Source organism: Spodoptera frugiperda, chromosome 7, assembly GCF_023101765.2.
Source record: "Spodoptera frugiperda isolate SF20-4 chromosome 7, AGI-APGP_CSIRO_Sfru_2.0, whole genome shotgun sequence".
Lineage (NCBI taxonomy): Eukaryota > Metazoa > Arthropoda > Insecta > Lepidoptera > Noctuidae > Spodoptera > Spodoptera frugiperda.
The window spans coordinates 7,477,246-7,596,588 of NC_064218.1; the positions used below are offsets into that span (position 1 = coordinate 7,477,246).

The window sequence follows — 119,343 nt, forward strand, 5'->3', positions numbered from 1 at the left end:
AAGTAATTGGATGATTATCCCCCTCAAAAAACCCCGAAAGATATTTTGAGTAATACTCATATTTCGGTTTAAAAATTGTAATGCTGCAGAAATGATTCCAGCATTAGACTCTGTAATTCTAAAATTGTATCTGACGTCTGCCACCATCGCCGATTCTGTATTAAAATAAACACCTTTAGTAAGAGTACGTAAATGTATTCTTAATATATTACACTTGCATGAGTCAATCGAGTAATACCGTAAACTAAACAAACGAACGAGTTAATCAAGGCGTTGCGGGCCCAATAATGTCAGGTACCGTACCGGCGCAGAACCACCTACATAACGGTCCCATTGTCAGTGACAGCGACCACAGTTACTGAGTCACTGCTCACTAAGAGATAACAAAATTCAATCCAGTACATAAACAGCACTTACTCGTATCCGAATAATGTATGACAGAATGTGTGTTTGTTTCTCTTAAATTGCTGACTCTATATCGATGTATTTTTCTTCAAAGATAGATGAAGACAAAATGATTATACGAAAGTACTGACGTGGTATGCTTCATCTTTTCAATAAATTTTGCAAATGTATATAGGATAAAAAATTTACTTACTTAATATTTAGATTTCTTTTTTTTAACAAAAAGCATAATTATTTCAATAAAGTAATTAACGTTAAATGATTTCGTTTCTTAAGTTTATTTAATGAAGTTAGTAAAACATTTAAATGTGAATTCTGGTGTAATTTTAAGCTTTTCTTTTATTTACTTTAGTCTAAAGCGTTTGTGACTGCAGAAATATTTTAGTGGTGATACATATCCAGTACTTTTACTCTAAAAGGACCGAGATGAACATTCTTTGTGAACACTGAATAAATATCATTCGTCGCGAAGTTGCTTTAGCAAGAGTGCATGAGCTTATTTTACTTTACTGTAATAATATTATAAAAGAGATTAATATTTGAATGGTTATTTATGTAATTTGACTATCGTGATGAATTATTTATGTACAAATTACCCGCGTAACTGTTGCAAAAGTAACTCGACTACTTTCGGGCTACAATAGGACTCATAAACCTGCCCAGCTTACACGACAATAAACAACATGTGGCAAATGTAACATGTCTTTTTAACAAAAACACGATATTTTTAAATTAATTAACATTCGTCCTGTTTCAAAAATCAATATCTGTATTCTGTAGATATTCTGTACACATTTCTAATAACAAAAACTACAGACAAAAGTTGGTATTTATCTTCATATAAACGATACACAAAGCATGAGTGCAATGCTCGCTTGAAATATGACAAAAAGTTCTGTTACGCATTGTAGTAGTCGTCCGATAAATCACGTGCAACGGTAATCTTATCGCGTCTTAATCAGATACCAGTTACTTGATCTCTTTTTTTTTGAGGGGGGAAAATCATCCAATGACTTCTCCCGCCTTGGGCGAGGCGAGAGGGAGTGTCAGACTCTTACTGACTAAAAACCACCCCGTTCCTTCTCGTACGTGTATTTTGTGTTTTCTAGTATGCAAATCTACTAACAGATGAGTTATTGATATTCACCGTTAACTAATCAGCTTTAAATACCCAAAGAACATCAACGGAGTGACCATAATAAAGAGGTGTGGTCTTCAAGTCGGCCATCCACGTGCGTCACGTATGCCCCAAATACTAGCGGTACCAGGACGGCATAAAACAAAAGTACTAACAACAAACACAAAGGCTTAAAAACCACGAAAAGCTATACATACGTTCACTTTCTTCGTTCTCTCTTTCATGAGCCGTTTTGTATGCAAAACCAGTTCCACAACAGCAACCGGCCTGACATACTTACTTAGTAACACACAAATTAACATTTCAAAATACATTGACCGTTTAGTTAGACACTTAAATTATCAAACTCTTTATAAAACGTCTGTGTAACGTTTGTAACTCAATATGATCGTTTTATTGTTTTGAATTTTGACATAGCATAGCAGATTATCGATGACGCATGGGTTAAATGTGAGAGAAAGTGTCAGTTATGAGTTATGAGTGATCAAATTCGTCATTATTTGAGGAAGGAGTGTATGTTTATATGGAGACTGCTAACAAACCTGTGTATGTAAATAACCTTTTAATCCAGAGAAATTCGTTGATCGAGTCGTAAGTGTTATTATAACATAACATACAGACAGTGAAGTGTTGTATCCTTTTTTTGAGGGAGGAAAATCATCCAAATGGCTTCTCCCGCCTTGGGTGAAGCGAGAGCGAGTGTCAGACTCTTACTGACTAAAAATCACCACGTTCCTACTCCTGCTTTGAGCCGGAGCCCCGGTAACCTGTTACGTGAGCCGGAGCCCCGGTAACCTGTTACGTTGCCCACAGCTCCGGAAAGTGTTGAATCCTGAGGTTAGGTACAAAGATTTTTCGAATTCGAATTGTACATGGTAGTTTAGGAAACAACGACAATGTAACAAAATAACATAACTAGAAAAAATAAAAAACTGAGTTTAAAAAACCTACTTAAAAAATCAAAATAAACTAAAAAGCATAAAATTGGCTACGGTAAGTTGTTGTAACTGATAAGATATAAAGTCGGTAAAAATGGACAAGCAATAAACACATGATATATAATGCGTATATCTTCTTTTTCCCACAGGCAGGAATCCCTCGGTGACTGTGTTTATAAATATTGGTGTTGCTACCAAAGGTCACCCGCTGTGGTAGTAATTATTCCCAATTAGCTCCTAACTCCAATACCAACGTGACTCAACAGACAGAGTAAGTGTAATAATTTTGTGAAAACAGTATCAAAATCGGGTAAGCCAATCACAAGATAACCGCGGACAAACATACATACATATAAGAAGGACACACTAAGGTCATCTATCTTTTTTGGAATTCGGAACTTACACCTTAGACGCCATGTCGGACAACGCTGTCCGACACTAGTAGAGGAATAGCTTTTAACAGTTTTTTGTTGGCAATGAAGGTGTTAATAACATTTTATTATTATACTAAATAGTATTATTTTTTCCGGAGATCGTTGACGTGAAGACTCTTCCAAATGTTGGTGAAGACTGTGTCTATGAGCCGGTTCCAGATCTCGGTGAGAGCGTAATGTTGTATTGGGTTTGTATAATCCTCCTGGTACAGCTGCATCACAAACTCCAAGGCATAGGGAATACCGTAAACCTGCCATTCAAAGAACAAACAATTATCTATTTCTGATCATTTTAAGAGTAACGCCACTTCTTTTATCGCCTGTTTCACCACCTTCATATAAGTGCCCGACTTATGTGACAGATAGTGCATACAAATTATATTCTTAATTATCGATACATAGTGGCTATCCAGACATTGTGAAACAAGTTCTTAATCTTCGGAGGAACTGATTACTTGTTAACATAGGACACTAGAGGAAATGAAGCACCTACAAGCATTATACAGCATCTCTGAAAGTAGCAATGGATCTAAGAGGACATGGGCAAGAAGATTTCCATACTCTTTGTCTCTGAGGAGGTCAGTCCATTCGACGAGTCAGAGGACAAAAAATTTGAACCAAAATGTCACCAAATATTTGAGTGTTTACCGTAGATGCATAGTCCACACTCGATCCTGATATTTTCCCATACCAATTGTACAAGGTGTCAACAGCTACTGACATAACTTGAAAACTGGCATTCTTCATAGCCTCGTCCACCTCTCCTTTCAAGTCAATATATTTATCATCATCCGTCTGTAATTCTGTATATCCTCGAGGGTATAAGATGGCATCTCCCTATAAAGAATAATAGGAAGAATAATGATGGAATCATCGAGAGAGTTCGACTAGTTTCAAACCACACCAAGAGTCATATTCACGAAAATGAGAAACACGAAGTCCATCAATCGCATAACAATTTTAACTAATCTGTTTTGCTTAAAAATAACCAATAGTATTTTGATCAGAATGCCAATATCGAAATGGACCACTCAATGATTGATAGGAACGCAGAAGTACATTTGTACTAAAATACCTTAAAAACTTTTTCATTATATGTTCCTGAATGCACATTAATGTACGCTACGATCTTGTGACCGAAGTAATGGAAAATATTTCGGACGGCATTTGTTTCCACTTCAGAGAATGGCGCTGGGCCTGGGTACAGTGGGCTGCAGGAGCTGATCTGACGAGTGGCATTCCATGCCACGTCGAAGTTACGGTCCAATAACACTCCACGACAAGCCTCTTGAGGCGACGCATTCTTGTTCCACATGCCTCCGTGCTAGCAGACAAAACCATAAATTAGAAAGGTACTACAGCTAAACATTTGAACAATCATAATCATATACTTCAGATTACGTAATGCTAGTTTAGACTAGGGCAAAGATAAAGCGTTGCCAATCAACATGGCAATGCTGCCAGTCTTTAGAGTACCTTAAACTACTTGATATCTTTTTAATTTGTCACTCATATTATTATTACTTACATAAACGTTATGCAAAAGGGAGTATCCATCAGGATTCGCCAAAGGCATCAAAAATATGTCAAACTTCTCTAAATGATTTAAATAGTATGACATTAGTATCTTTAATTCTTCGATAGCAGAGAGATGCAACATTTTAGTCATCCCCATGACGTTCAATCCATGGACTATAAAAATTATCTTCTTCTCTGGAACCTCATCTATATATTTGCTTTCTTCAGTTCGAAAATATTTTTGTTTTCTGTCAGTAATTTTAACGATGATTATATCGTTATATTCGACCGTCCGACCAATAGTTTCAAATGTAGCATTCGCATGAGGAAAACAGTCCATCACTATTTTCATTTGTGCCAATATCTGTAAACAAGCATAACAAACAGTTTTATATCTTTAAAAAATATATAGTAATATCCCTACATGTTGGTGTAGACATAGATATGATACATTTTTGTGCAGTGGCATAATTTTACATAGCACACCGATTTCTAAACTGATTGGGAATCGTATAGACAGTACGGACAGTATACAGTCAGCATCCCAAAGATTGTAACTTTAAGTAGGATTAAAGCCCGGTAAAAATGTTTACTCATTCCAAAAGTTACACATTTTACGAAAAAGAAAGAAACCTTTAAACATACAAATCAAATATGTAAGGACAACATAACATTTATTTGACCAGCTCAACTTACAGCATAGGGACTAAGTGTATTTGGCGGACTCGCAGAATTTGGTTTTACCCATTTTTTTGGTGTTGTAACTTCACTAGAAAATAAGATAAAGTGAAACATATTAATTCCTTAGGTTTGTTATCAAACATCAACAGCCTATAAGCGGCCACTGCTGACCAAAAGCCTCTTCTCACACGGAGAAGGTTTGAGCATTAACCGCCATGCTTGCTCAATGTGGGTTGGCGATTTCAAATTTGTAATAAGAAATTATAAGCTTTGGTTTCCTCACGATGTTTTTCTTCACCATTTTGTCAATAGTGTCTAAAAATACATAAAACTCGGGAGAAGTCACATTGGTACTTGCCGTTTGTAGGTTTCGAACCCGACCACTACGACATTCATTTGTACGACAGATTAGTATTTATACTCTTAGTACTAATTGTATGTTTTTTGTGATCGCAATTTTGAATAACATTCTCATCTTCTCTAGTATAATCACAATAATCATTATAATGATCTTTCTTGACAACAAGTTGTGTAAAAATTGTTCCAATAAATACAAGTAATACTTACTCATCAAGTTGGTTAAGCATAGGTGGCATTCTTGTTGATCTAAAATCAGGTACAAAATACAAAAGTTAAAATAGGAAATACGACAGTTATAGACAATGACATAATTATAATCATGATAAGCTTATGTATGTATGGGAATAAATTATGATTCAACCCAAGTAAAATTAATAAAAATGACATTTATGACTGGATATGGAAACTGTTTCAAAATTGTATCAAAAGCGTCCCTCCCCCCTTAAAAATATCAATTTAAAATATTACGTCATGCCACCTCAAATCGTTTAGTTTCTTTTGGTGAGATCTTAATTTCGATACACTCGGGACGGGCAGTTTCATTCCAGTGTTCAAAGCTCGTCCTGGAACTGATTCACCAATTAAATTACCACCAATTTTACTAGTTTTGTCTTGATTCTCGTTTTTATTTCTACCATTTTCTTTGTTTGGTAAGAATTTTTTTACGTTCATGTTTTTGCCGCGGTCTGTAGTCGGAATAGGAGTAACGTCTTCATTTAATTGAAAAGCTTCTTGCATCTTTTCTGGGTCTCTCTTTGGGTTCATAGTTTTGCCTTTATAGCGGTTTTTACTTTTCATTCTTTCCTTAATCCGAGATATTTCTCTACTTCTTTCTTCAAGGTGGTATTTCTCTTTGTTAGGATTTTTATTCTTGTTCTGATTCGAATTGCCTTTTTTATTTATTTTTTCAGTTGCTCTTATGTCTTCATTACTACTACTATCCTTATGTTTTTTCTTATCCATAGTTTGTGATTTATACGTTTTGTATTTATTCTTTTCTGTTATGGGACTCCTATCTAAGTCGTGTTTTGTTGTTTTATTATTGATAGCTTTTTTGAGTCCTTTAATATTACTATTGAATATATTGATAAAATCATTAATTTTAAACCCTTCTGATTCACTAGAAGTTACTTCAGACGACTCAGATGACTTAGTAGTATCTGTGTGTTCTTTACTCTTTCGGAGAAAACGCTTTACAACCAATTTCGATCCAGTTGAATACCTGGGGTAAAAAATCATCATCATCATCTGATTATTCGCCTTTGAACCTCCGCTACTAGGTATAGGCCTACCCCAGATCACTTTATGTTATTTATCTGACAACACAGCCTCTGATTTACGTTACGTAATATACTGATCTAAGTTACGTTAATGCCTTTCACAACTACACATACGTTCAACTACCGTAAATATATTTTTTATCATCATACTATACCGATATCGAGCTGTAAATCGGAAAAACCTTACGAAAATTTAAATTTCGGGCTGCCCTTAGCTTAAGGACATTCACCTTAAGTTATTAGCTTTATTGTTTCGTGCTAAATTCTTTCCAGATAGATCCGTTGGACTTCTATTTACATTATTCTTTCGTTGAACGCCTGGATGTGCCTGTGTTGTATTTGTCCTAAAAACGTACCAGTAAGTAATATATTTTTTTATTATAATATAACATAATGTATCATAATCACAAATCATCATCATTTTTAAAGGCCTGTGTTTTAAACTTTAAAAGGTTTATAAGAGAATACTGCTATGCGGTCTCTGATAAATATGTCAGTAACTACCAATTCAAATCACCGATTTTAATCCAAAATCTTTGGATCTATCTTCATTTTTGACAGAAACTAAATATCAAAAATAGATCTTAGAGCCTTATCCATACTAAGAGCGGCTGCGGGACGGAACAGGCGCGAAACGAATGCGCCGCGAACATGCCGCGGCTACACAGCGAAGACGTCGCGGATGCGCGTCAAATTCGCAATGTTTTCTTCGCGTGTTCGTAACAAGTTAATGACGTACAGTAACACAATAATATGGCGTCCACGCTGCTATTAGCGGTAATCTCGTAGTGCGTCTGCATCGAATTCTTTGCACATGCGTCACATATTCGTTGCACACACGTAACGAATTCGTTGCACGCACGCTTTGCTTTACGGACGCTCGCCATCCGCAAATATGATAAGGCCCTTAATCTAAAGTTTTAGGGTTTGAGATCGGTTATTGAAATCGACAGTTAATCGGTTTTTGCGACACCTACGATAATAGTCATGGTGGTAACAAACGATTTCTTCTTTACTATCACCAAACGACTTACCTGGTTTTGATGTGTATACAGTGATATTACGTTTTTATAAACGCAACCTAAGAAGCTCTTTGAAAATATGGGACAATCAGAGATATGCGGATCCGTACTTACCAATTACCAGATTTCTCGGTTGTTCCGTTTTCTGTGAGAAAAAATATGTTTTTTAAGTGAGACAAATGCTCCTGATTTGAAAAGTTTTCATTAGTGGGACACTTAGGCTCCGGTGGACAGGTAGCTTTACGTGGATATATGTAATTTGTATTGCCGTGAAACCATGTCTTGTCTTTGCCCATTGAAGTGTTATATGGGCTTTGTATTTATTAGAGGCTGCAATTATATTAGGGACATATGTGGACCCATATAATTTTAACTTCAAGTTTGTAGGGTCTCCAACAAACGGGGAACTAACCGATTTGAGTGTCATTATTTTAAACGAAGGCCTTATTAAAACGACTTAGTAATAAAACCTGGTAAACGGACAATACCTGCTCTAATTTCACATAAGTACACGTAAAAAATGGCCACTAATATTAAAGATTTGACCATTTTAAACACAAGTTATATTTTTCACACACATGGAGATTTGTAAAAAGTCATAAATCAATAACTGCAAATCCATACGCAAAATTTATTACGTTACACGTTTTTATTCGAGCTATATAAATGTTGAATTAAATATTTAAAACAAGTTGCTTTAGAATTTTACATAAAACGAGCCAATTTATTTTTTAACTGGCTTCCCAAAAAGTAGGAGATTCTTTAAAGTAAAAAATACGATATAGTGGTGATGACAGGTAAATGTATGCTACATTTACCACAAGGGGCCGTAAGATCCTACTAAGGTTGTCTCTCCGCTCTGCCACTCTGATCCTATCTCTGACCCACCTGCTAGGAGATTAGTCTTATAGAAAGAAGGCCTATTTTTTTTAAGGGTTGGAAATCATCCATTCCCTTCTCTTGCTTTGAGCGAAGCGAGAGGGAGTATCACACTCTTACTGACTAAAAACCACCTCGTTCCTACTCCTGTTTTTCAACCAAAGCGCCGGAATACCCGCTAGGTAGTCCGCAGCTCTGGATCAGGCATCAAGAGCCCAAATGTGGCCCATCCAGAGAAGGCCCATGTAGTCTGGTCTAAATTCTAGACTCTAGCAGCTGTCACGATACATAAGCTGTTGATGATGTGATAAAAATTAAACCACTACTACTACAACACACTATTTGCTTTTCCAAAATATTTAACATCGGATATATTTTTTATATAGGAAATGATTGCGTCACTATACAATACATATGTGGCTTTAGAAACGCATTAAAAATTTCACGACCCCTCTAAAAGTGTTGTTTTACTGTTCCCGGTTACTGCAAAGGTCTAACACTGATATGGCCCAAGTGCTACTGCTGACGTTAACTTCATTGATGACCTGCAACGGGCATTTTGGACCTACATTTGGCCATTATTTAAAAACATTATGGGTATTAGTTGCAATTTTATAATTGGAACAATTGTATGTATAACTCGCTTTATATTATCACTGACTCATTATATTTGACGCATATTGCATTCTTAAAAGAGTCATTTTAAAGTTATAATAACACTAAACAGCTAAATATGCATCTTAATCAAAGCCAAACATGGATACAAAGTTGGCCTTTTTGGGGCCTCTAGCCTTCGCCTGATCCTGATTCTGATTCTGATTGTCTACGCTCAGCAGTCAACATGTTGTGGCTGTATCACAAGAACTTAAAACGGGATAATTACCATGTTTATTAGTTTTTGTGAGTTTCCGATATTTCGGCACTGTTGCAAGCGTCATCATCGCGGATGAACAATGCCATTGTAAAAAAATATCATGTAGCTGTATGACAATGATGATGAATTTGAAAAAACATACATATTCAACATATTGTCCATTAAACGCGTCTAGAAATATGAGCAAAAAATATAATAGTAGACATCCTTCCTTCTGCCCATTGTACACCGCCAACTCTCATCATTTACGCCACATTATAAAATGTCGTAAACGCGCCTTAAGATTTACACCTACACAAAAAAACTGTTAGCAGTACCGGCTCAATCTTCACCCGGCGCCGTCCGGTGCCGTAAATCGGACGACTGACCTTAAACGGTTGCCGAGGGATTGTTGAAACACCCTGTTAATGGTCTAACATTGGGCTTTAAATATAAAGTACATGTTTAAACGCAAAATCTATTTATTCATAGATATAAATATCTTTATTATGATTTCAGAAATAACACAAAATAAAGATACTCAAGTAAACAGGAATATAAACGAACAGATCACTTGATGGTAAGCAACAAGCGCCGCCTATGGGTACTCGAAACATCAGAGGCATTACAAATGCGTTGCCAGCCTTTTTAAAGGCCTTTTTGGGGATTGAGGATTGGGAAGGGTAATCGGACCTTCTGTAACTTCACTCACACAAAGAAATTCAACGAAAGCATTGTTTCACGTCGGTTATCCGTATGGCTGTGGTATCACTCCGGTCGAGCCGGCCTATTCGTGCCGAAGCATGGCTCTCCCACCCTTAAATATGTAGAAACGTCAGGTTTTTTTAACGGATAGGGATGCAAATGAGCATACGAGTCACCAAGCGGCGGCCAGCATGGCTCTCTGAGTTCAAAATCCTCTCCCACTGATTCGGAAAATGATTATTCTTTGTTCCATGTTCTTCCTTAAAAATTAATCTTCCCAGTCCAGACTAAAATACCTAAAACACACAGCAATTTCATAAAAGGTTATAAAACATCATAAAGCATTTTGTTTGTAGTTAATTTAAATCGGAACTAAAAAGCAAGAATGTAGAGGCACGCGCCGAAACAATAGTGACAAACAACAATGTTGTATATTTTATGTGGAGATTTACAACGTGCTAAACCCTACAAACTGGACACAGTCACGGAACACAAGCACACGCGCTTCACATAAAAAAAATAACTCTGATTCAAAACATTACAAATTCAATTCAATTTTTTTAAAAACGTTGCCCCACTCTGGGATTTTCTCCTGTGTCGTATGGTGTATCATGGGTACGTTCACATACACATCACGCACAGACCCGAAATAACAATTTGTGGATCACACAAAGTGCTCCGTGCGGAAATCGAACCCGCTACACGTTACGTGGCAGCCGGTTGCCCAGCCACCAAGCTAGCCAAGCACAAAAGTTTTCTAACGATGGATCGACACAAACAGAATCCACGGATTCACATCGACAGCCTTTAAGTGGCCACTGCTGACCAAGGCCTCTTCTCGCACGGAGAAGGTTTGAGCATCAATCGCCACGCTCGCTAAATGCAGATTGGCGATTTCAAACTTATAATGAAAAATTATAAGCGCAGGTTTCCTCACGATGTTTTCCTTCACCGCTTGTCAGTGGTGTATAAATAATCTTAGAAACTACATATAACTCGGGAATAGTCACACTGGTACTTGCCGTTGGTAGGTTTCGAAACCGCGCCTTCATGCATGAAGAGCGGTCTTAAACCTCCGGGTCACTGCGACTTTCTTCATCATTCTGAATGAAGATCATTCAGAATCCACGGATTAATATTAACAAATTTGTACTACATTATAACCTAATAACTTACACCCCAGCGAGTGAGACCATCAGGAAATAAAGATGGCGGTTCCTAATAGCTGTCTATGAAGCACCTACACAGAACATTAACACCAAATTTTGTCGGCAATAAAACAAACCGTTAAGTCCAACAATCTCCTGCCGAGGGCACATTCGCATAAAAAAACGCACAACTAGAACAAAACAGATTATTAAAATACTTATTACAATAAAAGTGCAACAAACAGCGGCCCTTCCGACAAATATATTATACAATTAAGTCTTAAACTCGTTTCCTTGCGGTCGACTGAGTTTAATTTATTTTTCCCTTTATTTCACGACGAGAAATTTATTTTCATAACTGATAATAAATGTCAAGTCATTGTAGTAATAAACTGAGTGAGGGCTATGTTCACCCTTCCCGGGCGGTGTTGTACACTCGTGGCGACACTCGCGACACCCCACGACTATTGTTTGAATTAATGCGTGAATTACACAATTAACATTATAAATGTTTTATCTTGCTAACAATTTCACATCCATTTCTCTGTAATGTGTCTTTTCTATCTCGAATTTATTTATTCAGTTAGGTTTATGCCATGTTAATATGTGTTTATGTAATGTAAGATTGTGCATCGGCCCTCTAATCGTTCACGGCAGACTTCAATACCTTTTGCTTGTAAATTCAGTGTTCATCTCACCGGTGTTGGCGCGTAGAGGTGAACTTGCCAATATCAATTAATTCCAACGTTGAACAAGTAAACAGAATTTAAATAAAACAAAAAGTGTTGTTCAATGAAGTGGTGGGAATGCTTCGGGGCGGGTTTTTATAGTGACTGGCGGCGATCCAATCTACTAATACGATGGAATGGATCTAAATCTCGGGAGGACGGCCATGTCCTTCCACTTGGAGAGAACTCCTCAAATGAAATGGCTATCGCAAACTCGATACATAACTAGTCCTTAGTGGTACTGCCGTGGGACTGTGGCAAGACTAAATTATTGTAATTGAAACTGGTGTCCGTCACCAGTGCATCGCTAAATACACAGGAATATAGGTCGCTTGTAACATCGAATTCCCTAAAGCCCCGTGTAATCACTAGATGAAACCTGGTTACTCAGCTAATGCAATAGAGTTTCTTGAACAATTTATATTTACTTCCTATACGTAGCTAATTTTAAACTAAATCAATTTTCTTTGCGGGTTTATATTTTAGAAAATTTTCTCTAGTGTGGTGAACCTAAGATTGACTGGTAGAGAATGCTATGTGGCATTAAGTTCGCCTTTTGTACCACTGTAATAATATAATTGTTTTGTAAAACACAAAAAATCCTTGTATGGTGATGCAACACCGGTGTAATTGCAATTAAATGCACATTAATATACTTTACAACAAATCACCTAATTTGTCTGAGTAAACATTGCAATACTGGGTTTGAAATGGAATTAAAATAAACGAAATAAAATGAACGCTCCCAGTACAAATTCATTATTTAAATTCAACGGTCAATTCACGGACTCTAACATTCGAGGTTCGAAACAATCTTTTTGCTGTCAATTACATTAGAAATCTTACTCCGTCGGGTTTGTATTTACATATGAAGGTATATGTGCGGACTGCGGGTGCACTCCGGTTGATTGCGGGTCAAATGCTGATCATCCCTATTGCCCACAAGCGTATGCAAGACGCCATCTTTGTTATATGTGTTGGGTTTGAAGAAAATATTTTGAAATAACATATCTTTGTCACTACATCGTATAAAACAAAGTCGCTTTCTCTGTCCCTATGTCCCTTTGTACGCTTAAATCGTTAAAATTGCACAACGGATTTTGATGCGGTTTTTTTAATAGATAGAGTGATTCAAGAGGAAGGTTTTTAAGTATTTTTCATGCATAATATGTCGCCATTGCACCCATGCGAAGCTGGGGTGGGTCGCTAGTGTAATATAAAAATGAAGTGTGATACAGATCAGACCATAGTTTTTTTTATTCTTGGTATTATTAAGTAGGTATTGAGTAGGTATTCGTTTTTTTTTCTCAGTATTCACTCGGTTGTTCCAACATATCTACTTAACGTATTGTCATTCTTGTAAAGAAATAATTTGCCTAGGTTCCGGTAACGTTTCACCGTGTGAAAATCCTATGCAATTGTATTACTAAACCTATTTTTCAAACACGTGTTTAAGAAAATAATTTCAATTGTCGGGCTAATGTAAAACTGATTACAGCTTACACGTGAATTACCGTAGCTAAATACTCATATTTATTACTTCAACTTGGACGCAAAATGTCGTATAATAATATGAACACCATATACAATAATATTTAGGTACCTATATAAAATTATGTTTGTATACCTACTCAGATGTAACATTAGGTAAAGTTCTGTCGTAGCCCGGAGGCACCGTATAATATATTTATGTAGCTTAGGTAGGTAAACGAATACTAATATAACATTGTTTTATTATAATCGATGTTTGTGATTTCGTGCGCACATAACATCGGTTACTCGGCCGGCTTCGGAGTTCGGAGCCGAGAAACTGTGTCTATAGTACAGAGGAGAACAATATCAGAACTGTATCATTTGCAACCCTGTGCTCATAGCCCAGGATAGTCATGAGCGCCCAACATCTTACAGACTTACACTTCAACATAAGCAAGGAATTACCACCTGTAAAACACACCCCACAAGGTACAAACTCCCAACGCAACACCCGAGCACTTAGAACATTATAATGTTCCATTAAAATAATAGCCATGTCAAAAGCACTGCTCGAGTGACGCGAATACTTTCCGACTGCTTGGCTTTATTTTATTGCGCATGTTTTAATATTAATTGTAAGTTTTCTGGCTCGATGAGCGGACGACGACTTAATGCAAATGTATACGCTTGTCAAAACGTTTAAGGCGGATAGTGAAATTCATGGCAGTTTGTTTGCGCGCACAATTTCATTCTCGTTATAAATAAAAGGGAGTCCATATAAAGTAGATTGTTTTACCTCAACTTGAACGTGTACTTCAGGAGTTCTGCGTAGACAATGGCGGGAAGTTTTTAAAGGGAAAATTATGACAAAAGCTGGATTTATAAAGGCTGGGGAGGTGAGGGTGGCAGGGAGGCTGGTCGGCCGTGGTTCACGTGTCCCACTCACGTGGCCGCTTCCACACCCAGCATGCATCTGCCTCTACCGTTACATAGCATTTACTTGATAACTAACTAACCAGTTTCTTTGATTTCGACTTAGTAACATTTTACGAAAGTAAGTATAAAACTACGTTTTGGTAATAAAAAATTAGTATTGTAGGCACGTGTACAAGTAAGTACATGTGTGGTTGGAACTTAATCTATTACACATTAATGAGCATAGCAATGAGAAATTCTAAGAATGCTGTTATCCACGTGGAATAGCCTAATAGAAATGCCCTAAATAGAAATAAGAGTTCAAAAAATACTTATTGCCACAAAAATGCAAAGTTAGTAGCACATTTCTCGTTGATATTACATTGTCATCGAACAGACAATCTTAGATTAAAATCTTGAAACAAAAATAACGGGCTGTGTGGCTATGGGCGACGCGACGGGCGACGGGCCGTATCCCGTTGAAATAGATAAAGCCCAGAGATAGGCCGTCAACGTCGCCACTTGTCACAAACGTATGACAGCTCGTTAGAGAGGGACACGCCCAGCGCTGGGAATATCAGCATATGCTCCACTATGTTGCTCCGAATGGACACAATGACAACTTGTTGTTTAGATATTAAGCTTTATTTGGTGATGGTAATCTTTCTTTTATGGAATAGGTTGCAAACGAGCAGACGAGTCACCGATGGTAAGCGATCAGCGCCGCCCATGGACACCCGTAACACTAGAGGAGTCACACATGCGTTGCCGGCCTTTTATCTTAGGATAGTATTCAAATTAATAAGAAGTTTTCACAATTATATCATGGAATGTTATCAACGGCTATGGATTTCAGTAATGGTTCCTGTGTGTCTTTACCCGCATAATTCTGGTGACAGTTGGGTGGTACGCATAATTGACTCATCAGCATTTTTACTCCCAAAGCCGTATTATCCCCGAAGGTAGATTAGTCATGTGCCTTGGTCGCCAGGCTGCAGAAGGGTGCCGCGAGCAGCACGTACCTATCTAACTGCTAAAAGAGAGAAAGGTGGTGTCAAAAAAAAAAACTATGGGCGCCTACTTTGTGCCTGGCTAGATCGCTCTCTAGATTTAATCCACCTCTGCCTACGCCTCCTGTGGATGTCGTACAAGCTGACTTAAGGAACTACACATGGTACAGAATCTAAGACTGGATACTGGCAGTACTGCCCTTAGATAACTTGTTCCTTAGAGTTCCTTTTAAACTATAATCTTCACCTGCTAAACGAGGAGTTTATTGCAAACATTTTTGGAAGGTTTTGGCGTGCTTGTCAAGAAGAATGTAGATAATGATCTGTATTTCTTAGACACAGAAATCCAGTATGGTTGCCACTGAATACCTGGGGCTTTCGATGAATATCTAAAAGTACGTCTTTGTTCAATATATATGAAAACAACCTAATTTACCACCTAGCAGTTCTTTTTACTAGATTCCAAAGTCTTGATATACGGTAGAATTGGCTTCCTTTGATAAAGCTGACTGACTACCCTACACTGTAAGGATGATTAAGAATAAGTCTTTATTTCTTTATCTACGTTTATACTGTGTTCTGTGTATGCCGCCTATTAAACAGCTTTGTTAAAACTACTACAGATTTATTTTATCAAATTATTTGTTTTATGAATTTTCTTTATATTATTAAATTCCATTTAGTTTCTTCAATCAATCTAAGCACAGACTACACTGCCATCTTGTGATCATTAATACAATTAATCATACAGCTACTCGCTACTAGATGGCGCTAATAAATTGTTGCTCCTACTCACCACTAGATGTCATTATAATTTCGGTTTGTAGATCATCAACAGATGGCGTTGTAAACAAATTGTAGTACCAAAATTATCCAACAGATGTCCCTATGTTCTTATACGATAGTTAAAATTTTGGTGGAGAGATGGCGTTAAATCAAATTATATATAAATAATAAACACAGATAACAGATGACGTTAATCGTATTTACATAATTTGTAATTTAATAAAAAATAGTATGAAATAAAAATCTAACGATATTAAAAGAAAAATATTATCTATTTCGTGCATTTATAATATTTTTAATGAAAATTCACGTTATTTACAATGACAAAAGTATTTTCGTGACTGGTAAGAACAGATAAATTAGTTTTATTTTTTGGCAAGTATCACTCTCCGGGACTCGGGATGGGTCAAGTTTGGGAATCGTGCTGTTGAGTTGACTGGATTGTGGATTGGTGTGTGACTGTCGTTTTATGTAGTGTTTTGTTTATGAATTAAAATATTGTTTATTTTATTTTTTTGGCGCTAAAACAAACGAAGTACAAGGTAAGCTACTTTGAATAACATTTTCTAAGTTATTAACTTTAATAAATCTACAGGTTTTAGTCATAAGAAGTCCAGAACTCCGTCGAGGAGTATCTTAATGTTTGGGAGTAATGTCTCGTGATGGAGGGTTAAAATACTCTGTTAATATTTGCTGAAGACTTTCTTTGTGATCTTATTTGCATAAACATGACTCGTGCGGCATATTCTCGTAATAATATGAATATAAACATTTTCTTAGTGAACGGGTCACTTGAAATCAATGCTCCAGTGTCGTACATGAGTTGTTATTGAGAAAGGGCCCGGTATAGTTATCGTGACAAGAACACAAGTATTTACAGTTAAGTAAACTTATCTATAACCTGTCTTGTAACTTCGTGCTTGCCTTCCTCACCTACACGTTGCCCCAAATGAAGCAAGTAAATAAAAAAGTAACACTATTTTTTTTTACTTTTAAATAAATTGACATAGGAATTAAAGAATTGAGTGACTTGTATAAGTTTTGTAACTTAAAACCTACAAGTTGGTGTAATAATATCTAAGAATTAGCATGTAGTCACCTGACATTATTAATCTTGCTATAATTAATAATAATTTTATTATGAATAGCATTTGTTCTTTTATTAGTCACGAAATTCTAAGACATCTTATACTAACCAGAATTCTAATAGTTACATTCTATAATCTTATCATGAAATCTGTTTTGTGTTATCAATTTATATACAAACAATTTCTTCATAAGAATTGATAAAATTACCACTTTAATATCCCAGAACTCCAAATCTTTTAAGTATACCTTGTACCTCATACACATAATATTTTTTATACTTAGTATTATTATAGCTGTACTGGCAGCCTGAGGGCCTGATTCATCCTAATCAGAGGTTTGAAAAATACATTAGTATTACTATCTAAGTAGTTATATTATTTTTAAGACAAGAATAAAGAACAAGATTACCTACCTATCTAATTGAATTATATATTCAATAATTATATAGAAACCTATACAATACAATTTGAGGAAAATTGAACTATTAGGCTACCTAACTTATATTATTAATTTTCTTGTAGTTACGTACCTACTTATGTGAATAGTCAAGTTAATTTATTTTTTCCTCTTATAGTAGTTATCCTACTTAGTTACTATTTTAGAAAAAAAGTTTTTATAGGTATTTTTAATGTACGAACTTACTTTTATATATAAACTTACACATAAAACTCATTAAACCATAATCAGTCATCAGTAATGGCCCATGATAGTTCACTTATGGTCTATAAAAATCAAAGTGTATAAATATAACTACCATTTGGGTATTTCCTATTAAATCATAAACAGATTAATCGTTTGACCTTATTAATAAATGTTCGATAACAAATTGAGGAAAATTATTAAAATATATTTTTCCTTACCAAAACATAAACTAAAAAGGGAAATTAATGAATTAGGTATATCAACCTAATTCATTAAATATTCCTTTAATACTGTATTATCATAATAAACAATGACCGGAAATAATTTTAACTATTATGAATTAGTTTAATACTTAATAATATATTTCTATAATCGTTTTTATTAAAATCAAGAACAGCTGAACCAATGCCTTGGCATACATAGACAAGAAATTATTAAAAAAATAATGTTACAAAGACATAAACTTATTCAGCCAGTTATGTCAAAAAATTGCAAGCATTTTTATAGATAATAAAATTGTCTACTGCTAGCATTTGTAAATACAGAATAGGTACAATGTGTGTACACTACAATGTACACATAATAAGCAGATATTATATTTAACTATTTAACATGTTCAGTTTGAGTTACTGAAGCCCTACACATGAAAACCAAATCACATTAAAATGACAGACATAAATACATAATACTTGTGTCTGTCATTTTTGTTGTTTTGTAGCGAATGGGCTTTAAACATACACATGGTGCAACTGATAGACAACATTAATAACTTTTTTATTGTTATAGTACTCATGATTATTTGTTTATTAATAGGTACTTACTTAGTTAATAAAATATTTTATGGCTAGATATAACATGTGGTGAGAAGATGCATACAATTGTATTTTTGTTAAAAATAAAATATGAATGTTTGTAGCTAACTTTTGCAGTATATAGATCTCTACTAGCTTCTAGAATCAATCTGTCACATTTTTACCTGACGTTCGCGAAAAAATCACACGCAAACTGATATTTAGAAATCTATGTCAGTGTTATTTGAAAAATAGGTCGTAAAAATGTGACATTTATATTGCGATGTACAAGACCCATTACATGTTGCGTATCTGTGTTAAAAAATCACTTAGTGCATTATCGTAAAATTGTTTTGTGTAGAATTTAAGTAGATAGTAGATAGCTAAATTGAGCAAAAATATCTTAAATGTAATCCTTATTATCATTAAATACAATACCTAACAGTTATTATCGTCTTATGTAAGAGTTCCCATCTATCCTAAAATCATCAAGAAACAAGTGCGAGTGACGCACTAAGGAGTAACTAATGGGCCATTACGTAATCTAAAAATCTTGATGTGCATGTGAAATTAATTGTCTATAAACGCATCCATGACAGAACAAAAACCCTTTTCCATCACCAATAAAAAAAAATTAAATAAGTATGCAGAAAGTAAAAATCCTTCACATCACATCACACACATCATCAGCCTATAGTTAAGTGGTCACTGCTGGCCAAAAGCTTTTTTAAGGGTGGAAATCATCCAATGACTTCTTCCGCCTTGGGACGAGGCAAGGCGAAGTATCAGACTCTTACTTATTAAAACCACCCCGTTCCTACTCCTACTTTAAGCCGGAGCCCCGGTAAACCCGCTAGGCAGTCCGCAGCTGAGAGCTAGCCAAAGACTGCTAACAAAGAAACCCTTAAACATTCCCAATGTTTGGATTTTGTGGTCGGGACTTCTCCGATGTCTAATCTGTAATCCCCCACACGATCCCATGTGTATTGGTGTGGATACATAATGTCATAATGAATTATGAGGGGAATATTTCCCACGAATGTTGTTGTTTTATTTAATCATTAACCACTTAATAATTTAATGCTACTAGGAACTTGGCAGCTAAGTCCTAGCTTCGATTGAACGTAATCGAGAGGCGTTTTTGCCAATGAATAGCTTAGCTAGGCTAGATCATTGAGCTGCGAACTTCCTAGCGGATTACCGGGACTCCAGCCTGAAAAGCAGGAGTAGGAACAGAATGGTTTTAGTCAATAAGAGTCTAACACTCTCTCGCCTCGCCCAAAGCGGGGGAACTCATTGAACAATTTTTCCCCCTTCAATAAAAAGGCTAATTCAGTATTAAAAACTGCTAGTTATTTAAGTTAAGAATTTGGTTGAACTTTATCTTCTAACTCTTAACACATAGCGTATAACTAGGTCCTATTTATCTCATCAAAGCAAACTAAAACGTTACCAAATGCATCAGTATATGTATAAACATAGGTACATAAGTAAACTATGCATTATTTCTATAAACATCAGTTTAATATTACTTCACAAAATTCACTATTTCGTGCATGCAGCACATTAAAGTGAATGAGCAAAGCGCAACACTATAACCTCGTCACAACCATATCCTGCGGTCGTTGACCTCACCTGAAATATCTGAATACATATTGCGCGCCATGTGTTGTTTAAATGTCAGTGCTCAGTGAAATAGGTCGCATGCATAAAAATATTCTAGTTACCTTCAAACATTGCAAATGAGAATTGTATATGAGAAAGAATCGCAATTTTTTCTAGTAACTATTTTGACTTGAATTTCATAAATCGTTCTGGTAATTAATGGTAGAAAATTACTCCAAAATTGTGTATTTGTATCGAATTATCATATGTGCAGGGTAAAATGTTCCCACGAAGTGAAATCAGGACAGGACAGCTGGTAAAACAATGAGATTTATACATCTATGACACTTGGCAACGTGGACAGTCCTATCCAAACAAAATCACATTTTTTTCTTAGAACCGACACCGTTTCATTCTCGGAACCATTCACCTATTTTCATGCAAATAGAAATTGCATCAATACTAGTAGTTACCTAGATATTCTTTAGTATTCCGTGTATATTCGCTATTATTCCTTCACTATTTATAAGCTCATTTCAATTAAACTGTCTTCAATAAACGTTTATATAGGTACTTAATTATTCAAATTGCTTTTGAGACTAATTATAATGAAAATTTAAGACATTTTCTTTCTAATGCGGTATGCGAAATGTGATGAAATCGGTATCTTACTCGTCAATCTAATATTTTCTTGGCACTCAACCCTATTACTGGTAAATATTGCAAAATGATCGTGACTGAGAAATATAAAACCTCGATTTTATTGCGTTGGATAGATCACTAAGGATTGTTGCGTAAAAACTATTTAAACGGGCAAATAGTTGTCAGGGAAAGTAGACTTAAGCTAACAATAGCAACATAATTTTATGATTTTCAAAGTGTAATTGACGAATCTCCTAGAAAATGATAGGGTTGAACAAGGATTCACGAGGTTCTTCAACGGGTTTAAGTCTTAAGCAGTCGGAATCACCGGCTTTAATCTATCTAAAATTATTATTCTACAACAAAGGAGTTTGCCTTGCCTAGTTATTGCATAATGCATCATTGGATATTTAGCTAGTTACGGAAAATTGCACCGTATGTAGTTTATAATCATGCTTGTCACACAATATTAATTTAATAACAATAGCAATTCCCAATCTTCCCAACCCCCGAATTTCCAACAACCCTTAAATTCCTAACCCGAAAGGGTTTGGTGTTTCGGGTGTCCACGGGCGGCGCCGATTGCTTACCATCAGTTGATCCCTCAGCTAGTTTACCGACTTATTAAATAAAAAAAAATATATATAAAGAACTCTCGTAAATTATGTGTGCTATGCTATGAATTATACTATTATTATGTATCAAATATTTTTTTGTAAGTTGAATAATATTCATTAATCTTCGAGTTTATTATTATTATTAATAGTACTAGAGAAAGTGACGATAGCACTGACATTATGTGCTTCAATGTTGACATTTATAGTGGCTGTCGTTTCTCGGAATTTTAATCAAACAAAACAAAATGAACGCACCTCGCACCTCGACACCAGTCACGCCTGCCCGTTTTATTGCTGAATAAATGTGACATTTACTTTGCAATTCATACAAGATAGTGTGTTGTTTTTGTGGGAATATATCAATTTTGGGTCATAGGTGAATACACAAATAAAAGTTAAATCATATCCGAGTAGTTAATAAAAAGCACATTTATTAGTTTTATATTTCTCAGTAAAATCTGAAATCTTAAAAGAAAGCTAAGTGATCATACAATGAGGAATAAGTAAGTCTATAAAAATAATTAATATAGTAACAATCTCAATGCTTAGTTGCCCAAATATCATGCATGCGATGTTTAGAAACATCTCGTAGAACTGAAAACAAGCCTAACATGTAACACTTTCGTCTTATTAATCATAATTTTCACACTTAGTGTGTCCTACATTCACTTGTTTCAAACTTAGGCAATATGACATAAGAACAGTAGGCACATTTTCTATAAATAGACAGAGTCCATAGTATTATTCATACCGTGACAGATGTATGGCAAAAAAATTGCTATTGTGACTCGCACTTTACTGACGAAACATGGTATGTCAGATACATGGTTAATTAGAACTTGTATTATATGATTGAAGAAAAAAAATATCCAAACATATGTTTGCTCATAACTACAGAACGGCTGCACCAACCTGAATTATCAATTGTTTGGCTTTGTTTACTATTGTCAGGACAAGATTTCTAACTATAAAAGAAAAGACAAACTGTAAACTAGTAAGTATCTGGGAATAGCACGATTACCAAGCTACTACGACCACTAATATCAAACACAAGACAGGTCTCAATTTTACTCGAGAACCATTTGTTCCATATATTCAAAGACTTGGTTGCACGCTATTTTGCATAATAACCTTCACGACCACATAATAGACTACATAACGTAATTGGCTCACTTACGGCCGAACCGTCCGACTTACCGACTATTTTCTGCCTAAACTTTTCCCCGTTTGGTTCGTTAAAACAGTTTCCATTAGTGAACTAACTGATTTACATTTTAACCAGGAACAGTAAAGATTGGTTATCGCCTGTCTGACTCTCGTCTCAGACCTGCTTGACCCAGTTATGGTCATTTGCGTTTTGCCACTCATTTAGGAATTTCTTGCCGCGATTGAGTCACCGGAGGTATCTATCGGTACGTATTTTTAGGTGGCCCAGTTTTCAAGTGGAGTTTTTCGATCCAAGCTAGTGCATTTCCTAGTCATGTTTGTTTCAATTAAGAATGTTGTTTCGTTGAGGATTGACTCGTGTCGATAACCGATGAGAGATCATTTCTGTGTACTCATTGTTACTGTCTAATCCGTTTTTATAGGTCATGTAATCATGTTGAATCTTTAAAATATCTTACATCTCATAAATCTAATTTCATCGACGATCCGCCGATCTAATTAGATTCAAACAAATACAAAGAAAAGCTTACATTTTCTTAAGTACTACGAATCGAAGTTGCTATCGATATAAATTGTCTTCTTTACATAAACGATTTTGAAATAAAGCAGACAACAAAGACCTTCAAATGCTATAAAATAATAGCAAAAAATCACGTTCCCATTATTCGGATTCCTTTTATAATAAAAGTGTAGCTGGCTCGGTGCTATTATTTTTCTGTAACGACGTTCATAAAGCGAATGTTTTTACAATACCTACGTTTAACAAACTTCAGTTTCGTTCGTCTCGTCACACAGATACGTGCATCCTTTACAGTTTTAAAATTCTATTTGAACGACGTTGCACAAGTAATTAATGTTGATACATTTTTATACGCGTGCTGAAGATATCTTTTCACTATTGAAACAGATGCTTGTTGTCACGATATGGGCGCCATCGGTAACGTTATCGAACAATGACTAATCTATCTATCCATCTGTGTGCATAGGTCGTTTATATTCATAGACGTTTTTTGCTTCAAACATAGCGGCGTATTTTTTGTGTTATGTTTTGTGGCGATCTAGACGAGCGATCTTCGTGACCGCTTGCCGGCCGGACTAAAATTATGGGCCTTTTTTGTCACGACACCTACAATTTGGTTATAAAAAGTCCTTAGAAACTGTTCCACCAACAAATTGTAGGCAATATTTATGTTACTGCTCTTTATCGCTAGTTTTGCCTCTAGAAATCAAAGTTAGTTCTATTCTACAATAACAAAGTTAGAAGTTTATTTTAAACTATCTAGCTAAAACACGCAAAGCCTTCTAACTTTTCCCTATACCGTTAATCGGCGTTGGCCTATTTGTTATTGATTGGCTATGATACAATTTAGTTTGTTACAACATACTTGTGCATAAAGCTATCACTGGTGACCGTTTCGCGTCGCAAGAATAGCGCGATTGAATCATCACTGTAGTCTGTGCCGTCTTGTGCGATTGTGACTCATTCTGTTGGCGGAGATGTGCCTACTACTGCATTAACCGAGGTCAAAGCGGCGTCTGTATTAAACCTAACTAGCCATTTGTTAAATGACATCTTAGAAATGGCGGATCGGCACGTTATATCTCAATTAAGCGAACGAACATCTCTCAAATATCAGCCTAACAATCGCTTCCTGGAGCTTTTTAACGACAAACAAAACAACGCGATGGTCCGGCAAACCCATCGAAATGGATCGGTCATTGTTTAAATGGGTGACATTCCGGATCAGTTACAACCAAAAATGACGTCATCACGAAACATCTATTACGAAGCTTTGATCCCTCACCACAATTAGTTGTTGATCGACACAGTATAATTTCAATGATGATGTTAAAGCTCAATTTGGTCATTTAGTGTTTTTAGTTACGTTGCGGTCATGCTCAGCTGAACTAGTTGTACCTTATAACTAACTACTCTCGGAAAACTGGGTTCATATTGGGCACTTTGCCACGTGATATTGCAATAATAATGTACCGCTAATGTTTTATACAGCCCATTCCCAATCTAATAACGACTCTATTTTGAATCTGCGGCGTGTCATTTAGATGAACACAATGTATGGGTCAATATACGCTCTACTTTCGAGGCGATCGAGCCCGGCCGATCCTGGGGCCAACCCACTCGCATTGTCATCAATGCCGGTCATTGTGGCCAATAAAGTGATTAATTCAGCCCATAAATGTATTCCGCCGATCTATTTCGAATTAGGGTCAGTGTTGCCACCCTGGCCGATTGCACCATCTTGCCGCGTCGAGCAATTGGCGGCAGAATTGACTACTTTATGGATATGATAGCTACATTATTATTGTATGTGTTGAGTGGTAGCGACAGCAGCAATAAATATTACTGATGCAAAGTTAGTAATTAGATAGCTTTCATTAAACTCACCAATTTCAGATGCAACATGATTTTATATCAAGAAGCAGTTGGCAACGAGGTTCTTACGATTTCCCGGATTCATAAGAGTTGGACTATAAGAACCCAATAATACTTTGTCCGGTCAGATTTATTATTTTAAAGCTTACCGTGGTAAAAGTGTCGTACTACTAGTCTAGCCACTAATACCTTATAATCATTGTATTTTTCCACTTTTGTTTCAAGGTTCTAACGACCATTAACACCCCAATCAACTTCAAAACCTAACAATTACTTTCATCAGTTGCCTAGCTTATCAATACTGTGTACTTATTTTACGCCTAAAAGCAATCTAGACGAATATAACGTTTTCAATATTAAAATAACGATTTTTGATCGACCTCGGCTTTTTGAGGCACCCAAAACTTCCTCGATTAGTTACCATGTAAATTATGAAGTGATAACGTACCTCCGGTAATTTATAGTCGACGTTCCCAAGTTTCTTTGATATCTACTTAACTCCTACTGACAAAGTCCCATTGTAACTTTCTCGGTTATTTATTTGCCTTAAACATATTCCTAACTTAACCCTTCTTCCAATGAAAATAAATATCATAGGACATATAAAGAGTACTTGAGCGCTCCTCAATGTAATTGTAATTAGTGGAGCGGCTCAATATTATCATAACTGTCATAAGTTCCATTCGGGGAATGTGTTTTCTCACATTAGTTATCTGAGAGCGTCCGATGGGTGCGATGAACTTTCTAAGGGCTTCGGATACTCAAATGACGCGTGCGACGATCGCAAAGAGAAACGTACTTGACGGATACAAGTATTATTGAACTGCATTAGTAATGAACCTATCATATTGAGCAGTGGGTGGAGATATAAAACTTCTATTTGCAATAACTGCTTAGCGCTTTCTATGAGATTGTAATGAAACAAATTTATAGGACTTATTTCCTAAGCTAAAAATAAGTAATGTGTATTACCCACTTAACTAATCAATTTCTTCATTGTTTCATAAGTTAAAACACATCTGGCATGGTCCAAAAATACTCATCAATACCAAGATTCGATATCACGAAGCCTTGCATGGAATGAGAGCAAGAAAAATAAGATTACACCATATGGGATCGCTAATCTGATTCAACGAACCGATGATATGTTTAAAGGCGAATTTATTACTGGTTTAAACTCTAAAGAAATATGGTTCTTTAAATAAGCATTGTTAGAATCGCCCTTTGGAATATAAAGGGACTATGTATTTACGAAATCGAGAGCCGCCTGTTTTGAATGGTTGTTGTCGAAAGACGTCTATAACGACGCATAAACACCAAATTCTCATCTGAGTGCTATATAAATAGACAAAAGAACTTCCTTTCTTCCAATCTAATACAATAACTCGTATCTTTCTTTAGTAAGTAGTTCCGAAGTGGTCGGCTAAAACGAAAAGTCCGGTAATACCCAATTTAGTTTTGTCTTATGTCTATCTATCCCGTGTGCTATCCCATTCACGAAGTTATCCACCGATGAAGCAACATTGCCCGCGCCTACGCGAACAAGATTTCTACGCAACTGGTTATAAGATATAGTTGATTCATTTCATATCCCTACGGCTTTCTAACACCGGGAAACATAATTAACATGATTGAATTATTTAGTGTTTAATGTTTATCGATTGTAGTTTTCGTTTAAAAGCTAAACACGATACAACTTAAATAAGATGTGGCTGAGGTAAGTAAAAACCACATAAGGTAATAATAGAAAACGTACCGTTGAGGAAAAAGTAATATATTTTAAGAAGATTTTGTACGAAGATACTACTCTTCTACTCTTGCTAAGCGACATTTCCACATTTTGGTTAAAAATAAACTACCAAACCAAGTACCCCTGACAGAGATAGAAATTCAATAAAGATCTACAACTGTCCGTCAAAGCCGCTCACGATTCCACATAAAAAAAGGTGGAAAAAGAAAGAAAAAACGAAACATGATGTCAGCCACTTGTCACTGCGAGTTTTTGAAGTAAACAGGGAGGAATGGCTGGACTGAAAGGAATGTGGGTGGGCGATAGACTCGCAACTTGCTACTTATGCACGATTGTAATCTTTAATCTGAACGCTTTATTGCACCACGTGGCTTAGGGCAGCAGTTAATAAATATTTATGCTTTATCACAACGGTCATATTGGTTGACTTAATGTTGTGATATGGTGAACATACAATATTGTATGAAATTGAGAATTCTACAGTGGAAAGAAAACCACTTAATTGGTGTTGAACTATATTGTTGAACAGATAAAACTAAAAATGTGTGCAAGAAACATACCACTACGATTTTATGATATGTACTTCGGAACAGGAGAAGGCGTCGACCGATAGCAATCTAGACACACGGCAGTGTGTCCGCCAAGTTCGAGCAAAAAAACCGACACACCGGCCGTGGGTTATATTACACGAACCATTTCGGGCCAAGTTCGACCCACCTATAACTCAAAATCTATTTTATCTACGCATATGAAATTTCTAGTATCTATCGAGATCTACTTACTTATCTAAAATACAAAATTTCATTAATGTACCTATTGTAGATCTTGAGATATTGACGTCAGAAAATCGCTATTTTTACTATACACTCACTGACTGACTCACTCACTCATCAAAAACCTAGACCACTTCCAATAGTCGTATTGACTTGAAATTTGGCATGGAGGTAGGTCTTTAGGTCAAGGTAAAGGAAAAAATCTGAAAATGGCCAAGTGTGAGTCGGTTTTAAAAATAATGAAGGTGTAAATTCATACCCCTAAGGAACTAAAACAAAAAAAATATCTATATCTTCCAATGGTCGTACCGACCTAAAATTCGTTACGAAGGTTTGTATTTAGTCAAAGTAAAGAAAAATAAGAAAAAAAGAAAAACCTTACAAAAATAAATGAAATCCCACCCAAAACATAAATGTGAAAGGATGCCAAGTTCGATAATATTGGAATGCTTCGCCTATAAAAGAAGTGAGATCTAAAAAGTACCAAGTTCCATACACAGACCTCAGTTAAAAATGATATAACTTGGCAAGTTTTAATAGAAAATTATATACTTGACTCATTGCGTTTAGTAGGTTTATAACAAAGTGTGTGAAAACTTGCCAACTTGTTATATCATTTTTAACTGAGGTCTGTGTATGGAACTTGGTACTTATTTAGATCTCACTTCTTTTATAGGCGAAGCATTCCAATATTATCGAACTTGGCATCCTTTCACATTTATGTTTTGGGTGGTTTCTTTTCTCTAATTCCAGTTTCACAACCTGCGCAAAGAATGCAGGTGCTACAAACTTTTTCTGTTATTCCCGGATAAACAAGGAAGCAAGCTCTTTATACTTAAAAGAAAAAGATAAGGGGATAAGAATTGTCAAGTTATTTCTCTCCCGTCTTGCAATCAACGCGGAGGCATGCGATTGCGTCACAGCTGAGCATGTAAACACCAAGCTTAATTTATCTCTAGGCTTACTTTTCTCATTTATACACTGTCACCGTAAAAGGTATCAATCATTATTTTGTTTTAATTTAACAGAACCCCATTTGGAGTAGTCTTAACGCTGAAATGTAATAAAGCTGTCGGGAACGAACGAAGTCGTATATTTTAAGGTGAACCCAATTTGTCAGGCTGACGACATATGGCACCGGTTGCCACAATATCGGAGACTGGCTTACATGAGAAAATATTTTTATAGTTAGTCATGCGGTTAATCCAATCCCTAATACAATGCATTGAACCATAACAACCAAACAGCTGTAGTAAACCTTAGATTAGGCGAGATAGCGGCCAAACGTCGGCCCATTTAACAATAAAAAAAAAAAAGTTTCTTCTGGAAATTTCTTTTCCCTGCTCCGACTCCTTCCATGGTTGATGTAAGAAAAATACTACTGCAACTGTTCCCATTGTTGCCACAAATCGCAACTCAAAGGAAGAAAACTGCTTCGCTCTCACATAATATTGTGCCAGTAAACTTCAACTTGTTATGTTACTGCTCATCATTCCTGAACATATCCCAAGATGGCTCGCTGTAGGGGTAATGCTTATGCGCATAAGTATAGAAACAACCTACTCAGAAACAGCACTAAACATAAACAGTCGAGGGAGATGTTCTCTGGCACAGTTTCCGATGTAGGAATCGAGTAGTATCAGTTTCATATCGAAGGACATAATTTTTAACCACTACTCGTTTTGGGGCGTCATCTTTACTAGTCTGAAACGAGGTCGATACAATTTGAACTCTATTCACGTGCAGAAATTCTGCCAGGTGTTATTCTGTTATTAGGTATGTTTTGGATTCTGAACTAAACCAAGCTGGATTATTGCGCAGCTAAAATGATACGGTGAGTTATTTGTAAACTCACGCCCAGGTTTATGATGTCATCATATGTGCAATGAACCTTCTATAAAAATCTACTCTTACCCGAGATGAAAATAGAATAGTCTAATCTTGACGGGGATTCGCGGCTAATAATATTTATTGAACCCTGATTAGCCTTCGTCAACAAAGGTCAGGTAGGCATTACCTAGCCTAAAAACAGAACTTACTGTGTCATGGATTACGTAACAAAGAATGATCATATGTTTTCTAGAGAATATTTATTTTCAAGATGATAGACAGAAATTGCCGTTGAGGTAAACGTGTTCTAGAGTGGAGTCCGTGTCTAGGCAAGCGTAGTGTAGGGAGCCGTCCAGTAAGGTGGAGTGACGATATCCGCAAGGTTGCTGGTAGTGGTTGGATGCGGAGAACTGAAGATTGAGTTCAGTGGTGTGCCATTGGAGAGGCCTATGTCCAACAGTAGACGAGAACAGGCTGATGAAGATGAGACAGAAACTGTAAAGACTGGAACTATTGTATCCTGCTGCTTCTTGCTTTGGCGTAGATCGAGGTTAACAGCAATAACAGCACACTCACTTTGTGGTCGTTAGTTATTAGGTCCACGTAATGGGGAGCGAGTCAATTACCATAAAATATGCATGAATACGATAAAAAGGTGTCTAGGTGAGAGGTTAGTTTTAGCTAGTCCAATCATTTAATCATCTTATTATAATAACTTAACATTTTGGCTGCTTATGTTGAGGAATACAAATTGGCGATGCTTATTCTCATTGTGATAAACTTATCAAGTATGCAGTCAGACACTTGACATTGATAGTCGCCACTCAGTATAACCAAGGTTGTTAAAAGTTTATTTTAAGATTAAGACTTAAAGTTGTGAATACATACGATTAAAAATGGTATTTTGTTTTTCTTTGTTGCAATCATTAAACTCGTAATTAGTATAATTTAACGATAACACTTTATTAAACTATAATAATATAGCTCTGTCAAATAAAAAAATATTGCAATAATAAAAAATATTAAATCATGTGCTACGCCACATTGGTAACATGTGTGTCACATGAGGTACATTCTCACTAACGATCTATTCACACTTGAATACTTTGGCTTCATAAAGGTACCTGCTGATAGGGAGCACTGTAATGGTTTTAGTGAAATACCTAGGAATCCCACACTATCTAGTCTTCTCAAAAAAGAAAACAAAATAACAAAGGAGGCTTATATCAGGTGCGAAGCGAGGTGTGCAAAATTTCCCTGAAGCTATGACGGCGACGCGAGACATGCTTCGGAGCGAGGTGATCATAAAACAAGCGTCGAGGTGGAACGACAATACGTAGCGGAAGGAATTGCTAATATTCCGCATTTCGTTTGTTCGATGTTTTCGTGATAGAACTTTGTTATGGCGATGTCGTTTCATGTCATGGTTGACGGTTTTAATACATATTCATACGCTGTTTAATACTAATTCGGCTGTTGAGGCGGCGGTAGCAGTTACATGAAAATTGTGTGTGTGACACCGAAAATCAACTTCTTATTTACCGCTTCGATTGGGTTGGTAATGGAAATTACATTATAACCTTTCATACATAACGTTCCTTTGAAAATCATCATAATCATTGCCCTGTTTCTAGTCTAATTCACAATTTTAATCTTCCAGATCGTATCATAAAGTAGTCCCAAAATGATAATAAACAGCATTCTAGTTGCTAAATTAACCGTTTTAATCCATAATTTATTATTTCTAGTTATCTTCAGTAGGCGTTAAAGCCTGTTCTTTTGTAACCAACTAAAGTTAGGCTTGAAACTACCCACTTGAATGTTTCTCAATTAATATGCTCGATTGGAAGTATATTATTAAGAATAATCAGTATTCTATTACTAAAACTAAAGTCTCATTTTAATGAAGAAAAACATTGCATTCTAGACAATTCCTTTGCAGAGTTCGACAAAAATTTGTAGAGTTATATTTCAGTTAAGCGAATATTACGGTTTATTTAAATTATACCTACTTACAAATCTTTGGGAACAACAGCATCTGTTCTCACGACTCTAAATTATTCTGTTTAAGAAACAATTGAAAGATTCACACAGAAAATTATCGTTAGGGTGTGAATTAACATTGACTTCTTACTCTTATTAGTTGGTGAGACGTGGGTGTGACCGATCGATCAAAATATGTTGAGATTACTCGCTAGATTCTCGACTCAAGAGTATGACAGATGCCTTGTGGTGATAGCAGAATAGAATGCATGTTCTATCACCACTCTTTCACATCCTATGGGTGTTGTAAGAGCCAACTAAGACGCTATGCTGCTCTCTGATAGCTACACCTAAACTTTGTCAACTGCTATCTCCAACTCGCCTGCGAAGCCTGAAGACTGTAACAAATCCTCTCATTAAGAGGAGACCCAAAGTTCAGCAGTGGACTGTCAAGGGCTCTTGATAAGGATAAAATTGTATTATATTCAAAGTAATATTAAATAAGTATAATTTGTCTCTACTCTACTACGTAGAATATCAGCAAGTTGTTTATAGACTGAAGTCCAATAAGTACCTAAAGCCCTTGGAAGGCAATCAATATGAAATATTTAATAGGAACTGATTGTGTTCATCATAGAGTGCATTGGAGCAATGCTAGGCACCATTACTTGTTGTGTAAATAACAATCATGTGCATATTGCTACAATTGATTCCAATCGATCTGGTTATAATAGTCCTCTTCTGTTTACTTCTTAATTGCTATAAATCATTATAAAAGCAATCTTGTGTTTGTATGTCTTTATTCTCCAACAAAAACAACTAAACTTAACATATGTGTATCTTAAAGGTAGACCATAACTTTAAATAGTTACCTATGAACCTAGAAGCAAAATATTGAATAGAAAATTAGTAGTTAATTGTTTTTACAAATTACATTAGCAGCCCAACAAACTTTCAATTATTTTTTATAGTAATTCATTTGCCTAAATTGCTATATGAACTCATTAATTACAATGACTAATCGGTTTTATTTACCTGAAAACTTGTTTTTATTTGAGTTACATTCAACAAAAACCTCAATACATTATAAATATCGCCGTTAAATTCTATGTGGATTAAGTTGAGAAACTCCCACTTTACTTTTGTTTACGTCGGCTAAAATTGATGGTTTGTTTGGGGTAGCAAACAGATGGAGGACCCGGATCGAAATCGAATTATCCCTTAGTAGCAGAATTTTTGGAGTCCCTTGATTTATTTTACGCGGATGGAAATCTCTAGAAGTCTCGATATTAATAGAAATTTCCTCTTAATTGTCATGCATATCTTCGTGTACCATCTTTCTTGTTTATCGCACGTACGTGCTTAGTTACTTCCGCAGAAAATATGCGCGCATAAAGCGACCGACATATAAAAGTAGACGATTACAGAATACACATTTGCCCAATGTAAACGTTTAACATTAAATTTTGAAACACTTCAGCTATTCTGATTATTTCACTATTTACATTACACAATCGATTCGATTTAGTTGAAACATACGTAGCATTCTTTATTTGGTTTTATCGCAATCTGGACTACTTATAAAATTAGATATGAGCTCAAGACGAATTTATCTCGGATGAACAAAGCACCAAATATCTTTCACACTTGTTTTCTTTTTAGCACATGTGCGTGACAGTACCTTAATTGAATAACTTGAAAGTTTGACACATAAATGTAGAGAAAACATGATGTATTATGATTTTTGTAATAAAAATACTGATTTAACAACGCTAGCTAATATTTTACTGCCCGAAGATAAATCTTTATTGCATTTTAAGACTCGGGTGCGCGGTTACCATCTGCTTTCGAGCGAATATGCTTCAATACTTAGTGTCGACCACTAAATATCTTAATCCGAACTATAACAATACAAACAGACCACGTATTTTTACACAAACGATGGAAGTTTTGTAAACCATGCTCTTAATTTTTTATGATATTTTTGAAAGGAGTTTTGATCTTAAACAAACATCGGGGCCACACGCGGCGCATGATTCACTGTCCGTCATTTCGTGCACGTGTGTATTGTCCGTCAAGGATGCTCTTAAGGATAAAATTATAACTTTCTGTTGTTAAGGTAAATAAATATCAACAGCTCTTAGTCATTGGAAAAAAGTTTATTTAATGACGTATCAGTTATCGTCAATCTTATGAACTTTATTCCTAGGACATTAAACACGACTACCTGGTTATGATAAATAATGGAACATTGCTTGGGTGGAGACGAAAATCCTGGTACCAGAGTTCGTCAGAATGGCAACTTAGTCAGAAATTGTCTTGTCTTTTATAATGTGATTTATCACAAATCAAATTATAAAAGACAAGACAATTTCGATATAAAATATCCATAATAAATATTAAGGACTACATCCTTATAATTACTTATAACAGAACCGACTTCAATGAATGGCCCCCATTTTTACCTAGTAAACAGCGACCCAATTCTTTATTTCCATACTTTGTAGTCCTTATCGCAGAATTAATCTTACATCCTGTTAGTGTCGCTACATTTTGTTTAAAAAGTACTTAAGTACATATTATTAATTAAATTCTACTTCAGTTTCGACAGATTTCCTCAATATTTCTGTTTAAAAAAAAATAACCTTTCCGTCCAGTGTTTATTTTTTGTTGTAGTACCTACATAAGTTTATGATCAAGAGGTAACACAATGTGCGATTATAAAATACCTTTTTAGTTATAAGAAACTCATAACTTCCACAGACTACTCTGGCATAGTCCAATAGTGAACTGCCACTATTGGACTATGACAGAAGAGTAGTCATAACCACATGCTGTTAAGGATGATGACCATCCACGGTCTAAGATAGCATTCATTCTTTACCCACCGTGTAATTGAAACCCCCTCTTTTCTTAGTAGGCCATAAGGCACATTAATATCCAATTTGCAAACATTAAACTAGGCAAGCAAAATAAAAACGGTCGTGCAAAATATAATGCCGGTAATATAACTCGTGTCGGATTATGAAATCGTAGTCAAAACCTTAAAATATTGTTTGTATTACAAAGACACATGGCGTGTTAGCCGCCTCGACAGTTTTATGACACGATCAAAGCGCTAGTGTACGTTGATAGAAAGTATTTTTAACAACATGCAAACCTTTAAATCGTTCTTTCCGTGTAATTAATATATGGGTTTGAACGGAAATCCCGACTTTTCTTTCTCTAATTATTAATGCTAGAGGGAACAACTGCCACTACGCCGTTAATGTTGAGAAATGGGATTGGATTGTAGGTACTAGAATTGCAATCGGAGCTGCGGACTGCCTAGTGGGTTACCAGGGCTCCGGTACTATAAGCAGAAGTAGGAACGAAGTGGTTTTTAGTCAGTAAGAGTCTGACACTAATTCCTCTAGCCTCGCCCAAAGCAAAATCGCCCAAACATTGGATGATTTTCGCCTATTTAAAAAAGAAGAATTGCAATGTTTAAAAAAATAGTAGGAGGGCTTACAACGCATTTTTATGGAGTAGGAGGCATGCAAGCAAATAGATCACCTGATGGTAAACGATCAGCGCCACCCACGAACACAATTATGTTCAAAAGTATACAAAGTTGTAATTAGCAACTAGCCAGCTCTCAATCTATCACTTTCATCAACCGTAGAGAGATTATCGTCACCAAATTAAATCATTATTGTTTGTTGTGCGTTTTCTGTATCTTTTGTTTTCTATTTTACGTATTATACAAGAAAATTTCACGCTAAAATTGTTTCTAAAGTTGCAAATTGGTAGTACCAATAAGTGCTCGCAATGTTTCAACACAATTCTACAAAATATTTTTACTCTTTGTCGTCTCAACTTTATCCGTACCTACGGGTGTTCACTTCCTACATAATTAAATACCATTGTTATACTATGATAATGTGTGAATATGTTTCAAGATAACTGCTATCAATATCTTTTATAAATAACGTGATTGATATGCTATATTTCACCTTTGTTACACGCATTTTCATCGAGAGTAAGGAGCTGTTATGAGGCTCCAAGATTGTTATCATGCATCCAACAGCATTATAAAGATTACTCGTCAAGTTAATTCCATCGCGTGCGCAAACAATGCCGTGTGGCCCACATAGAGGTAGATAGGCGTGAAGATAGATGGTGGTATCTCGTCAGCACGGCACCAGTTCCACATAAACAAACAAAAAGACTTTCCCTCTTAATTACATCACATTTATCACGAACCTACATGCGACGGTTCAATGAATCCTAAAATGAAAAAACTTAGCCCATTTATATTCAGCAAAATTTCAGTATGAAAAGTTAAACATAATCGCGTCCCGTGTCGTGAAGTTGATTCAGGTCATATCCAATGGAATTTCATAAATAAAATCTAATTTCATGAAACGCGACTGCCGCCTAATGAGGGACGCAATTATAAACCTCAGCCTCTTATCCTTAATAGGGATCAGAGTCGTCTCATAATTATAGCGATCCGATTTTGCTTCGTAATTTATTGGAAACTGATTGGTTGTAATAGATTTAGTGAAGCCATAGGCCCTTAGGCCTTCTAAATTCGGCTGTTGAAATTATTAGAGACAAATATGCTTGTGTATGTACGTTATTCCAAGGTGAGTTTAATTCCAACCGCGCGTACTCGATCAAATATTCAGCGGATCACAGTGTAATGTAAGATTACTCGAGTTGATGTTTCTAGGCTGGGGCGCGCTCTCCATTTTCATCCGCAGGGATGTAGTAAACGACTACCGGCTTTCTTTGCTTCGACCCTCTGCATCATTTATAATCATAACTCCTCCAGCGAACACTTTAACTTCGCACCTCGCCTAGCACTCGCCTTGATGCGACGAAAGTGGAGGAAAACATTTCGCGAGTGGCTTTTGTGCTACTCGACTCTTTGAATTCTAACTTTTCACCAACTCTGTTTCCGAACTGAGCGAAAAATACAATTTTCTGCAGTTTGTTGTATTAAGAATTTGCACGACGCGTATTAAAGTCTTTATAAGTTTACGCTTCGCCGTCATTATTCTATTCTCGGTGTGTATCCAATATAACTTTTATTAGCGAATCGTTGGGCGTGCGTGTGGGTCACTCGTGAATGTCGAAGGTCTTCCGTGCCTGAATCATAATGGGTTTTCAGGGGGAGAATCGCTGATTCCTGTCGTTAACGAAGACGTTTATAACGTTAACCAGATGTGAGTGCGAAGTGTTATAACTACAACATAAATCGATGCAGAACACATTTGTTTATCAGTTTAAAGAATATCGCAGGCCGCGGTGTTCTCGTTCCAGTTAAACAAACGCGGGCAATAAGTTGCAGGACTTGTAATGAAATTCCCGGGCTTCGTTTGATTAAAATAAGTCCGGGATGTCGGTCCCGTTCCTGCAGTGAGTTCAAGCAATCGCGTTATTGGAACGCAATTTGTGCCAATTTAAAAAAAAATCGACTATGTCGTTCGGTCGGAAAATGTTACAAGATTTTGCACGGATTGCACCTATAAAATATAAACATTGCTTGTTTATTCAATAAAAATGTGAACGTTGCGGTTTGTTAGGAATTGGATTCAGTCAATTGGTGGTTCATTTTAGCGCTGTAGGTACTCTATTAGTAAATAATAAAACTGGCCTGTTCAGAAGATTGTAATTTGTGAATTGTTGAACCTAATTGGTGCTTACTGAAACGATTTTCGAAAGCGTAATTAACACAAACTTGGTAATGTTGGTATTCAAATGTGATTTACCTGTAATTGGTAATAGTGATTCCAATTACGTGGATATAATATTAGTATAGCGTACATAGAGGCCTTACATGTACCTTCCCTTCCAAGAAAAGCAGACGTGATGTTTTGCTATCGAAAAATACGATGAAAGTGGGTATAGGCGTTTCATGTGAATAACTTTCACAAAACAAACACTTAAAATAAAAATATGAGTGCCTTCAATGTATACCTACGGTCACGTACCCATATATTGATCAAATATCACCAGGGAATATATATATTTTTCAAATATTCCTAAAAGCAATGTTGTGTACGGTACCACGCCACGGTCGTACGATATTATTGTTAATGTTCACTGTAAACAAAGCTCGTTAGGAGTTTATAACCTACACATAAACTACCATTAGCTGGCGCCTAAATGTAGGTAAATATACTGTTCCCAGTTTCCTATAGTTTTTACAAAACAAACCAATTTGATCCATCTCCATTTGATGATAAAAATCAATTTTCCACAACAGTTTCCTAGTTTCAACAAATCAGGGACTGCCAAAACATTTTTGACAAAGGTAACCTCTTAATTTAGACCCTTTCGCTTATGTATTGAGTACGGTTATTAGAAATAGCATGATAACCCTTTGATTCCTATTGTCCTTCACAACACTGTGAGCCGAAGCCCCGGGTGCCTGTCTTACGTACCGACTCAAGGAGAGACACTTTACTTGAAAAGGGTGGGAGACCCTTTGATGTTATTAAATTACGCTAATTTGATATTGGCCAAAAATTTCAATCTCTGCTATAATTCAATATATTTTTGAAGTACTTATAAAATTCTTGAGTCAATTAAACAGCTACTTGGGTACTGGTACCTGATACGAACATTATTTGGATAATATTCGGAGTTTTTCATAAATACCATAATTATAAAAATATAACCATGTTCTTTATTGATATTCAACATCCTTAGAAATGATTAGACATGGGATTTCCATGCCATTGTTCCATTTTTGGGACATTTCGACTTAACACTTTTACAATACAATTTCTCGTTACAAAAATATTGTCTTGTTTTCTGAGCTACAAAATTGTGTATGTAAATTCCTTTTCCAATACATCAATCAAATAACACAGCAGAGTTTGTTTAGGCATACAAGACATAATGATCAAATCCTAGCTTCAGAGGACATTTTTTATTTTCATTTTTCGTTCCTGCGTAAAAATGTGGAGAAAGATAAACATATTTAGGGCAGTTTAGGTTGATGCCGTCTCCATACATTATTAAGCTTATACCATTAAAAAATATTACGTAATAATGTAACTTACTGACTGAGCGTCGAGTAAACATAAGTTTCTTTTGGTTTGCTTTACGATTTTAGACCTTGACACAAGTACACAAAAAGTAACAAGTATTCAGACTTGGAACTACCGGATCAGAAAACCAAATTTTTATCCAGGTCTCTATCTAACATGACATGCACTTAACTTTAAATGCATGTGATATTACAGCGAACAGGTCTCAAAATTGCCCAAATAATGAGAACTGCACGAACGAAACCGCACGTAAAGCGCTAGTGTTTAATATTGACTGGAGTATATTATACGGGGCTGTTGTTCGAGTTCGCAGCAAAAACTTATTATACTGGAACAACATAGGATACGTTAGGTTAATCTAAATATGAAAATATTTTGTGTACAAGCCGGGAATATATGAATGAGAGGCGTCGCTCGGCGTCTGCAAGAGTGATGAAGGTCGGCGCCACATACGCGATTCATGTCATACTTAATTATGCCTTCATATCAAAGAACTCCTATTCTTTCATGCTCCTTGCTCTCGAGAACATAACCATCAATTTATTTTTATCTTTCCAGGTCAATTACACATCAACCTAGTCTGATGAAAGAGGCTTCCATTCCATTGATTTAAGGTAAGTTCGCATTTATTGGATTGAACTTATCAACGGAGCCGTTATTCTCTAATATGTTAGGTCTATTTGCAGACAGTTTTTTATTGAACTGACTTGTATGTAAACACGATTGCGGCTACAAAATTGTGAATCATTTGTATTTTAAAACATGACTTTAGCACTAACAAGTTATGTACAAACAAAAGAATATTGAAGTACTTATCTTGAGTTTGAAACTTGTTTGTGTTCAAATATTTTTCCAGTCTTTTCCCTGAGTGATCTCATCCATTTTCTAACGATTTGAGTAATCGAAAGCAGATGTCAGACATCCCTCCAGTGCGCATGTTCCTATTTAATTTATTATCGTGGAAGAAGTGTTATTCAAATTACATTTAGGTCACAGGGTAAATGAGGTTTTGTTGATATTCAAACTCTTCTCAGTGTTCTATTCTAAGTGAAGCAGGAATAAATTATAGAGAGTGAATTCAAGTGGTCTTGAAAGATTAAGCTAGAGGAAATATGAAAATGAGCTGCGGATGCAGTTTTTAAAACACGGAAAATATCATCTTTCTTATATTCAGTAGCATTTCTAAAATAAACTCTACGAATATCGGTATAACGTTGAATTCTGAAATTCAAGTCACGAGTAACAATAAACAATTCTAGATTTAAGCTCCGAGCTCGCTCCAAATATATTTTAATCTCCTCGGAACAGCGTTATAATCACCGTGTACAGACTGCTATGAAAATGTACGTGAAGCCTGTTACACGTTTTACTGTCATGTTGTTACTCGCACGCGGTGTCAATGATGAATTTTGTGGACGTTAATCGTGTAACACGCTGTACACTCTATACCTATACATCATGTTACTATAATAAGTTGATGCATTAAACTAGTTTTTATACAGCAATAAAAGTCGTAGAGGAATGTTTTAGAAACTACACAATTAATTTACTAACTTTTGTATTAGAAGTTAAACAAAACGTATGCTGTAATAAAGTTGATTGATAGAAACTGCACTGTTATTAAATAATGTTATAAATATTGTTTCTTATTAATATATTAATTATAAGTAATATTTGTGGTGTAGGCACATGCGATTAATCAGTACATGTTCCTAGAATCACTCCTTGGTGCAAATATGACATCACCTATTTGTTGCTATTGCAAAAAGTAAGGCTAGTGTCACGAGTGTATAAAATTTGGCTACAACTTTGTACCAATTGTCAGCTACGTAAGGAATATGTGGTCAGCTTGACCTAATAAAAAGCCCCCTGCTATTCGACTTGATGGGACTATGAACATAACTGGCGAAAAGTAGGTTGAACTCAAATAACATAACATTGTATTTTATTGATTTTCCTGTTTGTGACATTTATTTTACCAAAACACAGTAATTAAATATGTCCCACGTAAATGACGATTCGAAGTATTCGTTACAAAGGCGACGTTTATAAATATTTCATCAATCTTCATTAGACGTCAGACGTAAAACTTGGATTGTACGCACCGCACACGTCACGAAAATGTACCATGTATATATACCTATACGAAACTTTGAATAAATAATCGTTATTGTCGTCGTATATTTTGTACCAGCTTACATAACTCCAGTTTTAAGTGTTACTGTTACGCGTTTTTGGTTCTTTTTCTTTCTTTCATTGTAAAGATTATCAGAAATTGGTCATGTAACTTTATCCTTGTTTTATTTTTTAGTAATGTACAATTTGTTACACATTAGCGAGGTTAGATATCAATGGTACCGAATTTAACTGGATTAAAGAGACACCATTCTTTAATATAATGAAAAGACAGAAGAAGAAAAAGACAATAAATACTGACAGCACTTGTAGCGGATAATGTTGCAGGATAACACAATTTTGAAAATATTGTTCCCAGAAGAAATGGGAGACTCACTATCAGAAACCCTCCAGTGTCCAGTAATGGTCAGAGGCAATATTGTATAATATCTTCGTGAATGAAGTGCCAGGGTCGCCAACTTATATCTTCGCCAACCCCATATCGCCCATATGTTCCCTATTGTTCCCAATACGCCAGAGGCTAGAGGAAAACATGCGAGACTTACAACTGTCACTGTTCTAACATATACTGCATGTGTTTTTACACACATTCACATTAACAGCCTGTGAGAGTCCTTCGCTGGATTACAGCCTTTACAAAAAAGAGGTTTGCCATAATCTCCATTCTTGGCAGACGGGTTGGAGATCGCAGTTTAAAGCTTCAGGTTTATTAGAGATCACCATTGCTCGTTCTTTATGACTCCCTATATTCTCTCTGTTCTCTCTCTACATGTAGACTCTTACGATATCCGCGGAATTATTAAATTAAAAATGATTAAAAAACATTTGTAGTCTACTTTACCACATGGCTCATATCTTTTTGCGTCACCTCTGAATTCCATTTCTTGAGTTTTCAAGACAACTTTAACTGTAATTCACATTTTCACGTAGCAAAGTTTTATCGTAACCGCAAGTTAAGTCCAAAATCCCCTGAGTGTACTTTAACCCTTACTTGCAGTACCTAACTACCTACTTATGTGGAGAGCAATGTTTGCCTAATTTACTAATTTAGGCTGGCCGACCGAACGAATGTTTGGACATCACTAGTGGGAAGTGAATTTCAGCAAATTTTGATTCATTTCGTGATTAGCTAGTCGTATGCTGTGTACGTATTATGACTAATTAAGTCTTTTAAAGGCATATCATTCATAATACGCAGTATATGCAGATAAGAGCAAAATTTCTGCTACCGTTCATATGCAGTTACACCAACAACTCAAGTAAACAAAAAACAAAAGATTTGCTTAAAATAAAGTAAATACACAAGGCCATTCGTGGTCTTAACTTAATCTCGAAATCCGACACAGAAGGAAATAAACGCATAAGTAACGATAATCCTGAGTAATTGTGGTATTTTATAGAGAACATTTCGACAGTCACTGATCCGAATGGTACGAGTAATTTGCTGGCTCATATTCTACTAGAAACTTCTATACTTAGTCCTAAAAGCCTGCAGATCGAATTTTCTAGAACGAGGCATCATTAGACCAGATTTAATCAAAGTTTACTCTTTGTCCTTGAGCCTTTCATTAAAATAGAGACTTATTCATTGCCGTTTAGTGTTATTACAAACTTAACTGTCGGTCGTTTTCCAAAATGTTTTATTAGTAATTACAAGTTAATTGTCAGATAAAAATCTTCCTTCATTAGGCGCAATATCCTTAGGAGTGCTTAAGGCTTAATTTACGTGTTGGGTGCATATTAAATGTGCTATTAGAATCTCTTTGTTAGTTTAAACGTTTTAGTTGTATACAACTTAATACTTCCACTGTTTTGAAATTAAATTCTGCAACAACATCTGAGAGATGCAAGTTTGTTTCTCGTGATAAAATACCATATTTCTATACATGTGTATTGTTCCGCTCTTTTATTCGCAGCATCGGAAGTCTGAACAGCTAGATCGCAGATGCAAATGTGAGTAGTCAGATCCTCTTGGGGTCAGTTTCGTCGGATCTTACATACTCTTCAATTACCTATTTCTATATGTTACATTTTTGTATATAAAATACATCCTGTATTTTAAAGAGTCGTTTGTGGTCTACTATAAAAAAGTCACAAAAAGAAATCAGTTTAAGAATTCTTAAGTCTATTTAGCCTTAAAACTTATTAAAACTCCTGTTCATATTTAATGCACAGATTTTCCAATGAAAGGCCGAAGCTCGGCATAGACCAGTTTACCGATGGAGTTTCGAAGTTGGATCATAAAATTTTACACGGCAATTTTTCGCTTAAAACAAATCGGGAACACTACAAGTCTTAAGTCCGTAGTTGGTGTTTCCAGGCATTTACCAATGAGTTTTGGAAAGTCTCGAACTTCTGTACGTACTTCTCACCCGACTTTCTCGCCGAGATCAAAGTTTAAAAATTCATTTTCTGGTAAATCGTCTACGAAAAGTCCTTGGAAGTTTTTTTCTTTTTTCTCGTTATCTAAGCCTAGAGACTAGCCTTAGATTGGCAACGACCGAGACATTTATTATTCTCAGTAAGGCCGGTGGTTTTATTCTTTTGTAATATAAAAATATCTTCCTTTGCTTTTATGTTATAACTGGAATATTCTTTGCATTTATTCGTAAATTTTTACAAAGTGTTCCGAGAAGGCAGTTCAAAATTAAATATTGAAAAGTTTTATAACTTAGCGAGCTTGGTATTTGACTACTGATATTGATCAAATGTTTTTGATTGCATGGTTCAGTAATGGATATAAGAACAAAGGGTCAAGCTCATCCATTTTGTGAAAATAGGCCCCTCCAACACCTTTGTATTCATATTATAACGCCCCAAACAACCTTTTGTTGTTTATAATGAAGCCACTTTTCTAATAAGATATTCTAAGTGCTTTTCTTTATTTTTACCTTAAGTATACTTTTCATACATGTAATATGTACACACGTTTTTCTTCTAATAACTGTTGAATTATGTCCCAAAGTACGTAGAAATAAGTTTTGTAAATGAATGCCTTGGTAATTACTTCAATTTTCTTACGTAATTGCTTCGTTCTTAGAAACTTAATATACAACCTATCATGTAAACCTACGTCATTCACCAAGAAACATCTAAATTAAAGTGGACGGACCGGGTGGCGCCTAATAACTTGATGACAAAATAATGAGGAAGAACACCTCCACATTTACCTAAACCCATAATGACCGAAGCATGCACTTTATCTATTTAAAGTGCAAACATATTGTACAAACATATTCAGTTGCCTAAAACTGTATCTAACTCTTAGAAAAAAAATTAATACATGTGCACAAATAAATTTGTAAATATCCTCTTTTTAAAACTAAAAATAAATATTTAACAAGTATAGGCATATTATTCCGCGGCATCCGGCCTCGCCAAACAAGAGGAGCGCCGCTTTGACGCCGGATGCGAGAGTATCGGCGCACGCGCAGCCCATTCTAAAGTTCGATCCACAAACGTCAATCCATCAATGTCCGTCTTCCTTCGCGCCGGAAAGATAGCAAATTAAAATTTATTTTCCATACAAATCCTTAATTTTAAACAAAGACGTGTCTAGTGTCTAGATTACGACCGGACATAATCGCATCACAATTAGAAACCTATGGAAGCTCATGCATTGTTCTATCCTTCTAGTATGTGTTTGTATGTGTGTGTTCAACGTTACAATGTGGAACCTAATTTTAGGAAGTTGTTTCAATAATATTTTATAGTCGACCATATCAAGGTACTTAAAATGTAAGACATACAGCTATACGTTCATACAATATTTATTGGTGATAGTGCCGAGGTAATATTGAAAGGTTACATCAGCGTGAATATCCGCAAAAACAACAATGTTTGCTTTATAAAAAAGTGCGATATAGAGTCAGAGATCAGTGTCCTTACACCAGGATAAGAAACAGTGAGACTTGACATTGATACGTTGACTCGAGTCGGCTGCGACCCGCACTCGTCCATCCCGATAAGGACAGCAGTGCGTGCCACTTAGCTATAAATAAGCCAAGATAAAATACTGGTTACTGCAACTAATTACCATTTAAAAATGGCCTTGAAGCTTTATTAGAGGTGCTGGAGAATTTCACAGCAAAAACTGTTTGGTCAGTCACACATAGCTAATGTTATTATACTTAACTTTCAAACCACTAGGTTGGGTCCACGGGCCACGTGTGGCCAGGCTATTTAATCAAATTACAGCTAAACTCAATCTTGGCCTAACTTTATGTTATCCGATACTATAGAACTAGGTATGCGGTTGTAGAACTGACCATCACGCGTCTCGTTTTCTCCTTCAAGACTGAGGCAGTTAGAAAGGGACAGTGCAAAGACGTATGTGTATTTTATTAGTTAAGGGCTAGCTCTTTAGAGCCAGTTGCCCACTCGTTAAAGCCCTTGCTTCATCCATTTTAGGTGTCGTCGGCGCCTGTGGACTGTCGCCCCAATAAGGAAACGTTAGTTATGCAGACAATTATAATTGCTATAAAAATACATGTATCTGTAATTATACCTTATCCATTATTCTAGAGAACTACTGCAGTTACTGCCGTTGAGTTAGTGATCAAGTGACTAAGCATCTATTTCTAGTTCACAATGCACTTTGATAGAAACAGAGCGAAACAAAGTTATTTTCACCGTTGATCCTTTAATGAATTCGAGTGTAATGACTGACTCATTAGCTATTTATAGTTTGTTTTGAACATAACCATCGTTTCTATTGTCAGTTTGAATGGCAGAACTATACGTACAACTGCACATAGTATGGATAATTATGTGACAGTAATAAGATAGTAAACATGTCTGACAAAGCGCACGCAATGGAATGTGTAAAACAATAATTTCAGTGTGTTTTGACAAATGCACGCCTTGTTAGAAGCTCATGTGCGTTGGTTAACAATTAAAGTTAATTAAAGAGCATCGACACGCGCGAAGACTCGGTATCATAATATCGCTTAATCAATTAGATCGCGAGCTACTGAGCTGAGGGTCATTGACATGCGACTAGCGTTTCTTATTACATTTATAATAGTTGCTAGGTACCACCATTGTGCTATAGTCGCGTTAATTAGTTGTACAGCACACTGCGTTTGTAATCCTTTTGACTGGTGTCAAGATCTATGACGGGTTGAAACATAAAATGGTCCGAGCCCGGTATTTGGGTCGCGGTGATTGCTCCAACGCCCAGATTCCCAGCAACAATGCTCTGTCCTACTCATCAGCGGCCTTTTGTCTTGATACACGTCCCATCCCAATCTATTTTCACGAGTGGGTTAACTTTGATATAGTTACAATGATAATGTTGATGAAATTCACAAGAGTCTGTACCGTAAAATTACTTTCAATTCTTATTTGTAATTCCCGTTCATCATACGGATGACGTAATGTTGCACATCAAAAAAGTGGTAACGGCCAGTGACTCGCGAAATACCGTTTGCTGTCTAATCCAAATAGACTAACTAACGTTATGCGAATGCGAAACGGCGAATACTAATCCTGGAGTCATCGTTTTGAAAAATGTCCCGACATTAATTTGCATACAATAGACGGTTGCGAACGGCGCAGGACGTGTCACGCTCTCTCCGTATTCGTAGGAATTACGCATTTTACTTAAAAGTCACGTGACAATTTCCCACACATTGTGCTCCCGAACGAAAGCTTTGCCGGCGGAAAGAAAGAATTTAATTTGTTGAGACAGACAGGCAAATTGATTTTCTCTTTGTTACTTTTTGGGCGCCTTATCCTTCTTAAACACGGCCATAAAACGAGGATTATAATGTTTATTTTCTGCTGATGTAAAGAATTATGAGAATTTTCTTTTTAGGATTTTGTCATTTCTTAAAGGTCACTAAAACAGCTCCTGCTGGCGGGCAAAACGTGTAAACCATGCTTATAAATAAGCAAAATAAAAACCTAAATAAGGAAAAATGTACTTTATGTACTTGAACACAGATTGTATTACTCAAATGATACACCGTTTCAGACTGACAATACGGTTCTTTCGTTAGCAGGGCCCTACAAGTGGATGTTTCTCGCATTTCGTTTTATCGTGTGTGATGTAATAAAGGAAATAAACGTATGCAATATTCGCACAGTCATTAAGCCTGTATACAACAGTGATCCCGCCTCAATTGGAGAACAAAATAACTGTTTTATTTTATGATGTAATCCGTCGCTGTTTTTGGGACTTTACTTTTGGTTTTTGATCAATATAAGAACAGAAAAGGGACGCATCAGTCTGTGCTGGTCCCTGAAGGGATAAAAACAAACTTTTATACTGAAGGAGAAACCACTTTATGGAATTATGGATACCTAACATCAATTCTACAGAAACTTTTTTATGGGCCATAAACTACGGCGACTATTAAATTTTCAAGCTAAAAATAATATAAAACACACTGTTTTTCTGTAGAACAATAAACGAAATAGAACAACGACTAATGCTCCCATGAGCACGTTTATTATATTTTTGCTAAATATTTCACTACACTACTTTTACAGGAGTCCCCTAAGCCATTGAAGTGGAAATGTATGTTAATATGAGCACTGGATTACTTAAGTTTAGTTGTGTGTTTCTTAGACCATTGTTCTCATTGTTACTGGGTCCCTAATCTCGTCCTCACCGAAAATTCTGTATCCTTTTGCTTGTGTTTTGTCTTTGTCATGCGAAAACTTGCAGATCACAGCCGTAGTACCTTCCACTCTGGAGTGTATTTCAGCTTGGAAGTGGCGAAAGTAGTTTGTGTATATTTATCTGTTGATTCAGTGGGACTAGTTTTAGCTTCGGTAATTTACGACTCGTGCTACTTCATGCAGACTCCTGTCCGGCTCATTGCCAGGCCTACTTTACTTGATGTGTGGTTTACACTCATTAATAAACACTGAATAATATTTATTAAAGTTATTATTCAAAGCTTTGCCTACTTCAATCTTCCTCAAGAATCTATACACTCTATAGACCATTGCGACAGGGGACTTGGTTTTATGCCACATAGGTAACTGACGTTGAGTCTATCTGTCTATAATTCATACCTTCGCATCTCCGCCACTAACATAAGCGGAGTAATCTCACGTAGCTGTGTCGATAACGTAATTAACTTGATAATGATTGTCTCGTCGACAATCAATTCACTTTCGCTAATGCTCTCCGAAGTCCCCGTGCGGTGAGACAGTGATGAATTACAGCATTATAGACACAATGTCTAGATAACATTTATGTATTACGCCTTATGTACATCATAGGGTAATAATTTTATATCGCTCTCAATATTGCATTATTTCAAGGACATTTTACCGATTAACCTCACTAAAAAACGATGTCAAGGCCGAAACACAGTTTTTGCTCATTATTCACCGAACTCATCAGTTTACTTAGCAAACATATACACAGTTTAATGTATGGCAATTATGCATACATCCTTGATAATAAAATGTCTATCTGATAACGCTTAGAAAGGAAACACAGTTCCTAATTCTTAAAATTTTTCCTAAAGATAAATGAGGTCAAGTTAGCAAAGAATTTATCAACGTCATGTCAGATGAAAATGTGGATTCCTAGATCCACTGAGGGCAACCGCACTTGAATTCACTGTTTCTTTGCGAAAGATCGCAAGAAAGTGAACGTTAAACTTCGATACTTACGGGTTGGAACGCTCCCCTAAAGGGATCGAGCTTACAACATTGTCAAGATTTAAATCCACGACATAGGATCACGATGCGCCGTGTAGCGCGTCTCATCTCTACTCTCCAGGGAAATTGAACGGTACACGAGCGGTTCAATTCACTAATACCGTCTGCATAGACATTGCCAAGAACCCCGTTATACCAATTTAATTTCTATTTACCTCGCCATATTATCTTAACGGATACTGTAACACATGTGAATTATGTAAGTGACAGCGCTTTATTCCACGTGTTGTTACAAGATTTACACATGTTGACGTAGAACGACAAAACAATATTAATGGTCCTGTACACGGACTTTACTGTAATAAAAGAAATAACAACAAACAGTTACGACAATTGTATTTGAAGACATCGTGTAGAAGAAATTTATTTCAGCATTTATTAGAGAATACAAAAGCAATATTGTAAAACAGTAATTGGTGTTGTTCTTGTTTAAGAGCAAGCTCCTTACATAAAATTATCCACGGACCCATAAATCACAATGAATCTGATAAGGCTATAAAAAGAAACCTAACGACGATGCTCGAGTATTCAGAATCGCTTGAATTGAAATTAATTCCATCAGTAGGCCACGTCTCATTTCACAAATGGACTTTCAGAGGAGTTATGAAAGGAATGTGAAGTGAACGAGATATTGCTGGAGGCAAATGAGTTGACGACTCGATTGTTAGTGGCCATTTGTAAAAAATAGGTCGCCATTGTTCGGTTGACGACCCACGCCTTCTATTATGCCTGACCCGATAGTAAACACAACTTCATTATAAATCTGTTTAAGTATATTTGAAGTAAACAGTAGTGGGAGACCATACCATCGATATTGTTTATTGATAACCTTGTTGACATATTAACGAGATGTCGGAACGAATTGCTAAGTAAGCGCGATGAAAGACATGGGCCAGGGCCCGAGACCGTACCGAGCTATTTCTGTTCAAGACGTTGACCTGCCGCTATCTGCATTTGGAGATGCATTCATCGCTTTTCAAATATTTTATTATTACAAGTCTTCATACAACGTCCGCGTTAATGAAATTTTTGTATGTGTTGCATGGGTGGACATGTCACTCTTATAAATGTGGTCACTCATATTAGCAACGTCATTACCTTCAAACGCTACAGCCGTGTAATAAATCAGTTTCATCCCACTAAGGGTCGCCGGCTGAGTCCATGTTTGTCTATTGTTTGAGTACAATGTGCCCCATCTGCAATTGTTCAGAACAATTTATGGCGTACACTTTTGGGCCATGATTTTTATTCAAATCCGTTTCGTACAAATGTAGCAGTAAGAATCGGAAATATTTGGGAATAGGTATAACCGTTAATAACACCGCAGAACATTTGTTTGCTTTCATATCAAACGATAATGATTTGAAACTTCCGATTCCTGGAAGTACAGCCGTGGATTTGAATTTGTTCAGAATGAGCTAAACAATATTTTGGAAGGCCACGGATTCTTACAATGTAACGTAGAGGTCGTCCGCTTTTGGTTGCCGCACGAGTATTGATTCGCCCTGCCGCAAAGAACTTTCTGTTATTAATACAAAGTCTATTCAAACTTTAATCATAATAGCACTGATGGTAAGCGGTAATTAAGTGAATGCCGTAGGAAAACAATAACAAGCGGCACTATAAAGTATGTGCTTAGCCGTTAATTACCTATGTGCTTGGATAATTGATAAAGTTTTTAGACGAATTTCATTCTAATTGAAAAACTTCAAACCAGGCTTTATTTTATTAGTGCTTCATTGAGTTCACCGTATAAGAAAACAACGTGTCTGCAATGGTATGTTTTTAGTAAGACAGTTCTGTTAATAAATTGGTCAACGATCGAACTAAATGAATTCTCTGAATTTTGAAATATTTCCCGTACATGCCTTTGATTCGTGTTATGCAAGTAGAACCAAGTCGCAAATCGGATGTTTTAATGTGTCGCAGTGGCCTAGCGAATTTTCGCTTAATCCCAGAATTTGGGTTATCTTTCGCTCTCTATTATCATATTCGTTGATTGCGGACTTCTCTCGGACGTGTCTACTCGAATATTATTCACATAATCGAATCTCATCGTTGGAGTGTTCCGTAGCGCAGGATCCTCTGAAATCCTCTGAATTTCGACGGATTGGCTTCGTCTATCATACAAACGTGAATAATTGAATATGAACGGCAAACTTTCCAGACCCGATTCCGAGTGACCTCGTGGAACGATCTATTTACTTCTCCACTTGGGCTTCAACATTATTGACTTGATGTTTTAAAGTTAATTTTAACTAAATAAAGCTCAAGTTAGTTTATCGGCCAAAAATAGATAATTGAAAATAAAAAATGCAGGAAACATAATTTCTCCTGAACTCATTCCAGTATCGACAGCATTCTCTATCAACAAAGAATAGTATTCATCCTCTTTGTACATTCTATATAACATATTAATAAAGTTTCATTTAACTTATGTTATTCTCAAGTAAAAAACTTCCTGGAAAAATAGACTAGCTTTTATTCACAGAAAGCAAAGAGAACGTCTGTATCTGACAAAAGGATATTGGATTGGAAAGTATAATAAAGATATGCAAGCAAAAGTTTTGTATCTTGCAAATACTGGACGATTAACTTGATATTACGAAACTCGTTAGACTGTCTAGAGCAGTCACTGCAAACAGGTACAGGATTCGGTTACTGCGGTTAACAAGCGAACAATATGCACTCGACGCCATGATAAAATCTGTTCGCATTATGCAAAGAGAGAGATTCAGATTTCGATTTTATTCAACCTTTATCTTTTCAATTCTGAAACCGGTTCGAGTTGATCATTTTGTAATGTAAGCTCTTTTACTTTATCGCGTTTTCACTTCAGTGTAAATTTGTTCTCGTCGCGCGTGTTGTGTGAGTTCGTTTCCACCTCCTTCTTTCGTTTCGTCTATTTTGCTTACTCCATTTTCATTGTGTCTTATTTTTCCTTCTTTATATTTGTTGACATGCTTAGCTCATAGTGTTTCATAATAAGTGATGGCAGCAAAGCATGTCGAGCTACCTCTGTGGCCTGACCGAACACTATTGGATTACGTATTAAGACAACAAAGCGATGTAATTTCAGTTGTGACCGCAACATTTACGACCTGTTGCGCTCCCCTAATAAAACACTAAATTAGTATTCACTCCAACCTGCCTTTGTCGAAAGCTTTGCGGAAATCATCAACAATAATAGCAGGTGCCTACTTACTATTTATGTCCATTGTGTAATCTTCATGAGGACTTAGAATACTACCTACTCTCAAAGCGCCTCCTACAGGAAGGAGAACTCGCTCAAACAAATGAAAGTAGGAGTATTTTAAATGTATTTCGATAAATACATTGTCATAAATCCCATTACAAGCTAATGTATTCGTATAAATAAAAGAATACAGTAAGATTGTACGGAAATAGCTCCTGCTGTCAAAACTCAGAGTGACGATCGACGAGCAGGACGCGTCCAATTTGCGAACTTGATGGTGCTATTGCCCTAGCCTTTAGCAAATGTTAGGCAAGTCTGACAGTATTAGTATATTGTGTCTTCTAAAAACCGCACGCATGGTCTAAAAGCCTATACGTAATGAAGATAACACTCCTATCAAATTAACACAATAATGTTATTTGAGTAACTAGATATTAAGTTGAATAGCCTTCTATATATAAGTCTACTGTTGCACAAAAATACAACAGTTAATCTTAAAATAAATGATTCAGTATCCAAAGATGTCTGTCAGGTCTACCATCCATGTCTGCGTCTTGTTTGCGTTGTCTCCTCTGGCCTAAATTTTCCAAGTTGTTAATGAAAAAGCTCCGTCGCCCCGGCTCGCCGTGTAATTTCACTTCAAAGCTGGCTCCGAGCCCCGTTTGTTATTTTCTGTAATCACAAGAACATAATATATTATATGTTTTACGCTCTTCTCCTAATGCATGGTACTGCGTTACTGGCTCATTACTTTTACGTGTTCATCGATCTGTCGTCGTGCTAATTGCACCGCCTTATGGTAGTCCATGCGATGTCCGGCACCCATTGTCCCCCACAATTTCATTGTTGTCTGGATGAGGTAAATTAAAACCTTAAAACGTTGTACGAAAGGAATTTATTCTCTTTACTGTTAAATGATTCGTCGTATCGTTCCATTGGTATCGTTCTCACTTTTGTTATTAAGGCGTTAAACATTTTAATGTGGTCGCTTATGATCGCGTGTTGTTTTTGGTCTCCTATTATTATTCAAAGAAATGGAGGATCCGATGTCGATGTCATTACGATACAAGCTTCCATTATGTGTGCCTACTTTTTCAGACCACAAAATGTTGTGAAGGGGAAAATGTGGCCCGTAATTAATTTTACATTGTGCTCTTCGCCTAAATTAGTCTATTGCTCGTTTTGGGTTTAATTTCTCTCGGTATCTTTAACAATATAATTATACTGCTGTTTTTTAACAAATTCATGTTTTATTTATTCATTCCAAAATTCCTCTGTAAAGATAATATTATTTATATCTTCGGATAAGTTTATTCAAATCATGATGTAAATGTTTTGGTAGCGTACATAAAACGAGTATTTTCTAATTGAAGATTCCTATATAAAAGGTTATTCATAATGTTATAGAATATTATTTCGTATTTGCCTTCAGGGTAACATGGCTACATCAAAGGGTAGATCTGTTTTTAACGTAGATTATATCCACTCTGAAATATAAAACAAATCCATAAAGACATTGAATACGTTTTTTTATGCAAAGGTCCGAGCTCTTTCGTTTGTCAGTGATTGATGACATTCCAAAACGACCGTCGGTCCTAAAAAGTGTGGACTGAATAGTACCGTGGCGGAAAAAAAAATGACCAAACTTTTGAACATTGTACAACTGAATGAAGAAACAGTACGGGAAGTCTCATTGTTGCTCTTCTTCATCCATTGTGTAATCCAACATTCATAAAAACTTTAGCATGTGTACTGAGCAATTAGGCATTCAAATAAACTGTCATTCATCACTTCCAATTTCTCTTTTTTTTCCACAAAACGTAATATCAAAGGCAACATTTATCAAAGCAAGAATATCCCCTACCTAATTAAATTCCTTCGAATTACGAAAGAGTAACAAGTCAACTCGACGTCCCTTAATTACTTTTTAAATAAACTACTTCATTAATATAATGCGAATGTAAGTGCTAATTAGGATTGTATTGACGGCAAACCTGGCGATGACACCGATGACTAAGGTTGATGTGGGTCTTAGAATATGTCAGATAAAAGTGTCGTTGTAGAAGTATTATCTATTTATGATAAGGTGTACACAGCTGATGTATGTTCGGTGCGAGGGGCGGGATTATACTAACACTCCGACACTCGGGCCGCGACTCTGCGGCTCCGTGTAGTCAGTAGTTCAGTGCTCAGTCAGTTGTCTCGCGTCGTTGATGCCGGTCGACGCCCCGGCTCTCTTATTTCCATATCTGCATATACCTCGGCATAGTTGAATAAAAGTGTTAGTACAGTGTCATCACATCATATTGTTGATTTTATGTGAACGTTTCTGTGGATAGTGAAAGAAAATTGTATTATTTCAACACACCGTGTTTATTTTACTACGTTTGGAACTTAGTTACGCACCGGTTCAAGGTAAAACTTTCTGGTTAACTACTTACATAGTACTATAGATAGTGTGTACAGTTGCAGCTTTATCTTATCTTTCATTGATAAATTGTGCAACGATGGGTGATTGTATGCAATCCAGATTTTATTAATTCTATACAATAACTTGATTTAATCGAAATGTTATGGGAATTTTGCCGCTTACGGTTGTGGAGTAATTGAACGTTTTTCAATCACACGCCATGGTATTAACGTTACTGTATTTATTGCCGTTATAAACATTTAAAAAGGGGTTGAAATATGTGTGGAGAGCTATTGATTCGCAACCCTAATAAAATTCTCGTATTGAGACCGGCCCTATTTCATATATTGAGAGGGAACGCACATTCACCTCGGGTTCACTTTGGATTAAGATCAGTCAATTCAAAGCGTGCCATTCATAAAATGGATATGTCCGAAATTTGCTTTTCGAGCGTTTACATCCCACATCCGATGTAAATCTTCCTGTAGGTTGTATAGGAACAAGTATTCCTTATATTGGAAGTGTACAAGAGAATAAACCATATCCCGTTTTTGCTGCACGTTGTCTCTTGGTCTTTAATTTATTATGACACGCTTGCAACCTCGAATCCATGATTATGTCACATTTAGTGGTTGCATTTTATATTTTACTTGTTCCAATGAAACTTCAACCATTACAAAATGAGTCAACTCCGATATTAGTGAGCACTGCTATTTAACGAGTACCGTATGCATTTATGCAGTTTACTGCCCTCTCAAAGTCCATCCGGCTTCGTCTAGCAAATTTCTTAGTAGTTAGAAACTGTTGGTTGCTATGACGACTGGCAGAAAGCACGCAACTCGGTCACGCACAGCCGACTTGAACGTTCAGCTACAATTCCTGTTACACACCGTCAAATCTTTATTATGTCGCATCTGAAATTCTGCTTAAGATTTCCAAACAAAATCCCCAAGTAACTGTTACCTCTACACTGCTTTTATGCTAGATCAGCCCTTAGCCGAGTTTATCCACGTGAATTATAAAGTAATCTCTATGTTAATCCCGTTTAATTCTACCAAATTTCATGAAAATCTGCCTGGCACTGCCTTCCTGTAGATTAACAAACAAGCGGTACAAGCACGTGCTATCAACCTACCGCAATCCTCTGGCTTTTGTCAAATTGTTCATTTCTGTTCTACACAATTGTTAAATTGTATGAACAAAGAAATTAGTAAAAGGGGGTCTCACCTGGTACGAGTAAACAAGCAATAATGTTATCGAAAAACTTCACCAGCAATGTAAACATCCAAGTATTGTCTATTTCTTGAAATCGTAAACACGTTCCCAGCTGTATTATCATTCTAATCTACTTGTAATCGGGTCGCAATCTGCTCGTGTTCACCGAAATGCACTGTACGAGTATTCAATCCATTCCAATTACATTAGGATGTTTCGGAGGCTCCGATCCCCAAACCCCTTTTCAATTTTACAGTCTCATAACAATTACGTGATGAATATTTCCACCCCTAATACCTTAATGCCTTGTTTAATATTCAATGTCGTTTTGTTTATCATTATTAACCTAGGAAATGATTGAATTCATATCCTCATGATGATTTTTAAATTCCAAATAAATCATGATTAAGATGTTGGTTTCATTATCTTTTTTCTAATGAAAGAGGTCTTAATTACGTGTCTTTTTTTTTACTAAGCAGACAAATGAACAAAAAATTGAATGGATAATAAAATTAAAATGCAGTGATTTTCTTAAGAATTTAAACATGACAGTCTTCAATGACATTTGATATTGGTAATGCAGTAAAATTACATTTCAATTTCAAATTGAGTTCCTTTTCTTTCTCTGCAACAAGAATGTTCCGGTCAGTTAATTTTATTGACGCGTCATTATGTAGCTGTTTAATAATACCGTGACAACTTGTCATTAAGTAGTTTAAGCAAAAAGTCTGAAAATTTGACAGACTCGTGCGCGTTTTCACTTCTCGATTTACTTATGAACATTCCTCACTAGTGAACAATAACAGATCGATGCTCGCTTGTTTTAAATATAAACTGTTTTAAAAATCGAATGAGATTTACCGAACCTTTGTCATAAAGCAACAAAGCGTGTTATCCAATTTGGACAATCCTCTCGTAGCCAGGGGCGGCTTTCCGAGTTATAGATATTCTATGAAAGGAAACTCCGTTAAAATGATAATAATGTTTTAAATGTTGTTCCATTTTGCTGGTTCAGACTTGTAATTGAACTTTTATTAAATAAAAATATGATCCTTAAATAGCTCTTAATTTATGGACCCATATTCGTGACCAAAAATACTATTCGATTGTCAATTTCCAAAAGTACGAGCCACAGCACACTATTACTAAAACATCGAGCAAGAAACCAATACACGAAAATCCAAAAACACTTTTTCCTCAAGCGGTTCAATTGGGAACGCCCATTCAACCGATGGCAAGAAATCTAACAGTTTTGACCCTCCGCCGAGCGTGTGTATTTTGTGCAGACGTCACGTCAAGTCAATCAGTCGCGGCATGAAATCGATAGTTTCCGCAAAGATCACGGACTGCGAGGCTGCGAGCGCAGTACGTGTGAAGTGTGTACCTACGCACCTCGCATCTCTGTATCGATTCCCATATCCTACTTTTTATTACGCACCAGGTGCCCTTGTTTGTTTATTCATGGTCTAAACACGGAGTAAAGGATTCCACGATTTCCTCGCCTCCAATATATTTATCTACGATGATTTAAACGCTTATCGCCGCCCTGACGTCTGAAAGATTAAAAGTAAGTTCACGCCTTTACTCAGAATCGGAGATTCACACATTGTTTATTACTCATAACTAACCAGTAATAGATATCCTTAGTTATGTTTACATTCTACACGAATACAAGTAATTCATAAACAAAAACACTACTTACATAGTTATGATGAGAAACTTTGTGTAATTGTGTATGTTATCTTCATCTGCTAATTGTGACTAATTAATGTCAAAAGCCATTTGCATAGATTTGTATCTATGACAAAATATTATATGCATACTTAAAGAGCTATTAATTGAACATGAATCGGAACATTTAAAGCCGTTCGTTAGTTTTAGAAGTTACCAAAACCATTTCCATCTGCGTCAGCAACCAGCATCCGTTCAGCGGTCTAATGGAGCCATGTTTATTATTTTAATTGGTGGTTTCGTTAGCCACTATAATGCTGATTTTTAACAAAGAAATTATTTCAGTCTGCGAAATTTCAAAAGCGAAGAACAAATACGCGTTCTTAACACTGTTTGAGAGTTCACAACGGCTTTATTCGCGCATTATTATGAAGAGTTTTAATTAATATGGTTGTCTCGTTTACCGTGTTTCCATGTTATCCTCGAGGCAATTTAGCTAGAGCATAAAGCGCATTACGACGCCGTGTGGGGCCAACATACTAATTACGCAGCCGCGGAATTCTCGGCTCAGGGCCTGAACAACTTGTTCGCAGACTAGAGACAAACTACTCTCAACTTATACAACCTTCGTTTAGCTACAAGTATTGTACCCAGAGGACTCACGAGCTTCTCAAAAATCTAGAATTAAATTTTCCTTTAAGCAAACTAAGAGGCAACCTTTTACGTCATTGTCGTGTCCCCCGACGATTCTAACTCCAGTAATCTGACAATGGACATGAAGAAAAATCACGAAAAATAAAAGAGAAAACCTTCGTCGTCGTCTGACTTTATTTCTTGGGCAATAAGGGTTATTTTAGTAGTTCCAATTGTTGATAGACGTGCGGTTCGTTTGTAATTGGCGTTGCTCTACCTGTCTGAGAACTGGAGTTGTTCCCCCACGTTCGCAGGGGCGTATGTCAGTCACCTCTCGTTGTGCTGATAACTTCAAGTAAGTCATTATCCAAATACATAAATCTCATTTTACTAATTCGTGTCCAGTAATTGGCGGTTATATTCTTTGTTATGAGCACGCGAGCTCCAAGTTTTTACTTGATCGAATAAACTAGGAATAAATCCATGATTGGATTTGTTGCGTGTTGTGATTCAAGCGATAATTGTAGGTACACCACAAATTAGATAGTTATTGTGAGCGGATTAATTTCCAATAAATCTGTTTGTCTACATTCCACTAAAATGATATTACTAAAGTGTTAATATATTATTTGTACATTCCATTAATTCTATTCCATTCCAAAACTGATAATAAATTGTGTATTTATGATTACTATTGGAATTTGTTTCCAATCAAATTATTGGTATCTAAATATTAAATCAAATGAATACTTTTACTATAATATCTAACATAGTGAGATCGGTACAGCAACTTGAGTCCAAGGAATTTAATTAGGCACCAAACTTATCAGCTTAGGGATTTTGCTTAGCAAATTGTTTCACGTTAAGTTATCCCCAAGTGCGAGTTACCACACATTTTAACTTGATAATTAATTAATCATAACTTAGTCTACTAGTTTGTTGCCCTACCAAATAATGAGATACTTGATAGAAAAAAATTAACGAGCGCACTAGTTGCCCCTACATTTTTTTTTAAGTTCCCCTAAGTTTTCCTGGGATCCCATCATCAGATCCTTACCTCGTGACCATAAGACCAGTTAGGTATACTCTTCTCACATACTGGGCACAATTCCAGACTTCGCTACTAGGTACTGAACATTTTTCGAAAAACCGAAAAAAGACTAATAATACTTTGCCCGAGGCGGTCAATGTTACTTAAATAGTTATCAATAAAAATCATTTACAATTTCAAACATTCACGAATCAACCTCATTTCATTGTCCACCAATACACTATACACGGTACATTACATAAACAACAATCATTAACACAAGTAACTCACTTACATTAAAACAACAATAACCTCATACAAAAACAAACATACAAATTAATTAAGTAAACTTATTCATTGAAATGTACAATGGAAAATAGCACGAAGTAATCCCATTAACCCCAGTGAACTGGAAGCACCATTATCTAATATACGGGTGCTATATACCACATATACCATCGTATAGCATTCGCTATGCACTTTAGTAATAGTCTTAGTAATGAGTGTTAATCGGACATTGCCGCGCCCTGTGAACTAAATTTTATATCGACGCTGGTATCTTTCTACATCTGTGTTTTGATAGTAGAGATGATTTGTTTTGTTTATTTCAGAAGGGTTGTAGTTTTTTTGGAGTTAGTGTAAAATTTTATACCTAAGCTAGATTCAATTCACGTGGTCGGAGGCCGTTATATGCAAGTGTATTCATTTCCGTTTTAAAGATACTGAATTGATAGATTGTAAGTTCTACAACAGCAAACTACTCCCTGTTTTTTATATGGTCAAAATAATGTTAATATTCATGTTAATAATGTTAATTTTCCCAACACCGATCTTATCACCTATTTATCTTAAAAAAAATCTACTAAATAATTCTGGGTGATTCTAATTAATTACGTGGAGATTTTTTTTCATGAATTATTCAACGTGTTTCATTTTACTACCATTTAGGTATGCTTATTTTAGGCGTCCTAATCAATAACTGTTAAGGTCTTTAAAATAAGCGATCATGGTCAGTTCAAACAAACTGGGATCAACTCACCTAAATAAATATTGATTCTGATTGAAAAAATAATAGGATCTATAGCTATATAAGATATCCCCAATAACAATGATCATGAACAGAAGCAATGAATATTTAATAAAAACTTTATCCCCTTGAACAAGAGAAAACAACATTTGTTATCTCGCCCTCGTTATTGCCAAGTTTCTTGTATCTTAACGTTCTCTAACGTTACACAACTTCTCGCGATGTAATCATTATCCGAATTGTAGGTCGCAAACCGTGCCTAATTCGTACATGTATCATTTTCACTTTAAGTACAAAGGATATGGATCAAACTACCTTTAAAATGTTAACTACGACTGCAGGCCCACGATCAAAGGGCAGAAGAATCAACAATAATTACCCTAACGAATCAAGTTTACGTTTTAACTGAGCATGCAGCGGAAGGCGGTCGCAGCACGGAGCACCATAATGTACGGCCAGTCAGTCGGGTTAGTGGCATGCATATGACGAATCGCGACTCGCAGCGAGTGCATGACAGTTCAGTCACACCGATTAATTTGCCAGGAACCACCGGCGCGTGGAGCCGCGCCCACAGACCGCCTGGCAAGACAGGATTAGCTACACTTAGATCTAAAGACAACGGCCTTGTACAATCGCACAGATGTAATTGAGTTTCGTTGATTGAGATACATTTATTATAATGGAAATTACTCCCTCCCACTGCGAACGCCCTTTATTTCGTTCGTTTAACTTTACGCTTAGCTACAATAAATAGAGCATGACTCTACACAGTTATTCCTTTATTTTAGGGTGTAACTTAATATCGTGTAGCGGGTCAAATAACAACTAGTCAATATCATTTTTTCAGACGAAGCAAAATACAGTTGAAACATTTCTTTGTCTCAATTTTACAACGGAGCTTTATTTCCCTCGCGCTCATTCTCATTCTGTCAATCAAGCAGACAATCAGCACGCACGTAAGTAATTTTACTCCGAGATCTTGTTACTTCAACTAGTGTTCACTGTTCGCCGCCGACATTGACGAAAATCTCATATATCAAACTTGTGCGAAGTTTGTGCTCAGCGAATATACGGTTGAGCGTAGATTCACAATATATTTGTACACATAAATTGTACGTTATCTGACAGTGAGATATATTTCGGTGTCAATTTCCCTTTTACCGAACCGATAAGCGAGGGATCAGCCTCCTGCTCACCGACCTGACGAAGCAGTTATGTTTTTTGTTGGTTGCTCTAGCTCGCGTTACTCGTCAATCGTGATTCGAATAGTATTGTGTCGTGGGCGGCTACGCATGCTGTACCGTTGTAGTAATATTTACCGTGTTCATTCTTAGCGGCCAATACCCGTTTATCATACATTTTTACAATGTAGCAACAACCTACGGAAGCAAATATTTAGACAGTTTTTATAGAAAAACGTTTATGCTGCATCATTATCACGCGCGCACTGAGCAATTCACATTTCCATAAAAGTGTTGACAAAGGTTGCACAAGCGATGTGGCGCGGCGACAATTGCCCGGCGGCCCGGATGACATCACTGCCCTGCCTCCGCGGCACCGCTCCATCTCTGCGTAGTGTCATATATCGATGTTCGACACTGTCGCAACATTCAGTAATACATTAATTTGGGTCGTCCATTTGTAATTATCTCCGGTCTGTTGAACTTGTTTTATAACATTTACATTACCGTTTCTCTTCATTGATATAAATAACTGATAGTTCCTCCTATATGGTGCCATTAAACTGTAACCTTATATTACATCGAATGACATAAAAGTTGAGGTTATTCGAAAGTAAAACCGGTAGTATAATATAACTCACAGTTAAACCTGTTATACCCTTACACTCGATGACACCAATAAACGAAATGAAAATTCGAAATTATAGCCGTGTAATTACGACTCCAGTAGGCGAGTAGCACAAGACAGTAATTGAGTCATACCTTAATTAGTATGAAGTACCAATAAACGGAATCTAAACGATCGTTTACACATATTGGCTGTGTACCCCTATTATCAATTTCTTTTAAATTGGCCCTTATATTTATTTCAGTAACAGCTGCTATCGATTTACGAGCCAATTAAAAAGCTGTAAAGATTTATCGGTTCACTCGTAAATTGTAATTGTATCAAATATTTGTTGACACTTCGTTATACCGAAGCTACGGTCAACTTTGTTGACTATTTGTCAAACTTCCTAAACCTGTACAACTGTGGAATGGGTTCGGAACTTTGAAGTTGAGCGGTAATCATAAATCGTTTAAGATTAATATTAATAAATTAGTTTTCGATATGCCTTTCCTCAATATACCTGAATGATATTGAGGATAACCGCGGACTTCCCAAAGCATTAATTAATTCAATCTTGTTTGTCTGTTTCTCTCAACGCGTTTTTATTGCCTTTTGGTACTCTAATCGCCCAGCAACAACATAGTTCTGAAGCATTTTAGATACAAGTAGATACATACAGTTTATAAATAACTAAGGTATGGAAACTGAAGGTCGCACAGAAGTTTATTATTCCACCATAATCCATGTCTTGTGTCGAAAGCACACGCTAAAGAGCAACACGGCGTGGTAATACAAATAATGATTCACGCATGCTAACTGACATGAGCTCATACTGAATCATTACACCTTGAATTAAACTCATCAGAAATATAGCGTTAAAATCCTCACACCTCGACCGCCTAAAGCGAAAGCACTGGAATGAAATATATAGCAATTAACTCGTTCAAAAGTGTACATAACGGCTGTTTACAGTAAACGTGGAAGCTAAAAGCGTTTTACATAAATTTAGAGCCGCTGCAAACCAAAGGGAATTGCGAAAGTTTTCGGAATGAATATGCGAGGAGGTTTTAAATGGTAGCTGGTGGTGGTGCCGGTTGGTCCGATAAGCGGGCGGTTACACTCGAATCGTTTTGCACTTGCACCCGACTGCACACGATGTTAATATGTTACAGCCTCCTGTTCATGACACCCGATAATGTACGCAGTTTCTCTCGATATTTTCCCAACGGTATTGTTTTCATGAAGCTTCTGTTTTCACGTCGGCATTGCATTTCGTTGGCATTAATATTTAATCTTTCCGTGGTTGAAGCTCATAAAGAAAACATTGCTCTGTAAATCATCGATGTGCATTAAAAGCTTTGATTGCACGAGTTCTAAATGGTTTTCCCTGTGGTTCTTGAATAGATTTATTCCTTGAATGATCTTTAATTGCTTTTTCGACAGTTACGCATTATTATTGTATTTCAAATCAAGTTTCTACAACCAACACCCATCTGTTTTCATTAAATTACACTGTATGTACCGGATGAACAGTGTCATAAGTAGTCATAACTTGGTATTACATTATAAAATGCTCGCAGTATGTGTGACAATGGTCATACATACATCTAATTCTCGCCCTATTCGTCTAGATGACATCATTGTTCACTAACGCCGGCTTAAATTAGAGATAAACCATAAAAGCTATATGGATCGCCTTTATTATTCATCCTTTATCGAATTGAATACAAATGAGTTCATCGCTAGTCCCTTTGCTGTACCTACAAGTGACTATTATAATAAAATACAATCTAAATTTTTATTCTCTTTGTCCCTTACGAGGAAAGACGAAAGCAGAACTTAAAACAGTACCTGATCTGAATTTATTATTGCTTCCAATACTTACCTTACTTGATTCTCTCTACTAAAAATATTGTGTTCCACGATCTTTGAAAATATTGATATAATCGTCGCGCTCGGCAAGCGGTTTACTAAGCGCATTATGTTGTTATGACTTCGCGTTGACTTCTGCCCACTCGATACTTAATAATACATTCGGAGACTACAGACGTGTATGTGTTCAAAAGTCGCAGTCGTAAGTCTACAAACATGGGAGTAAAACCAGTCCTGTGTCTGGTAAAGGTCATATTGGGAACTATAACTTATAGGCAGTTATGAAAGTACTCTGTGAAGAATAATGTTCATAAAATTGCAGTAGTTCTTAGAACTTCAACTGCTATTTGAGTAACATCTGCTACCAACAAACTTCACCTCTGCTCCTGCAAAGCAAATAGTTATCAGAAACTATATTGCAATGATTTTATTCATAGCGTAGTTATTGTATAAGTGGGTCAGGATTGAGCCAGCTCGGGGTAAAGTTGGCAGGCAACGGATGTAGCGCCGAGAAGTCGACTGTCCAACAAACTTGTAATAAAGCCACGGACGAACGCTAAATGCTATTTGCTGTGTTGGACAAAGGTTTGTTTTGTTGTATGCGAACACACCAGCACCTTTGTTGTATGACAATACTCGCTAAATGAAATATTAAAGTTAAATAAATCCTCGAGCAAATCAACGTCCTCTTCAATATTTATTATTCTCTGAAGTCTGTGGCTGAGTACGTAGTTTAGAAGTCTTGAAGACATTAAGAATTTTTGCGCTCACAAATCCACAATTTTCTTAAAAGTAAGCTTCAAACTCGTACCTATACAAGTTTGAAGTATTCACGATCGTGATGTTGAACATTCTCCGCAATATAAATTAAAATTAAGGGTACCTCAAGATTAATTCCATTCAAAGGCAGCTATAAATTTTCGTGTTAATTTCTAAAAAGATCTCATTTACATAATGCCGTTTTCTTTATCTTTTCAGGTCAAAAAAGTTCCTGTAACGCCGTCCATTGCGGCTTTAATTTAAACAAGTAAGTGTTATTGAACGATCTTTTGTTATAAATTAATTTCTACTCGAATATTATCGTTATGAATATTTAAAAGCGTCTGAGGTCTGAGTTTATTTAAGTTAATTCTCAATTCGTTCTCTGTACAATTTGTTTTAGGTAAGGTTGGAAGGAAATTTATTGAATACTTGTGCTTAGAAACTATTGTTGTGGTTTCGGGATCTAGGGCCAGGGTCAGTGCTTAGCCACTAATGAGAGAACGCTATACGACGGACTCTCGTTTAGATCTGAAACAAATGGTCCGTACTCGCCCAGGCAACTAAACCTTCCTGCAAAATCAATAAAACAGTCTGGATATACTTTAGATATGGATAAAATTTTCATATTATATAATATCTCGTCTTTTGTTCACCAAGACTGACATGTAACTCACAATTGTCATTTTTCACTACTTATACATGTTATTACTCAAATTGTAATTGTCGATTGTCTCAATCAACGAGGCAGACCATTAAACCCATCTATTATGTTAATTTCTATCTCCATTTCACAAACGTTTCGTAGAACACCAATTACAATGTATGCAGTTAACGTTTTCGTTATTGTAACCTCATAAAATCATTAAGCGCTATGTTACACTCGTGGGTACCAATTGAAACTAACTACGCACATCTGTGTGTTCCATTTAAATATGGGCCACAATGCGACATAAATAACAGCAGATTGGCAAGACCGTTCCTTTAGTATTACCTATATCTATTTACGATATTTTCTACTTCAGGATCTTACGTGATGAATCAGGTTATTGAACTGTCATTCTTGGAGGATGTGTCATTGCAACATTGGGATGGTTGATCGTAAAATTGTAACCAACATTGGATTGGTCAAACATTGAACCGCCATTGCATTGGTCAAACGTTGAACCAATATTGGCTTGTGCGATACGAAATTTCGCAGTTTCGCGCGGTACTACGGTATTCTAGTCGTATGTTTTCACATATTCTAAAGCACTAAATCTCCAGCTGCCATGACGACCGGTACTGCACTGTTTCATGGGTTAACGGCCTTTCACCCTTCTTATTCTTTTTCTGTCTGCCTGCTAATTGCTGAATCCGCTTTAGAAAATCTCTTTTATCTCACCAATAACCAAATTTTTATATTGTTCACCCCAGACATTTTCTAATCTCTCTTAATTTCCATTTAAAAATTGTATTATTTTAAAAGCGAATTAATTTCTCTGTCGCCTAATAAAAAGTACATTAAACCCTGTGCTTATGATACCAGAACATAAATGCGGGATTTCGTTTAATAAAGACTATCGTAAATCAGTTTAATGGCGTCTGAATATAATGTCCAGTATCGCTGCAATATCCCACTAATGCGCAGAATGCAGCGGATTCCAACACGAACCTCCTTTTCCAAATTGCACTCACTTGTACACAAAGATGTGTTAAGAAAAATGCAAGCGAAACACTCTTGATCGCAGATTGCGGAATGATTGAAGTAGTTTGTCAATTTAAGGTGAAGGTGATGATCCACATTGACACATCTTACTGACCTTAGAACACAACAAGATATTTCGTTCAAGGTCCAAATAATTATCATTTGCTGCTATTTCTGTGGCTCCGCTTTGTTCCCAGCGTTTCTGATTACACAGACCGTGTTTATCGCGTCAGTTACCACGGAATTACAATTTTCTAGATACATTTAACAGGTATAATCTCGTAGGATTTTCCTACATGTGTCCCAGAATCCCAAATGATCCTAATATCTATATGTAAATCAGTGTCGGTCGTAGGCAACGCTGCCAGGGTTCAGCGCTTCGTCTAGACAGGCATTGTACCGGTACTCGTAATTGCCTGCCTAATTTGCACATTACTGTATCACAGTCATAAGATCGAAATGTTTATGGTAATTCTGGTACATACTTAGGTAAATTGTAGTAGCAGAATTAAAATAAATGTTAAAATATTTTCACAGAATAGTCTACCACACAGACCAAAAGCTTTCCAGCAAAATTGCAGTTCTTCATCAATTTTATTTCCTAAATTCGTTAAAGGCACGATTTAGCTAGATCAGTAACTTGATAAATCGGGATAACGACTCGCTCTGATTGTTCTTAAAAAATCGGGTTCAGTTCGAATACTTTTCAATTCGGACGCTTTTGCTCTACACGGTTGATTTACTTTTTATGGACTTTCGAAAGGAATTTCATTTCATCAAACCTAACTAATTTCTGACGCGTAACATCAAATAGCCATTAAGCACACATCAATTTGGACGTGAATAAAACTTGAATGCTGGTTGATAACAATCTGTCTGTAGCCAGACAAATAAATCGCCGTTCCCCGAAATGTCTGGCCATAAAGGGAGAGGTGTTTTGGGGCCAGTGTCGTGTAAATCACAGTCTGGTGCAGTCTGTGGCCCGCCCCTTGCGTACACATGCCAACAATATTGCAGATTTGCCTGGCGCAAACGACAAACGTACACCCAAAGGACAATGTTGGCTATTACGTGCACTCATCTCAAGTGTACGATGCTCTAGTTTCGTTTTATACGGCCACATCTTTCCGTCGTGAAAGCTTAGTATCTGTCTTAGAAAGCTGAATCTTTTTTTGCGGAACAATGATCGCCATAACACTTAAAAAACTTCTAGCATTGTCGAACACGTAAATAAAAGCAAGATTCTTATATTGAACGAAACTATTGTGGTACCGATATTGAATGCATCGAGAAATGTTGTAGAAAATCGACCAGCAGATACGAATGATTTCTTGAGTGTTGTACGAAATTGAGTTTCAACTGGATTACCTACAGTGTAATGCGATTGCTTGCAAGCCAACCGATACTGTACTTACCATTCATTGACGTCATTTGCTTCTCAGTGATTGTGAAAATAGGTACTCGATATTCCCTAAATTATCTGCATATCTAATAACAAATCTTACTACAAACATTCACTTTGTAGGCAACGAAATCTTTACCGGATTACAATCCGGGTATCTAGACAAGAGAATACGTTGTAAGATTATTCACCGAATCCAAATCATGTTATAATTCAGATCCCGCCCCTTCCATTTTGGTTTCGTTCAACATAATGGCATTGTAGTCAGTAGGAATATTTCAACATTCTTCGCGCGAACTCTCTTACGTTTTGCCTTATTTAGGAAGTTTAATCTTCTTTGTCTCTAATTTACTGAGCTCTAAAGACGAGTTTGTGTTAACTTTCCGCTCCTCTGTCGCCATTTACGTAGTCTGATATGCAGTAGTATCGCGTTTGTTAAAATAATGTGCCTGTTACTTTAGCCGGTCGTGTTATTGTAGGAAAGTGCCGATGCTGATACTACTTTAACCATTTTGCTCTAGGCCATAAACGGTTAGAATTTTGAAGAAAGACATGCCTCACATAAAATTCTATTCCTTCCCAATTCTATTCTGTCTTGAGAATAACATCGTTCTTTTAGATCAATATATCTTCTAAAACCATAAAATGGTAGACGAGTAGATACGTCTAGCTAGGCTATAAAACGGCAATTTCTCTAAGACACGTCGAAGCGGTGCTCGGAAAGTTTCGTAGATTTATGTCCAAAACATTCAGATTTCCTGGCTTTTGTACCAATACGTTCGTGTGGATTATTTACTTCTTTAGATATCTTATTCAAAATTAAAACCACTCGACGGACAGTTACTACAGAAGCGTACTCGTAAATTCGCATTCGCGTTACAGTTACATCCTCCATTGTGTTATGATCTCTGCCAGAAATACAAACCGCTTTTTGCTCCAGTTTATTTAAAATTTATTCACAACCTGACCCGAATGAAGTCTACCTTAATTAATTCCTCATTTCCGAGCTTAGTTTAACTATGAATGTATCTAGTCCAGATCCACTGTTTAATTATGAAGAAATTATATTCATTGCAGCAAATGAATATAATTTCTTTACATATTATAATATACTGGCCGCAGTTTAAATGTTTGTTAATCCATGTGCCAACAATATATTTAAACTGTACTGTCATAAACCAAAGGCATAGGCGCGGCCGTGATAATTTACGACCTGACTATAAAACATCGTTCTGAAAATAGATGTGCCATTTTAATATTGTCATAAAATCAAAGGTGAACCTGAGTAAAAATTGTCGTGGGTGGAACTGGGAACACAAGCTCCCTGAAACCCACCGCATCCCGCAAATAATCAGCGTCGCGAATGACAGCCTCTTTCGAAAACTCAATTAAGTCGACTCGTAAAACGCCCCAGCCCGGCATCCTCCTGCCGTTACCAACCGCCAATTTATCAGACGAACCACTGAACTATGCTTCAGCTGACTGACAACTATTGATTTCAGTCTGGAATTGCTTCGAAAATTCGTTGATGAAGTTGCTAAAAAACGGTGCCATTAATATCGAGAATCGGATTTCTTTTAGGATTAGGCAAGTAATTTGTTAGAATGTCACCTGCAGTTTTTGCGCCCCTACGCTGGGAACTACCCCTTTTTGCCCTTTGCGATTACACACAATGGTCGCTTGGGTGGGCTGGTATCGATGTCTAGCGGTGGACGTGAACGTAGAACGATAAACACACGAACGTAGAGACACATGCATATTTATAGCGTCTGGATACTGAGAACTATGACATTATGATGCACACACGCACAAGTGCACCACGTGACTTCCGCCGTCGAAATAGACTGACGCTGCGTCTGCCTTCGTCCGCACCTAAAGACGATGTGCTTCTAAGAAATACCTGTAATTTATTGCCGCGACTTAAACAGGTGATTGCAATTTGTTTAACAACTTAGCAAAATGACTTACTCTTGTAAGAACAGACTAGCCACTAAAATTTTGTATTTAACTCTTGACAGTTGCTATATGCGATAGTATGAAGTACAAAGTGTCTCGGTGTTTCTCTAAGATCTAGACAAGTTAAACTGTGCTAAGAAAATAATAATCAAACGTTCTTTCTTTTGAAACAAACGAGACAAGAAGAAGAAAATATTAATGAAAAATTAGGAAATAATTCTAATCATACTGCGTAGGAACTCATCAGAACTGTTACAGTCGTCGTGTTTATTGTTTCCTGTTCCGTTTTCTCACGAATTTTAAGATAAATGTAATTCTACCGAAAAGCTTCGAGAGGAGCATTTCGCGAAACTCACACTTCTTACGAAAACACACTTTTAAAAATGAATTCTCCGAATGATATTACTCAGAATATTTTCCAAACTACAAAGTAATAACATTCGGTGTTAAAGGATGGAACAGTTTTTCAATTTATTTGTAGTATTAAATTTAATGTGATGTCACCTTTATCTAATACTTGCATCATATTTTTTATTTGCGCTAATGTTATTACTAGTGATTCCCAAACTAAGCTTGAGCAGGTGTTTAAGAAAACTGTGCTTAACCACAGGACTATCACGGCCATTGTTAAATATAAGGTTGGATTTGTTTTATCGTTATTACAATCCTTTTGCATTTAAATAGTGACTTGTTTAACCTTAAAACTACTGCTGTTAACTGTTGACCATTGTTTGTTAATTCCCCAATAAATGTCATGGTCAAACACGCTTTCCCAAGCAATTTATAAAGGGGGAGTAAATAATAAATATTATAGTCATAATCATTAAAAAGAGTCGGTGCCACCAACTTGAGCTGTGAGCAGATAGCATCGTGCACGCAAAGAACATTACAGAAGTAAATTCAATCTGATACGGTGAATTATTCACGTTATGACGAGCCTGATTACCAGCTGACCTAAATACGCGATGCGGAATGTAGTGCCGTTCTCATACCCCTGGTGACGTAGCGAGTTGGGTGATATAACACGCAGGAAAATTCGCATTCATAACTTCATTCATATGCTTAGACTACCCAAATATAGCAAAAACTGACTTTGAATACCTTCGGAGGATCGTGAATGCGAATAATATGGAGTGAGAGAAATGAAAACGGCAACTCTTTAAGAGGCTGAAAATCCACCCGTGAGACGGCAATTCATTACGCAAAAAGTTACCTGATACTCCATAAGCTTTTACAACTGGAGTTACTGGAGTGACGCATTAACTTTTACGTTGAATTCGCCCTTGTCTCCCTTTTATCCCTCTAGACATTTAATTATCGATACACGAGAAGTTTTGATAGAATGTCTCATAATATTTGCACCCCAAGCTCAAACTCCGATTATTAGGGGTTCTGCTTTGAACGACGTTGTATATCATGTATCCACCCTTCAAGAAGGGCTACATTCTTTTCAATTTCCTTATTTAAAAGAAAGTAATGAGTAACGTTAGAAAGTAAAATCGAGTACGCAATACAAACAGTGATTACAAAGCAAATATTTGCTGAGCTCGGTAAATATTGTCGCTTGGTTATATCTCTATCAGCCTGTTTAGATGTTTGTTTAATTTTAATGTGACCGTTTGTATTGTGCCAAAGAAATTGTTCGGTTGAAATAATTTACATATTTGCTGTGTAAGGGCACTAAAGTCTACGAGGTATTGAACAATCTCTACGTACACCGTATATACTCGCAGACGAGATTTTGTCGGGGGAAAGGATCCATTGTGGTAACCCTCTTAGTCGGCGGTCCCCTCACAACCCAAGGGTAAGCTGCCAGAGTGGTTGGCTGCCTTTAACTCGCTTACAAACTTGAAATAGAAAGTGCCTGTATCAAAAAGACATTTCACAAATTTTGCTTCAGAATGATCAGTATCAAAGTTGTTTAATGAATGAGGAAAATTAGTCACCAAGCCATGTGACAAAACTGCCCCAATTCCCCCTTTCAAGTAATTATGACAAAGCTTAATTAGTTAGCAACTCCCAAAAAAATTTAACCGTTTATAAAGTTTTCGAGAAAGTAAATGCTTTAGAGACTTGTTCCTAAACTGTGAAAAATTCAGGTATTTTCTTTCTCACTGCCGGTCCCATGGTCGGCCCTTAAAAAGTTTTCGACGCTCGTTTTTTGTCCTATCCTCGATGACTACGGCCGTACTTTAAAACGTTTTACTTTTTTATGTTCTACTTACAATAAGTATTTATGTTCACGACAAGGTCAACAAACGAAACCAATCAAAACACGTCAAATTCCTTCAAAAATATATATTGCATATCTTTCGATTGTACTAAAATATGTGCTTTCAATCAGTCGTTGACTTGCGTCTCTTGTCTTCTTTATTGTCTGTCAATCACTTCTGTATCTAATAGTATTAAGTTCGTCTCTCCGTCACCAAAAATGTTTATCTTATTTACTATTTTGAAATCACTTCCCAATACCAGTCAAATCAAATATTTTGCTGCATCTGTTACTATGTTGTTTTTACATAACCTAGCATTAAATTGTTTGATATCACCAGTTCCTTTTTTGTAACGTCAATAATATTCTCAGTTTACATTAAGAGTCGGCAGAACATTTGACACCGCCAAATAAACAAAAGTACTAGTAAATTATGTTAGTCATCGTTTCTTGTTTGAATGTCTTTAATTATGTTTACAATTTGAGGATGGCTGGATAATTCAAGGCTAGCCCGGTCGTATAACTGTCGTAAGCACGTGTTTCGGCTTTTTACGATTGGGAAACTTAGTAGGCCTTTACAAATGCTACTTGGTTTATAGCTATTGAATTAGCTATGTTACATTGTTCTGCAGATACTACCTAATTTGTTTTGCTTCTAACTAGCTTAGCACTCAAAGCTTCAACCGTTACACCTTCACGATTTTTAAGGTTAAACCTGACATCATCCTCTATGCATGTGGACAACCGCATAAGAAATACAAAACTTTTCAGTATTTAGCGAATGATTTTGTTTTGTAATGTAAGAATATTGTTAGTTAAATTATCAAATGCAATGTCTTAGAACGACATACTAGCATAATGGAATCACAGTATACACGAACGGAGCCGGAAACAAGTTTAGTTTAAACAGTCGTGGACTATGCGTGTAGTATAAACAGCCTTAATTCGTACCAGCTGCGGTGTATCTGCACCTTAAGTCAAAGATAAATGTAATAATATTACCTAGAAATTCTATTTTAGTTATTAATACTCTAAACATTGCACTATTTGTAGAGAGGGCCCCCATGCCCAAATTTTCTCTCTAGTGGGTAGTAGGTACGTCCTAAAACTGCGATTATACAACAGAGATGAGTAACAACATTCTCTTAACCTTCAATGGCCTGCTATCTCCAAGCCGTCTGCCTAACGTGCCTATTGGTTGTCACAATACTCCTTTCAAGAAACCTTTGTTCTAAAAGTCTTCCAGCTAATCATGTGATATATTTTGCCACAGAAATAGATTAACTATTTGTCCTCGTAAAACCTACTGTTTGACCCAAGATCCATGAGCAAAAACATTTAAAAAACCACAAACAGTTCCATTCTACTTCAATAATTACAGGATGCCTGCCCTTCTTCGAATACCATTAATCATTCCAATGCAATGTTGTCATCGACCGGCGATTCTTCGATTCTTTGAAGCATATTTTTGTACGTGGCATCAAATACAGAACATGATATATTTGGCATTGATTTTAATGGGATCGGATTGAATGAAACGTTTCATATGTCAGCTTATTGGTCAAGTGGTCATAAATGCAACGGTGGAATATGAGGTTCAATATGGTTAAAAGTATTTTAGAGATCTTCGACTCTTCGACAGTAGCCGATGCAAACAACTTGGCCCCTATAACAGGGATTTATGGCAGAATTGGTGAAAAGGTGTGACATTATTTTATAGCCATGGAATCAATTCTATTGACATCCCCCTGTGTTCTCTCATCTCTATAGTGAGCTTTATAAAAAACTAACCGATCGAAATCGATTGACCGCCCCCTGTATCCGCACAACGGCCGCAAAATTTCTCCCCCTCGCCCAGATTAACGTAAAAAATATTTATCATTCACAAACTTCGTACGAGGCCGATGTAGCTAAAACTAACAGCGTGCCCGTTTTTCCCTCTGAGGGATAGGTAGAGGTATATTATGTTATACACCCATTTTTCACAATTTATTTTATTAAGCTTGTGTGTTAGGGGCTGTATGGTTTATTGCTAAACACGGCGTCGAATACAGGCTCTGTGCTGCAACTGTGTGCTTCGATATTGATAAACCAATACGTGGCTGATTCACTAGAATACTAGAGTTCATAGCAAACTGACTTAACTGACTCATAATATAAGTATCTTTAAAACAACATTTACTTAATTTTAACAAAACATAGAAAAAACACTTTAATAAAACGAAATACAACTCTTACTCAACCGTTTATCGCTAAGCACGTCCCATCCGAAATGTATTCGCGTCGCGGGCTCTTCTTGAGAATAATTGGAGTGGTCGAGTTATGTCCAGAATTTAAGGAATCGTCATAAATCATTTTTAACGAGCTTGTTTACGTTTCCCTTAAAAATGTGTAGACTTATTTCCTAAATTATCATTGAATACTCTACTGTACCTTTCATTATTTTGTAAGCCCGTATCTAAACCGTACCTACATCATTTAGGCTTGTCCCTGTGGGATTTCTGTGTACATTAGTAGTCGCCTTCCAGATTACCGCGTCTCGTATACTAACGACCACACCTAAGCTTTGTTGTCTCTCAAGTTTAGTCGGAGTCGGATCGTCTGTCTACTTCTCCTTAAATAGCCACACAATTAACTGGAACTCATTAAAGTATATTTGGAATTAAACGCTGCTCTTACAATATTGGCTTTCGTCTCGAGTAGTTGTAAAGTAAAGGCTACATTATTCTAAAAGGGATATAAAAGTATTCCCTGAAGTGGTTTCGCGACAGCATGCTAAGCAAGGCGGGGAGCGTTCAAAAGCTCATTCTATTTGTGTCCAATCATTATGCGCCAACACGCGCCTTTAACTGTGTAACAGTACCCGAGTCGTTTCCGTTTGCCCTCCCTTCTCTTTCTTCTTTATTACCAAGTCATTTGTACACGATATTTAACGAAAATTTGTCTATATTTAAACGCAGCATCTCAACAGCTAAACAATGTCTAAATTAATATGCACATGTGTTAGGGATATTTCATTTTAGTAAGCAACTTGCTTCCTTTGTGTTGGTATGAGATGACATTGAAACACAAAGCCTTGAAAGCAGTGCTGCCTACACCCTTTTGAAATCTTTATGTTACAAGTGTCACTGCATGACAGACAAAAGGCTCTTTAATATTGACCGACCCCTTCGGCCACTTTAGTATAAAGTATCTAGAAAATTCTCGTGGCTAACTTACTCGTAGTGTGCCATAACATAGTTGAGGATATGGATGCATCTTAGAAAAATAGGCAATGAGACTATTATTCTTTGAGTTTTTTATTCTACTGAGTCATTGAAAAGAATAAGTGCTCCTGTCAACATCTCGCGTGAAAATAGTAGTAGTAACGGTAGTAATGCATCTATGGTAGTATACGATAATTGATTTACAAAGAACATTGTTTACAAACACTAACAGGTGTGATTGTGTAGAGTACTAAAGTAGCGTATGACATTGTCCACAGATGATCAAGATGTGTTTATGAGTGTGGTAGTGTTGGGGAGGCGAGATGGGGCGGGCGCGGTACATCGCGTGTGCTCTGCTCATGCTGTGTCCTCTCGCGCTCACAAGGCACGATGACGACTTCGCATTCGACAACAGCGAAGAGTTTCTGGTCAGTACACTCTTATATCCAACAAAATAACACTTCCTAATACACCTACAGGATTTCCCCCTATTATATCAGAATATTAATCATACATTACGTCACGCATGCGACTATTTGTATATAGAGAACACAAACATTTACTGATTGAACAATAGAAGCGTAAAGTTTTATGGTTGACCTTTCAGGTTGAATTAACAGCAAACCATTCTGAAATCGCAAAAAATGGCCTAAGAAGGTTATGGGGCGTGCCCGACACATCGGCCTATGTGGGACATCTGTTCCGAATGGAAATCCCAAAGGAAGCATTTTCGGGAAAAGTAGTAGCGTATAAGGTAGGTGAAGTAAAACATTTTACCTATTTATTAAATTGCGGTAGGCAACAGTAAAATAAATAGACTCTTTTATAACTGAGCTTAACTTAAGCCTAAGTTCTGTGAAGAAATCCGCTCTAAAAATACACGTACTCTTACGGTCCTGGCGTTAAAAACTCGTATAAAACAAGACGTATGGATGTGGATGCACTTAGCTTCCATTCGCTCGGCTGAACGCCAGAGTCTGCAATCTCACGCCGTAAAGGAAAACTGGGCCTTGTGCTGTAGATAGCTTAAAATGGAATAGCAATATACATAAAGCTTTGTAGAGAAACGAGAAATTTCTTTGATTACTTGAATGCATGGATTCGCAAAAGCACATTCGTGCTCGCAGAATATTTCGACATTTATGACTTCTAATACTAGTACTCATATTATTACGTAAAATCTTTTTATTTCATACGTTTTTTTAACCAGGTACGAAGCGAAGATGGTCGACGCATGCCTAGTTGGCTGGCCGTGGACTCGAGGCACGGTCTGATCAGCGGCGTGCCCCAAAAGCAGGACTTAGGCACGCACACGTTCACCGTCACCGCGCACGGAAACACGCGCGGTCTCACCGCCACCGACTCCTTTACTATCGAGGTTTGTTTACATTTCATATTTAACATCGTGACTCATATTTATGTTATAGGAATATAAAGAACCGGTAACAAGCTGGAATTTTGTAGTTGTTTCGTTCTGGAGATCATCCTTCAACGCTCGGTCTAGCGTCTAGACGTAGCATCTTCGCTTTCATTTCCAGTAGAGCTAATACCACTCTTATTCCACTCTCTACTCTATTACCAGTAAAATCGAATGAAGAGAGACATCCCATTGCTGTGAATTTTATAAAATCTCAATTTAACTAAAGTAACCCATAAATTCAGCTTTTGAGAGTTTTCCATCGTACAGTGAATAGAGGAACTATGAACTCTAGTAACGGTCAGTACCCCGGTTACACTACGTTAGCATAATAGTCGATGACGTAAGAGGAACGTCCTGTGGACTTAGTGTTCCTGTCGCGTATAAGTGACGTCACTCATACACACCTCCCGCTTCCTTACTACCGGAGTGAATAACCACTACTACTTGTACTTACTTATGTCCTATTACGCTCAAAAATGTCCTTACGTTATACATACTGTAACCATGTATTAGGTACGGTATCTAATGACGTCACATTTAGTAAATGATAGTTGGTCATACAACAGAAATGTAATACCCGCCAATTACAAAGATATATCGTGATTGTGTAATTGATAGTTTCTGTGAAACAACCACCCGTTTATTGGACGATAGTCCGTTTAATAGCATACCTAGTTACTATTACTATTAAAATATGCACAGACATGGTCACTCATCGTGAAATAGACTTTATAAATGGACTCTAACACATGAGAATGAGTACCGTTGTGGACTGTAAAACATAAATCAATCATTTTATTCATTGGCGACACTACACCCATAAAATTAAAGTGCTTATTACTCAAACTACATACTGTACATGTATCTAAGTAAAGTTTTGCGACAGTTGGCTTGTTTATACGGCCATTCAATTATATTATTGGCATTACATTACATTAGCCCACAGGGGTGCGGTGTCTAATAAATGAATTTTTATTTCAATATGGCAACATTTTTCTTGAAGCCCGCCATTTTCGTTTTTAACTGTCATGGTAATGATTAGGCGGAAATTGTATCCTCATTTTTTGTCATTTACGTGATATTAGACTCAAGATTGGATCCGTAAAGTTTATTTGAATGTCTGTTCATTTGGATGTTGAGTATAATTTAATTAATTTTCGCGATGGAATATTTAGACTTCCCTTTGATATAGGGGTTTATATTTTTAAGGAAAAATGGCGGTACACTTCGCAGTATTCCGCCTACTCTGATGGCTTTTATTAATATTATCTGTGAGAAGACTTCACAAAATGTTACTTTTTTATAAAAAGTTTATCCGCAGTTTGTCTTTATTTACTTTTCCTCTTGAGAATTGACGACCTACGTATCGAGGTAACTTTCTAAAAGCTATTTTTTGCCGTTTCAATAATTTTAGGCATCGTTTACATGTATTTTTTATACAATATCAATATCATTATATAGGTATTTGATGTTCTATGTATTCCTATAATGTACGTATTAAAATGTTTATAAGTTATCGTTAGATCTTAATACGCTTCAGTTTGTTTTTAATCATCTTTCCCCTTTCGTGTTGCAAAAGGCCATTGTGGGTGCGTTTACACATACAAGTTCACATGCACATGACACCCAGACTCGAAACAGCAATTTGTGGATCACACAAAGAGTTGCTCCGTGCAGGAATCGACACGTTGTATGGCAGCCAGTTGACCAGCCACCGCGCCAATCGTGCAGTCTCTTTCTCGCATCATTAACATGTAAATACTATAATAATAGTAAATATTTAGTCAATATAAACCATTCTATTATTACAATTGCAGGTGAAGAAAGCTCAAGACAGGCCTCACTCGAAGTATGGGTCGTGCGTGGGCGAGGAGAGCCGGCTGGTGCTGGTCATCATGGTCGACGGCTCCTTCCACAAGGTGGCGCCCCGGCAGAGGATACGAGCGCTCATGCAGCTCGCCAGCTTCATGGCGCTTGATGGGGTGAGTTGGTCCAAAGTCTAGAAAAACATGATTATTGGCTTTAACCGTCGTTCTCAGAGTCATTTTATGGTTACTTAACCCAGTGCTTAGCAATTGTTTTCGATACAAAACATTAAATGTGGGCAGTTAGCTGTCGTCTTATGAAAATTTGTTCATAGTCTGTAGTGGTGATCCTCCATCAAAGATAGATTTAATTCTCAATGCTGTAAGCTTCGTTACAAAGAGAAAACATATTTTGCCCAATTCCAGAACACTGCATTTGTCCAACCAGATAATAATTGTTTATACATAATATTAGAAAAAATAAAATTCTTTTTTATTTAGTTATTTTGATTTAATATGAAGTTTTAAAAAGCAATTTAAATTAATCAATAATAATAAGAATCTTAGTTAAACATTTACTTTTACTAGTTTAAAATATACTTCTATAATTTCCAGGATGAGTTCTGGATGGAGCCGTACAAGGCTGAAGCTCACGCAGACACCATCATGAGTGGAACCGGTTCCTCTCAACGCCGGCTCGGAGACGCCACCACTGCCATCTATCTTAATGTAAGTCAATTACAACTATATTACAATGTATTTCATAATTAATGAGTCTATTTACTGTAGTCTTGGGGGCTATAAACTCATTCATTTCTTTCAACAATAAGGTAGTTGCGTAATACTCATTTTTATGTCCGTCTGGTGTTTTAATTAAAAATATTGGACACGTACAAAACGTAGGTACATAACGAGATATCATAAGGAAATTTGTATATCAGATCATGTGTTGTCAGACCCACTCTTAGACCTTAGTATACTCAAGCAAAGTAGAGTATTCTTTACTTGTAAAGAAATCACTATAAAATATTGTATCAGATATCAGTTTTTACACAATTTTCATCTTTATCTCAAACTAGCTACTTCCGCGCGTTTTCACAACGGTCCACTCGGCTCCTATTGATCGAAGCCTGATGTTTTGTGTTTGGACTATCCAACACAAAAAGAATTATCCAATTCTGGCCAGAAGTTTCGGAGATTAACATGTTCAATCAAACAAACTCTTTAGCTTTACATAATAAGAATAAAATACAAATATGTATGAATGATTTTTATAAAAACATCCTTATTCTGTACAGGTGGGTTGCGGCCAGAAGCTATGGAATCACCACAAAGTGTTAGTAGCGGGCCTGCGGGAACAGGCTCGGGACGGCACTCTGGCGCATGTACTGAGGCTGCCCGTCATTGGCTGGAGGCTGCAGTCCATTCAGCCGACACCCAGGATTAAGAGACAGGTAATAAAATTATGTGACTTGTATAAAAAAAAAAATCAAAGATCGTCGTGGTGACAGACGTTACAGATGTGTAAGCAGTTTTTAAGGCATCATTAAGAATGATCAATGCATCAATGAAAAGCACAACCCGTGATATTCCACTCCACGGCTGAACTATGTTCCTCCTCTACATAAAAGTCTGATTGTATTGGCTTAAAAAAACAGAGAGATACAACTAATGTCATTACTGGTTATTATTTTAATCCATCCCATTCTATCATCACCACATGTCGCTTTTGATTATGTCTGTATCTACTGCCTCTACACTGAATATTACACCAAAAACATAATGAATGTTTCCAGCTGGAGGGTTCAGGCGGCGGTATCTACGACGCGGAATACGACGGCGAGGACGACGACGCGGACGCCGACGCCGACTACAGCGGCTACGACGACAACGACGACGAGGACGGATACGCCAACAACGACGTCGGCATCACCAACCTGGTCAGTACGCCGCCTCACCGCCATACCGCCATACACTTGAAATACTGGACAATGTCACTATATGTGTTGGAATATATACCTTGTGATTATTGGTATAAAGTAGATTTTTAATTGGGCAAAAAATATGTGGTATAAAATCAAACCACATTGCTCAGACAATAAAGACTATAGTCTAAAGTAGATTTTGGAATACCTTTATCTATTTTGATGAAAATATGCGAAACAAAAATGAACCATATCGCTAAGTAAATAAAGACTGATGATTCATAGCGAAGGTCTTTTATGACCGCAAATTACTACAATGTTAGAGTATTTTTCATATAGAGACATTGTCATGAACTCAGTTCCTAACTATGACTGTTGTGATGTGTAATGGACGTCTATATAATATATATCTATGACTATGACAGTATACCTATGACAGCGTTGTATCTTTGCCAATCCTGTAAAAGATACAGGCAATATGTTATAGACAAACCACGAAGTATGATCGATGTTTTATTGATGTCTATTTAAATGAATGAATCTAGTTTCTAGAACAAATAATAATAATTATGGCTTCAGTGGAAATTGGATTATTCCATTCTGATTACTGGAAAATGGTATTTATTTATATTGGGTGAAGGTTTTAATTTCCATTTAACACTTTCATAAAACATCTGCTAACATTTTCATAAGGGTTTGATTCTCTTCAAACAGATGAATCATTATTTAATCAATGCAAGTCATATTTTATTCTAGTGTGGGACTGTCATACATTCTATATTCCTTAGAACTTTATGCATCATTCGTTTTTATTCGTTGGGACATACAGCTATAAAGAAATAATTGTTTTGTTTAAGTTATGTATGTAAGTGTAAACAAAGGTTTACTGCGACACGTGTCCACATCGTGTATTTAAAACAGGCATTAGAAGTGCCAATAAGAATACTGAACGAAAACATAAAGCCTTGTAATTGCCAATAAATGTACTTAATGGATAATTTAAATGTGTTCAGATTAATAATGATGATATTTCAAATACATGATGGTATGTCAAAGCCATCACTATCGTTAAAATGGTTAAAAAATATATAAAAACGTCTTATCAACATCGCTAATAAATACTTAAAACAGTTTTTTACCTTTTACCTTCGATAGTTAACTTGCGAACCGACATCTTCTCCTAAGTCTGAAAAATATTATGCTGAAAACTGCATCAAAATCAGTTCAGCTAAACGCGAGATAATCGCGCACAAACTTGCATACACACATACATACAGGTTAAAAGAAACAACCTCCTTTGTTTGAAGTCGGTTAAAATTAAACTGATTACCACAATTTCGCTCTACAGTAATCTCATCATACATCAAATCGCATTTAGTTTTAAATACATACTATACTTATAAAAGGCTCGTATTTCCCAACGAATAACTTAGTCATCCCATATATTATATCCGGAATGCATATGTTGCACTTTTCTGTCACCACATTATATAGCGACTCGTAAGATCCACAGCATGGAATGTTGAATGAAGTATCATATAATAATCACTTGGTTATAAAAAAAAACGTTATATTTTAACCCTACCCGGTTATTTTGTGTTACACTGAAGTTCACTCTCTTGTACAGAACTTAGAACTTGGTTTTGAATGTCGCTCTTTTTATTATATATTTTTATCTAACTAACCCAGGAATTGATTCTAAAAAATCGAGAATCATCAACCTAATTTGGTTGTTTATTCTAAATACCTAATTTCGAAATATCAACACAGAAAACGATATTAAATCCTGTTTTTTTTACATAAATATATCAAGAGAAAAGTCCCAAGATATTCGTATAAACACCGCGGTAAGCTAATTGCAAGCAGCACTTAAAATGTTCTTCTCTCTTCAACTCCAAAGAGTGACTAAATAGAAGCTAATATGCTTTGTTACATCTTGTTTTTGCGATTGACTATGTTACATAGTCCGTTGTTACCTTTATCGACTTTCATACACCTCTACTAGTAGCTTTAAAGAGTGACTATTCAGATTAAGTTCACAAGAGAATCAACATCACTCATACATGTTACATCCAATGAACCCTTTATAATTTACATGCAATCCTAACTTTCATTTAACATCCACTTCACTTGCGACGACTTTAAACATAATTTGTTAATTAAGTTTACCTAATAATTATACCTAAAAACAATTTTGAGCTTTGTGTGTGGTTATAACAACGCTTTACATAAATGCTTATCACTGTACATAAACAGACTAACTGGAGCATAAATAAAGCTAAAGCGAGTGAACGCATGGACTAAGAACATTAAGGGCGCGGTCAAACAACTATAATCAACATTACACTTTAAAAACGATCAATAAAGTTCAAATTAAAATGCACTTTGTTGCTATTCTACACGGATATTGTACACCGATTCACTATAAATCTGCATTATTAAATATTCATATAGCAATGCAATAACAATGAAACTTGCACTGAATTTGCACCTAATTCATGTTTTGATATAAATAAACTTATAGTGTTGCATAACAAATGGCTGTTCTAGACTAACTGAATCTAGGATCAATTGTAGAGGACTGCAGAACCAGATTGTCTCGGGGAAACTGGACCTGTATTGGTGTATCATTGGAGTACCAGTCGGAACTAACAATTTTACCTCCTGGTCGTGTAGCTAATTCCTTTGTGAAGGGATTCAAAGTTGACGCTGATGCCGCTTTAATATCTGAGTCCATGTGGAATAACCACAGACAGCGCTCTTGGGTACGTGTAAGGGTGGCAGTACTAACGTGCGTGTGTGTCGCGGCTGTGCCGCAGGTGGCCCCCCCTCCCCCCGCCCCCTCCCCCGGGCCGCACCCGCACCGCCACCACCACGGGGAGCTCCCCCCGGCCCCCGGCGCGCCACACACAAGCACCGACACGTTTCAGACCGAGAGCGCCGCTCCGCTGCCGACCCCTGCCACACTGCCCCCTCTCTCCCCCCTTCCCCCATCACCACCCCCGTCCCCCTCCCCAGCCCCTACTACAAATCCCCCTACACTTCCCCCAACGAGTGCCCTACCAAGTACCACAGAGGAAGCCCGCGAGGAAACCACTCCTGAGCCCACAACTAATTCGTATACCACAGAGGTTTGTCGTAACCCGCTCTCGAGTTTACGTGTCATGCATGTGCGTGTTGTGGCCCGGTCGCATGCTACGTTTGCAAATAGAAGTAGTTTATTAATGTGTTTTAGAATTTAATTTATTAACAGTTTTGGCTCGAAAGAGTCTGTTTAAACTCTAGCTAACACAACAGAAACTCAATTTCAATTCAATTCACACTAACCTGCTCACGTTGTCTAAAAATGGTTGTGCAAGCTAGATCTTCCAAACAGAATGAAGCTAATCCAAAACAGGTATATTTTTACTGTATGTCTAGTTGTCTACTTAGATTACTAAGGTCTTGAAATGTATCCTGTACATATTTTATGATATTCCGTATTGCAGCTAGTCTAACGTGAATGTGTTTAGTTCTACCTCTATATGTGTATAGAATATGTTCTAGATTATTATTGGAATGTTTAATTTTATATTTTATCAATTTATTGTCAATGCAATTTGATCTCTATTTGAAATAGTGCATTTGTCGTAGAAATTAGAATGTGTTTGTAAACACTGAGCATGACTGTGATAATATTGATATTAGATAACTTTTGTACCTTAACATACACTCCCTTTTTGACTAATTAAGTTATTAGAGACAAAAAACGGGCCGCCTACTATGAAATAACAAAACCAACGACCAAAAATGTTACTCATTTTACAAGCAATACATAAACACTTCTGATTGGTTGGTTTATTCGAGCCGGCCAATCAGAGCGCCGAACGCGCTCTAGTTTCGATTACTTTAAACGTAAACTCTTACTAAGGGTACAGAACATATCACAATGAAAATCGTTGTAACGAAAACAAACTTTCATAGTAGGCGATTAACAACTCAAGTCACAAACAGACAGTGACTAACAGCACATAGCTACACCTGTACACTTCACAGAACATTGAACCTTAACAGAAAGAACTAAAGTCATATATTTCCGCAGCACAATGAAGTGGGGATCACCGCACTGTCAGCTTCACCTTCGGAGACAAGCAACGTTAACATGTCAGTCGCACCAACACTCCCTATAAGCCCTCGACGATTCGACACCTTAGCTCCAGTCGTCGTCCAAGAAACCACCACCCTAGAACCTGAATTGGTATGTATTGCTATAAACATAAGGTCTCATTTTACTTAACCTCACTCCTGTAAAATTTGGAACTAATTTGTGTGCGAGTTTGATTTTCTTAACATCGGGTATTTGAGGGATTCACGTAATTCATTCCCCATCTAGAGTAACTTTGTATGTAAATATGTTCTCAACTAATCTTGGACGCGTAGACAACGGTACATTATTCGGTGGGTCGTATGTAAAAAGTAGTAGAAATATTATAAAAGCTTGGGACTTCTAAACTTCTATCTTTCTGGGACTAATTTCCTGTACATACATTTCGACTTTCTGTGCATACGAATCTGGACTTTATAACGTTGTCTTAACGTCTGTATCACAACACATCGTGTGAGCGTCCGCATGGCACTTTCAGCAAACGGTAATAATACGTGAGTCGAACGAACTACCCCCGATGTCGTCATCAACGGAAAGGGATATTGTGACGTCACCATCGCCGTCGCCGTCTCCATTGCCTGAGTTACCTTCGCCGACTACGCCGTACTTTGAACCGACTACTACGCCGAGGCCGACGACTACACCTTCGACTACCCCGACTACTCCGACTACCACAAGTCCGGCGCCTACGACTACTTCATCAACGACGACGACGATGGCACCACCACCGCCACCACCTCCAACCACGACGCAAGCTCCGGAGACGACTGTACAGGAGGTTACCAAACAGGTCTGTAGTGGGAATGCACATCCAACCGGGACATATTTCCGTTCTGAAGATCTTTCTCCACGCGAAGATTAATTAATATTCTCTAAAGAAAAATGTAATAGATCGTGTTCTATACTAGTCTACTTGATACGTGCAAGATCACACACACATTGGAAATATGTTCCCGGTACCCAGCGCCATGCTTAGTGCGTAGACGTAAATAAGTACTAAAGCCACGTAGCGTCCTATATCATCACATCAAGTATCAAAACCAGGTGTCTTAGTTTCCTAGTACATACATTAATACTAATACGAATCGTGTGTGAATTGTGCCCTTAGTATGAGTTTGCTTTACGTCTAAAGTAATCGAAACGAGAACGCGTTCGGCGATCTGATTGGCCGGCTTGAATAAACCAACCAATCAGAGCGACGAACGCACTCTATTTCAAACGTAAAGCAAATTCGTACTAGGAGTATTGAACGTGTTTGTGATTGGCCATCAATTTGGGTTTCATTACATTTATTAACAACTTCTAAATTCAAAATTAATAAATTAACAAGTAAAACATTATTATTATTAATTGGCAAACAGGTAATACAATATTTTTATTAGTGCGGGGAATCTACAAAGATTTTAGTTTTGGTGTAAATTCTTGCTATTTCTTCTCTATTGTATATTGTGGGACCGTTTTGTAAGAAATTCTTTATTAATGTAAATTATTATCTATCTCTATTTGCAAAAACTTGCTTAACTGAACAAAAGTATGTGTGAATATGCACTGCGGTGTTTCTTTCGCCATTTTTGTACATACATATTTATATTTTCTATTTTAAATGAACAATTTTAAAGTTAAATCTCACATCACCAAAAAAAAAGCAATCAACTCAAAATATACTGAAAAATCTACGTAATAAAACTGTATATTCATCAACTTTTTACCGACACAGGAAACGAACCCGACAGAGGGTAGAAGTACAATAATCGGTCAGACCACAGAGACAGTGACATGGGCGATGCCCGTCAACCAGCCGCCCACGCTCAAACACCACATGAAGAAACTCGCCATCACCGCCGGCAAGGCTTTCAGGTATGTCACTTAACTTAGATTCTGCATATTTTCAACTAGCTACTTCCACGTGGTTTCACCCGTTCGGCTGTGCCTATTGATCTTAGCGTGATTTTTATAGCCTACAATTACAACGTGGACTATCCAACACAAAAAGATTTTTTCTGATCGCAATAGTAGTTCCAGAAATTAGTGCGTTCAAACAAACTCTTCAGCTTTATATATTAAGTATAAAGTTTAGTATAAGATAATATGTTAATATGTTCCCCTAATGTTGGCTTGGCTAGTTTGAAAGAACTTTATTTCATTATTCAATAGATTAAAAAATACCACTTGCCAGTGTTTACCTGTATGAAAATAGGCTTGCGTCCTATAACATGGTACTCATCACATAACTGACGAAAACAACGACTTTTGAATAAAAATAATTTTAGTGGAAAACGATTACATGGTGATATTTTCTTTCTATCCCATAACATTACTAGACCTACAATCTCTTGATTATAGCTTTCCGCTATCCAAAATATGTCCATAAATAATTGAATTATCCCTTGACAGGTACATAATCCCAGCGGACCTGTTCACGGACCCGGAGGAGGGCAGCAACCTGACGTTCACGATGTACGAGGCAGAGAACGTGCCGCTCAGCAACAACTCCTGGATACAGTTCATACCCGCCGCCAGAGAAGTTTATGGATTGTAAGTACATTTAATCAAAGTAATGAAGAATATAAAGATGCAGTTACATTTTTTGAGTGACAAGGTTGAAAATCTGTAACATTCTGTACCCTTAGTACGAGTTTAATTTACGTTGAATGAAAACGAATCTGATTGGTTGGTTCATTCGCGCCAGCTAATATAAAGCAAACTCGTACTAAGGATACACGGTCTGCATCAAAATTAGTTCCTCAATAAACATAGAAAAACTTCCATTCCTCTAAAAAACTGACTATGATCTACCACTGTATCTACTCATTCTTATCAACAGTAAGCGTGATCATAAAATACTATCAATTACTTAAAGCAATAAAAGCACTTGTTACTAGGATTCCCTTTTTACCTTCGACAAAATCTGGTCATAAAACTTCAAAACTATCCTCCTTATTCCAGACCGTTAGAAGCCCACGTATCTCGCTGGAACTTCATAGTAGAAGCTCAGGACAGCGAAGGACTGGTAGCTCGCGGGCCCCTGGACATCACCGTACAGCAACACAAGAGTGGCCGCACCATCAATCACCAGTTCATACTAGAGTTCAAACTTCTCAAGGAGTACAACAATGCTATTGACTGGCAGATCAGAGCCCTAGAAGGCATTGTTAACCTGTTCAGGGACACTGACATGGATCATTTGACTGTACTCAATACTACGCAAAATGGTGATTTGTGTGAGTTCGTGTGGACTAATGATACACTGCCTAAGGATCCTGCCTGCCCTATGGATGATATTAATAGGTTGATGAAGGTGAGTTAAATACAATGAAATGTTGTTAAAAAAAATTTTATAAAAGAATGTAAAAAATTTTCAAGGTCAAAAGCAGATTATGTTTTATCTATCTGTGTGTCATATTACAGGCAAATCACATTATTTCTCTTGTCTCTAATACAAAGTTCATTATAATAATGGAATGTAATTAAACAGAACATGCGTTTGTAGTGAAAGAAATGATTTTGGTATTATTTGTGATTATTGCATTGTTAAGCACATTTTCTCGCTATATTCAGATAATGGAGTCGCCCACGGAGGCGGGTAATCCGTCGGCGGGTCTGGCGCGCGCCATGCAGCCGGAGCTGAAGGTGGGCGGCGTGCGCTGGCGCGGCGCGGGGCCGTGCGCGCGCGCCGCGCCCGCCACGCGCGCCCCCGACACATACCCGCCCGTCACACGGAACCAGGTCGACCATCTCACCGCCACCGTCGGACATCTGCTCGTCTATAAAGTGCCCGAGGTAAGGAGCGTATACTTTGTTAAAATAAATATTTGTTACTAGCAAAGACAAAAAAAATGGACATACTTACATTTTATAATTCAAATAATTTATATCCAATAAGAAAATTAAAACATGCATCTAACATCTATCATATTTAATCAAATAGATCATAGTAATAAATCATTGTCGTCCAACAACTTGGTTGTCTCCACAATAGTGTCATACAATATTTGTGTTCAACTAACTACTAAACTAAACTGTGTTCTTTCAGTAGCACATCCATTATCATTTTTCTATGCAAAACGAATCTAAAAGTATACAACCAATTTGAAACCTTTAGACCTATAAAAAAAATACGTGAAGCCATTTAGAACCCAAGTTTTAAAACGCATCCTTTAATTTTCAGGACACATTCTTTGATCCCGAAGACGGCGACACCCGCAGCCTGTCCCTCTCCCTCCGGTACAGCGACCGCACCGAGCTGCCCGCCGGCCACTGGCTGCAGTTCGATGCCAAGAACCAGGAGTTCTACGGACTACCCGCACCTAGTGACGAGGCCAGCGTGTCGTATCAACTGGTAAGGGACAAATAACAGTTTCATTATTTTTAACAGACTTAAAAAAAGAGGTGGTTTTATATTTTCATCATAAAAAAACTCTGAATACAACTCAAGAGGACTTTGTGACCTGGAGAACTATTAATGGCTCCATGGTATATCGTTTAATGACTGCAAAATACTATGAAAGTCTTTGAAGACCAAAATCTTGCCAACACTGTAAGTTTTATTATTTTCCAATGTTACACTTTTGAAAGTGCGTTTAATATGTATATGGTATGTCATTATCCTCCATTGACTTCTCGTACATACAGTTTTATGTACAAAACTTTTGAAAATACACCATAATAAAAATATTTCTATCAATTTCAGATTGCAGAAGACTCAAGCAAGAAGAGCGCTTACGACAGTTTGATAGTAGAAGTAGTGAAGGCGCCGACCATCAGGCCGACGGTGGAGTTCCAAATGACCATGGAGTATCCGTTCCCCATGCTGGCGTACGATGCCAACAACAAGCGCAAAGTGGTTGAGAAGTTGGCCGCCCTGTTCGGACAGAAGGAGACTGACAACATCAGGATACAGAGCATCACCAATAATCCTACTACTATCATTTGGTTAGTTCTCCATCTCTCTTTCTCTCTCTCTCTCTCTCTCTCTCTCTCTCTCTCTCTCTCTCTCCCTATTTATCTACAAGTCTTATTCTAAAGTTCTAAAGTGATAGGATTTTTATTAAAAACTAGCAAACCCGGCGAACTCCGTTTCGCCACCAATGTATTTTTTTCCTGAATTTTCTTTGCTATAAACCTCACGGAGCCCGAGACCTTTCCAACGAATGCAAAACCGTGGAAATCGGTTCGTGCGTTCTGGAGTTATAGCGTCAGGAAGGAAAACTCGACTTATTTTTATATTATAGATTAAGTTCCTCCAGCAGTGACAAAAAAAAACATTTACTTTGTTGAATATATTTTTTATACCGTGAAGTTCAGAGCCATTATAGACCTAAACTCTTTTACACACAACTTTAACACAAACTTTCTCCTCTTCCAGGTACAACACAAGTCTACCAATGGACCGATGCCCTAAAAAGGAGATCGAAGAGTTACGCAAAATGATCATAGTTGACGAGAGAGGCTCAATGGGGGGCGCGCTCAAAGAAAACGTCGATCATGTCTTCGATAAGGACTTTAAGGTCATGTCCATAAGGCTCATACCTCTCGGGCTATGTGCTGAACAAAACACGAAGATACCTAAGACTTCAGTACACGTGCATGGGTCAGGGTCACCCAACTTGCAGAATAATAAGGCTAGCAACGCTGCCGACCCGAATTACTTGGTGACATTCATCATACCGGCCATTGTGATAGTGTGCATGATTCTGTTGGCGGCCATCATCGCCTGCGTGCTGTATAGGCGGCGGAGGACAGGTAAATAGCTTGTATTACTCTAGTACTAGACTGTTTAGGACGAGCAAACATTAGAGTACATTTCTATGATAAACTTTTGAAGTCGTAGTGTATGCCTGTCCTATACGGTCACAAAGTGTAATAAATCAATGTGTACAAGGGTAAACTAACGTCTAGTTTAATTCTGTAGGAGGTGACAATGCTTGAATAATAAGGTGATTCAAAATGATAAAGCATTTTAGTGTTCCACATTATTTTTGAGTATAATTTATTATTGCTTTTCACGTATTGGAGTTATATTTAATCGTCAAAATTTTTCGCTGCGTTATATCCAACAGTGTAATCACATTATGTCGCTTGCCTACGCTATAATACACCCTATAAGAGAAAAGCTTGACCGTTGATTGCTATACAAGTCAAAATTCACATCGAAAATAGTTTGGTACGAAAATGACCCTTTGGGGGCGCCATTATCAAACATGTATTCAAAACAATATCACAAAAGCATTGCACAAGTACAAGATCGGCTATAAACGATTACAAAGCAAGCACAGGAAGCAGTACAGCTCGCTTTTAGTGTCGTGTTTGAGTTAATACAAAACATAACCGTGTGTTTTTGCAGGTAAAATGAGCGTGGGAGACGAAGAAGAGAGGCAGGCGTTCCGGTCGAAGGGGATCCCGGTGATATTCCAGGACGAGCTGGAGGAGCGAGGCGAGGCCGAGGCGGCGCACAAGAGCCCCGTCATCATGCGCGACGAGAAGCCCCCGCTGCTGCCGCCGGCGCCCGACTACCGCGCCTCGGACGACGCGCCCTACCGCCCTCCGCCCCCCTTCGCGGCGGCACGCACACCACAACCCGCGCGCCCTAAGGCCACCCCCACCTACAGAAAACCACCCCCTTACGTACCCCCCTAAATCCACTCACAACGCCCCCCTCCCATGTCTGCCATCTAACTTCGATCTTACATAATGACAAGTTGATGACATAACCAGGGGCGTATCAATCCCGTCAATATAGTGAACTAATTATTTACGAAATACTTTCGATTTATTAAAATACTGCGATATCGTTTAACTAGTCGACGCGAGCACCGGCAGTTATTTTCTACGATTTATTTATTTCTAACTTGCGCGCTGTCATATATTAAATACTTAGACAGCATGTACGCACTTCTAATGAGATGCATTTATAAATTAGTTAGGGGAGTAACCCGTTGTCGACGAATTAAGGAATTGTGCACAGTTTAATGTGACTACGAATTTCTTATAATGTAAGCACGTCACGGCAGACACTCGTTCCTAACGGTTTGGGTAGCGTGACGTCATTTTTCAATTATATTATAAAACTGGAGACTTCACAATAAAATAAAGTACCTAGCGTTATTGTTGAAGTAGATGATGTTACATTAGCTCTTAGAATAAGGCCGAAGTTCAATCGAATGCGTGAATGGTTTCGTATTAAACTTTAAATCGTTTACAAATGGCAGTTGAGAGAGATTTATGTTAACTAACTACACGAATATTACTAAACTATGTGAACTGAATTAATAATTATAATGTTCGTGGAAATATATCAAAGTTTCAAGTTGACATATTGTCAATTACCTAAACTAAACTACACTTAATTTATTTGCTAATGTACCAAAACAACAGTAATTAAATTGTTTGGCTAAAAATGTGCCATTGTTTCACAGTTGTTATTTAATGTAATTTAAAATAAAACATATCGAAAGTGTAACATTTTAGCCTTTAGCGTAGATCTTCCATACACGTTATATTTATAGGTAGTGCGTGTGTGTGTGAAGTACATATGAGGTTACTGTTGAGGAAGGCGATGACGTCACCGTCGGACCGCCATTTTAACGAATCGCTGTTTATATTGCATGAATCGATCATGATTAGCTGGTGTGTTAACTAAGAATTACAATTAACGTAATATTGTAATGAATATACAACTGACTCTAGTTATAGGCTACGAATAGATATTTTTAAGGATGGAATATCATTTTGTACTTGTCTAATATTACCATAGTTGTAAGGTTAACAAATTGTGTAAACTTAGGGACTTGAACGAAATGAGCTATAATGATAACTTTTCCTTTGGATGTATTTTTTTCTACTGTATACTCATTTAGAGTTTTGCATTTATAGATCTTTTTAGTGTTATTAAATATACAATTTTATAGGCCAGCCACATTCAGGTTTTCATTTGTATTTACTTTGTCTCAAGTTTTGTAATAGGAGTACTTAAATGTCCACGTAAGGCCGTACCATTTCATTGATTCTTTCAATTTATCAATACCCGCTTACTCTTCATTTTCTTTAAATCATTCTAATTATAAACGCACATAATTTATGTAATTAATGAGCTTTTTATTTTAAATAAATAAAAATTGGTCTAGAACTTGTGTTTAATTTGTATTTCCCTGTGTATATTGCTTTATAAATATTTTAAGCTTTGATTACAAAAATAAAACTTACGCACTGAGGTATGAAACACTATTAAATAGAACCGTGTTTTTACATCAAAACAAATCTGCATATTCATTCATATCACTTCAATTCTTCAATTAATTATCATGCTCGATGATAAAGTAGAAACGCTATAATAAATTGATAGCAGAGCAAATCAACAACGATGCATATTAGTACCGTTATACAATAAAGTACAACTTTACAAGCTCCATTGAGCCCTCTGAAGCTATAACACCACATCACAAGGGCTTTGGTAGTCATACAATTAGCAAATATTTTCTTAGGTGTCATCAATAGAATGTATACCAATGGTTTACCATCCCTGGTTAAATAAAAGCATAAACTCATAATATACGTGAATAGCAATCTTTTTTTTGAATGGCAATCTTTAGGAATCTATAATGTCACTACTGTCATTGTCAAAACGTCAAGTTTGTTTGTCAAACTTGTCAAAAGTGTGATTTTTTCAAATAAGGGTATATGTGCTGATACAAAAACTAATAAATTAAATATTAATTTGAAGAAAGAAAAGAAGTAAAGTGATATTTAATTAACATTGTCGTTCCTTGCATCTTATAATCTCAAAAGATGGATGAATCACCTGTGTATATTCCTAAAAAACGTTTCAATTTGAGAAAACTTCGTCTTGCTTTGAAATACCGGCCGGTTATTTTAAGATTAATACTGAAATTGAGATCCCGCATTAAAGAAAAGCATCGTCAGCTATTGAGGCTGAAACTTAGTGTCGAAAATATGGTAAGAAATTTATTTAACCTAGAACATTGTAACCTGAATGACCCTATTTCTTCTTAGCGTCATAAAATTGTTCATCTGAATAGTAACTAAAAAATGCTTCTCGTGTCATTTTATTTATATAGATACATATGTATATAAAAATCAATTGCTGTATGTTAATCTCACTAAAACCGCTGGACCAATTTGGCGAATTGTGGTCTTGAATTATTTGAAAGTCCAGGGAAGGTTTAAAAGGTGAGAAAAACAATGTTTGAGGCGGTACGAAGTTTGCCGGGTCAGCTAGTCATCTATAAAATATAATACAACCTCATTTTTATACAAACAATGAATGATGTAATCCTTAATTATTATTGTACAGGTAACTTCTGACTTCTACCAAGCATATTTAAAAGCTACTCATGGTCCTGGTAAACTAGATATTAATCCAAAAACCTCAGAAATTGGTGTCAACACTGATGAAGTAAATTCAAGAAAAAATGAAGGTACATTAGAATATAAAAAAGAGAAAATTAAAAAAGTTAAAACAAAGAGTATTGGGACACAGACAGACAGAGAAGAAGAAAAAATAGAGAATAAAGAAGTACTTAACAATAACACTGACAATAAACCGTTAAAAGAAGAAACAGAGCTTAAAGTAGAAGATTCTGGATGGAGCTTAAATGATAATAAAGAAACGAAAAGTATAGCGGAGCAAGTTGCAGAAGTTGCACAGGATGCCTTAAAAGAGTCCGGAATGGTGTACGTAGAATCAGCTGGGATGTATTACGATTATAAGACTGGTTATTATTATAATTCGGTATGTATGTTCATTTAAAATAATATTTAGAGGCAACTATAGTGAAAAATCGAAAGAATAAATCCCATATAGAGTGTTGGGACCTCAGTATGAGTTGTAGTTGTGGAGGTTTCTCACTTATTCAGATCTCTTAATAAAGTTTCCCAGTAATTACATGAAGTTTTAAATAACTAACAATACACAACTTTCTAACAAGAATGGATATTAAGTTTTAATATTAATTTATTTATTTGTATATAACTTTCAGGAATTAGGCCTGTACTACCATACAGACACACAATGTTACTACTACTACTCCGAAGAAAAGAAGTGCTTCGAGTTCCACTCATATCCTGACAGAAGCGCCACCAACGAAGCACTGATAGCCCATGAGAAGCGGAAGGCAAAAAAACATAAAATGGTTTGTACTGTCTAGGTTTTATATTATTGCAAATGAAAGCTTGCGGCAATGCAATGTAACAGAGCTATCTTGTAGACTATTTACAGAAATAAATGTAATTTCAATTAAACATTTTTGGGTCCAGAAAAATCTAACAGAGTTTTTGTCAGATTTCTTAATTATCAAACAAAACAATATTTGGAAATGTTTTGGTATATCTCTAATATATATTATTGATTATAAGAATAAAATGAGTTTGAACTAATACTGACTAATTTTTTTCAGGTGGGAGGAACTGATGATTTAGATAACCTGACGAAAAACTTAGCTCAGGTTTCACTCCGAGGCCGAAAAGCCTTAGGTAAATAAAGTAATCTGTGGCTACAAACATACCAACATTCCAACTGTTATATTACAGGATAAACAACCAGAAGAGAACGACACAAAGAATCCTAAAAGAAAGAAGGAACTTAAGAAAAAGAAGAAAGATGCTTCTGAGGATAAGAAGACTGATGATTCTTCTCCAGAAGTAGTAGAATTAAAGGTTTATGCGGTAACTGAAGATAAAGAAAGCAAAGAAGAGGAGATAGAAGAATCCATCAGTAAAATGGCTGAACCAGAAGAAATGGAGGATGGTGAATGCAGTGATACAAGTTCAAGCAGTTCTGATGATGACGATGACGACGTCAAGTCTAATGCTAGCACTTCTACAGCTACTGATGATGGTAATTTTTGCAAGGCAGATCTGTGTGATGGTTGTTTATTCCAAACAGGTGGTACACAATATGTAGGTAACGGTATAATGATAGGTATTATATTGCAGCCAGTAGTGGTTTTCCCAGCTATGTTATTCAAAGCCAACAAAATGAACAAATAATTATGTTTTTTGAAATTAAATAATCTGCTAAATGTGCTTTCTGATTACTAAAAACTACTTGTGTAAAAATTAATTATGTAATGAAAAATAATTTTCATTTTCTAAGTTAACTCAACAACTTTCTTCCATAATACATAATCTTACCAAGAGTGATATAATTAATATTTATTTATTGTTTCTCAGAATCAGTAGCGAAGCACCATCCCCCATGTATGCGCGTGATCGTGCGTGAGACGAAGCTACCGAAGCTGCGCGTGGGCAACCTGTTCATCGTCACCAAAGATGGCGGTACTGTCGGCAGGGAGGGGGAACAACACATTATACTGCTTAAAGATCATAATGTGTCTAGAGTGAGTGTCATTAGATTAATTTTAATTTGTTTTAAGATGTGTATTAAGAACATTTACGTACTTAATAGATTAAGTACTGCTAAAATAAAGCTGTAGCAAAAATTTAATATCTGCTCCTTCTGTCCTCGTATTAGAAAACTACATATTTCTAGGAGTTTCTATATCTTTTAAGGTATAAATATTTGATTGTATGCTTTCCACCTGTAACCACTATGAGTAGGTAACATAATAGCGAAAATATCAAAAATATTTTACAATGGCAGTATGTTTTGACTACTAATGCTTTCTAATAATCACAGGTTTATTGATTTTTTTCTTGTTGTTGTTTTCCAGACCCACTTGGATATAAAATTCGACCCATACCGCAACTTGTACATGATGACGGACCTCGGATCTAAGAACGGCACCATCCTCAACGGAACTCGAATGTCGGAGAGTCAAATCAGGAGCGAGCCAATGGAGGTAAGATTATATTGATATTGTTTTATAAATTCTTATTTTAAAATGTACCCTGCAACAACGGACAAGATGTGTTATTGTAAATTAAGAATAACCTAATTCTATGTTCCAACTGATAGATTTCGTCATCTTCAGTTTAAGGACTTAATTTTTGCTTCAAATAACAGTTTATTGGTATACTCGAACACAAGTAATGTTGAGTGTTGTTTCGTTTGTTACAGGTGGTCCATGGCAGCACAATACAAATAGGTGAAACAAAGCTCTTATGTCACGTACACCCTGGGAACGACACGTGTGGCCATTGCGAGCCCGGCCTGCTTATGGAAGGTAAATAATAATAAAATTGCAACTTTACTGAAGGGTTAGGTTAAGTAAATATCTTCTAAGTTCGACTTCTACAACCAGTCCAATGTCTAGACGACGTTAGGCATACAAAGCTAATATAATTATGTAGGAGGTCTAAACAAACGCCGTTGCTAGTACTACTGTACTATGTACTACTTAGTACTATGTACTACTTAGTAAATAATACGCAAGAAACAAGGTTTTACCTGATTCTATTCGGCACAACTACACCACTGAGTACGATTATAGTCACTTACCTGTTTAATGATAATAATCCACACATTTTAGCATAGTACCTACAATCATTTTCTTCGCTTTAAACAAAATTGTACTCTACAGCAATAGAAAAAGAGAAGAAAGTAGCGTATACACGCACATGCAGCGTGCAGAAACAACATCAGTTGGAGCTGGCGCGCCTGAAGAACAAGTATGCGCCGAAACCGCCGCTAGCCATTGAGGAGACGGCGTACAATGACAGGGCGCAAGCACGGAGGGAGACCGTGGGCTCCTCACACCACTCTGAGAAGACGCAGACCACTGATATTAATACGTAAGTAGAATTTTTTAGTATACAGTATGGAGATCAGTCATATGACCTAAATGAAACTACAAGTAGTACTCGTCCACAGAAGCATGATACAACTAAATATTTAAACGAAAACTGAAAAAAATAAATTATTATTTTGATTGATTTTAAATTTTTTATTAAAAAATTTAAAATCAATCAAAATAAATGATTGAATAAGTCAAGTATTAATTCTGTGTCGACAGCTCCATGCACCTTAATGTGGTGTAAACAAAACACCTAAAATTACTTTATACCTGGAAACTTAAGACCCTTGGTTCGTCAAGCTATATTGCGACGTTTAAAATATTATATTTGTTTTTTTTTTTATAAATAGGTAATAAAATAATACAAACAATATTTGTCCAGGTCTATAGCAGCAGATAATAAGGGTTTCAAGTTATTAGAGAAGATGGGCTGGAACAAGGGCGAGGGTCTGGGGAAAACCAGCCAGGGAGAAACAGAACCGGTAAGTGGAATTAGTATGCTCATTTCTTTACTAGTACAAAACTTTATTTTCTAAATGTAGTAAGTAAAGCTCATTTTTACCGACTTCACAAAAAGGAGGAGGTACTATGTTCGGCTGTTTGTATGTTTTTTTTTTTTTGTATGTTTGTTCATTATGAGTTTTATTCGAAATTATACTAGAGTGACTGCACGATTGGCACGGTGGCGGGGCAACTGGCAGTCGTTCAGCGTGTAGCGGGTTCGATTCCCACACAGAGTAACACTTTGTGTGATCCACAAATTGTTGTTTCGGGTCTGGGTGTCATCTGTATGTTTAATTTAAAAACAGATCTCAATAAAATTTCTAATTGTATAATTAGTTAAAAAGATTTGTATTTAAAGTAAGCGTGCTTGTAAACTTATTGTAAACTTATATAATAAAGTAAGTGTGCATTGTCTATTATTGAGGTATTACACTAAAATTGATACTTGTAAACTTTGTCACACCTCTTCAAGAAAAGTTCTGGATTGCATTCTCAACTCTCATATAACGATTTTTCGAATAGAAAAGTAACATTTTCCATAACACAGTCCCGTGGGACATAATCAGGAATAAAATAAAGTCAATCAATATGCTACGAATAAAGTTACGCTATCTACATCTTCACTGAATAAAGCGTGTTATGTTTAAGTTTTCTCAGTGAATTATAAATCCATTTCGCGTTTTGACGTGACTAATTACTTCAGACCAAATAATATCTTTAACCTTGCTCGCTACGGATTCGTGAAATTTGAACTGCAGTCAAGTGTGAGTTGTGCAGTTAATAATATAAGTAGGTGTGACTGTAATAATGTAATATAAGTAGTGAGATATACTTAGTTTAGGTAATATTAACGGAAGACTATTTTGACGTGTCATGTCGGCTGCTGCGCAAGTAACTCATGATTATGAGCCCCAGTATCATTTGAAATTAGTTGAGCACACTCGATAACTTTATGTTACATGAATAAGTTGTTATTATTTTTTAAACACGACGTGTTAATTTGTTGATTTTAATTTGTCGCACCCATTTTTATAATGAATAATAAATAATAATGGAATAAAAAAATGCACGCAGGGCACTTAATATTCTTAACAAAACATTGGTAACTTTGTTTTATTTATATAATAAAAAAATGTTACGTTTCCGAAGGTAATATCTGCTTTATTACATCCCATGCACAGGTCTTGCTCATAAAACTTTAGTGCCTTGTTTTGGCGACTACATTTTACAAAATTCAATTTGGGTATAACAATATTTTTAGCTGTTTGCTCAGCTCACTAATATCTCCATAAAAATTGTAAAGAATTGCTTAAAAAAATAAGTTTCGTATCCAGTTTGGGAGTAAATATTATTAATTTTAAACATAAATAGTCATTTTCTGAAATTAATTCTTAAATTATGTTTTAATTTAACTGTACTTGAGGATTTACGTTTTTAAATAAACATTTCCCATTGGATTTGAGTTCGCAAATCCATTTTTAATATGCATTCGCATATTTTTAACGGTAAACGGACAGGGATGAATATTTTGCTTTATTTTGAAGCTATTTCGTTACTTCGACCACGCAGGTGAAGTCAAGAGTCTTAGGCAGTACTTGATACTTTTTCAGCTGTGAACTTTCTTTCATGAAATTGATTTATAACAATTTAAGTTTTGTCAATGTCGCGAAACTCTGTCATCATCGTACTGTCCTTAGAATTGCAGTGATAGTGAGATAGATTAGATTTAGATTTCAGTCATGATTGTCCCACTGCAGGGCAAAGGCCTCCCTATCCTTTTTCCACTCCTCTTGCGGTCAATCCTTGTCATATATGTCGAGTTCGACCGTCATCTGCTCTTTGGTCTGCCGCGACGTCTGTGGACGTTGAGCGAACTCCACTCAGTAATATAACAAATACTTTTAACATGTAACTTAGATTGAAGTTGTTGGGTTTTAAAAAAGTTTTCCACATTTTTGTACAGTACCCTAAAAAGTAAATTTTTCGTTTTTGGCAATAAGGCCCGTCTGTAGGTCAGGCGGGCGCGAGCCTACCTGCCCATTTAAAACAATTTGCGCACTTGTTTTATTTTGCGTCGTAACGCATTAGACTCCGACTGATGACTGCCATTAACTCGTGACGTTTACATCTGTTTTTAATATAGATATAGTACGTATGTAAATGTGTGGGTGATATGAGAGAAAATTCTGAAATTGTATAGTAGTTTAGTCGTGGATTTCTGATCAAGTTTGTAGAATATGAACATAGGTGAATTGGCCAATTTTCTGTCTATTGCTTATTGAATTGTTATTGTTGGCTTTAAACGCGTATTGTAGATGCCGAGGAAAGCTCTCAATTTTGATTTCCGTATCGGATGGAATTTAATTTGTCGGTTTCTGAAAGCTATCTCCGTCATTTTACAAAGAATTGGTAGTGACAAAACTAGTCTTGAGAGCGTCTAAAAATTGAGTAGCGCTTGAGTATTTGGACATTAAAGTGTATGTGTATGTGAACTTGTATGTTTGTTAACGCACCCACGACACAGGAGAAAATCCTTATGTGGGGCAACGTTTAAAAAAAAAAGTCATTAAACTTAACCGAGAAACCTTCGGTTTTACGGTAAAATAACGTCCATTTGATCATCGTAAGAAAAAAAAATATCCAGAGCAACAAAAGATTCTATTCACTTATGTATTTATATTACTAACTAACTAACTAAGTATATAAACTTAAAACCAACACATTCAGCGCAGCGGACGAATCCTTACTAACACCATATAAGGGCGTCTACAGCGCCGCTATGCAATTATTGATGCATTTAGACGTCACGTGCAGGCAGTTTGACGCAAATAAAGGACCGGCCTTAAGTACACCGTGTCACTGATCACTCCAGATGAAGAGTCCTGTCTCCATCGAGATCTGCACAGTTACTGCGGCTTGTGAACTTAAACACGTATTATAAAACAATACACTTTATCACATAGACTAAAGTACTCTACTATTTTTGTCTGTACGTCTGATTGTTGGTCTATACGTTCGCTATAAAGTCAAAAACTAATGAACAGAGAGATTCAGCTTTTACCAATGGATAGTGTTTCTTGAGGAAAGTCTAACTGCCGTACTCGGAATCATTTAATGGTTACTTAACCCAGTCCTTAGTAGGTAATTGTTTTCAGAACAAAATCGTTCCTAAGAAGTAATCATTAAATGTCTCTGAGTACGGAAGTTAGTGTATGATTTGTTAAGATTTAAGTACATATAACTGGAGAAGATGCGAGTTGAATGCTACTAAATATTTCAGTACGAATTTGGAATTGCAATTTCGTAATCGCGGTGACTCATACGTCGTCGGGACTGAATTCGATATCTTTGTTGAATATCGAGTCGATGTGATTGAAATCGATGATTTAAATAACAATTGCTGTGTTTGACAACAATATCGTATGTTAAAATGTTTCAAGTTATGAGTGAGGTTACTGTCAACTTGATACAACTTATCGGCGTTTATGTTGCCTGTAAATGTACTAAATGTTTATTATTTACTACGCGTTGCCTTTTTTATGGAATAAGACGCTAAACGAACAGACGGATCCTGATAGGAAGCAATCGTCGCGCCCATGGACACCCGAAACACCAGAGGAGGCGTTACAAATGTGTTGCTGGCCTTTTGGGGGTTAGGAATTTAAGGGTTGTTGGATGGAGGGGGCGGGGGGTAATTTGGCCTTCGGTAATCACACTCACACAACGCAAGCGTTGTTTCACGTCGGTATTCTTTGAGGCCGTGGTATCACTCCGGTCGAACCGATCATTTGTACCAAAGCATGGCTCTCCCACACTTAAACACTTCTTCTCACTCCTAAACTGAAAACTGAAACATTTTTAGTACTTTTAGCCGCCTTTGCGTTTCCCTCAGTGAAGGTCTTATGTCCGTTCTACGTTTTGTAATTTTACAATCATTCGTCCAATTTTAATGAGATTAAATTACTAGGAACACTTTATAGTTATATACCTAAATTGGCTTATTTATGTCGTAAAATATCGCTTTTAACATTAGCAAAACAGTTTATGAATGGCATAAATCTAATAACGTCGTGACCATTACTTTAACGTCTTTATACTTAATACGATAAAGAGGAAAGATTTGATTATTTACCTATTTGTTTGCTTTGAATAGACTTTGAAACTACTGAACCGATTCGGAAAATAATTTCACCATAAGCCTATTAATCAAGGCCTAACATAGGAGCATACTCCTTTTTAAAAGGCCAGGTGACACCAGAAGAGTCACAGGTGCGTTGACCTGTGACTCTTCTGGTGTCCATGGGCGGCACTGATCATTTGCCATCAAGTGATTCGTCTGCTCGTTTGCCATCTATTCCATAAAAAAGTAATTAAGTATAATAAAGCTGTTTTTTTATCCCGACATTCCCACAAAATCGATACCTATTCGAACGAAAACTTTTAAATTCGACACAGGCATAACCGCATGCAAAAAGGCAGTACGCAGTAAAGAACTATAAATCCTTGCTGACCTTAGAATCAATCAAGTGAATGTCCAAATCTGGTTACTAAACACCGCGTAAACTTCCAGAAAATTTGTTATCGCTCAATCAAATGCATTTAACATAAATTCTGTGGATATTTGTCACGAATCACCCAACTCGATTGACGAACACATTTTACTTGAACATGATCGTGATGACGTGATTTTGTGAATTATATGTTTTATGGGATAGTATGGCAAACGAGAAGCCTTATCACCTGTACCCTTAGTAAGTACTAAGGGTATTGATGTTAAGCAACATCAGATGAGCTGCTTTCATAACCGATTTAAAAAAAAAGAAGGAGTTTATCAGTTTGACCAACATGTATGTATCGCGATTATCTGAACCGATTTCAATATTGTTTTTAGAATAATTTTTGTACACTTTTTAGATATTTGTCGGTTTTTTTTATGTATTTTTTTTTAAATTCTCTAACTTTGACTTGAAATCTTTTATCTACAGTTGAGTCTCCATCACTATGAATCATTATTTTGTTTTCACGGACGCCTGTAGGTATGGAGGCGTATGTCTTGTATCCCATCAATCATTTGTACAAGGGCTCCGGTAATAAGGCCCTTTACATTCGTCGACATTCACACAAACTTTGAATATAATGCTCGTTCTTTATCATTTTTATTTAATTTTTGAATTGTAAATTATTTTTTGTGCAGTGCGAAAGCTTTTTGTCAAGTTTTTTATAAAACTGCTAAAGTTCTGCGTGCCTCTCTCTTTTCTCACTACAAATATACAAAGTCTCCTAATTTGTAGGATATAGCTCCGATAGTTTATGACACGTCTGTTTAATCCCCGAAGAGGTAGTGGGAGATTCACATAGAAATAGGGTAGATGACTATTTTTTTATTTTAATGTCCGTCTTGTATATTTTAAAACTTTACTACCATACGGTAGTAATGGTTATTGCAATGTAACATTCAAATTAATTCTAACTAATGTAGTAAATTAACTCCTGTATCTACACGGTTTCCTAGTTGTGTAATTTCGAGGGCATAGGTTTATATTAATTATCGTTTAGCATGTATCATTAATTAATTATACATAACATTGTACATATGACCTGTGCACTGTAATAGTATACAGCATTTGCATCAATGCTTACCTATTTATTGATACAGCCCTATACCGCTTTGTTGTGGTACTGATGAATTAATATTTTCTTTTCTTAAATATCTATATTAAATTAACTAAAAAAATACGGTTTACTCACGTACATTAATAGAGAAAAGCTTAACTAGTTTCGAGTCGTAGAGGGACTCTTCATCATGAGTACCGTGCGCAGACGCGGCTACGTCGCGCAGATAGCTTTTCTCCATTAATATGTCTCACTATAGTTATTATAAAAATATATCTATATTATTCAGTAGGCTTATTATTAATTTTATAAATCTCAACTTGATTTGTAGAAAAGAGAATGATCAAAACATTAGAACATATACCTATCCTTAATAGTGCAATCCTTTCGGAAACAACACCTCTTAAAACTAAAATGGTCACGTTACCGTATAAAATAGTTCTAAATTAGCAAAACAGTAATTATGAGCCTAGAATAATTGATATAAAGGACTTATGTAAAGAGGGCAATTGATTGTAAATAGAAAACACCTACGTATTGCAATCAATTGTCTTACTAAATGGTTACGGTAGCTACTGTTCATGCTTTTAATAGGACTTTGTATTTACAGTCAATTTCATGTCATACCACAAAATAAAACATTTTATATGTGTGATATATTTATACACACTAAACACGTATATCGCAATTGAAACATCACATGATTCAAATCTAATATGAAAAATGTATATGTGGAAAATGTTGTGGGTATTGATTTTATATACTTTACTGGGTATATAATATAATGTAATAGGCCAAATTAAATAAAATGATGTTTTTAATCAGTCATTAAACATTTCTGGCACTCCATACAATGACAGACACCGTGAAGATTTTGTAGTTCTATTTTTCACCGGACATGTTTTATAGTCTGTAACACCATTACATTTCCTCTTACTGTTTGCAGTAAAAACTGATATTTGTATCAAAAATCCTCATGTATACTGAGAACTAAGTAAGACACAGCATGGTCACCCAACGTGTAACACTATCTCACATAAAATATCGTACCGTTATTGGTTCCGAGGCAATTTAGTCATTTGTCGGGTGTCTGCCGTGGGCTGTCTCACCGTCTGCAGCCACTCAACCAGCCCCCCCCCCCCAACCTGTCTCCACTACATTGTTGCAACCTCACCTCGTACTTTACGTACGCAATGAGCCGCTGATCATCCTATTAACGTATAATATCCCATACAAGCAATTTATGCTCAGATTATAGATTTCTCATAATTATTATTACTTATTTTGTAGATGAAGTGATATTAAATGGCATTATGTGTTTTACTGCTTATGTAGTGTGTTTTGTGTTGAGTCCTGTAATGATCGTGGCAATTTAGGTACTACAAGTTTCGTACCTCATTCATCATACACCTCAGAGTATAAGAAGCAATGTCAATAAGTCCTATTTTGCATTATCAAACAATGCATACACCGTGAATATTTTATCTTACGCTCAAAACAGCAGTTCAGCAATATGCAATCTACACATCAGACAAGACTCTGTCACTTATGAAAGTTTAGTCAGTAGGTACCTTTGCTTTGGTAATATTGAAATTTATGTCCGTTCGTCGAATGCATCGCTGCATTCGCGTACCTTAGTAACACGTTATTGGTAGATCCTTGATGAGTTTGCTCATATGTCCGAGGACGCTCCGTCGCCTTACCGTGGAAGCACCAAGTGGTCTGTCAATATGAGGAGTGGCTTCATGTCTTCGCACTCTAGACCTAATGTGTTTTTGCTCTTATAGCCAATACCGGCATAGAAGGGTTCTGTGTGAGAGTAGCTCTTTATAAACGGTTTCGAAATTAGCTTCTTCAACACATTAATGTTTCCGCATAGACTTAACTTAAGCACTTGTTGCAAACCAGATTTGCAAATACTTAAGTGTGTTTCTTAGCATTTTCGATAGATACTGTTAGCTAGTGTCTGAACAAGACTACATTAAAATGTCTCCATATGGTCATAAATTATTACATCGTAACACCTTTCTTTGTTTCGTAGGTTCTAGATTTTTTAACTGCGGTTTCGGCCGCGTTGTAACGAAAATATGTAGCTATATCACTCCTAGCTCCTTTTTTTTGAGGGTGTAAAATCATCCAATGACTTCTCCCGCCTTGGGTAAGTTCTCTCACTTAGATAGCATGACTGCTTCGCAGGAGACGGTGTCCCATTCCCCTGTGGTACTCAGTCCATGCCATGCCATCACTCCTAACACCTAGACACAAAAATCATTCGGGAAAGACAACCAAATGCACTTTCGCGTTTATAATAATACTAAGGATGTCTAAACCTCAATGGACTTCATAACACTATAAAAGAAATAAATAACAAACTGTTCAGTAACATTGAAAGACTTGAAACTATCAACAATGATGTAGTCAAAGTATTGAACGTAAACTACAGATTTTACGATATTATTCCCTTTAAATCTGTGGTGACAATGTTATAGTGAAATTGAATGCAGTAAAACTATGAATGTTACTGCTTACTGCATCTCAATATATGAAGATTCTACCTACATGTGTAAATGTGATGATTGCAAACATAAGTCCTTGAGTTGCAACTGTGTAATATAAATTAAATATTTACGCGCACACGTAAATTTGTGAAGAGATGTGTGTGTTGAGACACCAAGCCTAGCTTTGTTAGACTCATGTTTACGATGTACTGGCTGGTCTATATCACTAACTAGTCCCATTTTGTGACACGGTATATCACACCAACAGCGTATAAGCGGCCACTGCTGACCAAAGGTCTCTTCTCACACGTAGATTTGAGCATTAAACACCGCGCTTGCTTAATGAGGGTTGGCGATTTCAAACTTAGGTATAAATAGAAATTATAAGACGCGGTTTCCTCACGATGTTTCCTTTCACCGTTTGTCAGTGGTAAAGTAAAGTAAATAATCTTAGGAAGTACATATGACTCGGTAAAATTCACATTGATACTTGTCGTTGATACCTAGGTTTCGAACCTCATGCATAAAACGACTTATTTTAGCATTCTTATCCCTCCGTATTTAGTTATGGTGTTATTTTGCCTAACTTTTCTCTAAACACAGAAACTAATAAAAATATGATTAGGTTCTGGAAAAAGCAGCAAACCAATGAGAATTCAAAGTGATTACTGTCGGTACTGTGTTTACAATATAATATGGCAACGTAATTTTGTAATCACCAATCACAGTTAATTAAGGACATTAAATAACAACAAATTAAAAATACAGACGACAACAAACAATAAAATGACCGTGTAATTCAGTTTTAATGTTAATAAATTGCGCTTGAATGAAAAATTATTCAAATTAGTTGAACCCCGTATCGTTAATACACTTCGATTACAAATTACTCCATACAATGTTGCAACTGAATGCTGTCCAGTATTCCGGATTTAATATGAAAAGTGTACGTGCAAAAGGAAAAAAGAAACTTAAAAAAAATAAAGAACTATCCCAGCCCACGCACTCTGACAATAAACTTTATTTTTGGGACTCTGCAAAATGCGATGTCTTAAAAATCTACCCTTTTTGCTTTTACTGAAACCGCCTCTTAACCGGTCGTGAAGGCACAAAAATGAAAAGATAAAGTTTGAGCAAATGTTAACATCAATCTGGCACCGCGGTCGTGGGTTGCGGGTTCTAAATGTTAATGTCATAACAATGTAAGCGTACTTGACTTGTAGCATTTATTTAGTCGACTATATATATTATTTAGTCATAAAGGCATAATAGCGACATTTTTGTAAAATAACTATCGTGAGACTTTTAATATGTCTAACTAACTAAAAATCATGTACGTTAATGGAGAAAAGCTCTACTAGTTTCGAGTCACAGGGGGACTCTTCATTATGAGCAGCCCGCGCAGACGCGGCGCAGCCCACCTAGCCAGCCTAGAGTAGCTAATGCGTAACGTCGCCGCGTCTTTAGTTTTAGTGACTTCTATTTATTTGAGGTAATGCCAAAAAAAGGAAATTGCGTGCCTATTGCCATAAACCTTGTACAAATAATAGGTCTTATACTAATACTAAAACTTAATATGACGTAAGCCCCAACAACACTCACATCGGACCCGGAGACGCCTTCTTTGACAATAATGGCTTGCGACCATAACTTGACCAATGAGGCAATCTAAGAAAGATTTTCTTAAAGTAATAAGTAACATGACGCCTCTAGCCGCCATAAATCAAGCGAAATATTTCGCTAGCTCTACTCTACTCAGACCCTATTTATTCGGTCGACATTTAAATGACAATTCAGTGGTACAATCAGCACAGTTGTCATACTGCACGAATAAAAGCATTGCAAGTATTGTACAAGCAACTGTTGGGATAGGTACAATCGGCCTAATACACGCGTGTCTAGGTTTACTTTGTAAACTTGTAATACATTTATGAAATGAATTATAAGTTATTTATTGGTGCGGTAAAGGTGTACTTACATTGTATAAATATTGGTGTACATAATTAAAAATATGTAGTCCATTTTTTTCTATTTTATTACTTAGCTACGCACGCTACGTTGAGTAGGGTGTTTCCTCGATAAATTGTTATAATAACTTACTTACTATACTAACAATAGTAACTAAATAATTTATAACAAAAGTACTTTATTAGTTTTTAAACTGACATGGTCACTAACACTAGTATTAGAACCCGAAACGGGATATTTACCATGTTTTTTTATTTCTATGAGTTTCCGATATTTCGGCACTGTTGCAAGCGTCATGATCACGGACACTCATAGAAATAGAAAAACATGGTAAATATCTCGTTTCGAGTTCTAATACAAAAGTACTTTAATTCAATTATTCGTTTAATATTATAATGCTCTTTAATCGGACACTTAGTCTGTACCTATCTTCGATCATTAATATTCTTGCTAATGTTTAAAGACACAAACTCTATAGACGACTATACCTGGCCTCAATCTTCATACAATGTAACTTGTTGAACTTCCGTCACTTGGCGTAACAAGTTTGGATAGAGGATTATCTGAGGACGGAATTAGTTTGTGTCGCAGCTAATTTTATTGGATAACGTATCGTGACATGGGCATAAGATACATCTTATGTCTGTACCTAGTTCTAATTTTGTTGTATTGAAAATTTCCTGTGCGTGTAAATGGTACGCGTACCTTAATTCAATCCTTGGGTAAAATGTAATTGGGTTTTCAATGTCTTTTTTTTCTTAATAATGTTATGTCCATGTTTTTGACAATATGCTGGTGGTCTACATTTCGTCATATTTGAGATATTGTAATGAATTTAAGTAAATTTATATGGCGAAGTGCAGAGACTAGACATTATAGGCGTAATGACATACAAACATACGTCTTCTTGTACTAAACGATTGTCCTTTTTAATCGCTTTAACTAATTTAATACTCTTACTTTTCTCCTAGTGTATGTCTGTTTTTCCTACAGTATCCGGCATCCACATACACACAAATTAGATAGATATTGTCTGGACAACCTCATGATCATGTTGAAATGTTCACAATAACAGATATCTTGGCTACAGCCGCTATAAGAATATCAGCTTCATAGTGCTGTCAGCACGAGGAGATGGATGCTGGCTCCTGCAATTAATGTCTTCACACGTATGCAATCGCAATAAAACACTTAACACTGCTACTTAAATAATAAATCTGGTTTAATATCACAATCCACTACGTCTGGTTAAGTTTCTGGCAACCTAACAAATGCATGTAATTTGATGTTTAGGGAACAGTGAATAAAGTTCCCTAAGAAAAGGAGGATCCTCCGACCAGGCGAGGTGATTGTAACTGGCGGGTGCCTATCCCTGGGTCGTTGGGATTTTCTATCCATGATTATTTGCATGTAAACTTCATATGGGCGATGTAGGCTTTATGTTTGCGATCGTTTATGAGCGACTTCTATCCTCTGTGATCACATATTTTCAAAGTCGAAATTGTTATGTGTCAGCTAAGATAACAGTAACTTTATCAAACGTTATGAAACAGAACCTAACTGCAAAACATTTTCAGTGGTCGTTCTAACAAAATCATCGAGACTGTAAGTCGAGTTCGCACCAGAATATGTTCAAAGAACCACAAAAGCTGTTTCGTGGCTTTCAATGTCAATCAGACACGCGATGGGTTGTGGTAAACACCAATAAAAGCAAGTACACAAAACGTGCAAAGTGTAGAATTAGCAGTGGAGCCGGGATTTAGCGCGGATAATGCGCTGCACTAATAGCTTGCACTCGCAAACTTGCAACAATGTAGCCCGTAGCCGCTCCGTGGCATATTACAAATCGCCCCGGCCCCGCTCGGCGCGCGCAATCTTTTACACGCTCACTACTATCTACCTCGTGCTGCACATTGTTTGTACACTTTAATAGGATACCATAATTCACCTGTCAAACATGCTTTAATAAGGAACACAACTAAAATTGACCACGCTTCAAGGCTCGAAATAACTCCACTATTCATGTCATTACAATCCCAGCCGCCGTATTTATTCAGTTCTCGAAAACACTAAAATTATTTACCATAATCACTGTATAACTTGCTGTCCTTACATTAATAATCAATTTAAATTGCTGTGGAGCTGCATAAAAAACATAATTTTCGTAAACTGACTCATCATTATACAGGGTTAACTTCAATTTAATTGAAGATTAATTGAGCTCTCGCGTTCATCGAAATTTAAAATCGAAATTAATTAAAATACAAGGAGCATTACGTTGACGTGGCGAGGGGGGAGGCCCGGCCAGCTCGCCACACTCCAGACACAATGCAAATTGGCCGCGCTCGCCGACCACACCCGCTGCCCGCTTGCACTGCACACGACCACTGCACTGTTTAATTATTTCGTACCGTTTACAAACGAATTTTATTTCATTACCCCAGGCCAGTGAACCCTTCTCACAGGACAGGTATATTGAAGGACCAAAAGCTCATTTACATGTCATCTTTAAATTAGACGCGATTTTAAGTCAAGGAAATGAGTGCAACGACTCAATAAGTCGGCCATAAACCAGCATAATAATATCCTATTCTAGCGTAGTGGGCAAGGAGGCGCTGGTCGTGGCCCGTGGGCTCGTTTAAGTTAGAATTAACATTGACAGCAGCGCGTACATAACCCAAGAAAATAAGGGCTAAGCCTTGTATACTCATATGCGTACACTGCGTACAGTCTATTAAGTAGCCTCGCCTTCACATTTCTTATGCGATGCGTAAAATCGAAACATTATCAGATCAGACACTGTTATCGTTTTAGTACGAATGTATTTTACATTTTTCCATATGTGAGTACTCGGTAGGGACCTATTTACTACGGCTTTTAGCACGTTCGCCACTCGTAAGCGGACGAAGGCCGTCGTCTGAAATGAGCTGAACGTAGGCTCGAGACACTTAAATCGAAACTTTACGGTTGTCTTTATCGATACGATTGTGTGTTTAAATGTGAAAACATAACCATACGCCGCACGAGTGGACACGGCTCGTTTACAGTTTATCTAGCTTTTTATTTTTCCACTGAATATTTTTTATGAGCGTGTCCTTACGATTCCAAGTGTTCTGTAACATCGCGGTGGTATTTTAAGATTGTATACTTTGTGTTAATTGTAGTTGACGCAAAGTGCTTGGCATTAAAGTTAAGTGCGTTTCGATACGTGGTGTGAAGGTTTATTGGTCGTCATCAAATTTCATGTGGCGAAGGTGTCAGACTGGTTAAAAAGTTTGCGGGGGCGCGGGCGTAATCAGTGGGTGTGAGTATTTGCGTGTCCGTCACCGCAGTCGTGTGCACCTCGCTCATAAACCGACATAAGTGGAGCTCTTGCAATTCGTATGCAGATGTAACTACACGCCAACGCCAACTATGAAACACTTATTTACTTGACATTGAAACTTATAATACTTGCAATATATGTGCATACTGTATTATTGGCGACGGTTGCACGTAACACGTGAAAAGATTTATTGAATTGTACGAGTATGAGCTCATATAAATAACTTGTCCTCTGCAATGCAAAACTTTAGAAGAATTAAACTTAATATTAAAATAGTCTTGTAACTATTTATTTCACACGCAAGTTATGTTTTTAGCGTGATGAAAACAACAACCTATTAAATTTGTCACGAATCTGGTAACTCTAATTTTTGTTGATAAGATACGTTACTACAACTCAAAATCAACAATCCAATACATTTTCACTATCTACCAATCATTTAAGACAATTTGCCTTAAATACATAATGTACGTCTCTACTTGATGTTTCAACAGCCCAAGTTTTCTTGTCGTCTTCAGTGATAGTAGAATTTGATTGATGTTGAAATTTCACCATATCATCAATCAATCTTATGATTATTAAAATCATCATAGCACATAGCTATTCGGTTACGTAGTATTTCAAGCCATGATAGTCAGTTCTCTCTCTTAATCAAATTTTACATATATTTAAGTCACAGTACTACACGACTCCTAAGATTTACCCACGAAGCAAAGACAGAACTAGACTAAATAACTATTTATACATATAGGTACACAAAGACATTGATTCACAGACCGCATAAAAATTCACTGCGCAAATGAAATTGCAATAACTCGACAAAGGTAATGACATACTGTTGGCACTGGATCCAGCCTTGACACACCAAGTATGCTAAATAGGCCCATCCAGACACTCGGATGTTTCGCACGATAACTCCTCAGATACCATCGGCCAGCTAAATAAGTATTCCCACAGCCACGTACGGCATCTAATTTAAATTGCCCTACGCTTACTGCATATGTTGTGCTGTGTATCTGTTTTATTGGCTAAAATAGGTCTTATTGCTAAAATACTATCTTAATTATGATTCTGATTTGCCTTTGTGACATCTAACGCGCCAAATTGTCCTTAACATTTTCTTGTTCCCTTTAAAATTTCGAGAATTTTGTTCTCCAGGAACATGCATTTCAAATTCCGACTTGTTATGACCAATAGCCTCCACTGTGTGTTGTCTAACACTCACTCTATCACAGATTCACTCGTAACCTAATAATTTTATAAATATTATAATTGTTAACTTTGTAGTAAAGTAAAATGTCTCTATTTTTGAGTCCTGCTTTGCTATCCATTCTTCCACCTGTCCATCCATTGTTCGCCCCATGTATGTCTGTCTTAAGCATTTGTGAGCAATATACAATTTAGTATAAAAGCGACAGCTAAACATCAACCTCATTGTCCAAACTGCACATGAGTCCATGAAAGTGGGTCATTTAAAGTAGTATTTGGTAACAATGCTACAATAACAGTTTTCAAAGAGAACTGCAACTAAATCGTGGGTCGTGGAGCCGTCAGTGCGTCAGCCGTCGTCGGGGGCTATCTAAACTGCATCGGATCCAAGCGCCCGCGCACGGAGCATATGCACCGCCTTCCTCAACGTAATTGTCTGTAATGCCCATATTAAGACAACCGTCAACTCTTAAATTATGCACATTCACAATATTATGAAGTTCTTAAATTATTTTATTGCGACTGGCATTATGATACGCGGTGGGTCTGACATCTGAATCATAACCGTGACTCGTCAGCCGTCCCATATAACAACTTTCGTAGAATTTTTCAAGCGAGTTCCTTTGGCGGCGTTTCCGGATTTTTTGCCGTAAAATTCCATAATGTTTGTTCTATATTAAGACAAGAATATTTTTGTCTGACATATTTATTAGATTGTTGACATTTAGAGCAGATTTTTCAAGGGCTCATTAATCATAATTTTCTCATCTATTATAGAATCTTAATTTGGATCGCGAAATATGCGAATAATGCGTTGCATTTAATTAAATACGTACGTAGCTCAAAAGATTAGAATATTTCTGAGACCGCTACGGATTGCAATAAGAAATACGAAGGAGGTACATTACAATCAGGAGTGCTAAGCCGACTCCACACCACATATATTCAGCACAATATCTACGTAATTACGTCAGCATAAATTGTCATCGGTGAATGAGATTGTGGGTGCGATTTCATCGGGTACATAAGTGGTCGGGCGTCGGGCGCAACATTGTCGCGTGGGATTGCCCCGGCTACGCTCGCCGCAGACGATGCCGCGCTCGGGTTACTGTGGTCACTTTCTTGTATAGTGGTACGCATTAAATGTGCTATGTGTACTCTCTCCAATGGCTTAGATAGGCTTTACTTATGTTAGGTAATAAACACGCAATGCCAGAAATATATGTTCATGATTTAAACTGCAGTCATGATTCGAAATCTACAGAGAATGTTAAAAACCTTTTAAATATAAATGCCTACGTTACTTTGCAATTCAAAAATACTGATATTCAAAAAAGGAGGTCAAAAGCAAAAAAGGGTGCAGTGAATAATATTATTGCTCATGGGCCTGAATTGATTCTCGTGCATGGTCGAATGCAAATCAACGTCAAGTTTTACCGTAAAAGAAATATAAACAACATGTTAACGTAGCTTCGTGACCGCGCTGTCGTTTCACACTCAAAATGGCCACATGCATGCAACACTGTTGCAGGGACCTCGTAAAGAAAATTAATCCATCACTTGATGTGATTGGCATTTTTTCCTGCGTACAAAAAACCGTCTAGCCATGTAGTATGTGGCATTGAGTCCCCTATACTTGGTATTGTTTGGCTCCGAGCCGTTGCCCCGCGGATCACCATACACTGCTTACGCGTGTGTATGCCACAGGAAATCTGGACTTCCGTTCGTCTAGGATATTCACCTGGCTAGACAATGAATCGCTAATAACACATTGTCTGTGCGTCTGTCTGTCGTTAAACCTAATGTATGCGTAGTCGCCCGTCATTTATGGTCTAGTGGTTCAGTGTGCTCTTTTTTCTTGGGGTCGACTAGAATGGATGAGGTCGAGGATACACGCGTAGAAACAGAATAATGTCGTTAGGGCAATGCTCGTGGCTGATGCGTCACTGGCATCCCCGTAACATGAAGATCACGAACCAAGTGTTCACACAATTTGAGCCGTGCATCCGAACCGCCCGTGTAGGCGAACAAAGCTTAGGACTTGTGAGCCGCATTAAAACAACAAACACGTAATGGGTTTACTTATAAAAAGGAAAACATTAGCCGCCTTGTGGCATGCCGCTATCTCGCTTTTAATTTTATATGACGTCTAAAGATAACTTAAATGGAAAATATACTCAAACATTTCTTAATTTTGAATGCATTTTATGTATTTTGAACTTTAATTCTATGGCACGTATAATTCCCATACATTATGGTGTAGATAAAGTCCCATGTTTTTCTCATGGTGCTGTTAGTCTCGGAACAGGTTCATTTATATGTATACCTATTACCTAGTATATAGTGTTGTTAGCAGGCTCAGACAATTGATCTGGCTTATAACAAGACGTTAGTTGATAGTTGGAAAACGGATGTAAAACTGTTACCATTACCATTACTACTATTACGAGACAAATTGTACTAAATGAACGAGAAAGTTTACGAGTACTTATCTTTCTTTCATTAGTTCTTATCTTTGCTTAAACCATACTAAGTGAATTTAATATATAACTTATGGATTGTTCCGTTTACATACGCGACACCTCTGTATTAAATTCCTTCTAGCAATTCCTTGAATGTGTTCCTTCAGATAATATTTGTTGCAACTTTATCCACACCATCTTCTAACATAATTATATGTTCTTTGTTACAGGTACCCCTAGTATCAAACGAAGGTACAGCAGGTTTAGGGGCAGGCAGAGCTCCATTCGCCCCAGTCGCAAAGAACTCTCTAGGACCAGCCACCATGCGTCTAGCAACCAGAACCAAAATGCTAAAGCCACCAGCCAAAGCATTCCAATCACCTATAGATGATGAAGACTCAGAGTGATATTAACTTAAGAAACTAGATAATAAGGTTTAATTTTCAATGAAATCTTACAGATTTGTAAGTTTTTTTTTTTTCTATACATATGCGTTGTTTAGTCGCAAGACTATAAGTTAATTAGTTAAGATATTATGCTGGATAGTCGAAGTGGCCAGTGTTCCAGATGCTTTTTCATATTCTTTCATTTCATTGGTAAGAATATTTTAATATCTCGAGATCCATTCTTAATTTTTATTTTTTTAAGTTTTCAATTTCTGAAATTCCAAAACTTGCTGAGTCAAGAAGTCACTAATGTGTGGCAATTTTTGCCTCGTCTTGTCTTTGGCGGGATCGTGGATTGGCTTTCCGAATGCCCTTTCTCTGTCAATACTTTCACTGTCTTTGATAGTAACAATAGGTAGTCCATATCTCCTCCCGCTGATGTTTGGTTCAATCCCTATATGATACAGCGCCTTGTTTATTTGTGACCCGCGAGTGGTCGCCGCAGCGTAAGAAGCTTTGCAGTTTTTTGGACTTTGCTTATCTTCCTTAACGATAGACGATTAAAATACAACCTTCTTTTTCAAATATTTCTATAACTTGGCGATCTGTATTACCACAATTAAGCCAATCGCTTGTGCTTTGCTTGGCTTTATTTTATAAGCAACACGAATTCATTGGAATTCTTGTTATTTGTTGTCGAACCTTGCGGCTAGGGTAGGCATACTATGTCGTTTCAATCTCGAAAATGTGACACTACTGGTGCCTTCAAGTTTTGATTTTAGATCATTGTGATAAAATTTTCGTCTGATAATTTCTGCTGTATCTAGCAATCTCCTACTACTATCTAAGTCCGTGTGCTCCATCTTTGGCCAAATTTTCGCTTTGTCGTCCTGGCAGTAAGCGGGTTGGTGGCCAAACGCAGACTTATCAACGTTAAAAAAGTAACTCTTCAAAATACAACTAGCAAATCAACACTGGCCATATAAATAAAAGATTCAAAAAAAGAATGCCTCATCTCGACACTGCCAGTCTCATAAGTTAGAAACTAATTTGTAAGTAGTGCCTTTATTTATTTTGTATAATATGTGTTAGATATCAGTTAATATCTTTGTTTATGTTAGTCATACTATGTTATTGCAATTGACGGTTGTGGTACGGAAATTATTGTAAATATCATTTCAGTTTTGACCAACATCAATCAAGTTTCATAACTCTTTGTTTCTAGATCCATCTTTTTTAATAAAAGGTAACACGGAGGATATCATTTTCTTCTGATGGGTGCCTTCTATCTAAATAAACATTAAATTTTGTTGCTCCTCTTATGACATTGTTCAGAAGTTTATAACTTATTCATATATTTATCTATATATTGTTTCAAAGATAAAAAGTACAAATTTATTTTTTGTGTTTTATTTTTGTTCTTGAAGCTCCCACTTCTGAATATTTTAGAAAGGTTTCGATGGTATTTGTTATGCAGGTAATGTAACAGGATTCAGAGGTCCATTGGCACTCATCAGTCAATCAGACCCTGACGGGAGTCAAGAAACTTGCCAAGGAATTCCCAAGAAATGCTGGCAACAAGATAAATACCCTTGCACCATCGTATCTCCAATTATCATGAACACTATAATTTCTAATACAATATAAATAAAAATATATTATGCTGCACTCGTTCACAGGATACCTTTATATTATGACCAAAGAATTTTAATTCGTAAATAAAAATAATCTGAATTAATTATACAGCTGTCGAACTAACAGAGCACGGTCGGTGGGAAAATATAATTGCTTCTAAGGCCTGACTGTCGCAGTCACTTGTTTTACGATTACAACTACTATTTAAACCGTCATACCTAACTTGTAAAGGAAGCCAGCAATTATATAAATACATACAATATCTCAGGCACCATTTAAGCAATTGCTCGAGCAAGTATCAGTTCGCTGTAAGCGGGTAGCGTATCATTTGTATATCACATTAGACATGTAGAGGTAGGAATAAGCGCAGTCGATTGAGGAAACTTCGCATTAAAGCCGGCTGGTAATAGCTGCGAAAGGTAACAATTAATCTAAGTTCCCGAGGAATCGGACCAAATGACAGACACCACGGTTGCAGTCTGTTTCCTAGAACAGCAAATGGCGAGCGAGGTGCGGCGCGCGGCCCGCGTTTTGTCAACTCGCCGCCCAGCAATTTTGTCGTCGATAAAAACTCTGTGAGTGACGTCGCTCAGAGATTTACGGTTCCGTATGTAAACATTCGATTTTTGGAAAATCTTGCTTCGGTTTTCCGTTTTTTTTTTTTGTTCATCATATTAAACACAAGACTTCCCACAATGACTATTAGACTTTCTAGCCAGTTATACATGTCACGGTCAAATAACATCACCTACTACACTACGATCCTTATTACACTTCTAGATGTGGGATTATCTTTGGCGGGTTATTCTTCTGCAATCAAGTGAGATTCATTTTAAATGAAAACTCGTTCAACCTATTCATTTTTAAGTTTCCTTACGTGGCATGGTAGGTGTACCTACAAGATGCAGCATTTAGTCAGTACCTAAGGTGTTTTTATTTTTCCTAGGCTTGTACCTATAGCCCAACATAATGTTAGGTTCCCTATTTTACAGAAATCAAATAAAGTTTTAATCTAGAGATCTAATTCTCTTAATAATGAACAATGTGTCTATGAAGAGCTAACAACAATGCGTGAACATTTTATCACACTGTGGGCAATGTTAATAAGCCAACTATTTATTAATTAAAATTCTTTCCAGTAAAACTAATAAAAATTCCAAACTTTAGGTGTATTAACTTTATTAGGAATAGGTATAGGTAAACAAAAGAATACTAAATATCAACCCTGGACACCTAACTTCAGAATCGGTGCTATTTCCAACTGAGGTAGGTTGATGTCTTACTGGCGTCATGTTTTGAACCAAGCTTTTAAGAAAAAAAAAAACAAATTCTTTTGAATTTTTATTATTTCTATTATAATATACCTATGAAGACAATGTTACTTGTGTAAATAAACTCGTAAAACATATTAATAATGCTTAAGATCTAGATAAAATTATTCATGTTTATGTAGCATGAAGTCTGAAATTTTGGTGTCGGGTAAAAGCTACATGCCCTCTGAAAAGAAAAGAGCTACCATTATGCAATTTTTTTCTTGTCTTTTTATGTTATATACCGGTGAACGAGCAGGCAGATCACCTGATAGTAAGCAATCGCCACCGGCTATGGACACCCGAAACGTCACCGGCGTTACAAGTGCATCACCGGCCTTTTGTGGTTTAGGAATATAAGGGTTGTTGGGGAATTTAAGGGTTGTTGGGGGATTGGGAAGGGAATTAAAATGAAGCTAAAGATTAACTTTAGCTTCATTTTAATGTAGTTGGGATCCTATTAACTCCTTCCTCTTTCATTTCATTCTTCAGATAATCTAACCATCTTTCATTTGCTCCTATTTTATCCATTCACATAATTATTAATTAATGAATCGCTTTATCACTACAGATTTCTGAACAAACAAATATGTATATCACTCATGAACCCTAAACAGTAGCATGTTTCCATATTTTAATGGACAGTAATCATTCGCATTTGTCGTAATACATTCTAGAAAATAATTATAACGCCAGTGCTCTGTAAACGAAGGAAATACACCTGATTACATCACGTTGCATTCAAAGTAATATTCACAAAGAGACATTGTACCACCTTCGGTTATGAGGACTAGTGGGCTGATTTTATATGGAGATACCCTTAGGTAACGAAGTTATTGAAGTTTTGAGACATCTGCATGTTTTATCTTTCAGTTTATTGTTATTTGTAGTGGTAAAATAACCTACGTAATTTTACCTTTTTTTGAATGGGGAAGAATCATCCAATGACTTCTCCCGCCTAGGTTAATGCGAGAGGGAGTGTCAGACTCTTGCTGTCTAAAAACCACCCCGTTCCTACTCCTGCTCTTCGGAGCCTTGGTAACCAGCTAGGTAGTTCGCAGCTGCGAGTACCTGCCTAATTAGTTGTAATAAACAGACAGGCGTAAGTCTATTTCACTCACAATTTCTAATTGCTGCTGAACGCTTATTTTGACACATCTAGTATGGAAAATACGTAAAACGATAAAATATTAGTTAGACTCACGGAAACTTCATAGTTAGACATTGTGAAACAAGTTCTTATAAAAGCTGCAGACTCTTCAGTACGGAAACCAAAGTGAACATTGATTTATTTACAAATACCTATAGCGTAAACGTTACAAGCAAAATTAATTATGTAGGTACATGTAATCTCAACTTAAAAATCATTTAATTAAACTTTGAAATGAACGAATTCATTGCTTTATATTATTATAATGTTAACCTAAGTATTATCTCACCGCTGAAGTTTTACGACCAAATTAATTTTTATATTTCCCACATCATAAAATTTACACAGTTTTTAGATAACACTTGTTTCAATTTTAGATTACCTAGCAATAAAAGACCAAATCTTCGTAGTAATTAAAAATAACCATCTATGAATTTGTACTAGATCGTTCTAGTTCTACCTACGATTTCTTTTCTTCGAATTCGCGGTGTTTATATCCAGCATTGGGGTCTGGAAAGTAGTTTTATTTAATTGACAATTCTTTGATTAATAGTGTACTTAATAGGTAAGACTTGATTAGCGTGATGTGGGAAATCAGTGGACGGGATGTGGACTCAGCCTCGCGTGCGAGCGGAGTCGCGCGTCGCGGCTATATCAACATGCACTTTCATACAACTGTGATTATGGCCCGGCAGCTTTTGCACGCGAGTTACTAATAGGTACGTAGGTAGACTTCTCCCATATAAACTGCAGTATAATCGATTAATTATAATATTAAATTTAATTTAAC

General features: G+C 36.6%; 3 protein-coding genes across 13 annotated transcripts; 2 read left to right on the top strand and 1 right to left on the bottom strand.

Annotated features, from left to right (window-relative positions):
- Positions 1-2,960: 2,960 nt before the first annotated feature.
- Positions 2,961-8,458, bottom strand: LOC118266477 (carboxypeptidase B). 2 transcript variants are annotated; one of them, XM_035579950.2, is made up of 9 exons: positions 8,265-8,458; positions 7,891-7,921; positions 5,953-6,696; positions 5,682-5,720; positions 5,130-5,202; positions 4,444-4,797; positions 3,991-4,239; positions 3,564-3,752; positions 2,961-3,166 (listed from the first exon to the last, which is right to left on the bottom strand). In XM_035579950.2, exons 1-9 carry the CDS (start codon positions 8,323-8,325, stop codon positions 2,999-3,001), a joined length of 1,908 nt encoding a protein of 635 aa, XP_035435843.1. In that variant the 5' UTR covers positions 8,326-8,458; the 3' UTR covers positions 2,961-2,998. The 2 variants fall into 2 exon arrangements, with proteins under 2 accessions (XP_035435843.1, XP_035435844.1); XM_035579951.2 differs by lacking the exon at positions 5,953-6,696 and adding an exon at positions 6,985-7,098 and having other exon boundaries at positions 8,265-8,456.
- An 8,188-nt stretch (positions 8,459-16,646) lies between these two features.
- On the top strand, positions 16,647-91,908 carry LOC118265744 (dystroglycan 1). Of its 8 annotated transcripts, none has more exons than XM_050694714.1 (21): positions 16,647-16,815; positions 39,162-39,217; positions 64,246-64,294; positions 74,768-74,917; positions 75,097-75,243; positions 75,700-75,867; positions 77,727-77,891; positions 78,330-78,443; positions 79,013-79,168; positions 79,511-79,654; positions 82,459-82,770; positions 83,721-83,876; positions 84,262-84,573; positions 85,501-85,640; positions 86,178-86,318; positions 86,730-87,081; positions 87,342-87,563; positions 87,952-88,122; positions 88,474-88,715; positions 89,149-89,525; positions 90,127-91,908. In XM_050694714.1, exons 4-21 carry the CDS (start codon positions 74,813-74,815, stop codon positions 90,417-90,419), a joined length of 3,717 nt encoding a protein of 1,238 aa, XP_050550671.1. In that variant the 5' UTR covers positions 16,647-16,815; positions 39,162-39,217; positions 64,246-64,294; positions 74,768-74,812; the 3' UTR covers positions 90,420-91,908. The 8 variants fall into 8 exon arrangements, with proteins under 8 accessions (XP_050550671.1, XP_035434743.2, XP_050550674.1 ...); XM_035578850.2 differs by having other exon boundaries at positions 16,648-16,815; positions 82,570-82,770; XM_050694717.1 differs by lacking the exon at positions 84,262-84,573 and having other exon boundaries at positions 16,648-16,815.
- A 519-nt stretch (positions 91,909-92,427) lies between these two features.
- On the top strand, positions 92,428-115,856 carry LOC118266351 (angiogenic factor with G patch and FHA domains 1). Of its 3 annotated transcripts, XM_050694721.1 has the most exons (11): positions 92,429-92,735; positions 93,094-93,531; positions 93,779-93,931; positions 94,196-94,243; positions 94,329-94,635; positions 94,971-95,137; positions 95,471-95,599; positions 95,818-95,923; positions 96,281-96,491; positions 96,876-96,975; positions 114,303-115,856. In XM_050694721.1, exons 1-11 carry the CDS (start codon positions 92,568-92,570, stop codon positions 114,477-114,479), a joined length of 2,004 nt encoding a protein of 667 aa, XP_050550678.1. In that variant the 5' UTR covers positions 92,429-92,567; the 3' UTR covers positions 114,480-115,856. The 3 variants fall into 3 exon arrangements, with proteins under 3 accessions (XP_050550680.1, XP_050550678.1, XP_050550679.1); XM_050694723.1 differs by lacking the exon at positions 94,329-94,635 and having other exon boundaries at positions 92,428-92,735; positions 94,196-94,271; XM_050694722.1 differs by lacking the exon at positions 94,196-94,243.
- Positions 115,857-119,343: the final 3,487 nt, after the last annotated feature.

Excerpts from the sequence above, each read along its gene's own strand:
- LOC118266351 (XM_050694721.1), top strand. The coding sequence starts at position 92,568 with ATGGATGAATCACCTGTGTATATTCCTAAAAAACGTTTCAATTTGAGA. Across the intron at positions 94,244-94,328 it reads TGACGAAAAACTTAGCTCAG|GATAAACAACCAGAAGAGAA; the intron begins GTTTCACTCCGA and ends GTTATATTACAG. Across the intron at positions 95,600-95,817 it reads TCAGGAGCGAGCCAATGGAG|GTGGTCCATGGCAGCACAAT; the intron begins GTAAGATTATAT and ends CGTTTGTTACAG.
- LOC118266477 (XM_035579950.2), bottom strand. The coding sequence starts at position 8,325 with ATGGTCAAATCTTTAATATTAGTGGCCATTTTTTACGTGTACTTATGT. Across the intron at positions 5,721-5,952 it reads AAGAAACTAAACGATTTGAG|ATCAACAAGAATGCCACCTA; the intron begins GTGGCATGACGT and ends ACCTGATTTTAG. Across the intron at positions 4,798-5,129 it reads ATACACTTAGTCCCTATGCT|ATATTGGCACAAATGAAAAT; the intron begins GTAAGTTGAGCT and ends GCTTGTTTACAG.
- LOC118265744 (XM_050694714.1), top strand. The coding sequence starts at position 74,813 with ATGGGGCGGGCGCGGTACATCGCGTGTGCTCTGCTCATGCTGTGTCCT. Across the intron at positions 79,655-82,458 it reads ACGTCGGCATCACCAACCTG|GTGGCCCCCCCTCCCCCCGC; the intron begins GTCAGTACGCCG and ends GCTGTGCCGCAG. Across the intron at positions 84,574-85,500 it reads TACAGGAGGTTACCAAACAG|GAAACGAACCCGACAGAGGG; the intron begins GTCTGTAGTGGG and ends TTACCGACACAG.